The following is a 144,179-nucleotide window of genomic DNA, read 5'->3' as shown; positions in this document are numbered from 1 at the left end:
GAAAAAAAAAAAAAATGAGAGGGGAGGATTTCCAGCCCCCCGCTCCCTTCCCTTTTAGTCGCCTTCTACGACACGCAGGGAATACGTGGGAAGTATTCTTTCTCCCCTATCCCCAGGGATATATATATATATATATATATATATATATATATATATATATATATATATATATATATATATATATATATCCAAGTGCACTTTCGTGTAATAATCACATCATCAGGGGAGACGCTTAAGCGAGGTAGGATCAAAAACAAAAGTAATTATTTATCAAAACTGACTGATCTTTTAAGTGATAACACAACATACATTCAACTCAGTAGAAATCCCCTAGAAGCAGTTAATTCTTATTTCAATAAATAACTGAAGTTGTTGTTAAAAAGGTAATGGTTCTCTTATCAAAAGTTTTCCATCTTTGTCCCTATCATTGCCATATATGTATAGACTTATCAAAACACATAAACCATACTTTCCAGCAAGACCTATAGTGAGTTCAATAGCCTCCATCACATACAGATGATCAAAATGGTTCGTTTCTTTATCAAGCCCATTAGTGGGTAAGATATCAAATTCTGATATCATGAACAATGTAGATTTAGTTAACAAGCTTGATAATATCAATGTTCATTTTTATTTCAAACTTGTAAGTTTTGATGTTTCATCAGTGTTCACAAAAGTTCTAGTTGATGACAGAATATTTGGTTGATGTCTTGGATAATATTGGTTTACCTGTTTCAAGTTCTATGTATATTGAATTGATAAAATTATATACAAAAGACTGTGCATGTCAGTTTAATGGAGAAAATTATGCTCAAAAATTTGGTATGGCAATGGGTAACACCTCTTTCACCTGTATTAAATAATCTTTGCATGGAATTCTTTGAAACAAAATTACTAATTGTTATCTTAACCACAAAGGCAATTTGGTTTAGGTATATGTCCTACGAGGATGCCCTGTAGCCACCTGGCAGGGAGGGCCTGTAGCCACCTGGCAGGGAGGTCCTGGAGCCACCTGGCAGGAAGAGCCTGGCGCCACCTGGCGGGGATGGCCTGGAGCCACCTGGCGGGGAGGGCCTGGAGCCACCTGGCAGGAAGAGCCTGGAGCCACCTGGCAGGAAGAGCCTGGAGCCACCTGGCGGGGAGGGCCTGGAGCCACCTGGCGGGGAGGGCCTGGAGCCACCTGGCGGGGAGGGCCTGGAGCCACCTGGCGGGGAGGTACCATGTGACGCAAGGCCCCCACTATCGTTCACACATAATAAAAGCTAACGTAAAGCTAACGTAAAGCTAACGTATAACTAACGTATAGCTAACAAAATGCATTAAACGAGATGTAAGGGGAAGCAACATACATGTGTAAGACCAACAACCCTTCACATTGAACATTACAATCAATGAACAACCCTTTGACCTACTGTCTATTGTGTGACCCACTGTTTATAGTGTGACCTACTGTCTATTGTGTGACCCACTGTTTATAGTGTGACCTACTGTCTCCAGTGTTGGGGTAGTCCTGTAGTGTGACCTACTGTCTCCAGTGTTGGGGTAGTCCTGTAGTGTGACCTACTGTCTCCAGTGTTGGGGTAGTCCCGTAGTGTGACCTACTGTCTCCAGTGTTGGGGTAGTCCTGTAGTGTGACCTACTGTCTCCAGTGTTGGGGTAGTCCTGTAGTGTGACCTACTGTCTCCAGTGTTGGGGTAGTCCTGTAGTGTGACCTACTGTCTCCAGTGTTGGGGTAGTCCAGTAGTGTGACCTACTGTCTCCAGTGTTGGGGTAGTCCTGTAGTGTGACCTACTGTCTCCAGTGTTGGGGTAGTCCTGTAGTGTGACCTACTGTCTCCAGTGTTGGGGTAGTCCTGTAGTGTGACCTACTGTCTCCAGTGTTGGGGTAGTCCTGTAGTGTGACCTACTGTCTCCAGTGTTGGAGTAGTCCTGTAGTGTGACCTACTGTCTCCAGTGTTGGGGTAGTCCTGTAGTGTGACCTACTGTCTACAGTGTTGGGGTAGTCCTGTAGTGTGACCTACTGTCTACAGTGTTGGGATAGTCCTGTAGTGTGACCTACTGTCTACAGTGTTGGGGTAGTCCTGTAGTGTGACCTACTGTCTCCAGTGTTGGGGTAGTCCTGTAGTGTGACCTACTGTCTATAGTGTGATCTACTGTCTCCAGTGTTGGGATAGTCCAGTAGTGTGACCTAATGTCTACAGTGAGGGAAAGTGCTGTAGTCCAACATAATGTACATAAAATCTTTAGGTCTGATGTCTACATTCACCTTGCCTCACGTCCGGCATCAGCACCTTCACATGAAGATCCTATCTCTTATCTCCACCAGCAATAATTGTTAACGGTCTTGACCTTAATTACTGGCAGTGCTCATCGTCCAGAAGCCTTCACCTCCCAGCTTGGCCAGCAGACATTACTAAGGCTGTGACCTCTGACTCTCGCCACAGGTCTTGGACGAGCCCCGTCCAATGACACCCCCGCCAGCACCACGGGGAGACGACTGTACTGCCAGACTCTCTCAAGGCAGGCTTTCTGATGAGAACTTCACCAAGGCGGGGATCCTGGTGATACATATCCAAAGGCAGGGCCCTGGAGGTACATATCCTAATGCAAGGGCCTGAGGCTACCTTTCCTATGGCAGGACCCAGGAGGTGCCTCTCCTAATACTGAATGTAGAGGATACCTCTCTTAAGGCAGGACCCAAGAGCTATCTCTCCTAGGAAAGGACCCATGGGGGTAATACTCGTAGGGCAGGACCCAGGGAGTACCTCCCCTAAGGCAGGGTTAAGTGGTGGTGTTGATACAAGATGCCGATGGTACCATTAACCTGGAGAACTGACATAAACAAGAGGTGAGCAATAAAGGTGTGGTACTGGCCATGTTAGAGGTCACTGTTTAATGTAAAGTGGTGCCGCTATATACAGGTCAGACTTTCAACGTCGAATGCCACAGATATTTAGAGGTCAGTTCCTCCAACCATTGAAATTTCAACACTTTGACTTAATAGGTGTGAGAGGTACATAGTCTGGCCAAGGTACAGGCACTGGCCTGGACCTGACCCTTCGATGGTTGCGGGGCAGGAAGGTTAGGGTGTGGGGCAGGAGGTCTGGAGGGTCGGGGTGTGGGGCAGGAGGGTCGGGGTGTGGGGCAGGAGGTCTGGAGGGTCGGGGTGTGGGGCAGGAGGGCTGGAGGGTCGTTGCAGGGGCATGGGAGTAAATGGGAAGAACGGGTGGCAGAGGACTTGATGGTCCTTGACGAGATTCCACAGAGAGACTGTTGATGGTATGGGCAACATGCTACACACTAACACATGCATGAGGTACGGAGGCCAACCAGACATCGATCTAAAGAGAAATACCAGTGAACTTTCCCTGTATTTATCTATGGAGGCACAAATAGCATCAGTTTTTTCAAGTATATTCTTAAACGTATCCTTGGTTTTATTTTGAACCCATCTAACTGGTCAATCATTCCATATGTTAATAATTTTTTGAAGAAAAATACCTTTACCGCCTACGAAGTACAACGTTTGTTCACGTGTTGTATCCATTTTCATGAGTAACATAGAACATAGAACCTTTGATCATTTTGAACATGTATTAAATCATCTCTAAACTTTTTCTTTTCTGAGTCAGATATGTTTACTATCGTCTCAGCGCATCACCAGAATAATCATTGTATAGAGAGTTAGTCCCAGACTGTGGTACATCTCTGGTTGTGGATTGTATTCCCAGGCAGGGTAGGCCAGTAGTCATGAGGGTAACTTAACAACCAATCAGTCAACCAGTTTCCTAACCACCCACATACAACCCCATTGACGCAGACCATGTGACTCAATATTTACCGCTAATCTTTAATGTCGATCTTTTCTGAAACTCTGAATATATGGCATTAAAGTGTTCAGTTTGTGTGATCATATAACATTAAAGTGTTCAGTTTGTGTGATCATATAACATTAAAGTGTTCAGTTTGTGTGATCATATAACATTAAAGTGTTCAGTTTGTGTGATCATATAACATTAAAGTGTTCAGTTTGTGTGATCATATAACATTAAAGTGTTCAGTTTGTGTGATCATATAACATTAAAGTGTTCAGTTTGTGTGATCATATAACATTAAAGTGTTCAGTTTGTGTGATCATATAACATTAAAGTGTTCAGTTTGTGTGATCATATAACATTAAAGTGTTCAGTTTGTGTGATCATATAACATTAAAGTGTTCAGTTTGTGTGATCATATAACATTAAAGTGTTCAGTTTGTGTGATCATATAACATTAAAGTGTTCAGTTTGTGTGATCATATAACATTAAAGTGTTCAGTTTGTGTGATCATATAACATTAAAGTGTTCAGTTTGTGTGATCATATAACATTAAAGTGTTCAGTTTGTGTGATCATATAACATTAAAGTGTTCAGTTTGTGTGATCATATAACATTAAAGTGTTCAGTTTGTGTGATCATATAACATTAAAGTGTTCAGTTTGTGTGATCATATAACATTAAAGTGTTCAGTTTGTGTGATCATATAACATTAAAGTGTTCAGTTTGTGTGATCATATAACATTAAAGTGTTCAGTTTGTGTGATCATATAACATTAAAGTGTTCAGTTTGTGTGATCATATAACATTAAAGTGTTCAGTTTGTGTTATGATATAACATTAAAGTGTTCAGTTTGTGTGATCATATAACATTAAAGTGTTCAGTTTGTGTTATGATATAACATTAAAGTGTTCAGTTTGTGTGATCATATAACATTAAAGTGTTCAGTTTGTGTTATGATATAACATTAAAGTGTTCAGTTTGTGTGATCATATAACATTAAAGTGTTTCAGTTCGTGTGATCATATATGTTGATTATATCATAAATGAAATCCATCAGACGTGTCAAACATGGGTGATTGCGTGGTAGACCAGACTGAGATTTTCGTCTGTATGACTGAAAATCTTGTCTCCATGGATGGTTTGATAAGTGTGCCAGCACCAGAGGTCGAGATAACGGAGCTAAAAAATGATGTATATGCGTTACGTCGGCGACCCTCCAATCGCGTGGAACTTTCCCGTTAGCAAGTGACTTACTGGAGGAAGTACTTAAGGTCTTAACCATCTTTTGTTTGGTTCCTGCACAGTCTGGGGATAACACTTCACTTATCTGCTCGGTCGTATGATGTCTGTGTGGCTTCTTCCTGGAGTTGAACCCTTGGCTGGACACAGATATCACTGAAGTGTTAGATTATCTTTGTTCTCAAGATATTAATAGTATTTGCATTTCCTGTACCCATGGTTGTATTACAGCTCTACACCTGAAAAATACAAATGCCTGTGTTGCTATTGTCTTTCTCTTAACTTCATTCTGTTATTTCTGGACTTTGAGAATGTATGTAATATGACCAAATGTTATCCAAATCATTTATGAAAGCTTCTGCCAGATCTCCTCAGAGTTAGTGTTGTTATATTGAGGATAACTGCACGTCTTTGGCTCTTTCTTCAGACTTATTTCTATCTTTGAGAATTTGTGTTTTGCTTCTCTTTGAATTCGTTTTAGCTTTCTTCATCTTTGGTCTAGTTTGGTGACCATAACTGACCAGCACACTCCATAGGAGGTCAAATCAAGAATACAATCAAGAGTCAGTAGCGTAGTTGTGTTTTGTAGCCTCTCTCAGCACACAACATCCTGATGGTTGTGATGCATGCACCTGGTCAGCACACAACATCCTGATGGTTGTGATGCATGCACCTGGTCAGCACACAACATCCTGATGGTTGTGATGCATGCACCTGGTCAGCACACAACATCCTGATGGTTGTGATGCATGCACCTGGCCAGCGCACAACATCCTGATGGTTGTGATGCATGCACCTGGCCAGCGCACAACATCCTGATGGTTGTGATGCATGCACCTGGCCAGCACACAACATCCTGATGGTTGTGATGTATGCACCTGGCCAGCACACAACATCCTGATGGTTGTGATGTATGCACCTGGCCAGCGCACAACATCCTGATGGTTGTGATGCATGCACCTGGCCAGCACACAACATCCTGATGGTTGTGATGCATGCACCTGGTCAGCACACAACATCCTGATGGTTGTGATGCATGCACCTGGCCAGCGCACAACATCCTGATGGTTGTGATGCATGCACCTGGCCAGCGCACAACATCCTGATGGTTGTGATGCATGCACCTGGTCAGCACACAACATCCTGATGGTTGTGATGTATGCACTTTGACAATGCTATGGTATTTCAAAATCATTATCGAAAGTCATTCTATGGTATTTTTCTTCTCTTAATTCTAATAATGCTTTACCCAGCTTTGTATGTTCGTCAAGATATAGTCTCTATGCCAAGTGTATTGTCGTCAAGATATAGTCTCTATGTCATGATATAGTCTCTATGCCAAGTGTATTGTCGTCAAGATATAGTCTCTATGTCATGATATAGTCTCTATGCCAAGTGTATTGTCGTCAAGATATAGTCTCTATGTCATGATATAGTCTCTATGCCAAGTGTATTGTCGTCAAGATATAGTCTCTATGTCATGATATAGTCTCTATGCCAAGTGTATTGTCGTCAAGATATAGTCTCTATGTCATGATATAGTCTCTATGCCAAGTGTATTGTCGTCAAGATATAGTCTCTATGTCATGATATAGTCTCTATGCCAAGTGTATTGTCGTCAAGATATAGTCTCTATGTCATGAAATAGTCTCTATGCCAAGTGTATTGTCGTCAAGATATAGTCTCTATGACATGATATAGTCTCTATGCCAAGTGTATCGTCAAGATATAGTCTCTATGTCATGATATAGTCTCTATGCCAAGTGTATTGTCGTCAAGATATAGTCTCTATTCCAAGTGTATTGTCGTCAAGATATAGTCTCTATGTCATGATATAGTCTCTATGCCAAGTGTATTGTCGTCAAGATATAGTCTCTATGTCATGATATAGTCTATATGCCAAGTGTATTGTCGTCAAGATATAGTCTCTATGTCATGATATAGTCTCTCTGCCAAGTGTATTGTCGTCAAGATATAGTCTCTATGTCATGATATAGTCTCTATGCCAAGTGTATTGTCGTCAAGATATAGTCTCTATGTCATGATATAGTCTCTATGCCAAGTGTATTGTCGTCAGGATATAGTCTCTATGTCATGATATAGTCTCTATGCCAAGTGTATTGTCGTCAAGATATAGTCTCTATGTCATGATATAGTCTCTATGCCAAGTGTATTGTCGTCAAGATATAGTCTCTATGCCAAGTGTATTGTCGTCAAGATATAGTCTCTATGTCATGATATAGTCTCTATGCCAAGTGTATTGTCGTCAAGATATAGTCTCTATGCCAAGTGTATTGTCGTCAAGATATAGTCTCTATGTCATGATATAGTCTCTATGCCAAGTGTATTGTCGTCAAGATATAGTCTATGTCATGATATAGTCTCTATGCCAAGTGTATTATCGTCAAGATATAGTCTCTATGTCATGATATAGTCTCTATGCCAGTGTATTGTCGTCAAGATATAGTCTCTATGCCAAGTGTATTGTCGTCAAGATATAGTCTGTATGTCATGATATAGTCTCTATGCCAAGTGTATTGTCGTCAAGATATAGTCTCTATGTCATGATATAGTCTCTCTGCCAAGTGTATTGTCGTCAAGATATAGTCTCTATGCCAAGTGTATTGTCGTCAAGATATAGTCTCTATGCCAAGTGTATTGTCGTCAAGATATAGTCTCTATGTCATGATATAGTCTCTATGCCAAGTGTATTGTCGTCAAGATATAGTCTATGTCATGATATAGTCTCTATGCCAAGTGTATTATCGTCAAGATATAGTCTCTATGTCATGATATAGTCTCTATGCCAGTGTATTGTCGTCAAGATATAGTCTCTATGCCAAGTGTATTGTCGTCAAGATATAGTCTGTATGTCATGATATAGTCTCTATGCCAAGTGTATTGTCGTCAAGATATAGTCTCTATACCAAGTGTATTGTCGTCAAGATATAGCCTCTGTGTCATGATATAGTCTCTATGCCAAGTGTATTGTCGTCAAGATATAGTCTCTATGTCATGATATAGTCTCTATGCCAAGTGTATTGTCGTCAAGATATAGTCTCTATGTCATGATATAGTCTCTCTGCCAAGTGTATTGTCGTCAAGATATAGTCTCTATGCCAAGTGTATTGTCGTCAAGATATAGCCTCTGTGTCATGATATAGTCTCTATGCCAAGTGTATTGTCGTCAAGATATAGTCTCTATGTCATGATATAGTCTCTATGCCAAGTGTATTGTCGTCAAGATATAGTCTCTATGTCATGATATAGTCTCTATGCCAAGTGTATTGTCGTCAAGATATAGTCTCTATGCCAAGTGTATTGTCGTCAAGATATAGTCTCTATGCCAAGTGTATTGTCGTCAAGATATAGTCTCTATTATAAGTATTGTCGTCAAGATATAGTCTCTATGCCAAGTGTATTGTCGTCAAGATACAGTCTCTATGTCATGATATAGTCTCTATGCCAAGTGTATTGTCGTCAAGATAACGTCTCTATATCATGATACACTCTCTATGCCAAGTGTATTGTCGTCAAGATATAGTCTCTATGTCATGATATAGTCTCTATGCCAAGTGTATTGTCGTCAAGATATAGTCTCTATGTCATGATATAGTCTCTATGCCAAGTGTATTGTCGTCAAGATATAGTCTCTATGTCATAATATAGTCTCTATGCCAAGTGTATTGTCGTCAAGATATAGTCTCTATGCCAAGTGTATTGTCGTCAAGATATAGTCTCTATGCCAAGTGTATTGTCGTCAAGATATAGTCTCTATGCCAAGTGTATTGTCGTCAAGATATAGTCTCTATGTCATGATATAGTCTCTATGCCAAGTGTATTGTCGTCAAGATATAGTCTCTATGTCATGATATAGTCATAGATCTATGCCAAGTGTGTTGTCGTCAAGATATAGTCTCTATGTCATGATATAGTCTCTATGCCAAGTGTATTGTCAAAATATAGTCTCTTTGTCATGATATAGTCTCTATGCCAAGTGTATTGTCGTCAAGATATAGTCTCTATGTCATGATATAGTCTCTATGCCAAGTGTATTTTCGTCAAGATATAGTCTCTCTGCCAAGTGTATTGTCGTCAAGATATAGTCTCTATGTCATGATATAGTCTCTATGCCAAGTGTATAGTCGTCAAGATATAGTCTCTATGCCAAGTGTATTGTCGTCAAGATATGGTCTCTATGCCAAGTGTATTGTCGTCAAGATATAGTCTCTATGCCAAGTGTATTGTCGTCAAGATATAGTCTCTCTGCCAAGTGTATTGTCGTCAAGATATAGTCTCTATGTCTTGATATAGTCTCTATGCCAAGTGTATTGTCGTCAAGATATAGTGTCTATGTCATGATATAGTCTCTATGCCAAGTGTATTGTCGTCAAGATATGGTCTCTATGCCAAGTGTATTGTCGTCAAGATATAGTCTCTATGTCATGATATAGTCTCTATGCCAAGTGTATTGTCGTCAAGATATGGTCTCTATGCCAAGTGTATTGTCGTCAAGTTATAGTTTCTATGCCAAGTGTATTGTCGTCAAGATATATTCTCTATGCCAAGTGTATTGTCGTCAAGATATAGTCTCTCTGCCAAGTGTATTGTCGTCAAGATATAGTTTCTATGACAAGTGTATTGTCGTCAAGATATAGTTTCTATGACAAGTGTATTGTCGTCAAGATATAGTTTCTATGACAAGTGTATTGTCGTCAAGATATAGTTTCTATGACAAGTGTATTGTCGTCAAGATATAGTTTCTATGACAAGTGTATTGTCGTCAAGATATAGTTTCTATGACAAGTGTATTGTCGTCAAGATATAGTTTCTATGACAAGTTTGTTGTTTGCATTTTTTACATCGACATTCATTTGACTGAAGGTTGCTCATGTGCATCAGGGGTGTTGGGGTATGGAAACCGGGTGGCGAGTATGGGGCAGGATGTGGGGTTGAGATGGAAGGGTCATAACTGTGGGGTTGAGATGGAAGGGTCATAACTGTGGGGTTGAGATGGAAGGGTCATAACTGTGGGGTTGAGATGGAAGGGTCATAACTGTGGGGTTGAGATGGAAGGGTCATAACTGTGGGGTTGAGATGGAAGGGTCATAACTGTGGGGTTGAGATGGAAGGGTCATAACTGGGGTTGAGATGGAAGGGTCATAACTGGGGTTGAGATGGAAGGATCATAACTGGGGTTGAGATGGAAGGGTCATAACTGTGAGGTTGAGATGGAAGGGTCATAACTGTGGGGTTGAGATGGAAGGGTCATAACTGTGGGGTTGAGATGGAAGGGTCATAACTGGGGTTGAGATGGAAGGGTCATAACTGTGGGGTTGAGATGGAAGGGTCATAACTGTGGGGTTGAGATGGAAGGGTCATAACTGGGGTTGAGATGGAAGGGTCATAACTGGGGTTGAGATGGAAGGGTCATAACTGTGGGGTTGAGATGGAAGGGTCATAACTGTGGGGTTGAGATGGAAGGGTCATAACTGTGGGGTTGAGATGGAAGGGTCATAACTGGGGTTGAGATGGAAGGGTCATAACTGTGGGGTTGAGATGGAAGGGTCATAACTGGGGTTGAGATGGAAGTGTCATGGACACACTTGGGCTGCTTCAGTGGTTAGCTGCTGATATCAGTACATGAGCGACCCCCACATTGCCCCTGCCCTTCGTCATGGTGTGAAGTTCTCGGCTGCGTCTCTCACTCACCGTCCAACTTTTAGTATGCAAATGAGATGTTAAGTGGTCGTGTGTAGGGTGGGAGAGGCCGCTGGCTCCCTTAGACTGGACGCTATAAATGGTATACTACCATAGCTGCTATACTGCCTGGATACCATAGCTGCTATACTACCATGTTTCCGATACAGTCCCGCAACCCTAGCTCCCATCTACCATTGCTTCTCCTACCTCCATAATACCATCCTCCTCACACAACCATACCTTCCATACGACTACGCTTCCCATATTAGCATATCTCCAGATTATATGTCATACCAATATGTCAACCACGCTATGGATTCCATATTGCCATTACTTCCATACTACCATACGGCCATACTTCCCGTTTTGCCAGACATATCTTCTGCCATAGCTCCCATGCTTCCATATCTCCACAACTGCCACTCTTCCTTACTACCAAAACTCCCATACAACCAGACTACCCAGACTTCACACCTCACCTACCACCATAACTCCCACGTGATCAAAGCCCCCACCATACAGTTATACCCACACTACCATATCTCTCGTACTGCCATGCTGTGATAGCTTACTGACAACCATGGCTACCATGCTGTCATAATGGTGGAAGTCAACACACTTTCTTATCGTCCGTGATCATAATGCTATATGTGCAATACCACCTTACCTTCCATACACCATAGCTACCCTCAGCCATACTCCCATAACTCTCACATTACCACAGCCACCATACTCCCATAACTCTCACATTACCACAGCCACCATACTCCCATAACTCTCACATTACCACAGCCACCATACTCCCATAACTCTCACATTACCACAGCCACCATACTACCATAACTCTCACATTACCACAGCCACCATACTCCCATAACTCTCACATTACCACAGCCACCATACTCCCATAACTCTCATTACCACAGCCACCATACTACCATAACTCTCACATTACCACAGCCACCATACTACCATAACTCTCACATTACCACAGCCACCATACTCCCATAACTCTCACATTACCACAGCCACCATACTACCATAACTCTCACATTACCACAGCCACCATACTCCCATAACTCTCACATTACCACAGCCACCATACTACCATAACTCTCACATTACCACAGCCACCATACTCCCATAACTCTCACATTACCACAGCCACCATACTCCCATAACTCTCACATTACCACAGCCACCATACTCCCATAACTCTCACATTACCACAGCCACCATACTACCATAACTCTCACATTACCACAGCCACCATACTACCATAACTCTTACATTACCACAGCCACCATACTACCATAACTCTCACATTACCACAGCCACCATACTCCCATAACTCTCACATTACCACAGCCACCATACTACCATAACTCTCACATTACCACAGCCACCATACTACCATAACTCTCACATTACCACAGCCACCATACTACCATAACTCTCACATTACCACAGCCACCATACTCCCATAACTCTCACATTACCACAGCCACCATACTACCATAACTCTCACATTACCACAGCCACCATACTCCCATAACTCTCACATTACCACAGCCACCATACTACCATAACTCTCACATTACCACAGCCACCATACTCCCATAACTCTCACATTACCACAGCCACCATACTCCCATAACTCTCACATTACCACAGCCACCATACTACCATAACTCTCACATTACCACAGCCACCATACTACCATAACTCTCACATTACCACAGCCACCATACTACCATAACTCTCACATTACCACAGCCACCATACTACCATAACTCTCACATTACCACAGCCACCATACTACCATAACTCTCACATTACCACAGCCACCATACTACCATAACTCTCACATTACCACAGCCACCATACTACCATAACTCTCACATTACCACAGCCACCATACTACCATAACTCTCACATTACCACAGCCACCATACTACCATAACTCTCACATTACCACAGCCACCATACTACCATAACTCTCACATTACCACAGCCACCATACTACCATAACTCTCACATTACCACAGCCACCATACTACCATAACTCTCACATTACCACAGCCACCATACTCCCATAACTCACATTACCACAGCCACCATACTACCATAACTCTCACATTACCACAGCCACCATACTACCATAACTCTCACATTACCACAGCCACCATACTACCATAACTCTCACATTACCACAGCCACCATACTACCATAACTCTCACATTACCACAGCCACCATACTACCATAACTCTTACATTACCACAGCCGCCATACTACCATAACTCTCACATTACCACAGCCACCATACTACCATAACTCTTACATTACCACAGCCGCCATACTACCATAACTCTCACATTACCACAGCCACCATACTACCATAACTCTCACATTACCACAGCCACCATACTACCATAACTCTCACATTACCACAGCCACCATACTAGGCCACCTTCGCCTGTAACAGGGTCGGACTGCTGAGGCAACTGCAGACACACCAGATGGAAGTAGGTTTATGTGCGACGTTCTCTCTCTCTCTCTCTCTCTCTCTCTCTCTCTCTCTCTCTCTCTCTCTCTCTCTCTCTCTCTCTCTCTCTCTCTCTCTCTCTCTCTCGTGAATGGAACATATGAATCATCATCAGTTTAAGAACTCGTACAGTATATTCTAGAAAGAAGACAGTGATATACTACATGTACAAAAGCACAACTGAAAGTTCCTACAGCGAGAGACTGACCATTGGTGTGTTGGTGTCAGATGAAGATGTCAGGAATGTGTGGTGTAATGTGGTGAGAGGAACACTCGTGTGCATCATGCATTAACTTTTCATGTAAATAAGGAGGCGCAAATAACGTCGGTTATGGACTCGATGCGAAGTATTCATCAAGTATTTAAAGGTGTCTTTGGTACCACTTTCAGCTACGTAGGTGATCAGTTATGTTTACAGTATTGATGAAGATAAAGTATTCAACCTCATTCAACATTTACCCATAAGTTTGTGGCCATTACAGCGAGCCAAGTCACACAAACCTCTCCTAACGTATCATTTTAGATGATCCAAACTTTTAATGGTGACAGGACGAGTATCAAATCAACTCTTACCTTTCTCTTTTCTTAAGTAAAAAAGTTTAAGGTGTGCACTGTACCCGGCTTGCATAGGATTTGTGTCTCCGGCCGGGACCAACGTTACAGCTCCTATGTGTTGACCAGAACCCAGTACTCACAGTGAACGCTCACCCACACCTCAACACTAAACTCATCATTATTTCATTACATCTAAATTCGGACATTTAACTTATACAGCCGAGAACTCTGCCCAAGATTTTTTTTATTTTATTTTTACTTTTATGCATTACTTACTTGGTGTTAGCTCAACAGAGATTATTACAAGAAACTTATTTTCCTTCTTTACTTTATGTAGCTCAACAGACTCAAGCAGCAGTCTGCCTTCTCAGGTTAATTTTGTCATAAACAAATGAAGATGTGTCACACATTAATGATACTGGGAGTCTGTGAACAAGTGATGATCCTCAAAATGATTTAGTTTTGTTTCCAATGATAGTTTCCAGAATGTTACCAACCACACTAGCTAAGTTCATTGCGCGAAGTTTCCGGGCAAGAACTTATCACTTCTTTGATTATCGGTTTTATTTGGCACATTTAAAATCCTCTGGAAGCTTCCCAGCAGACTGTTGAACCAAGTTAAGCTCATCAAAAAATGTATATAAATCCTTGACTGAAAGCGTCTGGACAAGGAATGAACAGGGAGTCTTGAGCACTACACTGGATCATTACATACCACAGCACCACACTGGATCATTACATACCACAGCACCACACTGGATCATTACATACCACAGCACCACACTGGATCATTACATACCACAGCACCACACTGGATCATTACATACCACAGCACCACACAGGATCATTACATACCACAGCACCACACTGGATCATTACATACCACAGCACCACACTGGATCATTACATACCACAGCACCACACTGGATCATTACATACCACAGCACCACACTGGATCATTACATACCACAGCACCACACAGGATCATTACATACCACAGCACCACACTGGATCATTACATACCACAGCACCACACAGGATCATTACATACCACAGCACCACACTGGATCATTACATACCACAGCACCACACTGGATCATTACATACCACAGCACCACACAGGATCATTACATACCACAGCACCACACTGGATCATTACATACCACAGCACCACACTGGATCATTACATACCACAGCACCACACAGGATCATTACATACCACAGCACCACACTGGATCATTACATACCACAGCACCACACTGGATCATTACATACCACAGCACCACACTGGATCATTACATACCACAGCACCACACTGGATCATTACATACCACAGCAAATACAAACTATCTTCACATCAGGACAAGGAACACTCGATGGCGCCTCATGTCCTGCTAAGTGAGAAAACAAACATGGGTGGAAGACATGAAAGATAATAACAATAAATGATTAAAAGCAGTTCTGGATGAGCCAGGATCGATACATATGTAAGTTAGTACGTGTGTGTGTGTGTGTGTGTGTGTGTGTGTGTGTGTGTGTGTGTGTGTGTGTGACCTGATAAAGAGTATTGTTAATCAAGCGGTGAGCACGACACACTGGCTCTCCTTATATAGCAAGTTCTCGAAGCAAGTATGAGCTGGATTGCTGTCTTTGGCCAGCCTCGCCATTTTAGCTAAATCTCATCTTACTGGTAGACAGGTACATTCTCTCTCTCTCTCTCTCTCTCTCTCTCTCTCTCTCTCTCTCTCTCTCTCTCTCTCTCTCCGGCCAGCGTTTATAGATCTCCTCGTAAAGCAGTGGTTACTGACTATCGTCATATTGTCTCCAGTGATGCGTCCCCACTTGAAAACTGGGGTCACGTCTGGTCACACTACTGGAGACTGGGGTCACGTCTGGTCACACTACTGGAGACTGGGGTCACGTCTGGTCACACTACTGGAGACTGGGTCACGTCTGGTCACACTACTGGAGACTGGGTCACGTCTGGTCACACTACTGGAGACTGGGTCACGTCTGGTCACACTACTGGAGACTGGGTCACGTCTGGTCACACTACTGGAGACTGGGGTCACGTCTGGTCACACTACTGGAGACTGGGTCACGTCTGGTCACACTACTGGAGACTGGGTCACGTCTGGTCACACTACTGGAGACTGGGGTCACGTCTGGTCACACTACTGGAGACTGGGTCACGTCTGGTCACACTACTGGAGACTGGGGTCACGTCTGGTCACACTACTGGAGACTGGGTCACGTCTGGTCACACTACTGGAGACTGGGTCACGTCTGGTCACACTACTGGAGACTGGGTCACGTCTGGTCACACTACTGGAGACTGGGTCACGTCTGGTCACACTACTGGAGACTGGGGTCACGTCTGGTCACACTACTGGAGACTGGGGTCACGTCTGGTCACACTACTGGAGACTGGGTCACGTCTGGTCACACTACTGGAGACTGGGTCACGTCTGGTCACACTACTGGAGACTGGGGTCACGTCTGGTCACACTGCTGGAGACTGGGGTCACGTCTGGTCACACTACTGGAGACTGGGGTCACGTCTGGTCACACTACTGGAGACTGGGGTCACGTCTGGTCACACTACTGGAGACTGGGTCACGTCTGGTCACACTACTGGAGACTGGGTCACGTCTGGTCACACTACTGGAGACTGGGTCACGTCTGGTCACACTACTGGAGACTGGGTCACGTCTGGTCACACTACTGGAGACTGGGTCACGTCTGGTCACACTACTGGAGACTGGGGTCACGTCTGGTCACACTACTGGAGACTGGGTCACGTCTGGTCACACTACTGGAGACTGGGTCACGTCTGGTCACACTACTGGAGACTGGGGTCACGTCTGGTCACACTACTGGAGACTGGGTCACGTCTGGTCACACTACTGGAGACTGGGGTCACGTCTGGTCACACTACTGGAGACTGGGTCACGTCTGGTCACACTACTGGAGACTGGGTCACGTCTGGTCACACTACTGGAGACTGGGTCACGTCTGGTCACACTACTGGAGACTGGGTCACGTCTGGTCACACTACTGGAGACTGGGGTCACGTCTGGTCACACTACTGGAGACTGGGGTCACGTCTGGTCACACTACTGGAGACTGGGTCACGTCTGGTCACACTACTGGAGACTGGGTCACGTCTGGTCACACTACTGGAGACTGGGGTCACGTCTGGTCACACTACTGGAGACTGGGGTCACGTCTGGTCACACTACTGGAGACTGGGGTCACGTCTGGTCACACTACTGGAGACTGGGGTCACGTCTGGTCACACTACTGGAGACTGGGGTCACGTCTGGTCACACTACTGGAGACTGGGTCACGTCTGGTCACACTACTGGAGACTGGGGTCACGTCTGGTCACACTACTGGAGACTGGGTCACGTCTGGTCACACTACTGGAGACTGGGGTCACGTCTGGTCACACTACTGGAGACTGGGTCACGTCTGGTCACACTACTGGAGACTGGGGTCACGTCTGGTCACACTACTGGAGACTGGGGTCACGTCTGGTCACACTACTGGAGACTGGGGTCACGTCTGGTCACACTACTGGAGACTGGGTCACGTCTGGTCACACTACTGGAGACTGGGTCAAGTCTGGTCACACTACTGGAGACTGGGTCACGTCTGGTCACACTACTGGAGACTGGGTCACGTCTGGTCACACTACTGGAGACTGGGGTCACGTCTGGTCACACTACTGGAGACTGGGTCACGTCTGGTCACACTACTGGAGACTGGGTCACGTCTGGTCACACTACTGGAGACTGGGTCACGTCTGGTCACACTACTGGAGACTGGGGTCACGTCTGGTCACACTACTGGAGACTGGGTCACGTCTGGTCACACTACTGGAGACTGGGTCACGTCTGGTCACACTACTGGAGACTGGGTCACGTCTGGTCACACTACTGGAGACTGGGGTCTGGTCAAATCACTAGGCCTACAGCATGCACATTGCCCATATCGTTCACGTAGCCTACAGCGAACACGTTACCCACAGCGTACACGTGGTCCAGTGTACACGTGGTCCACAGCGTACACGTGACCAACAGTGTACACGTGGTCCACAGCGTACACGTAGTCCACTGCGTAAACGTGGTCCACAGCGTAAACGTGGTCCACAGCGTACATGTGATCCACAGCGTACAGTGGTTCACAGCGTACACGTAATCCATAGCGTACACGTGGCCCACAGCGTACACGTGGTCCACAGCGTACACATAGTCCACAGCGTACACGTGATCCACAGCGTACAGTGGCCCACAGCGTACAGTGGCCCACAGTGTACACGTGATCCACAGCGTACACCTGGCCCACAGCGTACACGTAGTCCACAGCGTATACGTAGTCCACAGCGTACACGTGGCCCAAAGCGTACACGTGACCCACAGCGTATACGTGGCCCACAGCGTACACGTAGTCCAAAGCGTACACGTGATCCACAACGTACACGTGGACCACAGCGAACACGTGGTCCACAGCCTACACGTAGTCCACAGCGTACACTGGCCCACAGCGTACACGTGGCCCACAACGTACAGTGGCCCATAGCGTACACGCGATCTACAACGTACACGTAGTCCATAGCGTACCGTGATCCACAACGTACACGTGCCCCACAGCGTACACGTGGTTCACAGCGTACACGTGGTCCACAGCGTACACGTGGCCCACAACGTACACGTGGCCCACAGCGTACACGTGGCCCACAGCGTACACGTAGTCCACAGCGTACACGTGGCCCACAGCGTACACGTGGCCCACAGCGTATGCGTAGTCCACACGTACACGTGGCCCACACGTACACGTAGTCCACAGCGTATGCGTAGTCCACAGCGTACACGTGGCCCACAGCGTACACGTAGTCCACAGCGTATGCGTAGTCCACAGCGTACACGTGGCCCACAGCGTATACGTAGTCCACAGCGTATGCGTAGTCCACAGCGTACACGTGGCCCATAGTGTACGCGTGGTCTACAGCGTACACGTGGTCCAGTGTACACGTGGTCCACAGCGTAAACGTGGTCCACAGCGTAAACGTGGTCCACAGCGTAAACGTGGTCCACAGCGTACACGTGGTCCAGTGTACACGTGGTCCACAGCGTACACATAGTCCACAGCGTACACATAGTCCACAGCGTACACATAGTCCACAGCGTACACATAGTCCACAGCGTACACGTAGTCCAAGCGTACACGTGGTCCACAGCGTAAACGTGGTCCACAGCGTACACGTAGTCCAAGCGTACACGTGATCCACAGCGTACACGTGGTCCAGTGTACACGTGGTCCACAGCGTACACGGGCCCACAGCGTACACGTGGTCCACAGCGTACACGGGCCCACAGCGTACACGTAGTCCAAGCGTACACGTGGTCCACAGCGTAAACGTGGTCCACAGCGTACACGTAATCCATAGCGTACACGTGGCCACAGCGTACACGTAGTCCACAGCGTATACGTAGTCCACAGCGTATGCGTAGTCCACAGCGTACACCTGGCCCACAGCGTACACGTGGCCACAGCGTACACGTAATCCATAGCGTACACGTGGCCACAGCGTACACGTAGTCCACAGCGTACACGGGCCCACAGCGTACACGTAGTCCACAGCGTACACGTGGCCCACAGCGTACACGTAGTCCACAGCGTATACGTAGTCCACAGCGTATGCGTAGTCCACAGCGTACACGTGATCCACAGCGTACACGTGGTCCACAGCGTAAACGTGGTCCACAGCGTACACGTGGTCCACAGCGTACACGTAGTCCACAGCGTACACGTAATCCATAGCGTACACGTGGCCCACAGCGTATACGTAGTCCACAGCGTATGCGTAGTCCACAGCGTATGCGTAGTCCACAGCGTATGCGTAGTCCACAGCGTATGCGTAGTCCACAGCGTATACGTAGTCCACAGCGTATGCGTAGTCCACAGCGTATGCGTAGTCCACAGCGTATGCGTAGTCCACAGCGTATGCGTAGTCCACAGCGTATGCGTAGTCCACAGCGTATGCGTAGTCCACAGCGTATGCGTAGTCCACAGCGTATGCGTAGTCCACAGCGTATACGTAGTCCACAGCGTATACGTAGTCCACAGCGTATGCGTAGTCCACAGCGTATGCGTAGTCCACAGCGTATGCGTAGTCCACAGCGTATGCGTAGTCCACAGCGTATACGTAGTCCACAGCGTATGCGTAGTCCACAGCGTATACGTAGTCCACAGCGTATGCGTAGTCCACAGCGTATGCGTAGTCCACAGCGTATGCGTAGTCCACAGCGTATGCGTAGTCCACAGCGTATACGTAGTCCACAGCGTATGCGTAGTCCACAGCGTATGCGTAGTCCACAGCGTACACATAGTCCACAGCGTACACATAGTCCACAGCGTACACATAGTCCACAGCGTACACATAGTCCACAGCGTACACGTGGCCCAAGCGTACACGTGATCCACAGCGTACAGTGGCCCACAGCGTACAGTGGCCCACAGCGTACACGTGGTCCAGTGTACACGTGGTCCACAGCGTACACGGGCCCACAGCGTACACGTGGTCCAGTGTACACGTGGTCCACAGCGTACATGTGATCCACAGCGTACAGTGGCCCACAGCGTACACGTAGTCCACAGCGTACACGTGGTCCAGTGTACACGTGGTCCACAGCGTACACGTAGTCCACAGCGTATGCGTAGTCCACAGCGTACACGTGGCCACAGCGTACACGTGGTCCACAGCGTACATGTGATCCACAGCGTACAGTGGCCCACAGCGTACACGTAATCCATAGCGTACACGTGGCCACAGCGTACACGTGATCCACAGCGTACAGTGGCCCACAGCGTACACGTAGTCCACAGCGTACACGTGGTCCACAGCGTACACGTGGTCCAGTGTACACGTGGTCCACAGCGTACACGGGCCCACAGCGTACAGTGGCCCACAGCGTACAGTGGCCCACAGCGTACACGTAGTCCAAGCGTACACGTGGCCACAGCGTACACGTAGTCCACAGCGTACACGTAGTCCAAGCGTACACGTGGCCACAGCGTACACGTAGTCCACAGCGTATGCGTAGTCCACAGCGTATGCGTAGTCCACAGCGTATGCGTAGTCCACAGCGTACACGGGCCCACAGCGTACAGTGGCCCACAGCGTACACGTGGCCACAGCGTACACGTGGTCCACAGCGTACACGTAGTCCAAGCGTACACGTGATCCACAGCGTACACGTGGTCCAGTGTACACGTGGTCCACAGCGTACACGGGCCCACAGCGTACACGTAGTCCAAGCGTACACGTGGCCACAGCGTACACGTAGTCCACAGCGTATGCGTAGTCCACAGCGTACACGTGGTCCAGTGTACACGTGGTCCACAGCGTACACGTGGTCCAGTGTACACGTGGTCCACAGCGTACACGGGCCCACAGCGTACACGTAGTCCACAGCGTATGCGTAGTCCACAGCGTACACGTGGCCACAGCGTACACGTAGTCCACAGCGTATGCGTAGTCCACAGCGTACACGTGGCCACAGCGTACACGTAGTCCACAGCGTATGCGTAGTCCACAGCGTACACGTGGCCACAGCGTACACGTAGTCCAAGCGTACACGTGGCCACAGCGTACACGTGGTCCACAGCGTACACGTGGTCCACAGCGTACACGGGCCCACAGCGTACACGTGGTCCAGTGTACACGTGGTCCACAGCGTACACGTGGTCCAGTGTACACGTGGTCCACAGCGTAAACGTGGTCCACAGCGTACACGTAGTCCACAGCGTACACGTGGTCCAGTGTACACGTGGTCCACAGCGTACACGGGCCCACAGCGTACACGTAGTCCACAGCGTATGCGTAGTCCACAGCGTATGCGTAGTCCACAGCGTATGCGTAGTCCACAGCGTATGCGTAGTCCACAGCGTACACGTGGTCCAGTGTACACGTGGTCCACAGCGTACACGTAGTCCACAGCGTACACGTGGTCCACAGCGTACACGGGCCCACAGCGTACACGTGGCCACAGCGTACACGTAGTCCACAGCGTATGCGTAGTCCACAGCGTATGCGTAGTCCACAGCGTATGCGTAGTCCACAGCGTATGCGTAGTCCACAGCGTACACGTGGCCACAGCGTACACGTAGTCCACAGCGTATGCGTAGTCCACAGCGTATGCGTAGTCCACAGCGTACACGTGGTCCAGTGTACACGTGGTCCACAGCGTACACGTGGTCCACAGCGTACACGTGGTCCAGTGTACACGTGGTCCACAGCGTACACGTAGTCCACAGCGTACACGTGGTCCAGTGTACACGTGGTCCACAGCGTACACGGGCCCACAGCGTACACGTAGTCCACAGCGTACACGTGGTCCAGTGTACACGTGGTCCACAGCGTACACGGGCCCACAGCGTACACGTAGTCCACAGCGTATGCGTAGTCCACAGCGTACACGTGGCCACAGCGTACACGTGGTCCAGTGTACACGTGGTCCACAGCGTACACGGGCCCACAGCGTACACGTGGCCCACAGCGTACAGTGGCCCACAGCGTACAGTGGCCCACAGCGTACACGTGATCCACAGCGTACAGTGGCCCACAGCGTACACGTAATCCATAGCGTACACGTGGCCCACAGCGTACACGTGGTCCACAGCGTACACCTGGCCCACAGCGTACACGTGGCCACAGCGTACACGTGGTCCAGTGTACACGTGGTCCACAGCGTACACCTGGCCCACAGCGTACACGTGGCCCACAGCGTACACGTGGCCCACAGCGTACACGGGCCCACAGCGTACACGTAGTCCACAGCGTATGCGTAGTCCACAGCGTACACGGGCCCACAGCGTACAGTGGCCCACAGCGTACACGTGGTCCACAGCGTACACCTGGCCCACAGCGTACACGTAGTCCACAGCGTATACGTAGTCCACAGCGTACACATAGTCCACAGCGTACACATAGTCCACAGCGTACACATAGTCCACAGCGTACACGGGCCCACAGCGTACAGTGGCCCACAGCGTACACGTAGTCCACAGCGTACACGTAGTCCACAGCGTACACGGGCCCACAGCGTACACGTGGTCCACAGCGTACACGTAATCCATAGCGTACACGTGGCCACAGCGTACACGTAGTCCACAGCGTACACATAGTCCACAGCGTACACATAGTCCACAGCGTACACGTAATCCATAGCGTACACGTGGCCCACAGCGTACACGTAGTCCACAGCGTACACATAGTCCACAGCGTACACGGGCCCACAGCGTACAGTGGCCCACAGCGTACACGTAGTCCACAGCGTACACATAGTCCACAGCGTACACATAGTCCACAGCGTACACATAGTCCACAGCGTACACATAGTCCACAGCGTACACCTGGCCCACAGCGTACACGGGCCCACAGCGTACACGTGGCCCACAGCGTACACGGGCCCACAGCGTACACGTGGCCACAGCGTACACGTAGTCCACAGCGTACACGTGGTCCACAGCGTACACATAGTCCACAGCGTACACGTGGTCCACAGCGTACACATAGTCCACAGCGTACACGGGCCCACAGCGTACAGTGGCCCACAGCGTACACGTAGTCCACAGCGTACACCTGGCCCACAGCGTACACGTAGTCCACAGCGTACACATAGTCCACAGCGTACACGGGCCCACAGCGTACACGTGATCCACAGCGTACACGGGCCCACAGCGTACACGTAGTCCAAGCGTACACGTGGCCCACAACGTACAGTGGCCCATAGCGTACACGTGGCCCACACGTACACGTAGTCCACAGCGTATGCGTAGTCCACAGCGTACACGTGATCCACAGCGTACACCTGGCCCACAGCGTACACGTAGTCCAAGCGTACACGTGATCCACAGCGTACACCTGGCCCACAGCGTACACGTAGTCCAAGCGTACACGTGATCCACAGCGTACACCTGGCCCACAGCGTACACGTGGCCACAGCGTACACGTGATCCACAGCGTACACCTGGCCCACAGCGTACACGTGGCCACAGCGTACACGTAATCCATAGCGTACACGTGGCCACAGCGTACACGTGGCCACAGCGTACACGTGATCCACAGCGTACACCTGGCCCACAGCGTACACGTGATCCACAGCGTACACCTGGCCCACAGCGTACACGTAGTCCACAGCGTACACGTAGTCCACAGCGTATGCGTAGTCCACAGCGTACACCTGGCCCACAGCGTACACGTGATCCACAGCGTACACGTAGTCCAAGCGTACACGTGGTCCACAGCGTACACATAGTCCACAGCGTACACATAGTCCACAGCGTACACATAGTCCACAGCGTACACATAGTCCACAGCGTACACATAGTCCACAGCGTACACGTGGTCCAGTGTACACGTGGTCCACAGCGTAAACGTGGTCCACAGCGTACACCTGGCCCACAGCGTACACGTAGTCCAAGCGTACACGTGATCCACAGCGTACAGTGGCCCACAGCGTACACGTGGTCCAGTGTACACGTGGTCCACAGCGTACACATAGTCCACAGCGTACACGTGATCCACAGCGTACAGTGGCCCACAGCGTACACGTGGTCCAGTGTACACGTGGTCCACAGCGTACACGGGCCCACAGCGTACACGTGGTCCAGTGTACACGTGGTCCACAGCGTACACATAGTCCACAGCGTACACGTGGTCCACAGCGTACACGTGGTCCACAGCGTACACGTGGTCCAGTGTACACGTGGTCCACAGCGTACACGTGATCCACAGCGTACACCTGGCCCACAGCGTACACGTGATCCACAGCGTACAGTGGCCCACAGCGTACACGTGGTCCAGTGTACACGTGGTCCACAGCGTACACATAGTCCACAGCGTACACATAGTCCACAGCGTACACATAGTCCACAGCGTACACGTAGTCCACAGCGTATGCGTAGTCCACAGCGTATGCGTAGTCCACAGCGTATACGTAGTCCACAGCGTACACCTGGCCCACAGCGTACACGTAGTCCAAGCGTACACGTGATCCACAGCGTACACCTGGCCCACAGCGTACACGTGGTCCACAGCGTACACGTGGTCCAGTGTACACGTGGTCCACAGCGTACACGGGCCCACAGCGTACACGTGGTCCAGTGTACACGTGGTCCACAGCGTACACATAGTCCACAGCGTACACGTGATCCACAGCGTACACGTAATCCATAGCGTACACGTGGCCACAGCGTACACGTGGCCACAGCGTACACGTGGCCACAGCGTACACGTAGTCCAAGCGTACACGTGGCCCACAGCGTACACGTGGTCCACAGCGTACACATAGTCCACAGCGTACACGTAATCCATAGCGTACACGTGGCCCAAGCGTACACGTGGCCACAGCGTACACGTGATCCACAGCGTACACGTGGTCCAGTGTACACGTGGTCCACAGCGTACACATAGTCCACAGCGTACACGGGCCCACAGCGTACACGTGATCCACAGCGTACACGTAATCCATAGCGTACACGTGGCCACAGCGTACACGTAGTCCACAGCGTATGCGTAGTCCACAGCGTATGCGTAGTCCACAGCGTATGCGTAGTCCACAGCGTATACGTAGTCCACAGCGTATACGTAGTCCACAGCGTACACGTGGTCCACAGCGTAAACGTGGTCCACAGCGTAAACGTGGTCCACAGCGTAAACGTGGTCCACAGCGTACACGTAGTCCACAGCGTATGCGTAGTCCACAGCGTACACGTGGTCCAGTGTACACGTGGTCCACAGCGTAAACGTGGTCCACAGCGTAAACGTGGTCCACAGCGTACACATAGTCCACAGCGTACACGTAGTCCAAGCGTACACGTGGTCCACAGCGTACACGTAGTCCAAGCGTACACGTGGCCACAGCGTACACGTGATCCACAGCGTACACGTGATCCACAGCGTACACGTGATCCACAGCGTACACGTGGTCCACAGCGTAAACGTGGTCCACAGCGTACACGTGGTCCACAGCGTAAACGTGGTCCACAGCGTACACGTAGTCCACAGCGTATACGTAGTCCACAGCGTATGCGTAGTCCACAGCGTATGCGTAGTCCACAGCGTATGCGTAGTCCACAGCGTATGCGTAGTCCACAGCGTATGCGTAGTCCACAGCGTATGCGTAGTCCACAGCGTATGCGTAGTCCACAGCGTATGCGTAGTCCACAGCGTATGCGTAGTCCACAGCGTATGCGTAGTCCACAGCGTATGCGTAGTCCACAGCGTACACGTGGTCCAGTGTACACGTGGTCCACAGCGTAAACGTGGTCCACAGCGTACACATAGTCCACAGCGTACACGTAATCCATAGCGTACACGTGGCCACAGCGTACACGTAGTCCAAGCGTACACGTGGTCCACAGCGTACACATAGTCCACAGCGTACACGTAGTCCACAGCGTATGCGTAGTCCACAGCGTACACATAGTCCACAGCGTACACGTGGTCCAGTGTACACGTGGTCCACAGCGTACATGTGATCCACAGCGTACACGTGGTCCAGTGTACACGTGGTCCACAGCGTACACGTGGCCACAGCGTACACGTGGTCCAGTGTACACGTGGTCCACAGCGTACACGTAGTCCAAGCGTACACGTGGTCCAGTGTACACGTGGTCCACAGCGTACACGTAGTCCACAGCGTACACGTGGTCCAGTGTTACCTGTACTGCTTGACACTACTTCCCATTGCTACCTGTTCTGCCTGACACTGCGCCAAGGTTCCCATCTGTGCCTGTACTGCTTGACATTGTTCCAAGGTCCCCACCATCACCTACACTGCCTGACACTTATCTAGGGTCCCCATCACCACTTGTACTACCTGATGCTGCCCCAAGGTCCCATTTGCCACCTGTACTACCTGATGCTGCTTCAAGGTCCCTATTACAGCCTGTTCTACCTGCTGACAAAATATTTTTGTAGGCATTTGCTTGGGAGAGTCATGATTCTTCTCAATCAAGTTAAGAATCTAATCAATTACAGCTTAGCTAGAATTTGTTTAATAGATTTTAATAATTTTCTGGTTGGGTGGATTTTATTCCCAATCCCTTGTGAGAATTTTTATGTATTCAATAATAAGTAAGTTGAAAGGGCAGATATCTAATGATTGTCAGGTCATTTCAATATTGTAATGGTGTTTGTAGTAATGTAGGGATGGGTGATGTCCAGGTATAGACAGGAAAGAGACTCACGTTTCTCTACGGAGTGTGGTTTCAAGTGTATTTATGTCTGATGGAGTGGTATTCAAAAGTGAATTGAAAGAGCAGATGTTTAATAATTTTCAGGTCATTTCAATATATGTGTTTTATCAGCGTTAAGTTAGCTGGGAGTGAGGGGTGTTATCTCACTGATCTCCTACAATGTTAGACTAGACACGCTCAAAAGGATCATCGTTACTCGCTGTTTAGCAGAATCTTTGAGCAGATATCGGTGAAGTGCATGGCAGGGATAGGTTTCTTACTTCTGTTTGGGGTTTGGTGACTGGTTGTGGATTGGTTTGGGTGGAAGGGGTCTAATACTGCTGCAATGTATTGAGTGCTAAGTATGTTAATGTTGGGTTATGATGGGAGGATCTATGTTTCACTGTGTAAGAATTGAGCATTTGTGATTGCTAGAAATCAAGTTATTGTTCCAAGTGTTCTATTTTGTGTGGTTTATGACTTTGTTCTGTTGCTTTTGAAAGACTGGTAACCAGATCAGTGAGGCATAGTTTAGAGTAAAATGTATAAATTGTTTGTAGAGGATGCAAAAGCATTCTTTCTCGAGTCCAAATCTGGTGCTATTCAATATTCTGAGGGCATTTAGTTTGTATTGCTTTTGAGTTAATGTTATTGGTGTGGAAATGAATATCATGTGTGTGTCATAAGTGATGCCTAGAATGGTTGGTAGTTGTTCAATGGAGGGTGTGAGCTGGATTCATGTCTATCTGAGGTTAAAAGAGTGACTGAAGACTTCTGTGGAGGTTAAGACATTCTGTTCTGGGTGAGCCATTGTTCCAATTGTGTAATGTATTATAGCATTGCATGTTGTGTCAGGGTGTTATGATGTGATTAAGAGATCATCTACATATGAGATGACCTTTAAGTTGTAATTTGCTGGAGGTAACAAGAGGTCGTGTAGGAGGAGATTGAAAAGAGTTGGCAAAAGAACAACTTACGAAACTCCATGATAGAGTCTAAGGGTTTCATAAGTGAAGCTATTGTGAGTTACTCTAACAAGGTAGCCAGCTACTTCATGTCAAGTATCTTTTGCATGAGGATGTGTCAAGGAACATTGTCAAATGCTTTGTTCATGTCTATTGCCACTAGTATTGTGTAAGATGGGGGTTCCAGCTGGTTGAAGCCATCTAGGATGTGTTATGTGTGAAGAGTGATGATGAAGTGGTTGGATCTGAAGTCATGTTGTGTATGAGTGGAAAAATTTTTCTTCATTCTATTATGGACGTTTTTCAAAGAATCTGGATACTGAAGATGGAAATGATATGGGGCAGTAGGAGAAGGAATGAGTTGGATGGATCGTAGGGCTTTAGGAATGGTAGTATGTTAGTAATTTCTATGTTAGGCATTTTGTTATGCGGCCATAAGTGGTTGAAGATGTCTGTAAGTGTATGCATTTCAATCAGGCAATAGTTTTAAGTGAAAGTTTGATGTGTTGTCAGGGTGTGTTGCAGGAAAGTTCAGTTGTATTGCTTGTATTGGTGGGAGTAAAGGGTGGGTGGGATGATGTTTATGGATAGATTCTATGTAGGATTTCCATGACTCCTGATTAGGGGCAAGGTTGGTTTGAGGCTGATTTTTTTGGTGGTGTCTCATGAGTATGTTTGCTTATTCTTTGGGAAAAGGGTTGTCTTTGAAATGGGTAAGAAGTGCTTCATGAGTGGGAACTAGATTTCTGCAGTAAGTGTGGATCATCTCGCACATGCTCCAGAGTTGGTTGCCATTTGTCTCGTGGTTTACAGTGTTGGGAAAGGAGTGCTAATATGTAGTTTGCCTTTTAGTAATTAGGCTGGTGATAGTGTTATTTGGAATATGGAATTTGTCCTCTGATTTCTGCTAATGGTGAGTGGTTCTGTCTAAGCTGGTTTCGTTTTTATATGAGGTGTGTTACTTGTGGGAAGAAGTTTGGATTGTATATTATTCTACATCCTTTGGTATGCGCTTACTGCTGGCATAGCTGGAGATGTTGAAGTCAGAGAGAGCATGATTTAGGGTTAGGAAATCAGGTAAAAGGTAGCACCAGAAGCAGATGAAGAAAAAAGTCTCACTTGCTCATTTCCATTTCCTAACTGTTATGTATGATGCACCTAAATCAAAATCCATTATCCACAGCCAAGCCTCACACACCATTCCATGGTTTCCCCTAAAAACTTCATATGCTCTGATCAGCCCACTGATAGAACATTGTAACCTTACATACCACATCAAATCAATTCATTCTATCCAATGCATGCCTCACCCCTCTGAATGCTCAGGCCATGACACCTCAAAGCCTATTTAACTCCATCCTTCCATCTCCTTCTTGGTCTTAACTCCCCTTTGCTCCCTTGACTTCTGGCAAGCAGACCCTCTCAGACAGTCTTTCTTCATTCATCCTTTCCATATGTCTGAACCAATGCAGCACAATTTGGTCAGCGCTCTCAATAAGACTGTGCTTATTACCTTTGCTTGTTCTTAAGCTGTCATATCTTTCACAATCAATGCACCTCTCACCACATATTGCCCTCAAGCCCTTAATTTCCTCTCCCTTTCTTCTGCATATTGGACTTGATTCACATCCACACAACACAAGGACTACTGTGCCTTTAAAATACAACCCCTTTCCCCCTAAGAGGCACTGACCTCTCCTTCCATATACTCTTCAGTGCAACCAGGATATAAGATTCCTCTTGTAACCTATCCACCTTCTCCCTTTCTTCTGTATACAGCACTAGAACTACTGTGCCTTTAAAATATAACCCCTCACCCCTTTTCCCTTATGACACAAGGACCTCTTCTTCCATACATTCCTCAGTGCAAAAATGGATATAAGCTTCCTCTGCACCCTATGGTTCAAGATACCATGATTTCATCTACTGCCATGTCCACTCCCAGATACTATGGCACTCCACTTTTCCTAAGCTCCTCCCAATTAAAGTCAAACATGATACAAAATATGTAATACAATCAATTCATCTTTGTATGTTTTACAAAGCATTCAAAGAAAGGGGTGCAAGAAGATTCTTCTCTGAAAATTCTGCTTTAATTATATTGACATACATCATAACACCTGGATAATAATTACTTATGTGGTTAGGATACAGTGATGACTGTAGTTCAAAGGTAAGAGTTTAAAACAGAACCTCAGAGGACACTTCAAAAACTTGTGTGCAACTACTTTTCAGCATTAGAGATACATTTTCTCTTTGATATTCTTTGCCAATGATATCCAAATATCTTTATACAAAATGTTATGTAACACAAAAGCATATAACAAAAATAAACACTATCCTAATTAGTGTCTGTTACTGCATTTCTTCTTTGTAAATAAAAATCAACATAAATATCAAGTCATAATCATTGTAAATTACTTGATAATCAACAAAATTTCGATCATGAGACAATCAACATGATTTTCAGTTATGGGATGAAAATGTGTTAAAGCATGACACTGAAAATGACACATCAGATCACATGACCAATGACATAACCAAATATAACCAAAATATAGCCAATGTATCATTATTCAAGGGAAATCTTCAAGGTTGTCAAAATTTTCTTAAGGAGGACATCATCATCTCTGTTCTCTCTCGTCACCTGTCAAGAAAAGCAAATTGGTTAATTAGACTTTATTACACCATTTTTTCAACAATCACGTACTAATTTTCTATCATTTATATATCTGTTACTTAAATAGTCACAATCTATCTTTATATCATAAATTCACTGCATATTCCCTTTCTCTCTCTATACACTAGCTCTAAATCATGACAAAATCTCATTGTAGATACTTATCTCTCTCTCTCTCTCTCTCTCTCTCTCTCTCTCTCTCTCTCTCTCTCTCTCTCTCTCTCTCTCTCTCTCTCTCTCTTGACTTTGCAAAAGCACCTGAAAAAGTAAACCACTAAATATGTCTAGAAAAAGTAGCTTTACAGAACATTACAATAAGAAGATGCATTACACTTTTTCTAACTAACAAAAAGTTAAAAGTAGTGGTAAACAGAACCATGTGTGAGGATTGAGAAAAATAGACCCCCAAGTCGCCAACCCAAGAGATGGAGAAACTCTCCCCAAGACACTGCATGTGGAAGGCATGTTTATCGTTGTTGTTCTCAACCCTCTTGAAGGTGAGACCTGGCTGCAGAAGCCAAACCACATCCTTCTCCAACATATAGGCAATGACAGGCATGTGCCCTTCATGGGTGGGGATGAAGACATATACTAAACATCCTTGAGAATGGTGTCCTTGATCACAGACCGCACGTCCTTGACCCAAGAAATTGAGAAAATCTCTCTGGGACACTGCGACAGGAAGGCATATTCTTCCTGGTCATCATCAACCCTCTTGAAGGTGTAGCCAGGCTTGAGGAGCTGAGCCACATCTTCTCCGATGTGAAGGTAGTGACAAGCACGTCCAATTCAATATCAGGGATGAAAATGGAACACTAAGCATCCCTATTATCCTCATCCTCAGATAGGAACAAGGAATTCCAGGCCCCAACCACAACAAAAGAGAAGCACAGCATGCTGTTCTTAAGGATAATGCAGGGTAATGGCAAAACATTCCTCAACCACCTGGGGCACTCCTTGGAGGCTGATATAAAATGGTATCACTAGAAAGTTTTTTGTGCAATAAGGTTGCTTGGTTTTATCTGAAGAATATTTTTCTGGCACTAAACAGAGATTTATCACTAAAAGTCTTGGGATACTTCAAGAATAATGCAATTACAACCAATTCCCTACTTACAACTTATGTGATTTATAACCATCTGTACATACGACCAGAAAAAAATATACACTAAAGAAATAAAAATTATGAAATATGAACTAAAGATTCTTGAATAAAAGGTAAAAAGAAACTACAGAATCATATAATAAAGCTGGTTAATAAAAAACAAGATAATCATGATAGAAACTGAGTAAGATAAAAGAATGCTGTACAGGTATACGTATTCTACATGCCATGCTGACATGCGTCTAATTTACGTCCATTTTGAGATCCAACCAAATGGTCAAAATGGAACTTGGACGTATGCCATGGAAGGAGTGTACATATACATTACTGTTTTCGCCATCAAGAAATTCCAGATTGCAATTGTGGTATGTAGAAAAGAACACCGACATAAACATGGATTATTTTACTTTATCCTGGTGTGCTTAGCAGTAGTGTGTATATGAGCAGACATTTGTAAGTTAGAGTATCCTAAGGCATTTAATGAGAAATCTTTGTGTAGTGCCAGAAATGTATCTTTCAACTTGCATGTGAAAAAGAATTGACAGTATTACAACTCTTCTAATACTGCCACTCCACAACTTCCTAAACTACCCTAGCTACATAAGGATTTTAATATCAATATTGCACTCAAGAACAAGAAAACAGTGAGAAACTTGCTCTTAAAATCTTGCCTTCAAATTCAAATTGTTTTGTTTACCAGACACAATGCAAAGAATGCAACAAAGTTTACTTAGAAATAGTGGAAAAGAAGTGAATCAAATTCAAATTGTTTTGTTCACCAGACTCAATGCAAAGAATGCAACAAAGTTTACTTAGAAATTGTGGAAAAGAAGTGAATCTAAGAATAAAGCAGCATTAATAGAGTGTTTGTGATGAGCATGAGTTTTGTTTTTACATATGCAATACTTCAGCCATCCTACTAGCTGAAGACTGTACAGTAACTTGTCATTCAATTGTGGACACAAATATCATAGCATCTAGCATTATCTAACATAAATTTCAAAACACTCTCAGTATCAGCCTAGGAATATATAAAGCAGATTCCTTCATAATCAAAAGAATTGTCAGCATATATATGTTTAAGACCTGATCCATGACCTGACCCATGCCTCATGAGTTCAAGTCTCTTACCTGACCCTAACTTGATGAGGTCACACCCCTTACCTGTCCTAATGTCTGTTCATTCTCTTTCTATCTCAGATGAAGTAATGTTTATACACTCATGATAGCACTTGGATCTTCATGTTTAATTTTCCATGTGGATACCATCATATTCCTAAATACAATTCTTAATGTTCCTCACCTCTTCCAAAAGTTTACCACTCATCCTTAGCTAGCACTTCAGCTCACTAATTTTCCTGATTGTATATGGGACTGTAATGTCTACAGTCACTGCTTTTCCTTTCAAAAACCATCACCTTATTTTTAACAGCATTCAACTTTACTCTTTCTTATAAACTTATTTACCATTTTCTGTCATTTCCCTCCACTCTCCCCTAACAGCACTGAATCTTCCACAAAAATGCTAACTAACAACAACAAAGTTTTTCCATTCTACTCAAGCCTATTTTCTTTTCTGCCTGCACTTGCTATGATCTCTCCCACAACCTTCTTCATATGTAAGTACTGAAAAGTCAGTGACATCATACAACCCTTTCACATTTCTATTGTTTTAAAATGTTCACCCAACTTACCATGCAAAATCTCAGTACCACAATTCATTACAATTAAGTCATGAAGCTTTGTATTACTGAGAGTTTGGCAGCGAGATCTGCTGAATCAACTGGTTAGTATAGCCACAAAGCCAATCTACTTTTTCCAAGAACTGCATGGGATGTTGTGCTTCATCGTGAACAATAAAACTGCCTTTTTACTCATATATAACACATGTGGTGAAAGAGGAGTGACAGACAAGTGCTAATCCACTACTGGAGCTGTAACAGCCAATTTGAGTCAGGGTCAGAGCATGACCCATACTTGTCGCTTCCTCATTTGTAGCACTGACTTTAATACTAATATTATATGAGATGATAAATAATCAGAGCATTCAGCTCCACAGGATAAACAATCAAGAATGTATCAATATCACATGGTTTAGGCATGGAAACAGGAAGTAATAATAAGCAAGCCTATACTTTTGTGCAACCGAGGACTCCACTATGATATGAATTCCACAGAGGACAAAATTAATGTGATTCATGCTGAGGTAGAGAAGCCTGATTTTATGGTGTAACCCATCTGGTGATGGTTTTGGAATATTATGGAAATTTTCCTGTCAATTTTTTTCTAGAAAGTTATTAAAGAATGCCTTGTTATTTGAATATGATTTCAGCATCACTCTACACTCACCATTTGAACTATTTTTTATATATCATACAGTCTATTACAATACCTGAACAAAACATGAGAGCTGTTGTACTTTAGCTTACTGTTTAGAAAAAAAATATATTCATAGAGGAATTTTAACATTAACAAAATCAAGTCCTAAACTCACATTTACTAACAGAATATCTGGATGGTTTCGAATTTCCTCAACAAGTGGCATTGGTTTGCCCTTTGGTACTGGAACAGTGATGAGGAGAGTTGAATTAGGCTGTGACATGATCTGCCGCACACCACACACAAAGCCCTGACTAAACATCTCCATCTTACCAATTTCATCCAGCACCAAGATATGAGGACTGATATTCTGTAAATCAAAATAAAGTTTAACAAAGGAGTATGCAACCTTGACAGCAGAAAGCATGGCAATCAATTCAGTTTGTAAGGTTCATGCCAAATTGCTTATGGTATTCTGACATTTTTCTCTACTCTAGTACTATTATCCTGAGCTTCAATGGCAGCAACTCATCTTCTAGAGCCATCAGTATATATAAATTGTGTTAAAAAGTGTTCAGCCTGGAGATTGTGTGTGTTCAAGAGCACTGTATTGAAGGTTAAGACTGTGCATACTTTGATTCCTAGTTGAGTACACAGGTTCAATAATGCGAAAGAGATTTATTAGCCAGAGTGGCCAAGAGTGCTGATGTTTTATCTGGCTGATGTAATCCAAACATCTAATGTTGGTGGTTGTTATTAAAGTCCATCTAGATTCTTGTTTCATGGCAAGTGTTTTAGCAATTCTATGGAAACATCACCTGGATCACTATACTGAATCTTTAATCCTATCATGTATTCTATCTTTAATGCTACATACACCTAGTTTATCTGTATGTTAAGAACTTTAGTGGCCAAGTTTATGCAGACCTAATTATCTGAAAATCTATACAGCAAAATCTTAAATTTCAGTTGCTAGCCTAAAGCAGTAGGAAGAAAATTGAATAAAATGTATAGTTTCCTTTCTCCAAAACATTTTATCATCAGTCTTCTCCCAGTAGAACAGAATATAACAATATTGCATTTAAAGAAGCACTTATATACAGTGATACAACTATCATACCTGTGTCCGCAGAAAAGGAAGAGCAAGAGATTCGAAAGCAGGGACGTCCACAACATATTGTCCTACACGGTGCTCCCTTCTGTTGCTACTGTCTGCCCTATAATAATTTTTTTCAGTTACCTTTAATACACACAAGCAGTATACTACATACCAGTAAACTAACATGCCTCTAATTTTACGCTACAATAACACGTTTATATGTAATGACCTATACATAATGGCAAGAAATGTAGGAAACAAACATCTTTCTTTCTTTCATATATATTCGCCATTTCCCGTGTTAACAAGGTAGCATTAAGAACAGAGGACTGGGCCTTAGAGGGTATATCCTCATTTGGCCCCCTTCTCTGTTCTTTCTCTTAGAAAAATTAAAATGGGAGGGGAGGATTTCCAGCCCCTTGCTCCCTCCACTTTTAGTCGCCTTCTACAACACGCAAGGAATATGTGGGAAGTATTCTTTCTCCTCTATCCCCAGGGATAAATAAATATACCTGAGACTATAATATATATCAATCACACATGTTTAGGGAGGGAGTATCACATCCTTCCATGAAACTGATGCAGACACTAATGCAGCCGACACAAACAGGTTTTCACAGGATACTGACAACATACACTAAGAACAGCATTCATGAAAATGATAATATAGGCGGATAAGGAGTACCAAGTGTGATTGCAACTACTCAGCTTCTGGCAGCTTTCAGTGCTAAGAGACATATGATCCTGGCAAATAACTTTTTTGAACATATAATTTACTGACATGAATGGATAAGAGGTGTATCTTCTTGCAAGTACCTGGGGTGAAGAAGCTGCCAGAATGGAAAGGCTATCACAAAGCACTTACTGCATGACTTGACTGTTGCATTACACTGTTTCCCTGTGTCATCAAGTATCTTGCATAGTTGTCAGTTTAAGGTCATCAGGGATTGTCCTTAACTACAATCAAATGTTTCTACAATTCTTATTTCTCCTGGTATTGCATTTAATAATCTGGATAATATCTTTGCAGGAAACTCAGGTATATATATTTGTGGCCTGGATGTGGATAAGGAAATGTGGTTTCATTTCATCAAATGTGACTGCTTGAGCATGGATGCGAGTGGATGTGGCCTTTCTTTGTTTGTTTCCAGTCACTAATGTACTGATGCAGTAGGCAGCGATCAAGTGTAGGGGAGAAGAAAACACTGTATATGTTGTACATTTTCTCTTTTCTTTCAAGCATTTATGCTGTTTCTTGTATGCAGAGTGGCATCAGGAATGAATGATAGCAAGCAAGCATGAATATGTATATGTGTGTACATGCATAAGTATATGTATATGTATATGTATGTATATGTACGTGTATGTACATTCATGTTTATGTCAGTGACTGTGTCTTTCTTCGTCTGTTTCCTGGCACTACCTTGCTGACACGGGAAACGGCAATCAAGTATAATTATATCAAAAAACTGCAGAAGTTGGTGACTGAGTTTGGAAAAGTGTGTGAAAGAAGGTTGAGCGTAAATGTGAATAAGAGCAAGGTTATTGGGTTCAGTAGGGTTAAGGGACAAGTTAATTGGGATGTAAGTTTGAATGGAGAAAAATTGGAGGAAGTGAAGTGCTTTAGATATCTAGGAGTGGATTTAGCAGCAAATGGAACCATGGAAGAGGAAGTGAGTCACAGGATGGGGGAGGGGGTGAAGGTTTTGGGAGTGATGAAGAATGTGTGGAAGGGTAGAACATTATCTTGGAGAGCAAAAATGGGTATGTTTGAAGGAATAGTAGTTCCAACAACATTATATGGCTATGAATTATGGGCTATAGATAGGGTTCTACAGAAGAGTGTGGACATGTTGGAAATGAAATGTTTAAGGACCATATGTGGTGTGAGGTGGTGTGATCAAGTAAGTAACATAAGGATAAGAGAGATGTGTGGAAATAAAAAGAGTGTGGTTGAGAGAGCAGAAGAGGGTGGGTTGAAGTGGTTTGGACATATGGAGAGAATGAGTGAGGAAAGATTGACAAAGAGAATATATATGTTAGAGGTGGAGGGAATAAGGAGAAGCAGGAGACCAAATTGGAGGTGGAAGGATGGAGTGAAAAAGATTTTGGGCGATTGGTGCCTGAACATACAGGAGGGTGAGAGGCATGCAAGGAATAGAGTGAATTGGAACAATGTGGTATACCAGGGTAGACGTGCCATCAATGGACTGAACCAGGGCATGTGAAATATCTGGGGTAAACCATGGAAAGATCTTTGGGGCCTCAATGTGGATAGGGAGCTGTGGTTCTGGTGCAATACACATGAAGCTAGAGATTGGGTGTGAGCAAATGTGGCCTTTCTTTTTGTCTGTTTTCCTGGTGCTGCCTCGCTGAAGCAGGGAGTAGCATTGCTATATATACACATGTATATATTCATCCTTGCTTACCTTCATCCATTCCTGTCACTACCCCACCCCACAGGAAACAGCATTGCTACTCCCGGCTTCAGCAAGGTAGCACCAGGAAAACAGACAAAAAAAGGCCACATTCATTTACACTCAGTCTCTAGCTGTCATGTGTAATGCACCGAAACCACAGCTCCCTTTCCACATCCAGGCCCCACAGGCCTTTCCATGGTTTACCCCAGATGCTTCACATGCCCTAGTTCAGTCCATTGACAGCACATTGACCCTGGTATACCACATCGTTCCAATTCACTCTATTCTTTGCACGCCTCTCACCCTCCAGTATGTTCAGGTCACAATCACTCAAAATCTTTTTCACTCCATCCTTCCACTTCTAATTTGGTCTCCCACTTCTCCTTGTTCCCTCCACCTCTGACACATATATCCTCTTTGTCAATCTTTCCTCACTCATTCTCTCAATATGTCCAAACAATTTCAACACAACCTCTTCTGCTTTCTCAACCACACTCTTTTTATTTCCAAACATCTCTCTTACCCTTTCATTACTTAATCAAACCACCTCACACCACATATTGTCCTCAAACATTTCATTTCCAACACATCCTTACCAGACTTAAAATTCTCTTCAGCAGTGCTGTGAGCAACTGACAGGATAGCAAACATGATTCTGGGAAGATGTAAATACTTTTCCTTATAAGAAGACTTCTCTCTTAGTTGTGAAATGGCCACCCACAACTTATCAGCCCTTTGGTCAAGATGTTATGTACAATACATGAATATATGACCCTATCCATAGCCCATGCCTCACAATCATATAATATTGTCGGATCTACTATTCCTTCAAACATACCCATTTTTGCTATCCAAGATAATGTTCTCTCCTTTCACACACTCTTCATCACTCCCAAAACCTTCGACCCCTCTCACATCCAATGACTCACTTCTGCTTTCATGATTCCACTTGCTGCTAAGTCCACTCCCAGATATCTAAAACACTTCACTTCCTCTAATTCATATTACACATAACAGCTAGAGAATGGATGTGAGTGGATGTGGCCTTTCTTCTTCTTCCCTAGAAGTACAGGGAGAAATTGCATTTCAGCACTAATAAATTTTAAAAGGTTACTCTTTCCCCAATCTGAAAAGCTCAACAAGTCCAAACTGAGAAATATGATACTTATGAAAAAGAGAACAAGTTTTGAAGAAAGGAGGGGAGGAAAAGTGTGTTGCAGCAAGTAAACTGGAATATTGGCATGAGTGAATACGGTAAGAAGTAGAAGAGAAGGAATAGAGCAGTGATAGAAGAGATCCCTCAGGAAGATCACTATTGATCATAGGATAAGTGGGGAGACTAACTCCATCAATGACTGATGCGATGAAACATTCTGAGAGGAAATTATGCATTAGAGAACAGAGAAACACTAAAACCAAATATGAGAGTTAAGAAAGGAAAAACTAATGCCACAACCTGTCAAATGCTTTGGAGACATCAAGGTGCTGTGACAAAAATTTTATCAAAACCCTTAGAGAGGAGGATCAGAGATGAGTCACATAGAAGAGGTCACCAGTAAACAAATCACTGTAAAATTTATACTGGTGATCTGAAAGGGAAAGGAATTATAAATGTTTGAGAAATTGAGAGTTTAGGAGAATTTCAAGGACTTTAGACATAGCAGAAGTGAGAGCAACAGGGCAAAAGTTGCCAACTGCAGTCTCCTTTCTGAAGGATGGGCTACACCAAAGCATGCTTCTAAGCAGAAGGGATAGTCTGGGTTTTTAGGCAGAAGCAATATAGGCAAGCAAGGATTGGTGCTAACTCAGAGGCACACTTCCTTTGGACACAAGGAGGTATGCCATCTGAGCCATACACCTTGTCTACCTGGACCTGGAAGAGTAGCTAGATGACCATGAGTGAGGAGAATACAGAGAATGGCATAGGTTCAGAGGGAGAAGATGGGGGTAGTGGATAAGAATCTGAGTCATCCAAAGCTGAGTTTGAGGAAAACAAGATGCCAAAAAGAGCAGCTTCATCAGTTGGTCAAAGAATAGCTTTGCAATGATTCTGAGTTGAAATGAAAGCAGAGTGGGTTTCTGGAAAGGGATGAGTTTCATGTACTGGCATGAAAGGAATCAGATCAGGAGCAATCAAATTAAGATTGAGGAGGAAAAAAGATTTAAAAGATGGGATGTAAGACTCCATCCCCAGCCAAGATAAACTCTGCTATGCATCCAGCACAACATGAAACATCCCGACCAGATAAGTATTAACCATCCCAGAGAAAGTCAACGAAGAAGCTGTGCAGAAATAACCACTTTGCTCTCCCAAAATGCTAGAGGTGATTTTTCAAGGGGGACATTGAGGATGGGCATGCCCAATGAGAGGTAATACAAAATAAAACTGCAGTCATAGGATCCTGAGGGACAGAAATGTTGTATTTGTAGGGGGAGGGTTTAGGGGTAAAAAAGAGGTCGTGAGTTAGAAGAGTGGTTGTGACAGTTGGGAACCCAGGTAGGGTGTTTAATTCATTGCTCCACATCATTAAAGACAGAAAGAGAAAAGGCTTCAGCTCCACCAGGATTGTTCCACTTATAGCCTAACCAAATCATTTGATGTAAATCAAAATCCTCTTCACAGAAGATCTCACTGTGGGGATAAAAAGAGAGTGGGACTTCAAGGCAAAAAGTCAAACAGTTGAAGAGATGTTCATAAGTGGAGGAATTAGGGGGATACATAAATGAAACGCATAAACAAAATATTAGGAGGGAGGGAGATTTTGGGCCAGATGGCATCAAAGTTAGGAGACTCAAAATCTACAAGGTGAACAGCAGGTGTTTTTGTACTCAAGTGGGAACAAATCTCACCCTTGTGGTAGAAATGATGATAATGATTACAATCATTCTTAATGTGTCAAATGACTCCTTTCATATCAATTCTCAATAATATATCTCCCAATACTACCATCATACATCAATTACACCTGACTTCAAAAATCTGCAATTGGTATTATGTGCTCTCAACTCGCAAATTATTAACCGTGCAAAATCATTCTTGTCTAATTGGACTGTTGGTGGTTCGTCCACAGTTTACCGCATTTAGGCAATAAAGAGCAAATCCTAATCTGTTTTGATGAGATCTGCATAAAAAGATGTCTTTATATCCAATAATGCTAGTCTTTCAGATGCTTTGTCCTTAACCCAAGTTTCTGACTAACTGAGGAGCATACAATATTAAGGAAGGCCCAAAGAGATCTTAAGTTACTTTTTTTCATTATCTGGTGCTACACTTATAGACAATAATGCAATCAGTTGTGTTGAGAGTGCTTTCAAAAGATCTAAAAGTACAGAAAGTACAGTTTGAACCAAAGATCTGCCTGCAAAAGTGCTTGATGAGTTTAAGACGTACTCATGAGTACATATCCCAATACAAAGGTGGTATTAATCATATACAATTATGAAGAGAATAATTATAATGTTATTATACTTTGTCGCTGTCTCCCACGTTAGCAAGGTAGCGCAAGGAAACAGACAAAAGAATGGCCCAACCCACCCACAAACACATGTATATACATACACGTTCACACATGCACATATACATACCTATACATTTCAATGTATACATATACATACATACACAGACATATACATACATACACATGTACATAATTCATACTTGCTGCCTTTATTCATTCCCCTCGCCACCGTGCCACAAATGAAATGACAACCCCATGCCCCCGCATGTGTGCGAGGTAGTGCTAGGAAAAGACAACAAAAAAAAGGCTACATTTGTTCACACTCAGTCCTTAGCTGTCATGTATAATGCACCCAAACCACAGCTCCCTTTCTACATTCAGGCCCCACAAATCTTTCCATGGTTTACCCCAGACACTTCACATGCCCTGGTTCAATCCATTGACAGCACACTGACCCCGGTATACCACATCATTCCAATTCAGTCTATTCCTTGCACACCTTTCACCCTCCTGCATGTTCAGGCCCCGATTGCTCAAAATCTTCTTCACTCCATCTTTCCACCTTCAATTTGGTCTCCCACTTCTCATTTCCTCCACCTCTGACACATATATCTTTTTTGTCAATCTTTCCTCACTAATTCTCTCCATGTGACCAAACCATTACAAAACACCCTCTTCTGCTCTCTCAACCACACTTTTTATTACCACACACCTCTCTTATCCTTTCATTACTTACTCGATCAAACCACCTCACACCAAATATTGTCCTCAAACATCTCATTTCCAACACATCCACCCTCCTCCACACAACTCTATCTATAGCCCATGTCTCGCAACCATATAACATTGTTGGAACCACTATTCCTTCAAACATAGCCATTTTTGCTCTCCAGGATAATGTTCTCACCTTCCACACATTTTTCAACGCTCCCAGAACTTTCACCCCATCCCCCACCCTGTGACTCACTTCTGCTTCCATGGTTCCATCTGCTGCCAAATCCACTCCCAGATATCTAAAACACTTCACTTTCTCCAGTTTTTCTCCACTCAAACTTACCTCCCAATGAACTTGTCCCTCAACCCTACTGTACCTCATAACCTTGCTCTTATTCACATTTACTCTCAACTTTCTTCTTTTACACACTTTACCAAACTCAGTCACCAGCCTCTGCAGTTTCTCACCCAAATCAGTCACCAATGCTGTATCATCAGCAAACAACTGACTCACTTCCCAAGCCCTCTCATCCACAACAGAGTGCATACTTGCCCTTCTCTCTAAAACTCTTGCATTCACCTCCCTAACAACCCCATCCATAAACAAATTAAACGACCATGGAGACATCACGCACCCCTGCCGCAAACTGACATTCACTGGAAATGAGTCACTTTCCTCTCTTCCTACTTGTACACGTGCCTCATATCCTCAATAAAAACTTTTCACTGTTTCTAACAACTTGCCTCCCACAACATATATTCTTCACACCTTCCACAGAGCATCTCTTATCAACTCTATCATATGCCTTCTCCAGATCCATAAATGCTACATACAGATTCATATGCTTTTCTATGTATTTCTCACATACATTCTTCAAAGCAAACACATGACCCACACAACCTCTACCACTTCTGACACCACACTGCTCTTCCCCAATCTGATGCTCAGTACATACATGCCTTCACCCTCTCAATCAATACCCTCCCATATAATTTCCCAGGAATACTCAACAAACTTGTACCTCTGTAATTTGAGCACTCACCTTTATCCCCTTTGCCTGTGTACAATGGCACTACGCATGTATTCCACCAATCCTCAAGCACCTCACCATGAGTCATACATACATTAAATATCCTTACCAACCAGTCACAACACAGTGACCCCCTTTTTTAATAAATTCCACTGGAATACCATCCTTGCCAGCTTTCATCTTCCACAAAGCTTTTACTACCTCTTCTCTGTTTACTAAATCATTCTCCCTAACCCTCTCACTTCACACACATCCTTGACCAAAACACCCTATATCTGCCACTCTATCATCTAACACATTCAACAAACCTTCAAAATATTCACTCCATCTCCTTCTCACATCACCAGTACTTGTTATCACCTCCCCATTAACCCCCTTCACTGATGTTCCCATTTGTTCTCTTGTCTTACGCACTTTATTTACCTCTTTCTGTAACTTTTTTTTTCTTTTTTTGCTTTGTCGCTGTCTCCCGCGTTTGCGAGGTAGCGCAAGGAAACAGAAGAAAGAAATGGCCCAACCCACCCCCATACACATGTATATACATAAGTCCACACACGCAAATATACATACCTACACAGCTTTCCATGGTTTACCCCAGATGCTTCACATGCCCTGTTTTAATCCACTGACAGCACGTCAACCCCGGTATACCACATCGATCCAATTCACTCTATTCCTTGCCCTCCTTTCACCCTCCTGCATGTTCAAGCCCCGATCACACAAAATATTTTTCACTCCATCTTTCCACCTCCAATTTGGTCTCCCACTTCTCCTCGTTCCCTCCACCTCCGACACATATATCCTCTTGGTCAATCTTTCCTCACTCATTCTCTCCATGTGCCCAAAACATTTCAAAACACCCTCTTCTGCTCTCTCAACCACGCTCTTTTTATTTCCACACATCTCTCTTACCCTTACGTTACTTACTCGATCAAACCACCTCACACCACACATTGTCCTCAAACATCTCATTTCCAGCACATCCATCCTCCTGCGCACAACTCTATCCATAGCCCATGCCTCGCAACCATACAACATTGTTGGAACCACTATTCCTTCAAACATACCCATTTTTGCTTTCTGAGATAATGTTCTTGACTTCCACACATTCTTCAAGGCTCCCAAGATTTTCGCCCACTCCCCCACCCTATGATCCACTTCCGCTTCCATGGTTCCATCCGCTGCCAGATCCACTCCCAGATATCTAAAACACTTTACTTCCTCCAGTTTTTCTCCATTCAAACTTACCTCCCAATTGACTTGATCCTCAACCCTACTGTACCTAATAACCTTGCTCTTATTCACATTTACTCTTAACTTTCTTCTTTCACACACTTTACCAAACTCAGTCACCAGCTTCTGCAGTTTCTCACATGAATCAGCCACCAGCGCTGTATCATCAGCGAACAACAACTGACTCACTTCCCAAGCTCTCTCATCCACAACAGACTTCATACTTGCCCCTCTTTCCAAAACTCTTGCATTCACCTCCCTAACAACCCCATCCATAAACAAATTAAACAACCATGGAGACATCACACACCCCTCCCGCAAACCTACATTCACTGAGAACCAATCACTTTCCTCTCTTCCTACACATACACATGCCTTACATCCTCGATAAAAACTTTTCACTGCTTCTAACAACTTGCCTCCCACACCATATATTCTTAATACCTTCCACAGAGCATCTCTATCCACTCTATCATATGCCTTCTCCAGATCCATAAATGCTACATACAAATCCATTTGCTTTTCTAAGTATTTCTCACATACATTCTTCAAAGCAAACACCTGATCCACACATCCTCTACCACTTCTGAAATCACACTGCTCTTCCCCAATCTGATGCTCTGTACATGCCTTCACCCTCTCAATCAATACCTTCCCATATAATTTACCAGGAATACTCAACAAACTTATACCTCTGTAATTTGAGCACTCACTCTTATCCCCTTTGCCTTTGTACAATGGCACTATGCACGCATTCCGCCAATCCTCAGGCACCTCACCATGAGTCATACATACATTAAATAACCTTACCAACCAGTCAACAATACAGTCACCCCCTTTTTTAATAAATTCCACTGCAATACCATCCAAACCTGCGGCCTTGCCGGCTTTCATCTTCCGCAAAGCTTTTACTACCTCTTCTCTCTTTACCAAATCATTTTCCCTAACCCTCTCACTTTGCACACCACCTCGACCAAAACACCCTATATCTGCCACTCTATCATCAAACACATTCAACAAACCTTCAAAATAATCACTCCATCTCCTTCTCACATCACCACTACTTGTTATCACCTCCCCATTTGCGCCCTTCACTGAAGTTCCCATTTGCTCCCTTGTCGTACGCACTTTATTTACCTCCTTCCAGAACATCATTTTATTCTCTCTAAAATTTAATGATACTCTCTCACCCCAACTCTCATTTGCCCTCTTTTTCACCTCTTGCACCTTTCTCTTGACTTCCTGCCTCTTTCTTTTGTACATCTCCAAGTCATTTCCACTATTTCCCAGCAAAACTTATCCAAATGCCTCTCTCTTCTCTTTCACTAATAATCTTACTTCTTCATCCCACCACTCACTACCCTTTCTAATCTGCCCACCTCCCACACTTCTCATGCCACAAACATCTTTTGCGCAAGCCATCACTACTTCCCTAAATACATCCCCATTCCTCCCCCTCTCCCCTTACATCCTTTGCTCTCACCTTTTTCCATTCTGCACTTAGTCTCTCCTGGCACTTCCTCACACAAGTCTCCTTCCCAAGCTCGCTTACTCTCACCACTCTCTTCACCCCAACATTCTCTCTTCTTTTCTGAAAACCTCTACAAATCTTCACCTTTGCCTCCACAAGATAATCATCAGACATCCCTCCAGTTGCACCTCTCAGCACATTAACATCCAAGTCTCTCTCGCGCGCCTATCAATTAACACGTAATCCAATAACACTCTCTGGCCATCTCTCCTACTTACATATATATACTTAAGTATATCTCTCTTTTCAAACCAGGTATTCCCAATCACCAGTCCTTTTTCAACACACAAATCTACAAGCTCTTCACCATTTCCGTTTACAACACTGAAGACCCCATGTACTACAATTATTCCCTCAACTGCCACATTACTCACCTTTGCATTCAAATCACCCATCATTATAATCTGGTCTCGTGCATCAAAACTACTGACACAGTCACTCAGCTGCTCCCAAAACACTTGCCTCTCATGATTTTTCTTCTCATGCCCAGGTGCATATGCACCAATAATCACCCATCTCTCTCCATCCACTTTCAGTTTTACCAATACCAATCTAGAGTTTACTTTCTCACACACTATCACTTATTCCCACAATTCCTGTTTCAGGAGTAGCGCTACTCCTTCCCTTGCTCTTGTCCTCTAACCAACCCCTGACTTTACTCCCAAAACATTCCCAAACCACTCTTCCCCTTTACCCCATTTCACTCAGAGCCAAAACATCCAGGTTCCTTTCCTCAAAAATACTACCCATCTCTCCTTTTTTCTCATCTTGGTTACATCCACACACATTTAGACACCCCAATTTGAGCCTTTGAGGAAGATGAGCACTGCCTGCGTGACTCCTTCTTCTGTTTCCCTTTTTAGAAAGTTAAAATACAAGGAGGGGAGGGTTTTACAGCCCCCTGCTCCTGTCCCCTTTAGTCGCCATCTATGACACGTGAGGAAGTATTCTTTCTCTCCTATCCCCAGGGATAATATCATAATGTACAAGTGTCAAACCAAAATACAGATGTATTTATGCAAGAGAAGCAAGCTATGCTGAAATAGCCCTTTTGGCATGCAATTGATTTTTAAGCTTCCCCTGAGTGCAAAACAAAAAAAAATATCTTTTTATCTATGACAAGGCATGTAAGCTTTTATTTATCAAGAATCAACACTTAAGCATTCCCAGTTCAAGAAAAATATATTATCTCCCAGTATGACTATCTTATGTAAGCTTCACATAAACTTACATAACTTTTCATTTGTATGATAGGGTGCAGAAAAATGATCAAAATCATTGTTGTTGTTTTTGTCTTATGAGTTAGTTCAGCATTTGTTGTTTTGAAAAAATATAATTCATTAAACTGGCCAATCCTAAGTTAGGGGGGCATCAGTGCTGTAGGTGGGGAGGTCAGCACCAAGGACTAGGAAAGTCCATAAAAAGACAAAAACTCATCACAGTCACTGGTGGGCTACTGAGGACTCCAGAGTCCAGACAGCTTCAGTGACTTATCCTTTACCTAAGTTGCCATCTTATGCCAACCAACAGAACCTACAGTGCACAGAGAATTGAACTTGATGCAAGAAATTATGTAGATTGACATTCATAGCACCCTACTATATATCAGTAGACTGATGTCCACTACACTGAGAGGAGTAAACTACAAGAAAGTACAGTATCAATAAAATCTGTATTACCAAACTTACTTAACTTTGGCAAGTACTCCAGTCTTGCCATCCAGAGTGATAACATTGAAGCCTACACGTCTACCTCCTTGCCGCACTTCTTGCGTATAAAATCCTTGACATGGTAACTCAGTTTCCTGTAATTTTGAAACTATCTTCTGCACCAAAGTTGTTTTCCCAATACCTACAAAGACATATGTATAAATAATATGGAAAGAAAAGAGATCTGATAAGCTAATATACATTGTGTTAAAATTCACACAATACAATGCTGAAAATATCTTTGAACTGTCGATTAATAATAATGTATAAATACACAAAACAGGCTACAAAAGTATTCTCTCTCATGTACCAAGCATACAAAATCTAGTGTAAAGGGAAATGAGTGAGCAAAATATTCACCTCCACACTGCTAATTCAATGTGTGGAGAAAAACATAATAGCCTGATACATAAACATATGATGCATTAGTATTCACAAAATAGATTACTGTAAATACCTTTGAAAAATAGATGAATGATAATGTATTAAGAAACAAAGTATGCTGCAGCAGTATTCTCTGTAATGTAACCTGCATGAAAAATTTTCTGTAGAAATGAGTGCAAAAAAAAAAATTCACCACACTGCTAAGCACTAAGTGGAGAATTTTTATGGCATTTCTTGTCATGGGACAAGCCCAGAATTATGATTCTGACATTGAAAAAAGGAAGTAAATCAAATTAAGTATAGATGTGTTTTACACTCATGGGGCCCTATCTCTTGAACATTTTCTACTATCATACAACTTATATTTACATAAACAATCTGCATTAACTTTGTTCTCAATCATTTTGTTCCATTCATCCACCACTCATATACAGCGAAAGGACCTCTTTACATCTTTATTAACAAGTTTCTTGCCTGATTTTATGTTCTATCTCTGGTTCCTCTATCCATCCATTTCCCTAAGAACTGTTCACAGACCACATCAGTGATCTGTCTTAATAACTAAAAAGTAGGCATTCTTAAAGCCTTAAGCCTTTGCATGTAACTTAGCTCTCTTAATTCTGGTACCATCTTTGTTGCCCTCCTCTGGACCTTCTCTTTTAGCTCTTTTTGCTTCTTTAGGTGCAGTGACCAAACTTGACAGGCACTTTCTAGTTTTGGCCTTATGTAGGATAAAAGCAACTTGATAAATGCATTCTAGTTTTGGCTTTATGGAGGATAAAATCAGCTTGATAAATATTTTGTGTGCATACAATTACCTATTTGTATTGTGAAAGGGAGTTTTACACTCATGGGACTCATCTCTTAAACACTTTTTATTAAACAACTCAAATCTATACATGCTGTCTGCACTAAAGATTAAACATAAACTCCTATGGTGTGGCAGTTAGCATTCCTGATCATGACACATAGGTACAAATCCTGGTTGTGGCAGTCAGTCCACAGTCAACCCAACTGTTCATCCACCCCTATGGGTTAGTTGATAAATTGAGTACCTGGATCAGGTTAGGATATATTTATCCCTGGGGATAGGGGAGAAAGAATAAGGGAGCTGGGGGCTGGAAATCCTCCCCTCTTGTTTTTTTTTTTTAATTTTCCAAAAGAAGGAACAGAGAAGGGGGTCAGGTGAGGATATTCCCTCAGAGGCCCAGTCCTCTGTTCTTAACGCTACCTTGCTAACGCGGGAAATGGCGAATAGTTTGAAAGAGAAAAAAGAAAACATATATATATATATATATATATATATATATATATATATATGTGAGAAACTGCAGAAGCTGGTGACTGAGTTTGGTAAAGTGTGTGAAAGAAGAAAGTTAAGAGTAAATGTGAATAAGAGCAAGGTTATTAGGTACAGTAGGGTTGAGGGTCAATTCAATTGGGAGGTGAGTTTGAATGGAGAAAAACTGGAGGAAGTGAAGTGTTTTAGATATCTGGGAGTGGATCTGGCAGCGGATGGAACCATGGAAGCGGAAGTGGATCATAGGGTGGGGGAGGGGGCGAAAATTCTGGGAGCCTTGAAGAATGTGTGGAAGTCGAGAACATTATCTCGGAAAGCAAAAATGGGTATGTTTGAAGGAATAGTGGTTACAACAATGTTGTATGGTTGCGAGGCGTGGACTATGGATAGAGTTGTGCGCAGGAGGATGGATGTGCTGGAAATGAGATGTTTGAGGACAATGTGTGGTGTGAGGTGGTTTGATCGAGTAAGTAACGTAAGGGTAAGAGAGATGTGTGGAAATAAAAAGAGCGTGGTTGAGAGAGCAGAAGAGGGTGTTTTGAAATGGTTTGGTCACATGGAGAGAATGAGTGAGGAAAGATTGACCAAGAGGATATATGTGTCGGAGGTGGAGGGAATGAGGAGAAGAGGGAGACCAAATTGGAGGTGGAAAGATGGAGTGAAAAATATTTTGTGTGATCGGGGCCTGAACATGCAGGAGGGTGAAAGGAGGGCAAAGAATAGAGTGAATTGGAGCGATGTGGTATACCGGGGTTGACGTGCTGTCAGTGGATTGAATCAAGGCATGTGTATGGGGGTGGGTTGGGCCATTTCTTTCGTCTGTTTCCTTGCGCTACCTCGCAAACGCGGGAGACAGCGACAAAGCAAAAAAAAAAGAAAAAAAAAATTTTTTTTTTTTCTTTTTGCTTTGTCGCTGTCTCCCACGTTTGCGAGGTAGCGCAAGGAAACAGACGAAAGAAATGGCCCAACCCACCCCCATACACATGTATATACATACATCCACACACGCAAAATATACATACCTACACAGCTTTCCATGGTTTACCCCAGACGCTTCACATGCCCCGATTTAATCCACTCACAGCACGTCAACCCCGGTATACCACATCGCTCCAATTCACTCTATTCCTTGCCCTCCTTTCACCCTCCTGCATGTTCAGGCCCCGATCACACAAAATCTTTTTCACTCCATCTTTCCACCTCCAATTTGGTCTCCCACTTCTTATATATATATATATATATATATATATATATATATATATATATATATATATATAGGGGAGAAAGAATACTTCCCACGTATTCCCTGCGTGTCGTAGAAGGCGACTAAAAGGGGAGGGAGCGGGGGGCTGGAAATCCTCCCCTCTCAATTTTTTTTAATTTTCCAAAAGAAGGAACAGAGAAGGGGGCCAGGTGAGGATATTCCCTCAGTGACCCAGTTCTCTGTTCTTAACGCTACCTCGCTAACGCGGGAAATGACGAATGGTTTGAAAAAAAAAAAAAAAAAAAAAAATATATATATATATATATATATATATATTTTGTGTGATCGGGGCCTGAACATGCAAGAGGGTGAAAGAAGGGCAAGGAATAGAGTGAATTGGATCGATGTGGTATACCGGGGTTGACGTGCTGTCAGTGGATTGAATCAGGGCATGTGAAGCGTCTGGGGTGAACCATGGAAAGCTGTGTAGGTATGTATATTTGCGTGTGTGGACGTATGTATATACATGTGTATGGGGGTGGGTTGGGCCATTTCTTTCATCTGTTTCCTTGCGCTACCTCGCAAACGCGGGAGACAGAAAAAAAAAAAAAAAAAAAATATGGCATGAGAAGCGTGGGAGGTGGGTTGAGTAGAAAGGGTAGTGAGTGGTGGGATGAAGAAGTAAGATTATTAGTGAAAGAGAAGAGAGAGGCATTTGGACGATTTTTGCAGGGAAAAAATGAAATTGAGTGGGAGATGTATAAAAGAAAGAGACAGGAGGTCAAGAGAAAGGTGCAAGAGGTGAAAAAGAGGGTAAATGAGAGTTGGGGTGAGAGAGTATCATTAAATTTTAGAGAGAATAGAATGATGTTCTGGAAGGAGGTAAATAAAGTGCGTAAGACAAGGGAGCAAATGGGAACTTCATTGAAGGGCGCTAATGGGGAGGTGATAACAAGTAGTGGTGATGTGAGAAGGAGATGGAGTGAATATTTTGAAGGTTTGTTGAATGTGTTTGATGATAGAGTGGCAGATATAGGGTGTTTTGGTCAAGGTGGTGTGCAAAGTGAGAGGGTTAGGGAAAATGATTTGGTAAACAGAGAAGAGGTAGTAAAAGCTTTGCGGAAGATGAAAGCCGGCAAGGCAGCAGGTTTGGATGGTATTGCAGTGGAATCTATTAAAAAAGGGGGTGACTGTATTGTTGACTGGTTGGTAAGGTTATTTAATGTATGTATGACTCATGGTGAGGTGCCTGAGGATTGGTGGAATGCGTGCATAGTGCCATTGTACAAAGGCAAAGGGGATAAGAGTGAGTGCTCAAATTACAGAGGTATAAGTTTGTTGAGTATTTCTGGTAAATTATATGGGAGGGTATTGATTGAGAGAATGAAGGCATGTACAGAGTATCAGATTGGGGAAGATCAGTGTGGTTTCAGAAGTGGTAGAGGATGTGTGGATCAGGTGTTTGCTTTGAAGAATGTATGTGAGAAATACTTAGAAAAGCAAATGGATTTGTATGTAGCAATTATGGATCTGGAGAAGGCATATGATAGAGTTGATAGAGATGCTCTGTGGAAGGTATTAAGAATATATGGTGTGGGAGGCAAGTTGTTAGAAGCAGTGAAAAGTTTTTATCGAGGATGTAAGCATGTGTACGTGTAGGAAGAGAGGAAAGTGATTGGTTCTCAGTGAATGTAGGTTTGTGGCAGGGATGTGTGATGTCTCCATGGTTGTTTAATTTGTTTATGGATGGGGTTGTTAGGGAGGTGAATGCAAGAGTTTTGGAAAGAGGGGCAAGTATGAAGTCTGTTGTGAATGAGAGAGCTTGGGAAGTGAGTCAGTTGTTGTTCGCTGATGATACAGCGCTGGTGGCTGATTCATGTGAGAAACTGAGTTTGGTAAAGTGTGTGAAAGAAGAAAGTTAAGAGTAAATGTGAATAAGAGCAAGGTTATTAGGTACAGTAGGGTTGAGGGTCAAGTCAATTGGGAGGTAAGTTTGAATGGAGAAAAACTGGAGGAAGTAAAGTGCTTTAGATATCTGGGAGTGGATCTGGCAGCAGATGGAACCATGGAAGCGGAAGTGGATCATAGGGTGGGGGAGGGGGCAAAAATCCTGAGAGCCTTGAAGAATGTGTGGAAGTCGAGAACATTATCTCGGAAAGCAAAAATGGGTATGTTTGAAGGAATAGTGGTTCCAACAATGTTGTATGGTTGCGAGGCGTGGGCTATGGATAAAGTTGTGCGCAGGGGGATGGATGTGCTGGAAATGAGATGTTTGAGGACAATGTATGGTGTGAGGTGGTTTGATCGAGTAAGTAACGTAAGGGTAAGAGAGATGTGTGGGAATAAAAAGAGCGTGGTTGAGAGAGCAGAAGGTGTTTTGAAATGGTTTGGGCACATGGAGAGAATGAGTGAGGAAAGATTGACCAAGAGGATATATGTGTCGGAGGTGGAGGGAACGAGGAGAAGTGGGAGACCAAATTGGAGGTGGAAAGATGGAGTGAAAAAGATTTTGTGTGATCGGGGCCTGAACATGCAGGAGGGTGAAAGGAGGGCAAGGAATAGAGTGAATTGGATGAATGTGGTATACCGGGGTTGACGTGCTGTCAGTGGATTGAATCAGGGCATGTGAAGCGTCTGGGGTAAACCAGGGAAAGCTGTGTAGTTATGTATATTTGCGTGTGTGGACATATGTATATACATGTGCATGGGGGTGGGTTGGTCCATTTCTTTCGTCTGTTTCCTTGCGCTACCTCGCAAACACGGGAGACAGCGGAAAAAAAAATATATATATATATATTTATTATATATATTTTATTTTTTTTTATTTTATTATACTTTTTTATATATTTTGTATATAGTTTATATTTTGCTTTGTCGCTGTCTCCCGCATTAGCGAGGTAGCGCAAGGAAACAGACAAAAGAATGGCCCAACCCACCCATATACACATGTATATACATACACGTCCACACACGCAAATATACATACCAATACATTTCAACGTATACATATATACATATACACACAGACATATACATATACACACATGTACATAATTCATACTGTCTGCCTTTATTCATTCCCATCGCCACCTCACCACACATGGAATAACAACCCCCTCCCCCCCTCATGTGTGCGAGGTAGTGCTAAGAAAGACAATAAAGGTCCCATTCGTTCACACTCAGTCTCTAGCTGTCATGTAATAATGCACCGAAACCACGGCTCCCTCTCCACATCCAGGCCCCATAGAACTATCCACGGTTTACCCCAGACGCTTCACATGCCCTAGTTCAATCCATTGACCCCGGTATACCACATCGTTCCAATTCACTCTATTCCTTGCATGCCTTTCACCCTCCTGCATGTTCAGGCCCCGATCACTCAAAATCTTTTTCGCTCCATCTTTCCACCTCCAATTTGGTCTCCCACTTTTCCTCGTTCCCTCCACCTCTGACACATATATCCTCTTGGTCAATCTTTCCTCACTCATTCTCTCCATGTGACCAAACCATTTCAAAACACCCTCTTCTGCTCTCTCAACCACACTCTTTTTGTTACCACACCTCTCTCTTACCCTATTATTACTTACTCGATCAAACCATTTTAATTTTAAGCAATCGGCACCTGAACATACAGGAGGGTGAGAGGCATGCAAGGAATAGAGTGAATTGGAATGATGTATACCGGGTCAATGTGCTATCAATGGACTAAACAAGGGCATGTGAAATGTCTGGGGTAAACCATGGAAAAGTCTGTGGGGCCTGGATGTGGAGTTGTGGTTTCAGTGCATTACACAAGACAGCTAGAGACTGAGTGTGAATGAATGTGGCCTTTTTGTCTGTTCCTGGCACTGCCTTGCTGGAGGGGGATAGGGCAATGAGTTGGGGATGCTATTGCATGTGTGGCGTGGTGGCAACAGAAATGGATGAAGACAGCAAGTATTGATATGTACATGTGAATATATGCATATGTCTGTGTATGTATAGGCATGTATACGGTGAAATGTACAGGTATATGTATATGTGGGTGTGTATGTACACACATGGGTATGTGGGTGGGTTGGGCCATTCTTTCATCTGTTTCATTGCACTACCTCGCTAACGCAGGAGACAGCAACAAAGTATGAAATAATTTAACTTGTGTTTACATTGCTTGAAATCACAATTCTGTGTTGATGAGTCATTAATAACGCCCTTTCTAAGGCAAAATAAGCCATAATGAGTGAAAGTTCATTTTGAAAAAATACACAGACAGTGAACATACAAAACACACAGACAGTGAACATATCTATATATTTAAGCAAAGATAACACATAAAGTAAACATAAATACATATTTTCAATGTAATCCAAATCACACATTATAATTCATTTTTGTGTCTAATCCCTTCACTATCACTGCAGAATAAAATTACCCTTAACCAAAGCTAGTTTCAATGCACTGATAACTGGCAGTGTATTCAGTTCATTTAAAGCACAAGTTACCTCCAATAAAGTGGTAACATTTACATTTAATCCAACCCTTCAACATTTAATATCATACCGTGCACTAATTTCCCTACACTAGATTTCATAAGAATCCAATGAGCTTATCTTCAGAAAAATTCAGTCAAGCACTGTGCTGAACCACAGAGCTTCAAATACAATAATGATCAGTGGCCGAGATGATGGGCAATTTGATCTTACAAATTTCTATCTGTAATTCCCTCTACTCTGACTGACAAATTATGATGAGAGAAGGAAAGACTAGTGTTGATACACATTGCACTTACACCAAACTTCCCAACACATATCCACTTCAATTTGTGGGAGCAGAAGTGCTGCACCTGAAGTGCCGCCACTGATATCAAATATTAAGAATGTAAGGATTCACCTGAATCAAAATCTATCAATTAGATGAATGCGCTTTACCTGACCTACCTGGAGGTCCTGTTAGAGCAACATGTCGGTAATTTACGGCCATAGTTTTTTTTTCTAAATTAAGTCGCAGTAATCCCAGGTACAGATCATGGGAACCGTGAACAGTTCCTGGGCTCAGAGTTACAGCTCTATATAGCAAAATTACACTCGGTCACCCGTGAGACAACACAGATCAGCTGATCATTGTTTACCATGTCAACTTGACTTTTGGCCTCAGTTGGATATATATATATATATATATATATATATATATATATATATATATATATATATATATATATATATATATATATATATATATATATATACAATAAAGAGGAAAATATGAGATTACAATACAAACATAATAGAATGGTTTCATATCGACTACAGCAACTGTACAAGAATAAAAAAATGTTATATATTATAATACCGAACTTGAAATTCATTAGATTTTAAGGATACTTAAGTCCATCTCGGGGAGACCGACTATATTATCCATGACCTAGTCTATAGAGAATAGCCAATATAACTTCCATGACCCAGTTTAGGGGAAAACAATCTGTTGCCTAGTCTAGAAAAGTCTTCCTGAGACTTGTCTCAATATATATGAGTGCTACCGGACTCCGCCAGCATGAGATTTCACCGTAGTGGAACAGTTATCATTCGCAAAGTTGTATCATTAGAGTGCAGTTTCGCCAAAAAAGGTCTTTCCCAAGAAATTCATCCTTTTCATGCCACTGAATATATATATATATATATATATATATATATATATATATATATATATATATATATATATATATATATATATATATACACATATTGGAAAGGATCACAATTTTGCGCGTGATCAAGATATTCCTATGAGTCCATTTTCATTTTCCCCGTGGACTCATATATATATATATATATATATGAAGAAGGTGGTGAGAGTAAGTGAGCTTGGGAAGGAGACCTGTGTGGGGAAGTACCAGGAGAGACTGTGTACAGAATGGAAAAAGGTGAGAACAATGGAAGTAAGGGGAGTCGGGGAGGAATGGGATGTATTTAGGGAATCAGTGATGGATTGCGCAAAAGATGCTTGTGGCATGAGAAGAGTGGGAGGTGGGCTGTTTAGAAAGGGTAGTGAGTGGTGGGATGAAGAAGTAAGAGTATTAGTGAAAGAGAAGAGAGAGGCATTTGGACGATTTTTGCAGGGAAAAAATGCAATTGAGTGGGAGAAGTATAAAAGAAAGAGACAGGAGGTCAAGAGAAAGGTGCAAGAGGTGAAAAAAAGGGCAAATGAGAGTTGGGGTGAGAGACTATCAGTAAATTTTAGGGAGAATAAAAAGATGTTCTGGAAGGAGGTAAATAGGGTGCGTAAGACAAGGGAGCAAATGGGAACTTCAGTGAAGGGCGTAAATGGGGAGGTGATAACAAGTAGCGGTGATGTGAGAAGGAGATGGAATGAGTATTTTGAAGGTTTGTTGAATGTGTCTGATGACAGAGTGGCAGATATAGGGTGTTTTGGTCGAGGTGGTGTGCAAAGTGAGAGGGTTAGGGAAAATGATTTGATAAACAGAGAAGAGGTAGTAAAAGCTTTGCGGAAGATGAAAGCCGGCAAGGCAGCAGGTTTGGATGGTATTGCAGTGGAATTTATTAAGAAAGGGGGTGACTGTATTGTTGACTGGTTGGTAAGGTTATTTAATGTATGTATGACTCATGGTGAGGTGCCTGAGGATTGGCGGAATGCGTGCATAGTGCCATTGTACAAAGGCAAAGGGGATAAGAGTGAGTGCTCAAATTACAGAGGTATAAGTTTGTTGAGTATTCCTGGTAAATTATATGGGAGGGTATTGATTGAGAGGGTGAAGGCATGTACAGAGCATCAGATTGGGGAAGAGCAGTGCGGTTTCAGAAGTGGTAGAGGATGTGTGGATCAGGTGTTTGCTTTGAAGAATGTATGTGAGAAATACTTAGAAAAGCAAATGGATTTGTATGTAGCATTTATGGATCTGGAGAAGGCATATGATAGAGTTGATAGAGATGCTCTGTGGAAGGTATTAAGAATATATGGTGTGGGAGGCAAGTTGTTAGAAGCAGTGAAAAGTTTTTATCGAGGATGTAAGGCATGTGTACGTGTAGGAAGAGAGGAAAGTGATTGGTTCTCAGTGAATGTAGGTTTGCGGCAGGGGTGTGTGATGTCTCCATGGTTGTTTAATTTGTTTATGGATGGGGTTGTAAAGGAGGTAAATGCAAGAGTCCTGGAAAGAGGGGCAAGTATGAAGTCTGTTGGGGATGAGAGAGCTTGGGAAGTGAGTCAATTGTTGTTCGCTGATGATACAGCGCTGGTGGCTGATTCATGTGAGAAACTGCAGAAGCTGGTGACTGAGTTTGGTAAAGTGTGTGGAAGAAGAAAGTTGAGAGTAAATGTGAATAAGAGCAAGGTTATTAGGTACAGTAGGGGTGAGGGTCAAGTCAATTGGGAGGTGAGTTTGAATGGAGAAAAACTGGAGGAAGTGAAGTGTTTTAGATATCTGGGAGTGGATCTGTCAGCGGATGGAACCATGGAAGCGGAAGTGGATCATAGGGTGGGGGAGGGGGCGAAAATTTTGGGAGCCTTGAAAAATGTGTGGAAGTCGAGAACATTATCTCGGAAATCAAAAATGGGTATGTTTGAGGGAATAGTGGTTCCAACAATGCTGTATGGTTGCGAGGCGTGGGCTATGGATAGAGATGTGCGCAGGAGGATGGATGTGCTGGAAATGAGATGTTTGAGGACAATGTGTGGTGTGAGGTGGTTTGATCGAGTAAGTAACGTAAGGGTAAGAGAGATGTGTGGAAATAAAAAGAGCGTGGTTGAGAGAGCAGAAGAGGGTGTTTTGAAATGGTTTGGGCACATGGAGAGAATGAGTGAGGAAAGATTGACCAAGAGGATATATGTGTCGGAGGTGGAGGGAACGAGGAGAAGAGGGAGACCAAATTGGAGGTGGAAAGATGGAGTGAAAAGGATTTTGTGTGATCGGGGCCTGAACATGCAGGAGGGTGAAAGGAGGGCAAGGAATAGAGTGAATTGGAGCGATGTGGTATACAGGGGTTGACGTGCTGTCAGTGGACTGAGTCGGGGCATGTGAAGCGTCCGGGGTAAACCAAGGAAAGCTGTGTAGATATGTATATTTGCGTGTGTGGACGTGTGTATGTACATGTGTATGGGGGGGGTTGGGCCATTTCTTTCGTCTGTTTCCTTGCGCTACCTCGCAAACGCGGGAGACAGCGACAAAGTATAAAAAAAAAAAAAAAAATATATATATATATATATATATATATATATATATATATATATTACATACATTAAATACATATATATATATATATATATATATATATATATATATATATATATATATATTAAATACATATATATATATATATATATATATATATATATATATATATATATATATATATATATATATATATATATATATATAAGCGTGTGTTTGGAATAAGTTGGATGGTAATGATTATAAAGTGTGTAACTATTTTCAGTTGTACATTACTGTTAGTAACTGGGCCTCAACTTATGATATCAGTTCTAAACATTAGCACATAATTCTATTTCCTGTCTAGGTGAAATGTATTTTTGTACTCTTATTGTTAATCTTTACCATGCGCCATCAGTCATTTTGCACAGTATGATAATCACATATGAAACAAGTATTTGTATATGTATAATACTTTACATGCCATCCTCAGTGAAATAATAAGTTCAGTTTATGTATGTATGCCAACATGAAGTCAGGACCAGCCAGCTTGTAATATTGTTTGTTGAGGATGAAGAATGCAGTAAAGTCGAAGAAATCTTTGCTGCAAAGAAGTCCATTTTTCTGTTAGTGGAAGTACTAGAAGGTTGGAGCTGCTGGAGCCCCTGGAAAGCGGATCCAACAGGGGTCCAGCTGACTCTTATAAATAAATTAATAAATACTACATATGTAGCTCCCAATACCTGTGACCTGTACTTGAAAACTGAACATATCTTCACCCTGTGGCTCTTATGCTTCCTGCAACTAGCTGAATGAATCTATAATACAATCTTTGGAAATGTAGACATGAAAGAATTGTGACTAGGGAGAAAAGTAGTTTAAATAACGGGCAACAAGTTAGATCCTGGTCTGCGTGAAAATATTACTCAATAACCAAAGGTGTAGTATTTAAATCTATATTGTCCATATTTTTTTCAGTATCAATATATGGGATATAAAGTTATCTTGATTACCAAATTTGAAATACTGTCTGAGAAGGAGAGGAGAGATTAAGAAGTAAGACGTCAGAAACAATCTGGGCACCTGATCCATATGAAATCCCTTCTTTCCATACATTGATATATTTACTTCTAAATCCCTACCTTAATCAAACTTATCCTAAATAAAACAAGGGGCAGTAAAAAGAAATCAAATTATATAGTATCGGTAGCACATATCCTTGTGCAAAACGTCAGTCAGAGTGTAACCTTGAGAACATTGCGCAAGTCTACCAGTTGTTAAACGCTTGGCTAGTGGACGGAAAGTGGACGTGATTTCTATGGTGTTCCTTCACGTTCTGGTGTAGCACCATTACTTCGATACTAGTGTGCCATGAACGTCCTCAGTACAATGGAGAAACAGATACAGATGCTGGAGTTAGTGTCCGAGGCTGAGGAGAGCGTAATTTTAGACACCGAGCATGAAGATGGAGAGATCATTGATGACGACGACGATGGTAAGATTGCAAACATTCCCTCTTCACACCTCGCAGTTGTACATTTCTTACAGCTAATTTCATCATTTTTCTCCTTTAAGCGCAGATAACTTAACCCATGTGGTGCTGGGTTTCCACAATAAGTTGACTAGGGGTCGAAGAGTTCCTGCCAGTTACAGAAAGCCCGTTACGCAGCCAGTCTGTCTCTCACTCACTCACCCACACACTCATTCTCCTCTATTACACATTGCCCCACAGCCATTCTACTGTACCACACCATATATATATATATATATATATATATATATATATATATATATATATATATATATATATATATATATATATATATATATATATATATTTCGCTGTTTCCCGCGTTCACGAGGTAGCGCCAGTAACTGGTGAAAAAGACCACATTAGCTCGCATCCAATTTCTTGCTGTCATATGAAATGCACTGGAACCACTACTCCCCATCCGTAACTAGGCCCCCACAGACCTTTCCATGGTTTAACCCCGTACCAATCACATGCCATGGTTCAGTCCATTGACGTCACTGTGACCCCAGTATACTACATAGTTCCAGTTCACTCTGTCCATTGCACACGTCTCACCCTCCTACATGGTCAGACCCTGATCGCTCAAAAAATTTTCTCCATCCTTCCATGGCCAATTTGGTCTACCTTTTCTGCTTGTGCCCTCCTCTTATGACACTTATCCTCTGACAACCTTTCCTCACTCATGCTCTCTACATGTCTACACCTTTTCAGTACACCCACTTCAGCTATCTCAACCACACACTTATAATTACCACATTTCTTTTACCCTTTCAGCACTTACCCAATTGAGCTGTTTCACACCACATATTGTCCTCAGAAATTTTATTTCCAATACACCCTTCCTCCTCAGAATAGTCTTATCTTTAGCCCATATCTTGCATCCATACAATTGTATTAGGATAACTATACCTTCAAACTTACCCATTATTGGCTTCCCAGATAATGATCACTTTTGTCATATGACTTGCTTCTGCTTCCATGGTTCTGTTTACTGCCATGTCCACTTCTAGTATCAAACATTTCATTTTCTCCAATAATTCTCCAATCAAACTCACACCCCAACCAAGCTGTCCCTCAGCTCTGCTACAGCAAATAACCTTTCTCTTATTCGCATTTACTCTCAACTTCCTCTATGCACACATTTTTCTAGACTCAGTCACCAACTTCTGCAGTTTCAGATTTGAATTTGCCGCCAGTGCTGTATCATCAGCCCTGTTGACCTTCGACAAAGCTGTATGATTAGGAGCTGTGGTTTCTGTGCATTACACATGACAGCCAGAGACAAGAATGGCCCAACCCACCCACAAACACATGTATATACATACACGTCCACACACGCACATATACATACCTATACATCTCAATGTATACATATATATACACACACAGACATATACATACATACACATGTACATAATTCATGCTGTCTGCCCTTATTCATTCCCATCATGTGAGATAGCGCTAGGAAAAGACAACAAAGGCCCCATTTGTTCACACTCAGTCTCTAGCTATCATGTGTAATGCACCAAAACCACAGCTCCCTTTCCACATCCAGGCCCTACAAAACTTTCCATGGTTTACCCCAGATGCTTCACATTCTCTGGTTTAATCCATTGACAGCATGTCGACCCCGGTATACCACATCGTTCCAATTCACTCTATTCCTTGCACGCCTTTCACCCTCCTGCATGTTCAGGCCCCGATCACTCAAAATCTTTTTCACTCCATCTTTCCACCTCCAATTTGGTCTCCCTCTTCTCCTCATTCCCTCCACCTCTAACACATATATCCTCTTTGTCAATCTTTCCTCACTCATTCTCTCCATGTGACCAAACCATTTCAGTACACCCTCTTCTGCTCTCTCAACCACACCACACCCTGAGTTTGGTAAAGTGTGTGAAAGAAGAAAGTTAAGAGTAAATGTGAATAAGAGCAAGGTTATTAGGTACAGTAGGGTTGAGGGTCAAGTCAATTGGGAGGTAAGTTTGAATGGAGAAAAACTGGAGGAAGTAGTGTTTTAGATATCTGGCAGTGGATCTGGCAGCGGATGGAACCATGGAAGCGGAAGTGAATCATAGCGAGGGGGAGGGGGCGAAAATCCTGGGAGCCTTGAAGAATGTGTGGAAGTCGAGAACATTATCTCCGAAAGCAAAAATGGGTATGTTTGAAGGAATAGTGGTTCCAACAATGTTGTATGGTTGCGAGGCGTGGGCTATGGATACAGTAGTGTGCAGGAGGGTGGATGTGCTGGAAATGAGATGTTTGAGGACAATATGTGGTGTGAGGTGGTTTGATTGAGTAAGTAATGTAAGGGTGTGGAAATAAGAAGAGCGTGGTTGAGAGAGCAGAAGAGGGTGTTTTGAAATGGTTTGGTCACATGGAGAGAATGAGTGAGGAAAGATTGACAAAGAGGATATATGTGTCAGAGGTGGAGGGAACGAGAAGTGGGAGACCAAATTGGAGGTGGAAAGATGGAGTGAAAAATATTTTGAGCAATCGGGGCCTGAACATACTGAAGGGTGAAAGGCGTGCAAGGAATAGTGTGAATTGGAACTATGTGGTATACTAGGGTTGATGTGCTGTCATTGGATTGAACCAGGGCATGTGAAGTGTCTTTGGTAAACCATTGAAAGGTCTGTGGGGCAGATGTTCCCATTTGTTCTCTTGTCTTACGCACTTTATTTATCTTCTTCCAAAACATCTTTTTATTCTCCCTAAAATTTAATGATACTCTCACCCCATCTCTCATTTGCCCACTTTTTCACCTCTTGCATCTTTCTTTTATACATCTCCCAATCATTCGCACAACTTCTTTGCACAAATCGTCCAAACGCCTCTCTTTTCTGTTTCACTAACAATCTTACTTCTTCATCCCACCACTCACTACCCTTTGTAATCCGCTCACCTCCCACCTATCTCATGTTGCAAGCATCTTTTGTGCAAGTTATCACTGCTTCTCTAAATACATCTCATTCCTCCCCCACTCCCCTTATCTTACGTCATTTGCTCTCACCTTTTTCCATTCTGCCTTCAATTTCTCCTGGTACCTTCTCACACAAGTCTCCTTTCCAAACTCTCTTACTCTCACCACTCTCTTCACCCCAACATTCTCTCTTCTTTTCTGAAAACCTTTACAAATCTTCACCTTTACCTCCACAGGATAATGATCAGACATCCCTCCAGTTGCCCCTCTCAGCACATTTACATCCAATTGTCTCGTTCACGTGTCTATCGATTAACGCATAATCCAATGACGCTCTCTGGCCATCTCTCCTACTTGCATATGTATACTTATGTATATCTCTTTTTAAACCAGGTATTCCCAATCACCAGTCCTTTTTCAGCACACAAATCTACAAGCTCTTCACCATTTCCATTAACAACACTGGACGCCTCATGTACACCAATTATACCCTCAACTGCCACATTACTCACCTTTGCATTCAAATCACCCATCACTATAACCCGGTCTCGTGTATCAAAACTGCTAACACACTTAGCTGCTCCCAAAACACTTGCCTCTCATGATTTTTCTCCTCATGACCAGGTGGATAGGCACCAATAATTGGCCATCTCTCTCCATCCATCTTCAGTTTTACCCATATCAATCAAGAGTTTACTTTCTTACAGTCTATCACATATTTCCAAGACTGCTGCTTTAGGAGTTGTGCTACTCCTTCCTTTGCTCTTGTCCTCTCACCAACCCCTGACTTTACTTCCAAGACATTGCCAAACCACTCTTCCCCTTTACCCTTGAGCTTCATTTCACTCAGAGCCAAAACATCCAGGTTTCTTGGAAAGCAAAAATGGGTACGTTTGAAGGAGTAATGGCTCCAACAAAGTTATATGGTTGCGAGGCGTGGGCCATAGATGGAGTTGTGCGGAGGAGGGTGGATGTGCTGGAAATGAGATTTTTGAGGACAATATGTGGTGTGAGGTGGTTTGATTGAGAAAGTAATGAAAGGGTAAGAGAGATGTGTGGTAATAAAAAGAGTGTGGTTGAGAGAGCAGAAGAGGGTGTTTTGAAATGGTTTGGTCACATGGAGAGAATGAGTGAGGAAAGATTGACAAAGAGAATGTATGTGTCAGAGGTGGAGGGAATGAGAAGTGGGAGACCAAATTGGAGGTGGAAAGATGAAATGAAAAAGATTTTGAGTGATTGGGGCCTGAACATGCAGGAGGGTGAAAGGCATGCAAGGAGTAGAGTGAATTGGAACGATGTGGTATACCGGGGTCAACGTGCTATCAATGGATTGAACCAGGGCATGTGAAGCGTCTGGGGTAAACCAAGGAAAGTTTTGTGGGGCCTGGATGTGGAAAGGGAGCTGTGGTTTTGGTGCATTATACATGATAGCTAGAGATTTTCTGTAATTCCCTTAATGAAATACACATAACTAATCCAATAGATTTCCTGAAATATTTGGTTGTCATGATATCATCCGTGCAGTGAATGTTCACATGATTTATCATTACTTATCTTAATTTTCAGATTTTGCTCCAGAAAGGAGGACACCCAAAAAGGGCTCCTCTGTGACTTCTGAGGTTGTGATCTATGATGATCATGGACGCACTGCAATATTTACTAGTCCAAAGAAAATGAAAAGTGCTCGTGACCCTAGCAGCTATCCTCGGGTCTCTGAGGGATTACGTAGGTGGGCAAGAGATGATGCCAGTAGGAGAGAAATGGATGAGGGAGATGCCAAGCATCAAAAAGATAGTGATAAAGAAAGGAGAAAACAAAATGTACAGTTTGATATTGTGGAATCAGGTATTAAGAAGAGTAAAAGAAAGCAGCAGACAGGCAGAAAAGTGAGAGAGGTGAAAAAGGCAGAAGCTACTGCTGCTGAAGACCATCAAACACACAAGATGAAGTTACCCCATGACCCACCACATAGACACAATACAAGACACAGGAGATCCAGTAGTAGTAGTGATAGTGAGAGTTCAACCTGTAGCTGCAGTTGCAGTGATGACGATGATAGCTCTCCCAGGCCACAGAGGGGCAGAGGTAAGTAATGAAGGTAAACAAGTCGTCAATTGTAGGAGCTGCATGAAAAAATTGCTTTAGGTATAGTTATATAACTATTATTAGTAACCTGGGTTTATGGCTCCCAGGTAGCAATAAGACATCACTTACCAGGTAATTTTATCGTTTGGATGGCTCTTATTGAGAATGGGTGACTGATGAAGTAATGAGATTGCCTTCAGTGATTAATAAGTTAAGTACATTTGAAAGCATGCCGTTTCTGTTAAGCTAATGGTTTCTCTGGTGTTAGAGCTTTAGCTGCTCATAAGCTGAAATTATTACTTTGCAATGGCTAACTGCTTATTACTAGTTGTACCTCTTTAATCTGGCAATCTTGGGACCTGGCCATTGCTGAGCCACAGAAAGTGCCGGAAAACAGAAATTAACCCCAAAGTCGTACACAGTGACGATCCAATCTAATAGTACTCACACAGTCTTTACAGAAGTTCCTTTATCTAATTTTTTCAGTAACTCCACTTTTTCAGGCTTAGATAATGATTTATGTGTATTAGCGCTAGCACCACCTCCTACACCTATTGGTCTCTTGGCTGACATCCTGAAGGGCTAAAATACAGCTGAGTATATGAAATTAACAGGACTGTTGATTAACTTGGTTGCAGTGTAAATAGACTGTGTTGCCTTAGCACTACTAACAGCACTGCCCTGGTGGCATATCCTCAAACTAATATAGCTAATGGGGGCAGATTCAAAACTTGCCAGACCACAGAGCACCAGATTAAAGAGGTATTTGAAAATCTTTGAATTTTTTGTAGATGAACTTCAAGTTCAATAATAAAGATGTGATGATGTCTCATGTATGTCTGTAATTGGAGTCTATAGTTACATGCTCAGGAAGATTGGTGTAAATTCACCATTTTACTCCCAAAATGTGTTGAACCCATAAGAATTCACCACCACCCCTTCCCATAGACCTGTGGTTCTTAAACTTTTTGGCCTTGCGCCCCCTCTCAGCATAGTCTTGGCCCCCTCCCCTACCCTTTCAAGTTTTATTAAACAATCGGTAATTTTATACCAGTATACAGTACTTGATTGCTTAAGCGGGATAACTGCAATGGATTTTTATGTTAATAAACTTGTTGCTTACTTAAGTTTGAATTTTGGATGAATGAAAGAAGTGTTTCTGCTTCTATATTTTTATTTTATTTATTTATTTTGCTTTGTCGCTGTCTCCCGCGTTAGCGAGGTAGCACAAGGAAACAGACGAAAGAATGGCCCAACCCGCCCACATACACATGTATATACATACATGTCCACACAAGCACAATATACATACCTATACATCTCAATGTACACATATATATACACACACAGACATATACATATATACACGTGTACATAATTCATAGTCTGCCTTTATTTGTTCCCATCGCCACCTCGCCACACATGGAATAACAACCCCCTCCCCCCTCATGTGTGCAAGGTAGCGCTAGGAAAAACACCAAAGGCCCCATTCGTTCACACTCAGTCTCTAGCTGTCATGTAATAATGCACCGAAACCACAGCTCCCTTTCCACATCCAAGCCCCACACACTTTGCATGGTTTACCCCAGACGCTTCACATGCCCTGGTTCAATCCATTGACAGCACGTCGACCCCGGTATACCACATCGTTCCAATTCACTCTATTCCTTGCACGCCTTTCACCCTCCTGCATGTTCAGACCCCTGATCACTCAAAATCTTTTTCACTCTATCTTTCCACCTAAAATTTGGTCTCCCACTTCTCCTCGTTCCCTCCACCTCTGACACATATATCCTCTTGGTCAATCTTTCCCCACTCATTCTCTCCATGTGACCAAACCATTTCAAAACACCCTCTTCTGCTCTCTCAACCACACACTTTTTATTTCCACACATCTCTCTCACCCTTACATTACTTACTCGATCAAACCACCTCACACCACACATTGTCCTCAAACATCTCATTTCCAGCACATCCACCCTCCTGCGCACAACTCTATCCATAGCCCACGCCTCGCAACCATACAACATTGTTGGAACCACTATTCCTTCAAACATACCCATTTTTGCTTTCCGAGATAATGTTCTCGACTTCCAAACATTTTTCAAGGCTCCCAGAATTTTCGCCCCCTCCCCCACCCTATGATTCACTTCGGCTTCCATGGTTTCATCTGCTGCCAGATCCACTCCCAGATATCTAAAACTTCTATATTTTTGTTTTATTTTATTATTTATATGCACTTTGTTTCGATGAAACTTGTAATATTAACTGAAAATAGTAACTAGAATTAAATGAAAGATTACTCTTATTTCCTTACCAGTAATTAATAGAAATCAGAAGTTATTCATTACACTGAAACCAAAAATTTTCTTACTATTTAAGACTGTTACTGGGTGCATTAGCACAAGGGTAATGATTTTTATGCATATTCTGCTTATATATTTAATAATCCTAATGCAGTTAAATGAAAAGTCATTGGAAAACAGAAGGATGTAAGTACAATAAAACCGAACTTCCAAGCAATTTTGCCACTGGTACGGCTTAAAACAGCGTGTCGCAAACGAGATGATAAATTACATACATTGACTTTGGTGGCTTGGTAGTACCCATCAGTGAGATGGGTGGTGCTGACTCCTCTGACTGTCTAGTCTAGTAATATTTGGTGTCACCTGGTTGCTAAGGGCACATCGGAGATCACCCTACACATCTAGCTTGTTTCTTTGCCTTTTTTTTTTTTTTTACCAATGCTGAAACACCTACGTGACATAGGTAAGTATATGAAAACAGGACAATGACTTTTATGATTGACTGGCTTATTTTCTGGTAAACTGAAATACTTCACTCAAAACTTCTCTAGACCAAGACAAGTAAAATCATCCTTTGCTACAGAATTGAATTTCAGTTCAAGAAATTTTTACATAGCTTCAGGAACATCCTCAACTTCCATGGAAATGGGGTTCCTGGCAGGGTTAAATTCAAAACTGCTGTTGCTTATGTTAGGAAAATAGTGATGAAATTTATCCAATCTTTCTAAGTGATCCTCAGTTTCTGTTTTTAGCTTGTCACTGAAAAATTTCTTCTCTCACAACTTCACCCAGATGAGGAGAGGATGCTGTGTTCTTTTGTAAGCGACACCTCCACAGTTGCAACTTCTCATTGAATATTTTGATTGCATCACAGTAGCCAGTCATAGTTGTGTCTCATCCTTGTAGCTTCCAGTTCAGGTCATTTAAGACTTGAAAAGTATCTGTTAGGTAAGCCAGGGAAAAGTTAAGATATTACCCTCTACGTACTAGCAGTTGAAATCATTTTAAAACATACCCCAAACTCTGCTGCTGTGTTGACGTGACTGGCGTCACTCCTGGTGCAGCCCTAATATGTTAGTGGAAAGGATGAGCAGATGGGTACAAGATGTGTTCAGTTCCTTTTGCTTGTACAGGAGTGGGGGTAGATGAGATGAACAGACGGGTACATAACAAGTTAAGCTCCCAACTGAACTTTTATCTCCGACTGCTGACACCCCCCCTTTGAATTTTCTGGTGACCCCCTCTTTAAGAACCACTGCCTTAGACCATCATGTTATCAGGAACTAAACAACCCTTTTGTAACCTGCACGGTTCCATGATGCCACAATGCAAAGATTTTGTTGTATATCACTACTACTGCACCTATCGCCCTTCATTTCACTTGTTTTGCTGGCACTGACTTCACTTGTAGGATGTTGCCTTTACCTTTATTTCTTTATTTCAGTGTTCTATTCTTTTAATCTTGGTCTACTTGACATGAATTTTGATTTATTTATATAATGAGTCACTTTTCTGGATTGCAAGGTAGTTCCAGGATTAGACAGAGAATGGGTTCATTTATTCATGTCCACCATCTAGCTGTTATTTTTACTGCAGAGAAACTAGATTCCCCTATCCAAGCCAAGGTCCAAAGATCTTTCTGTAGTTTATTCTGACCACCTCATACACCCTGGTTTAGTGCATAGACAGCGCAGTGCCACCAGTGTATTACGCAGGACCTGTTCACTTTATCCCATGCACTCCTGACACCCTCCTGCAAGTTCAGGCCCTGATCATTCAATAGAACTTTCACTTTATCTGTCCATATTGTCCTCAGTCTCTCCTTTCTCCTCATTCCCTCCACTTCTGACATTTACATCATCTTAGTCAGCCTCTCCTCTCTCATCCTTTTCATATGTCCATATGATTTCAGTGAACCCCCTTTATCTCTCTTAATCACACCTATCTCGTACTTAATCATTACTTACTAGATAACCCTCTTCACACCACATATTATTTATGTTGTTGATTGGTCAGTTAGGATTTTTTATGTATGTATGGCTCATAGTGAGGTTTATGAATCAAGTGTTTGCTTTGAAGATTGAATATGAGAATATTTAGGGAAATGGAAGGATTAGTATTTGGTATTATGGATCTAGAGAAATTATATGATAGGGTTGATAGAGATGCTTTGTTGCACGTGTTATGAATTTATGGTGAGGGAGGAAAGCTGCTTGAAGCAGTTAAGAGCTTTTATCAAGAGATTAAGGCATGTGTGTGAGTATGAAGAGAGGTAGATGAGGGGTTCCAGTTGAGGGTGGGTCTGTGGCAGGGATTTGTGATGTCACCATGGTTGTTTAATTTGGTTATAGATGAGATGGTGTGGTAGGTGAATGCGAGGGTCTTGGTTAGAGGAACAGGTCTTCAGTTGAACAGTAGTTCAGATAAAGTATGGAAAAGGGTGATTGTGCTGGAAGCAAAATTTACAAGGACAGTATGTTGTGTGAGGGGAGTTTGAGCAAGTAAGAAATGCGAGGGTAAGAGGGAAGTAGGAGGTCTGATAGGAAGAGTATGGTTGAGAGAGCTGAAGAGGGTGTGCTGAATGAAATGGTTTGGACATAAGGAGAGGATGAGTGATGAGAGGTTGACTTAGAGGGTATATGTGTCAGAAGTGGAGGGGAGAAGGAGCAGGAGGAATCTGGAAGGTTGGAATGAAAAAGGTGTTTAGTGCTTAGGGCCTGAACATAAAGGAGGGTGTCAAGCATACACTGGTTAGAGTGAGTTGGGCATGTTTGTTTCATCGATTCATTTTTAATTATCAGGAAAATATTATTAGGAAAATTATTAGGAAAATAGTTTGTAGATCATATAAGAAAAGTTTCCTCATGCCACAGTAACTAATCAGCTCCTGTTCTTGCTGAATCTCTGGTATGAAACTTGTGCTATAGTGTTGTTGTTTCTAATGTTACTATTTTAAATGATTTGTAATTTTATATTTTAAGTGTTCCATTTTATGATGATTCTAAAAGATGTGTTTCAAATTGTAGTGTTTTATAGAATATATGAAGTTGATAAAGGAATTATACCCTTTAGTAGTAAATATCGTAACTGGTCTCAAAAAAAATACTCTTTCAGGGAAGGAGAATAAACGTTCTGGCTCACTCAGTGGAGTACGTGCAAGGTCACCATTGCTTTCTGGGCTGAGACCTACTCTGCAGAGTTCCTCTAGCAAACAGCCTCCTCTTCTTAAACCTCACCCACAGAAGTCATCTCCTAAACGTGTTTCACCACATAGATCTCCTCCAACCCAAAGGAAGGATGGCCATAGGAAATCTCCATCATACAGCAGCCATAAATTACCTAAGGACTCCAGCAGAGGTAGAACATATTCATATCCCAACCATCGTCCCTACACAAAACAAAATAAAACTAACGTGAAAAGAAGTAGTAATATGGATGGAGAAAAGACCAATTTCAAAGTTGATCAGTCCTCCAAAGATAAGCCAAATGACCTTGTTTTAATGAAGGGGCAGAAACAGCCTCCACCTGGCAGCCTTGGAGAAATGTTACTGAAGAAAACTATGAAAGGCAAACTTAAAGTTCATCCAGAGGTGAGGGAAACAACTGCTCAAACAACAGCTAAAGACAGTGAACTTATCAAGTCAGTAGGAATTAGGGAACAATCTGTAGGAGAGTCATCTACAGACCATGGGCAGGAATGCTACACTTTGGACCAAGAAGATGAAGATGAGTTACAGCTGAGGCTTATTGCCCTTCAGTCATCCCTCAGGGTTCTCAGTGATGTGCGAAAGGAAGGCCAGCAGGACATTTTGTGTGGATTGTCTCTTATTGAAAGACTAACTCACACAGAAGACAAGGGAGAAAGGGAAAATTTGAGTGGTCGGGAGCATTTGGACCAGTTACAACCAGACAGAGACAAATTTTCTTTGATTGGTACCTTAGAGAACAGTTTACTACAGAGTAAGTGGAAGGGATCCTCTCATAACACAGCTGAAGTTGTGGAGCAGTTGAATGAAGGTGGGAAAATCTACAAAAAAAGAAACTGTGGACAAAATGATTATATTGGAGACATAGAAATGACTTTAGATCAGTCTTCTCAAGGCTCTGTAAGGCCAGTCTTGGCACCAAACAGTCCACAATGTGAATTTGAGATTGGAGCTATCCACACTAACAAAAGCTACATGGATGCCATTGATAGCAGTAATAAATTGGTTGAAAGCAGGGTAGATGTTCTTGGGGATACTAAAGAACTCTCGGATTGTAACCAAGATCCAGTTGATATGGATATATGTGACAGTTCTGCTGGAGAGGAGGATGATGACACTCTAGATGAAGAACTTTTTCAAGAAGTTGGAGAAGACATCACTTTAGACAATAGGAACTCCCCTTTCACAACAGGAATGATTGTAAGTGATGTGTTAAGTAACTGTCCTGATAACATAAAAGAGGGTCCTGCAGGACCAGAAGGTTCACAACCTACTGCTAGCTTCCAGATGCCAGTTGAATGGGCATATATGATGCCACCACCCCCACCCCCTGATCAGCCAGTTAATGATATCAGTAACATAAATAATTGGTGCTACGATCAGAACATGTACCTTCAGACAATGCAGGCTCCATATGACTCTAGTGATCATTACAATCACTATAGTCTTCAGAGTGTTTGCAGTGCAGACTGGGGGCAACAGCAGTCTCAGAGTCCAGAATGGAGTTGCCCTGTAAATAAAGAATTAGAAAATGATGCAACTGATCTTGCCTCTGAACTTCCCAAAAGATCTGCATCAGAAGAGGGTAACAAGTCTGACAAAGACAAGGTGGAAAATTCTGATGCAAGCAGACACACAGCAGAACTTCAAAAGGACTTGAAAGATCTCCCAGCAGAACACTACCAGGCCTTTATGTCACTTGTGCTGAAACAGCAGACTGCACACCCACAGCATATCTCTGCAAGTGATGCTCTCCAAAGGCACTTAATAGAAGTTCCTTTAATGAAGAATACAAATGACACTAGGCATCTTGCAGATCAGCAGAACAACCAGCTAGTTAGCAAAAGAAGTGAGGCTAGGAGAAGAAAAAGAGAAAGACAGAAGAAAATAAAACTTGTAAAAAGGAAACAAGGAGTGAAAAGATGGGGTGTAAGGAAATTAGAGCCAGTGGTCATTGGTATTAAACCCCAGCAGATGAATGACTCTGTTACAGAAGAGGAAGATGAAGATTTGCTACGTGCTAAACTTTTGATTGACTTATCAAGAAAAAAGCAGCAGAAAGCAGGAGAGTCAGCTGTAGGCCATCAAGTGCCACCTTCTCTGGAAAAAAATGTGTGCTTAGTAAAGGAGATATGGGAAAACTCACCTCCCCATGGGACACTGTCATCATCAGATTCATCCCCTGTGCCTGTGCCCAGACTTCATGGTGGTAAAACAGCATTGCTTAAGAATATTCACTTGCAGAAATCCAGGATTAAGGAAGGTGGTAGCCCTACCCATATTAATAGGGTTGATATGCATCCAAGTCTTTCAGACATAGGTGGTTTTGGTTTGGACCCAAAAAGTAGTCGATATGATTACCTTATATCCAGTGATCCCTCCATCCACACTGATGTTCCCAAGTTTAAATTTCCTCCAGTCAAGCCAGTTATTATCAATTTGAACTCTGATTCTGAAGAGGAAATTGAAGGTGGGATGAAAGACCAAACCTCTTATGAAGGATGTAAGAAAGAAGCTGAGTCTGAAGCCTCTGCCAGTGGAACAATTAGCTCAAGCATAGATCATCTTTTAAAAGCTATGCGCAATGCCAAACCAGCTGGTGAAAGCAAAGTTATTCAGGATAAACCAGGATCATCAGGGGCAGGTTCATCAAGTAAATTGAAGTCGAAAACAGCTAGTGTTGACTCCACACCTAGTGTAAGTTTTTTCCGGTTGTTCTTTAAGGCTTTTTTTTTCCTCCATTATAGAGCCATTAATGGAGAGTAGCTGATTTTTTTGTTTGTGCACCAATGTCTCTTTCTTACTTTAGTGAGTTAACATCAGGAACAGTGACCTTATTTTTTATACAGATTGTCACTAACTGACTTATATAATGAACCAAAACCAGAGATGACCATCCTCAGTCATGTTCCATGGACTACTCCATGGTTTATCTTTACTGCTTCATATGCCCTGGTTTATCCCATTGAGAGAGATAACTAGGGTGTGCTGAAATGGTTCTCACCTATAGAACGAGCAAAGAAAAACTGACATAAGAGGACCTATGTGTGAGAAATGGAGATAGCCATGGTGAGGGAGATGGAAGGAAGATTGATGAAGGGTTAGGGGATATCAGGGCTTGACCATTCAGGTGGCCAAGAGGTATTGCATGGGATAGAATGAATTGGACCAGTGTGGTATTAGGGGGGCATTGAACAGTCAGGCTGAACCAGGTTGTATGAAGTAGTAAAGATAATTTGTGGAGTAGTGTGTTTGACTTTGCTGTGGATAGTAGGTGCTGTGTTTGGTACATATGACAGCAAGGGAGGTAGTCTGTTTTTTCCACTTTTCAGGATGGCCATATGTTACTATGAATTTCAGGGCTTTCAGATTGATCCTTTGCCCATTCATTTGACAAACTTGAGAATTTGTAAGTAAGATACCTTATTGCTTCAGATTTTTTGTCACTGATGGAGATGTTTACAAGCTTTGTTCTTTGAAAGTTATTACTTTTGTTTTAATTTGTTGATGAGGTCTTGCAGTGTAGCAGCCACCAGTGATAAGCTGCAACTGATGAAAGTCTCGGTTACTCGTCATGATTAAGTCTATTGAACGTAAATGACATATTAATTCCTTGCTTTTGGTAATTTTTCTGATATGATATGATCTTTATCTTGCAGGTTGTTCGTCATTTGAGTCGCACTCAGCAAGTGGAATACCACAGGCTGAAGGAGCAGCTGAGAAAGAAGGAATTGCTACATCGAAGAAGGCAGTTACAGCAGCAGAGACCACTTGCTGCCACCAGGTCTAAACCTGCCCCTTTGAACACTCGCCTGGTTACATTGTCTGCATGCTCCAAGAGTGCTGGTAAATGTATTGGACCCAGCACAGGTGCTGCAAGAGCTAGTCTTGATGAAGAAAGATATGAGAAAATGGTTAGTTCAAGTCCAGAGAGAGAGAATGATCTTTCGGAGTCAGAGGAGAAGTTGTCTAGTGCGACTTGTAGTGGAGGAATCCCTGGTTCAAGAGAAGTGAGCTGGAAGGAGATGGGCATGTTGCAGATTCAACTGCCAAATGTTGGCAGTTGTGATGATCACAGTAGTATGACCAGTATGGAAGATGCATGTGAAGGAGGGAAGAATGAACATCACCATATAGCTAATGTGAATGATCCAGCTACTGCAGATGAGTCTTCCCGAGAGGATGAAGATGAGGAGACTTTAAGGGAGATGGTGCTCCAGACTTTACAGAAGAAAATCTCAGAAAGAGCAAAAGCTGAAAAACTGTCAGAAACCATGACGCCTGAGGAAGAAAATTCCCAAAACTTAGTTACTGCTCCCAAGGATGGACATGTTGCAAATGTATCAGAAGTAAGTCAGGCTGCTAAAACTTTAAAAGTGGTCATTCATCAGAAGGTTGATGAACTTACTGTAACCGAAGCCATACAAGAAGGTTCACCAGATCGTGTACGTAATGTGGTCATTGAAGAGGAAAGTGAAGATGAGAATAACAAGATTACCATCCATGAGGGAGCACAGGATGAGGATATGGGTGGAGAATGGATGATTTTGGATGAAGTGCGTGAGGAAGGAAGTGAAGGGAATGGTTGCTGCTGCAGCAGAAATGGTGAGGTTAATGAGCAACATAGCACAGTTGAAGATACAAAAATCAAGGCAGAGAGTAGTAGAGAAAAGATTTCCTGTGTTTCATGTGATTTTCAGACAAATGATGATGATAGTAAGTTAGACAAAAGTGAGCCCATGTTCAAGGAAAAAGCTTCTATTCATTTGATAAATGATGCTAGGAAGACAAGTGGGAAGGGCAAGGAAATAATTAGCGAAGACTGCTTGACAGTTATTTGCTCATCCAAGCGAGAAGGTTCTAGTTTGGAGGGTAAGCAGAAAATATGTTTGGGGATAGGGTTATTGAAAGAGGAAGAGATGCAAAAGAAAGGTGTCATTTTAGATGACCAGAAAGTGTGTGAAGAAAGCATGATTTTTTGTGAAAATAGAAACAAAGTTACTGATGATGTGGGAAACATGACAGGAACCTCTGGCTTGACCCTAAATGAAAAGTGTGAAGAGACTCAAACACAGCACACCTCAAAAATGTGTGGGAATGGTGATAATTTCATTACTCTGGGGGACGATGTGTCTTCATGTTCATCAGCACAAACTTATACTGTTAATCCATTCTCCGTTAATACCGAAGTGTTGGGTAAACACAGGTCTGAGAGTGATTGTGAAAATGAAATTAAGCGTACTGGAAGTTTGCAACATGTATCCAAACAGATAAATTGTAAGGATGAAGGACCAGCAAACCACAAGAACAGTACAGTATCGATGGTAAAGATGGAACAGCATTTGCATGATGTTCTTTCTGTGGAAAATCGTGAGAAATGTGCTGCTTGTTCTTGCCACAATACTGGACAAGAAGTGGCAGAATACTTCACAAATGACTCAAAATTGGACACAAGTTCAGTGGAAGTTAAATCCTTTTGTCAAGAGATGACGAAAACTGGGCAAGAACCAGAAAAAAGTTGTGGTGATGTACAGATACCCCAGCCTAGGGAATTGTCTGTAGAACCTAAGGGACAGAATGATACAAATATGAAAAGTAAAGGAGTTTGCACTACAAGAAGAAATAATACGAACAGAATACAAATCCAGTCATCTGCTAATGACACAATTAATTTTTCAGATTGTTTCAAGTACCCCACAGATCACAGCATTGGTATGAAGTCGGGTGCGTGTGTGGATACTGCCGCTGTAGATGGTAACGTAAAGGCTCGAGGAGGAAAGTATGAGGGAAAATGTAAGAAGTCAGTCGAGACCAAGAGATCGTTGATTCTAAAAAGAATTGAACTTGATTACAGTGAAAAGAGGTAAAGTAATCGGGGATAAATATTGTGTGAATTTTTTCATGCCAAAAAAAATTACTTTATTGGAACTAGATTGTTTCTCATATTCATCAATTTGCCAGTTTCTCTATTGGACATTGAACTAAAAGGATTGATGTCTTCAGCTTGCCATTATATGTCAGTTAGAGAACTGGAGAGAGTGTAACCTACACCTTGTCAGGGGAAGCCAAAGAACTTTAACTTGAAAATTTGCATGTCAGATTTCTTTCTTTCTTTTCTTTCATGCTATTCGCCATTTCCCGCATCAGTGAGGTAGCATTAAGAACGGAGGACTGGGCCTCTGAGGAAACATCCTCACCCGGCCCCCAATGTCAGATGTGCTGTGTTTTTAGTTAAACTGTTTGTACTGTATAAGAGGGGGATTTACATCAGAGGGGCCTGTTACTTAGATTTTTATGCTTGTGATGTAAAGATTGTAATGTTAATGCTGTTAGCTTTCTTTTACCTCCATCACTTATTTATTGTAGAAGGTCTTTACAAGTTTCACTACTAAGTGTTGTGATGTGTTCGTGGTTGAATATATTTCTCAGGCATAGACAGTGCTTTTTGAGCATTGTAGTGTGGACTTGTTTGGCAGGGGTTGTAAATGCTCTATACCCTCCCTTCAAGAGAAAAGAATTCTACCATAACGATACACTTCCATTAATAAACCTCATGAAGCCAGTTGATGCTTGTTCACTGTAACTTGATAACAGTATTGTAATATGACAAAGCTTGTGTCACTTTTAGGGGCATGTAGATGTAGTTAAGGACACTGCAAGGAAACTAGTTCTTTGGAATCTCATGGGGACAAAGTCAAGAGAGAGGTAGGTTTTTTGGATGTCGAAACAAAAATATCGTAGCATGTTGCTGAGCACACTAGAATAATATGAAAATTGAGAGTATTGTACATGACACACCATAGGAAAAAGTAGTAAGATGCTTGAGTTTATGTCCTAAATAAAGGCAAAAAAAGCACAACCATACTCGAAAAGAATATGATTGTTGAAGCTATACAGAATCTTATTTCTTTGTGAACATAAATTAGGAAATGGAGTTAAGTAGGTTTGGTCGAATTAGGAAATGGAGTTAAGTAGGTTTGGTCGAATTAGGAAATGGAGCTAAGTAGGTTTGGTCAGTCATTGTTGGAGAAGGTTTTGTGAAATTTTCAGTGTAGAAGCAGAAATAAGGGGTACCCTTGCTTTGAATGCTCTGGGAAAGTTGTAAAAGAGAGGTATGATGCAATAAAAGATGTTTGAAAATGAAAGATATGGATGTGCTGTGGAGAATATTCAGGCAGAACTCAAGCCTGCCAGTATTTCAGAGGTATACAAAAGCAAAGCATGAATGTAACAAGATTAAAAAGAAATACAGAAACTGTGAACAAGGCAAGAGATAGTCCAGAACATTTCTTGTACATTCATTAGTAAATTGTTGTTTAAAGAGCAGCTTATCAGCCTAAAGGATTCTCTGGGAAGAGTTGTATGGGATGATGTAAAGGTACTTGAGGAGGTGAATGACAAGCCCACAAGTTTTTTCATAGAGGAAAACACCAGTGGAAAACATTGAAATCTCAAGACAAACAGAATACTAAAGGGTCCTGACCCTGATGAAATTTTTCCAAATGTTCTGATAAAAGTGAGCAGATACATTGAAAAGCCACTTGAATTGTCATTCAGAGTGTTACTGGAGGAAGGTAAAGTGCTAGAGGACTGGAAGAGTGTAAATACCATACATGTATGTAAGGACACGTGAAAGTTGCACTGAATACACACTGGTCTCTGTGATGAGTTTGTTCTGTAAGATCAGGCAAAACATTATCAAAATGCAAGTGGATGATTACCTGTAAATGAGAAATTACCCAAGTGAGAGAAAGCACAGTCAGGGAAAGGTCATATGTAATGAACCTCTTAGATTTCTATGAAAAATTGGGCTCCATTTTTTGGGTTGTGTCTATCTGGAATGGTAGAAAACACTTGAGGCTCTACTACATATATGTTTGGTAAAGAAGTTAGATCTCCAGACATAGAGAGGGGGAAGATTTCATCTGTAGATAGAAAATTACCCAATTGTAAAGGAACAAAAAATGCTTGTCAGAGAGGGAGGAATGGGATGTATTTAGGGAGGCAGTGATGGCTTGCACAAAAAATGCCTGTGGCATTAGAAAGGTGGGAGGTGGGCAGACTAAAAAGGGTAGTGAGTGGTGGGAGGAAGTTAGATTGAACGTGAAAGAGAAGAGAGAGGCATTTGCATGATTTTTGCAGGGAAATAGTGGAAATGACTGGGAGATGTATAAAAGAAAGAGGCAGTAGGTCAAGATTAAGGTGCAAGAGGTGAAAAAGAGGGCAAATGTGAGTTGGGGTGCAAAAGTATCGTTAAATTTTAGGGAGATTAAAGAGATGTTTTGGAAGGTGGTAAATAAAGTGTGTAAGACAAGAGAACAAATGGGAACATTGGTGAAGTGGGCAAATGGGGAGGTAATAACAAGTAGTGGTGAAGTGAGAAGGAGATGGAGTGAGTATTTTGAAGGTTTGTTGAATGTGTTTGATGATAGAGGTGGTGTATGAAGTGAGAGTCAGGGAGAATCATTTGGTAAACAGAGAAGAGGTAGTGAGAGCTTTGTGGAAGATGAAAGCTGTCAATGTGGCAGATTTGGATGGTATTAAAGAGGAATTTATTAAAAAAAGGGTTGACTGTGCTGTTGACTGGTTGGTGAGGATGTTCAGTGTATGTATGGTTCCTGATGAAGTGCCTGAGGATTGGTGGAATGCATGCATAGTGCCATTGTACAAAAGCAAAGGGGATAAAGGTGAGTGTTCAAATTACGGAGGTATAAGCTTGTTGAGTATTCCTGGGAAATTATATGGGAGGGTATTGATTGAGAGGGTGAAGGCATGTTCAGAGCATCAGATTGGGGAAGAGCAGTGTGGCTTCAGAAGTGGTAGAGGATGTGTGGATCAGGTGTTTGCTTTAAAGAATGTATATGAGGAAATACTTAGAAAAACAGATGGATTTGTATGTAGCATTTATGGATGTGGAGAAAGCATATGATAAGAGTTGATAAAGATGCTCTGTGGAAGGTATTATGAGTGTATGATGTGGGAGATAAGTTGTTAGAAGCAGTGAAAAGTTTTATCGAGGATTTAAGGCACGTGTACGAGTAGGAAGAGAGGAAAGTGATTGGTTCTCTGTTAATGTTGGTTTGCGGCAGGGATGCGTGATATCTCCATGGTTGTTTAATATGTTTATGGATGGGGTTGTTAGGGAGGTGAATGCAAGAGTTCTGGAGAGAGAGGCAAGTATGCAGTCTGTTGTGGATGAGAGGGCTTGGGAAGTTAGTCAGTTGTTGTTCGCTGATGATACAGCGCTGGTGGCTGATTTGGGTGAGAAACTGCAGAAGCTGGTGACTGAGTTTGATAAAGTGTGTGAAAGAAGAGAGCTGAGAGTAAATGTGAATAAGAGCAAGGTTATTAGGTTCAGTAGGGTTGAGGGACAAGTTAATTGGGAGGTCAGTTTGAATGGAGAAATACTGGAGGAAGTGAAGTGTTTTTAGATATCTAGGAGTGGATTTAGCAGCGGATGGAACCATGGAAGCGAAAGTGAGTCACTGGGTGGGGGAGGGGGTGAAGGTTCTGGGAGCGTTGAAGAATGTTTGGAAGGCAAGAACATTATCTCGGAGAGCAAAAATGGGTATGTTTGAAGGAATAGTGGTTCCAACAATGTTATATGGTTGTGAGGCATGGGCTATAGATAGGATTGTGTGGAGGAGGGTGGATGTGTTGGAAATGAGATGTTTTAGGACAATATGTGGTGTGAGGTGGTTTGATCAAGTAATGAGAGGGTGAGTTTTTTTTTTTTTTTTTTCGTCGCTGTCTCCCGCGTTTGCGAGGTAGCGCAAGGAAACAGACAAAAGAAATGGCCCATCCCACCCCCATACGCATGTATATACATACGTCCACACACGCAAATATACATACCTACACAGCTTTCCATGGTTTACCCCAGACGCTTCACATGCCCTGATTCAATCCACTGACAGCACGTCAACCCCGGTATACTACATCGATCCAATTCACTCTATTCCTTGCCCTCCTTTCACCCTCCTGCATGTTCAGGCCCTGATCACACAAAATCTTTTTCACTCCATCTTTCCACCTCCAATTTGGTCTCCCACTTCTCCTCGTTCCCTCCACCTCCGACACATATATCCTCTTGGTCAATCTTTCCTCACTCATTCTCTCCATGTGCCCAAACCGTTTCAAAACACCCTCTTCTGCTCTCTCAACCACGCTCTTTTTATTTCCACACATCTCTCTTACCCTTACATTACTTACTCGATCAAACCACCTCACACCACACATTGTCCTCAAACATCTCATTTCCAGCACATCCACCCTCCTGCGCACAACTCTATCCATAGCCCACGCCTCGCAACCATACAACATTGTTGGAACCACTATTCCTTCAAACATACCCATTTTTGCTTTCCGAGATAATGTTCTCGACTTCCACACATTCTTCAAGGCTCCCAGGATTTTCGCCCCCTCCCCCACCCTATGATTCACTTCCGCTTCCATGGTTCCATCCGCTGCCACATCCACTCCCAGATATCTAAAACACTTTACTTCCTCCAGTTTTTCTCCATTCAAACTTACCTCCCAATTGACTTGACCCTCAACCCTACTGTACCTAATAACCTTGCTCTTATTCACATTTACTCTTAGTTTTCTTCTTTATATGAATATAAAGATATTTATTTTATTATATTATACTTTGTTGCTGTCTCCCGCGTTAGCAAGGTAGTGCAAGGAAACAGATGAAAGAATGGCCCAACCCACCATCATACACATTTATATACATAAACACCCACACATGCATATATATATACCTATACATTTCAACATATACATACATATACATACACAGACATATACATATATACACATGCACATGTTCATGCATGCTGCCTTCATCAATTCCTGCCGCCACCCTGCCACACATGAAATGACACCCCCCTTCCCCTGCATGCACTCGAGGTATTGCAACTAAGGCCACATTTCTTCACACTCAGTCTCTAACTGTCATGTGTAATGCACCCAAACCACAGCTCCCTTTCCACATCCAGGCCCCACAAAACTTTCCATGGTTTACCCCAGATAGTTCACATGCCCTGGTTTAATTAATCCATTGACAGCACATCAACTCCAGTATACCACATTGTTCCAACTCACTCTATTCCTTGCACGTCTTTCACTCTCTTGTATGTTCAGGCCCCGATCGCTCAAAATCTTTTTCACTCCATCCTTCCACCTCCAATTTGGTCTCCCACTTCTCCTCATTCCCTCCACCTCTGACAGACATATCCTCTTTGTCAATCTTTCCTCACTCATTCTCTCCATGTGACCAAACCATTTCAATACACCCTCTTATGCCCCCCCAACCACACTTTTTATTACCACACATCTCTCTTACCCTTTCATTACTTAATCAAACCAGCTCACACCACATATTGTCCTCAAACATCTCATTTCCAACACATTCACCCTCCTCTGCACAACCCTGTCTATCGCCCATGCCTCACAACCATATAACATTGTTGGAACCACTATTCCTTCAAACATACCCATTTTTGCTCTCCGAGATAACGTTTTTGCCTTCCACACATTCTTCAACGCTCCGAGAACCTTTTTCCCCTCCCCCACCCTGTGACTCACTACTGCTTCCATGGTTCCATACGCTGCCAAATCTACTCCCAGATATCTAAAACACTTCACTTCCTCCAGTATTTCTCCATTCAAACTGACCTCCCAATTGACTTATCCCTCATCCCTACTGAACCTAATAACCTTGCTCTTATTCACATTTACTCCCAGCTTTCTTCTTCCACACACTTTACCAAACTCAGTCACCAAATTCTGCAGTTCTCACCCAAATCAGCCACCAGTGCTGTATCATCAGCGAACAGCAACTGCCTTACTTCCCAAGCCCTCTCATCCCCAACAGACTGCATAATTGCCCCTCTCTCCAAAACTCTTGCATTCACTTCCCTAACAACCCCATCCATAAACAAATTAAACAAGCATCAGTGAGGTAGTGCAAGGAAACAGACGAAGAATAGCCCAACCACTCATATACACACATATATCTATATGTATATACATAAACGCCCATGCATTCACGTATACGTACATATACATTTCAACGTATACATTCATATACATAAACAGACATATATGTATATACACCTGTACATATTCATACTTGCTGCCTTCATCCATTCCTGTCGCCATCTTGCCACAGATGAAAATAGCACCCAACTCCCTCCTGCAAAGTAGATGGTACCTTAATTAAAAGGACTGAGCTATGTGAGGCTTGAGGGCTACAGAGATATCTACTATGGAGATGTAGAGAGAGAAAAGGAACCAGATATCAGTCTTTCTTTTTTAACATTTTCTAAATCAGCTGTACAGTATTGAGAGTAAGCATTTATTCAAGAGGTGCAGCACCATAGTAACTAGAGGCCATGACAAACTAGGCAAATGAATAGTTGGAAAGGATGTTAAGAAGTAAGGATTATGGAAGAAATGGAATGGACTGATCAAGGAGGTTTTGAATGCAATCAGTTTATGAAGGTTTAGGAGGCTGTCTGATGACAGGAAGTCCAGAAAAATGAGCCGTATGACTTTAGAACTTGACCCCATGCTGCAAATTGGTAATTACAAATAGGTAATTACATACGTAGGTTGCAGGTATGAGGCAACCACCCACCAGAGAGTTATTACTGCTTGGGTATTGAGACGGTGCTGTGAGCCAATACTGGTGTCACTTTCAAGTTCCCCTTCTTGCCGTGGGTTGCTTTTTTTTCCCCCATCATATGCATGGGCTGCTGGCATTTAGTTAGTCCTAAAACACACAACAATTTCATTTGAGATTTATTATTTGACTTTTAACTTGCAAGATTCTCAGTCATAAGTCCTGATTTTGCTGCAGTGAGTGCTATTGGTTACCAATGCCTGCTGGCCAAAGGTCAGCTTATATAAAGAAACTTCAGGAGGTGGAGCCCCATGAGTGTAGGACTCTCCCCCCATACATTACAAATATTGTAATTACACACACACCTGTATACACATATGCTCTTTGGATGTCCTTTGGTGGAGCTTTCACATTGAGATCAGTCTTGAAATAGCACTTTTGTGATAAAAGTGCTTGAACTGAATAGGACTCTCAGTATCATGAGCACCTGTCTGCTGGTGCATTAGTTCTGTGTAAAGCAGGCAGAAGGCTGTAGCTTCATTTTTGCAGTATTCAAACAAGCAGACTAATTTGTAAGATTTTCTGATTGAAATTCTTCTTCAACTGTATCACAGTAATTTATGCTTTGATTTAACAGTCACCAAACTATGGTTTCGTCTTGCCAACCTACGATGAATTTTAGAAAATACAAACATTGAAATAGAATATATCAGATATACTGGAAAAGTTTGATGTGTGGATTTCATTGTATCAGTGTTGTTTCTATGATCAAGAACCAGAATTTGAATTAAGTGTTGTTAATGGCATTTGTCCATCTTCCTTTACAGGACTGGAATGAATAAAGTGGTATCACAGTTAACTTCCTTAGTACAAGAAGCAACCCAGGAGGAGCGACAAAGGCAGTCCCTTAAGAAAAGTGTAATGCAGCTCTCTGGGCAGTTGAAAGAGATGGAAACACAACTGGAGGCAAGTGTTTATAGTCTTGATAGTTTCTCCTGGCAAGAGATTTTAAAATCTTCCTAATGCTATTTGTCATTTTAGTTTGATGTAAGCTCTAAGCCTTGCAGTTGATAATTATTATACCTGGAACATATGTACTGGTTATGAGATTTGAATGAGCACCTACACTTCATCTCTTAATTGTATAGTGCATATGTACTTACTCTAATCTGCCTCCGTTACTTCATTCTGCATCCTCCTTTGATCAATTGTTCTGTGTATCTATCTATATCAGTGATGCCTGTTCCAATTGGAACTTTCTCGAGGTGTCCACAGCAACAGAATCTCAGTAACTAGTGAAACTCCAGTGTCACTTCTTGGCCTATAGTGCCTCACCCTTAACAGAACACTGGCATTGGGCAACTCTAGCACAGTGTTTGCAGAGGATCCTTCCTAATGTTCCTACCGACTACTATCTAATCTATCTTTTTGCCTAATGCTCCAGCCTAAATGTTCCTTCCTACTACAGGTTATACCTCTCTAATTTGGTGCATTGTGATCTGGTAACACCCATGGTCCGGCACATTTTGAATTGGCCTCCATTAGTTTGTGAATCTGCCACCAGGGCGGTGCTGTTAGCAGTGCTAAGGTGCCTAAATCTGTTTACGCTGCAACCAAGCTAATTAACAGTCCTGTTAATTTCATACATTCAGTTTTTTGAAGAAAATGAAACCCAGAAAAGTTAAAGGTTAAGGAAAACTTTGAAAGGAACCAGGAGTACAGAATTGGACAATGCACTTATAAAATGGTTTAAGCTCTCAAGTAATTAAGGTGTAAGCATTTCTGGGGCATTGCTTATTGAGCAGGCCAAAGCTTTTCCTTGAGAGCTAAAGCTAGACTATGACTGTGAATATTTGCAAGGATGTTTACTCAAGTTTCAATGGAGATATGGAATTTAAGTACATAGTGTGTGCGGAAGCTTTTAGTGTTGTCATGGAAGCTTGCAGTTCAAGGTCATGTTAAAGTAATTGATAAAAACTCTCTATGGAAGAACCAACAGCAATATGTAGAGGGCGAGAGAGATAGTGTGTGAGCCGGCTGCCTGGCTGGGACTGATGCAGCGCAGGCTGACTGCCTTGATGAAGACAATAAAACAACAGTAGTAAAAAGAGTCGACCAAAGCCAACTACCAACCTGTGGTTGTTCATTACATTCACTACTCATCACAAAGCTGTGACAAAGTTTGTGGATGAATTTGCGTTGCTAGTGGCAGCGGAAAACTTAGCCCCAGAACAAGTGTATAATGCTGATGAATCTGCCCTGTATTGGTGTCCTATGCCACGAAAAATCCTAGCCCAGGATATTAAGGAGTCTTCATCTGGGGGTACTTCCGATATAACAATAAAAAACTGTTTGGAAACATTAATGGTTCTATTATTTCCTGCTTAAAGCTTTGTTCTACCTTTGATAACACGGCAATATGTATATGAAATGAACTGGCAAGACTAGGGGTTGGGCATATGTTTATATAGGGGGTTCCCGTAGAGGTAAAGTCCTGTTTTCTGGCATTTTCTGTGGTCTGGCAGTGGTTTGGTCCCAAGGTTGCCGAATTAAAGAGGTTCCACCTGTACTACTGTTGACCTCTTTTACTGCTTTGCCAAAAGGCAGGGCTAGCACATAGTGCTTTCTGCACAAAAATCTAGTTACAAAGAATGATCTGTGTGAGTTAAGCTTATGTTGTCAAGTGTTACATATGACATGGAAAGATTGCATGTTCAAATAACAGTAACAATGATTTTATGTTTCATTTAAGGGTAAGTGTGCCCTGCCTTGAAAAGTTAAGCTTCCTTCTTATCCATTGGGACTTAATCTATGCTGAGGTTAATTCTCATAAACAAACAGTTACTGCTCTGTGAGTGACCAAAAAACTATAGTGCATATAGATTTTTTATTGAAATCACAGTGTTGCTTTTACGCTCCATTTATAATTATCTGAATTTTCAAGAGCTCTACCTCATTAAGATGGGACACAGCAAACTGGTAGTAAATAGAAATACCCCTTCATAACCCCTTATCTTCCTAAAAGTGTACAAAGAAAATGTTGATCAACTGATTTGGCAGAAATGTACGACAAAACATTTGTAAATCTAAAAGTGTGTAATCGCTCTTTACCCCCTACTCCATCTATACAGTTTGTATGCCTGTGAAAACGTTGATAATTGTAATTGGCACCATAAGCATTAGGAAGAGATTTTGCTTATGCAGGTTTGGCGTCCTCAATCCGAAAGCTGAAAACCTCCAGAATCTGAAACTTTTTGATGTTACAAATGGAAAATTTAACACTGAAACACATTAATTTTCATAGTATTGATGGTAATTCATATTTTCTTTTACTGTTAAGTACTTACATGTGAATAAGTGTAAGAGAATGATTATCATTAGCATATAGATTCAGAGTGAGGAATGAAGGTGATGCCAAACAACCACAGGTTATCCACATGGGTGGCTAAGGTTGCGGCACCTTAGCTTTCTGATGGTTCAGAATAAAGTGTTAAAAGTATTGAATGAATTACCTTCAGACTGTGTGTACAAGGTGTTATTAAACTTGGATTTTGTGTTTAGGCTTGTGCCATCCCTAAGATATCTCAGTATGTATATGCAAATATTCCAAAATCCAAAAAAATCCAAAATCCAAAACTCTTCTGGTCCCAGGCATTTTGGATAAGGGATACTCAACCTGTACCACCTTGCTTTTTTATTGTGAAAAAGCAAGGTAGTCAAGTTGTCAAAACACCAGGAATCATTATGGTTAACTCATGATTTGAAATGTACAAGGAGTGTGTGAGTTGGGCTTTTAATGCAGCTTAATTTAACAAAGCAGGAGAAGACTTTAGGCATAACTAGAGGAAATTTTAATGCCACACAGAATGGAAAACGAATCCACTTAAGTAAAACTGGTGAAAGTCACTTGAAGATTCAAGGAGGAAGAGAATATACATTTTGAATATGTCATCTGACAGAGATCCACTAGACATATGTATAGCAAATTATTGATGAGGAGTAGCAAAGTGCTGCTGTTGAAGATGCTTGAGATAAGGAGATAGAAGAATATGAGGGATGGGAAAGACATGGGCAAAATAACATATAGTGTATATACATAAGAAGTAATGGGAGTGTGTAAGCAGGAGCCAGGCAAGGATTTCTTCTCAAAGACTCCCGTCATGTGCAGGAGCAGAAAGAGAGAAGGATGAACGGTTCTAGGTGAACACAAGTCTGTGTCAAGGATATGTGATGCCACCATGGTTTATTTAACCTGTTCATGGATGTTGCAGTGAGAGTGGTAAATGCATGGAGGAGATTGGCAGGTTGCAGTTAGTTGGGGTTTGGAGGGGCCTGGGAGGTGAGTATGATTTTTTTTTTTTTTTTTTTTTTTTTTTTTTTTTTTTTTTTTTTTGGTGGTGGTTTCAAGTGAGAAACTGCAGAAACCAGCCTCTTGAATTTGGGAGAGTGTATGTGAGAGAAGGGAGCTGACAGTTCTGGAGGGTGAAGTGTTTCATATACCTTGCAGTGGAAATGGCTTAAGATTGAAATATGAAAGCTGAAGTGAATAGTATTGCGAGTGAGTGATAGAGGAGTTAGAAGAAAGCGTGGAAACTTAAATTTGGCACAGAAATAGGTGACATTTGATTAAACGAACTTAAGTTTGGCTCAGAAATAGGTGACATTTGATTAATCAGACTTTTGCATTAACGGACACCCCTTCCCCCTTGTCTGTTAAATCGAGGGTTTACTGTATATAGTTATTATATTTTATTTTAATTGATCGCCATTTCCTGCATCAGCAAGGTAGTGCCAGGAAACAGATGAAGAAAGACCCATCCACTCATATACACACATATAGATATGCACATACATGTACATATACATATATCTGGTTATCTCTGCCACTTGAATGTTAAAAGACACACACATTAGACTTTCGGTGTTTTGTGTCCTAACGTCATCTCAGCGGGAATAGCATGGACTTTAATCACATGCGGCTCCAACAGTGTGACGAATATGTTAGTGGACAGACAAATATACACCACAGGTCTGATTCAAACCCTGGCAGGTCGTCCAGCTATCTCTGCCACGTGGGGGTTAAAAGACATACAAACTAGACTTACAGTGTTTTTAGGTGTGTCCCAACCTCATTTCAGTGGGGATAGCATGGACTTTGATCTCGCACAGCTCCATTAGTGTGGCACATATGTCGATGGACAGCACGGGTTGTATTCGAACTTTGGGCAGGGCATCCGATTATCTCTGTCACACAGAAGCTAAAAGACACACACACTACTTATGTTTTTATGTGTGTCCCAACTTCATCTTGGTGGGGAGTGAGTGGAATTTAATCTCACTCTGATAGTGTAAAGAATATGTCAGTGGACAGACAGATGTATGGACACCATGGGTTGGATTCGAACCCTGGTCAGGGCATCCAGCTATCTCTGCCACACGGAGATTAAAGTACACGGACACACTATACTTGGTGCTTTTATGTGTTTACTAACCTCTTCTTGGTGGGGGTAGCTGAAAAATCTGTTGATGAACAGAAACGTATATATACCATAGGTCGGATTCGAACCCTGGTTAGGGCATCTGGCTATCTCTGCCGTACAGAGGTTAAAAGACTCGCACACACTAGAATTTTAGTGTTTTTACATGTGTCTCAACCTCATCTCTGTGGGGATATTATGGACTTCACAATCTTATGCAGCTCTAATAGTGTGACAAATGTGTTGTTGGATAGACAAATGTGTGTACACAGATCAAAATCAAACCCTGGGCAGGGCGTCCAGCTATCTCTGCTACTTGGAGGTTAAAAGACACACACTAGAATTCTAGTGTTTTTATGTGTCCCAACCTCGTCACGGTGGGGATAGCATGGACTTTAACTCAGCTCCAATAGTGTGACAAATATGTCGATGGACAGAAATGTGTATATACACTACGGGTTGGATTCAAACATTGAGCAGGGTGTCTGGCTATCTCTGCTACATGGAGGTTAAAAGACACACTCAGTTGACTTCTAGTGTTTTTATGCATGTCCCAACTTCATCTCTGTGGGGATAGCATGGCATTCGATCTCGTGTGTCTCCAATGATGTGACAAATATGTCGATGAACATATACATTTGTCTGACCATTGACATATTTGTTACTCTAGAGCCCATGCCTTGCAGACATATGATATTGTTGGAACTACTATTCCTGTAAGCATACCCTTTTTTACTTCTGAGATAACAATTTCTCGTTCCACACATTCCCCAACTTACATCCAAATTCCATTCTAACTGACCGGTCGTATTTCAAAATGGACATAAGTCGGATGAGATGCTGTAATGTGCACAATGCCAGGATATCGTCTGACAGTCACTGTTGTACAACCATTAGCACTGGCAAACATTTGACCAAGCATCATTTTTGTATTTATGTTATGTTTCTTTTTATTAATTTTTTAGGTTGTATGTACATATGGTTGTAAGTCACATAGGTTGTAAGTAGATCAGGTGTATATGTACATTGCAAAAGTCACAGAGGTGCGGTGATGTAGTATATGCATGAAACCACAGGAAAATGAAATGCTACATGTTTCCCAAGTGCCCTTTCATGCAATGATTACATCGTCAGGGGAGATACAAGAATGAGATATAAGTAGAACAATCATTTGATATACAAGGAAGAGACATAGATAAGACAACATTGGCAAATAGGCATTACCAGTTGATGGTGTTCGTGTTGGTGTTGTTTGAGTCTGGCATCATGCCTGTCATAAAGTTTATATGTGGACAAGAAAGGGAAACTGTTTAAGAATTTTGCCTATGACAAAGCCATCAAGTTTGTACAGACCTTCACTAATATTAATGTTACAATTATTTGTGTATTCAGTAATAGAAGATTCAGTGATATTTCTTACAGTAAAGGAGTTACTCCAGTCAATGCAATGGTCATGATTTTTAACATGATTAAACAAAGCTTTTAATTCTTGTCTTGTTCTTATGCTATATTTATGTTGCTTGAGTCTGACATAAAGATCCTTATCAGTCTGCCCAACATACAACATATTACAGTTTTTACAAGGTATTCTGTAAACACAGCCTACAGAATTTTATGGTGAGTTTTTTTTTATTAAGATATTTTTTATAGCATTGTTATTGCTGAAGGCTACATTTACATTAAAGGATTTAAGGAACGTTGGAAGTAATGTAAAACTATCACTAAAAGGGAGAATTATAAAGTGATTTCTTTGCCAGCTTAAGGGATTTATCAGTGAAAGATCTCAGATACTTGAACTTTTATCACACAGATTATATCTTCCCAAACTCATCATCAATAAATTCGAAACTGCATATACTTAATGCTCTAAGGAACACCAACTGGAATGATGATAATTCTGATAATTCCTCTACCATTAAAAAGAACCAGCCAGTCCACCATATCCTAAGCTACAATGAATTTTTCCCTCGCAAGGAATCAATCGCTGGAGATGAAGAAGAGCAGGCGAGGAAGGTGTAGGTGCGCAGTTGGGGTGCAGCAGCGATTAATAATGTTGCAACTAACAATCTTGTTAATGTTGAATAAATTTAGTTTCATGTGGTATTTATATGGACATTGTCTTCAGTGTTGATTAAATTTTGCTAATATCATACATTATTTAAATGAACATTGTCTTTTGTGTTGAGTGAATTTAGTTCATATGGTATTTGCTGTCCCTGGGGATAGGGGAGAAAGAATACTTCACGTATTCCCTGCGTGTCATAAAATGCAACTAAAAGGAGAGGGAGCAGTGGGCAGAAAATCCTCCCCTTCTCTTTCTTACTTTTCCAAAAAAAGGAACAGTGAATGGGGCCAAGTAAGGATATTCCCTATAAGGCTCAGTCCTCTGTTAACGCTACCACACAGATGCGGGAAATAGTGAATATGTATGAAAAAAATGGTATTTATATTTACATTGTCTCCTTTTTATCTGTAAAGCAACACAATTTACCAAGGGAGGTCTTTCTTCAGTACTTATGAATGGAGGAATAGATCCTCACAAGGACACATCTCCAATAGCATCTTATTATAACAACCCTCTTATATGGAATTTTGGCTTAATGAATGTTTCTCAAGAATGTATCTCAGTTAAAAGAGGTCTCTGTATATTTATTTTAAAACAAATTGTTGAGAATACATGAAAATGTTGGTAGCTTAAGAAATGTTTTTCTTGGTGTGATACGCAAAAAATGTTTACAAAAAAGTGGAATTGATCGAAGCTTAGGCTAGCTACTCATTTAGGAAGCCTTTAGTTTTAGATTAAGTTATTTTTGACTAACAAAAGCTTAAATGAAATGTTCATCTCCTGATTATCAGTATCAAGTTGGTGCTTGTTTTTTATTTTCTAACCTGTATTGCCTAAATTAATCTTGTTCTGATGATGATGATGCAATAATTGCTCTGTGACTTTAGTCATAATATCCCAAGAATTTGCAATAGTCACTAACATGATTAAAAGGATATACCCTCAGTATCTTCCTTTTTCTGTTGCCATTAACACATTCTTTTCAGTTCTTTTTGGCATTTATTCTTTGCATGACAAACTGTAGAACTAGAATATAAAAGTTTTGACTAGTTCAGTCAGATACTCTAAGACCAGGTTTTAAATGTGAATAAATCTGGTCAAACTAAAACTAAACAATGAACTTACAGACTAAGTCCAGAGCACTGAAGACAAAAATGGCACACATACGGGCCCTGCAAACACAGTTAACAAGAGACCGACAGTTCATAAGAGAGCTGGAACGCAAGGGAAAGGTGCTCGGACAGCAGGTAGGAATTATGAACCTTTTGTCCTCTTTCTTTTTTCATATTTTTTTTCTCTTTTGCTAATGCAGTAGTTGTGAAATTTTTCATTTAATTTCTTTATTCAGATTATTCTGCTATGAAGAGTTAATCTCGGTATTTTTATTTGCCAGGAAACTCATGACTGAGATGTGAAATTAAAAATGTTGTGAATGTAGGAGGGAGAGGTAGACTAGAATTTTTTTTAAAGGGCTAGTTCATAGCACCTTCTTGCTTGGCTGCTGGGAGGTGATAATGCACTCATGGGGTGTGCTCTGTAGGTTTGCCTTATATCTGAATAAAGTTAGGTTACCATGAGAGAACTGGCTTTGAGGAATGACTCGCCAAAGTATCACACATCAATCAGAATTCCTCAAATATGGGTAAGTTTGAAGGAATAGTACTTCCAACGATATCATATGGTGGCAAGGCATGGGCTATAGATAGGGATGTGCGGAGGAGGCTGGATGTTTTGGAAATGAAATGTTTGAGGACAATATGTGGTGTGAGGTGCTTTGATCGAGTTAGTAATGAAAGGTAAGAGTGATGTGTGTAATAAAAAGAGCATGGTTGAGAGAGCAGAAGAGGGTGTGTTGAAATGGTTTGGACATATGGAGAGAATGAGTGAGGAAAGGTTGACAAAGAGGATATATGTGTCAGAGGTGGAGGGAACAAGAAGTGGGAGACCAAATTGGATGTGGAAGGATAGAGTGAAAAGATTTTGAACAATCAGAGCCTGAACATGCTGTAGGGTGAGAGGCATACAAGGATTAGAGGTAATCGGAATGATGCGATATACTGAGGCTGACATGCTGTCAATGGACTGAACCAAGGCATGTGAAACATCTGGGGTAAACCATGGAAAGGTCCGTGAGGTTTGGATATGGCTAGGGAGCTGTAGCTTTGGTGTGTTACACATGACAGCTAGAGATTGAGTGTGAATGAATGTGGCCTTTTTTTGTCTGTTTTTCCTGGCACTATCTCTGATGCAGTGGGTGGTGATGCCATTTCCTGTGGGTTGGGGTGGGGTGGCCCAGGGAATGGATAAAGTCATGCAAATATGAATATGTACGTGCATATATTTATAGTCTGTGTATGTGCATTTATGTATATATACAGTGTATATATACATGTGTATGTGTGTGTATGAGTGGATGGGTCGTTCTTCATCTGTTTCCTGGTGCTGCCTCACTGACATGGAAAATGGCAATCAAGTATAATGATGATAATAATAATGGTGATGATAATAATTATAATGATAATGATAATAATGATAATGATAATGATAATAATTATAATAATAATGATAATAGTGATAAGAAATAGTGAGAAAGTGCAGAAGCTGGTGACTGAGTTTGGTAAAGTGTGTAAAAGAAGAAAGCTTGAGAGTAAATGTGAATAAGAGCAAGGTTATTAGGTACAGTAGGGTTGAGGGACAAGTCAGATGGGAGGTAAGTTTGAATGGAGAAAAACTGGAGGAAGTGAAGTGTTTTAGATATCTGGGAGTGGATGTGGCAGCAGATGAAACCATGGAAGCAGAAGTGAATCATAGGGTGGTGGAGGGGACGAAAGTTCTGGGAGCGTTGAAAAACATGTGGAAGTGAAGGACGTTATCTTGGAAAGCAAAAATGGGTATGTTCGAAGGAATAGTGGTTCTAACAATTTTATATGGTTGCGAGGCGTGGGCTATAGATAGAGTTGTGCAGAGGAGGGTGGATGTGCTGGGAATGAGATGTTTGAGGACAATTTGTGGTGTGAGGTGGTTTGATTGAGTAAGTAATGAAAGGGTAAGAGAGATGTGTGGTAATAAAAAGAGAGTGGTTGAGAGAGCAGAAGAGGGTGTTTTGAAATGGTTTGGTCACATGGAGAGAATGAGTGAAGAAAGATTGACAAAGAGGATATATGTGCCAGGGGCGGAGGGAATGAGGAGAAGTGGGAGACCAAATTGGAGGTGGAAAGATGTAGTGAAAAAGATTTTGAGTGATCGGGGCCTGAACATGCAGGAGGGTGAAAGACGTGCAAGGAATAGAGTGAATTGCAACGATGTGGTATACTGGGGTCGACGTGCTGTCAATGGCTTGAACCAGGGCATGTGAAGCGTCTGGGGTAAACCATGGAAAGTTTTGTGGGGCCTGAATGCAGAAAGGGAGCTGTGGCTTGGGTGCATTACACATGACAGCTAGAGACTGAATGTGAATGAATGTGGCCTTTGTTGTCTTTTCCTAGCGCTACCTTGTGCACATGCGGGGGAAGGAGGTTTTCATTTCATGTGTGGCAGGGTGGCGATGGGAATGAATAAGTTATGGCAGACAGTATGGATTATGTACATGTTTATATATGTATATGTGTGTGTGTGTGTGTACATATATATGTATACGTTGAGATGTATAGATATGTATATGTGCTGTGTGTGGATGTGTATTTATATACATGTGTGTGTGGGTGGGTTGGGCCATTCTTTCGTCTGTTTCCTTGCGCTAACGCAGGAGACAGCGACATAGTATAATAGATATAAATATAGGTAAATAGTGATAAGACAGTGGTGAGAGTACATGAGCTTGGAAAGGGGACTAGTGTGAGTAAGTACCAGGAGAGACTGAGTGCAGAATGGAAAAAGGTGAGAGCAAATGACATGAGGAGAGTGAAGGAGAAATAGGATGTATTTAGGGAAGCAGTGATGGCTTGCACAAAAAATGCCTCTGGCATGAGAAAGGTGGGAGTTGGGCAGATTTGGAAGGGTAGCAATGGTGGGATGGAAAAGTAAGATTGTTAGTGAAAGAGAAGGGAGAGAGGCATATGGACAATTTTTGCAGGGAAATAGTGCAGATGACAGGGAGATGTATAAAAGAAAGAGGCAGGAGGTCAAGAGAAAGGTGCAAGAGGTGAAAAAGAGGGCAAATGAGAGTTGGGGTGAGAGTATCAATAAATTCTGTGGAGAATAAAAAGATGTTTTGAAAGGAGATGAATAAAGTGCATAAGACAAGAGAACAAATGGGAACAATGGTGAAGGGGGTTAATGGGAGGTAATAACAAGTAGTGGTGAAGTGAGAAGGAGATGGAGTATTTTAAAGGTTTGTTGAATGTGTTTGATGATAGAGTAGCAGATATAGGGTGTTATGGTCGAGGTGGTGTGCGAAGTGAAAGGGTCTGGGAGAATGGTTTGGTAATCAGAGAGGAGGTAGTGAAAGCTTTGCAGAAGATGAAAGCTGGCAAGGTGGCGGGTGTGGATGGTATTGCAGTAGAATGTATTAAAAAAGGGGTGACTGTTTTGTTTACTGGTTGGTGAGGATATTCAGTGTATTTATGGCTCATGGTGAAGTGCCTGAGGATTGGTAGAATGCATGCATAGTGCCATTGTACAAAGGCAAAGGGGATAAAGGTGAATGTTCAAACTACAGAGCTATAAGTTTGTTGAGTATTCCTGTGAAATTTTATGGGAAGGTATTGATTGAGAAGGTGAAGACATGTACAGAGCATCAGATTAGGGAAGAGCAGTGTGATTTCAGAGGTGGTAGAGGATGTGTGGATCTGGTCTTTACCTTGAAGAATATATGTGAGAAATACTTAAAAAACAAATGAATTTGTTTGTAGCATTTGTGGATATGGAGAAGGCATAAGATAGAGTTGATAGAGATGCTTTGTGGAAGTAAGAGTATATGGTGTAGGAGGCAAGTTGCTAGAAGTAGTGAAAAGCTTTTATCGAGGATGTAAGGCATGTGTACGAGTAGGAAAAGAGGAAAGTGATTGGTTCCTAGTGGATGTTGGTTTGCAGCAGGGATGCATGATGTCTCCATGGTTGTTTAATTTGTTTATGGATGGAGTTGTTAGGGAGGTGAATGCAAGAGTTTTGGAGAGAGGGGAAAGTATGCAGTCTGTTGTGGATGAGAGGGCTTGGGAAGTGAGTCAGTTGTTGTTTGCTGATGATACAGTGCTGGTGGCTAATTTGGGTGAGAAACTGCTGAACTTGGTGACTGAGTTTGGTAAAGTGTGTGAAAGAAGAAAGCTGAGAATAAATGTGAATAAGAGCAAGGTTTTTGGGTTCAGTAGAGTTGAGGGACAAGCTAATTGGGAGGTAAGTTTGAATGGAGGAGAACAAGAGGAAGTGAAGTGTTTTAGATATCTGTGAGTGGATTTGGCAGTGTTTGAGACCATGGCAGCAGAAATGAGTCACAGGGTGGGGAAGGGGGTGAAAGTTCTGGGAGCATTGAAAAATGTGTGGAAGGTGAGAACATTATCTTGGATAGCAAAAATGGGTATGTTTGAAGGAATAGTTGTTCCAACAATGTTATATGGTTGCAAGGCATGGGCTATAGATAGGGTTGTGTGGGAGAAGGGTGGATGTGTTGGAAGTGAGATGTTTGAGGGTAGTATATGGTGTGAGGTGGTTTGATCGAATAAGTAATGAAAGGGTAAGAGAGATGTGTGGCAATAAAAAGTGTGTGGTTGAGAGAGCAGAAGAGGGTGTATTGAAATGGTTTGGTCACATGGAGAGAATGAGTGAGGAAAGATTGACAAAGAGGATATATGTGTCAGAGGTGGAGGAAACGAGGAGAAGTGGGAGACCAAATTGGAGGTGGAAGGATGGAGTGAAAAAGATTTTGAGCAATTGGGGCCTGAACATACAGGAGGGTCAAAGGTGTGCAAGGAGTAGAGTGAATTGGAACGATGTGGTATACCGGGGTCGACGTACTGTCAATGGATTGAACCAGGGCATGTGAAGCGTTTGGGGTAAACTATGGAAAGTTTTGTGGGTCCTGGATGTGGAAAGGGAGCTGTGGTTTGGGTGCATTACACATGACAGCTAGAGACTTGAGTGTGAACAAATGTGGCCTTTGTTGTCTTTTCCTAGCGCTACCTCGCACGCGCGCGGGGGAAAGGGGGTGCCATTTTGCCATTTCATGTGTGGCGGTGTGGCAACAGGAATGGATGAAGGTAGCAAGTATGAATATGTACATGTGTATATATGTATATGTCTGTGTATTTATATGTATGTATATGTTGAAATGTGTAGGTATGTATATTTGCGTGTGTGGAGGTGTATGTATATACATGTGTATGTGGGTGGGTTAGGCCATTCTTTCGTCTGTTTCATTGCGCTACCTCGCAAATGCAGGAGACAGCGACAAAGTATGATATAATAAAGAATTAACAATAATATTTTTGCTTAAACGATTTTTGCAGGGAAAAAATGAAATTGAGTGGGAGACGTATAAAAGAAAGAGACAGGAGGTCAAGAGAAAGGTGCAAGAGGTGAAAAAAAGGGCAAATGAGATTTGGGGTGAGAGAGTATCATTAAATTATAGGGAGAATAAAAAGATGTTCTGGAAGGAGGTAAATAAAGTGCGTAAGACAAGGGATCAAATGGGAACTTCAGTGAAGGGCGCAAATGGGGAGGTGATAACAAGTAGTGGTGATGTGAGAAGGAGATGGAGTGAGTATTTTGAAGGTTTGTTGAATGTGTTTGATGATAGAGTGGCAGATATAGGGTGTTTTGGTCGAGGTGGTGTGCAAAGTGCGAGGGTTAGGGAAAATGAGTTGGTAAACAGAGAAGAGGTAGTAAAAGCTTTGCGGAAGATGAAAGCCGGCAAGGCAGCAGGTTTGGATGGTATTGCAGTGGAATTTATTAAAAAAGGGGTGACTGTATTGTTGACTGGTTGGTAAGGTTATTTAATGTATGTATGACTCATGGTGAGGTGCCTGAGGATTGGCGGAATGCGTGCATAGTGCCATTGTACAAAGGCAAAGGGGATAAGAGTGAGTGCTCAAATTACAGAGGTATAAGTTTGTTGAGTATTCCTGGCAAATTATATGGGAGGGTATTGATTGAGAGGGTGAAGGCATGTACAGAGCATCAGAATGGGAAAGAGCAGTGTGGTTTCAGAAGTGGTAGAGGATGTGTGGATCAGGTGTTTGCTTTGAAGAATGTATGTGAGAAATACTTAGAAAAGCAAATGGATTTGTATGTAGCATTTATGGATCTGGAGAAGGCATATGATAGAGTTGATAGGGATGCTCTGTGGAAGGTATTAAGAATATATGGTGTGGGAGGCAAGTTGTTAGAAGCAGTGAAAAGTTTTTATCGAGGATGTAAGGCATGTGTACGTGTAGGAAGAGAGGAAAGTGATTGGTTCTCAGTGAATGTAGGTTTGCGGGAGGGGTGTGTGATGTCTCCATGGTTGTTTAATTTGTTTATGGATGGGGTTGTTAGGGAGGTGAATGCAAGAGTTTTGGAAAGAGGGGCAAGTATGAAGTCTGTTGGGGATGAGAGAGCTTGGGAAGTGAGTCAGTTGTTCGCTGATGATACAGCGCTGGTGGCTGATTCATGTGAGAAACTACAGAAGCTGGTGACTGAGTTTGGTAAAGTGTGTGAAAGAAGAAAGTTAAGAGTAAATGTGAATAAGAGCAAGGTTATTAGGTACAGTAGGGTTGAGGGTCAATTCAATTGGGAGGTGAGTTTGAATGGAGAAAAACTGGAGGAAGTGAAGTGTTTTAGATATCTGGGAGTGGATCTGGCAGCGGATGGAACCATGGAAGCGGAAGTGGATCATAGGGTGGGGGAGGGGGCGAAAATTCTGGGAGCCTTGAAGAATGTGTGGAAGTCGAGAACATTATCTCGGAAAGCAAAAATGGGTATGTTTGAAAGAATAGTGGTTCCAACAATGTTGTATGGTTGCGAGGCGTGGACTATGGATAGAGTTGTGTGCAGGAGGATGGATGTGCTGGAAATGAGATGTTTGAGGACAATGTGTGGTGTGAGGTGGTTTGATCGAGTAAGTAACGTAAGGGTAAGAGAGATGTGTGGAAATAAAAAGAGCGTGGTTGAGAGAGCAGAAGAGGGTGTTTTGAAATGGTTTGGGCACATGGAGAGAATGAGTGAGGAAAGATTGACCAAGAGGATATATGTGTCGGAGGTGGAGGGAACGAGGAGAAGAGGGAGACCAAATTGGAGGTGGAAAGATGGAGTGAAAAAGATTTTGTGTGATCGGGGCCTGAACATGCAGGAGGGTGAAAGGAGGGCAAAGAATAGAGTGAATTGGAGCGATGTGGTATACCGGAGTTGACGTGCTGTCAGTGGATTTAATCAAGGCATGTAAGTCTGTTGGGGATGAGAGAGCTTGGGAAGTGAGTCAATTGTTGTTCGCTGATGATACAGCGCTGGTGGCTGATTCATGTGAGAAACTGCAGAAGCTGGTGACTGAGTTTGGTAAAGTGTGTGGAAGAAGAAAGTTGAGAGTAAATGTGAATAAGAGCAAGGTTATTAGGTACAGTAGGGGTGAGGGTCAAGTCAATTGGGAGGTGAGTTTGAATGGAGAAAAACTGGAGGAAGTGAAGTGTTTTAGATATCTGGGAGTGGATCTGTCAGCGGATGGAACCATGGTAGCGGAAGTGGATCATAGGGTGGGGGAGGGGGCGAAAATTTTGGGAGCCTTGAAAAATGTGTGGAAGTCGAGAACATTATCTCGGAAAGCAAAAATGGGTATGTTTGAGGGAATAGTGGTTCCAACAATGCTGTATGGTTGCGAGGCGTGGGCTATGGATAGAGATGTGCGCAGGAGGATGGATGTGCTGGAAATGAGATGTTTGAGGACAATGTGTGGTGTGAGGTGGTTTGATCGAGTAAGTAACGTAAGGGTAAGAGAGATGTGTGGAAATAAAAAGAGCGTGGTTGAGAGAGCAGAAGAGGGTGTTTTGAAATGGTTTGGGCACATGGAGAGATTGAGTGAGGAGAGATTGACCAAGAGGATATATGTGTCGGAGGTGGAGGGAACGAGGAGAAGAGGGAGACCAAATTGGAGGTGGAAAGATGGAGTGAAAAAGATTTTGTGTGATCGGGGCCTGAACATGCAGGAGGGTGAAAGGAGGGCAAGAAATAGAGTGAATTGGAGTCATGTGGTATACAGGGGTTGACGTGCTGTCAGTGGATTGAAGCAAGGCATGTGAAGCGTCTGGGGTAAACCATGGAAAGCTGTGTAGGTATGTATATTTGCGTGTGTGGACGTGTGTATGTACATGTGTATGGGGGGGGGGGGGTTGGGCCATTTCTTTCGTCTGTTTCCTTGCGCTACCTCGCAAACGCGGGAGACAGCGACAAAAAAAAAGAAAAAAAAAATTTTTTTGCTTAAATGACATGACTGTTATCTGATAGTTGTATAATAGTGTAATAGTGTAATAGTGCGTGAGGATGGAAATTCTCTGGGCTTCGCTTCACCATCCATCTCTCTGCCCATAGTTTCTGCATGAAGACCAGCCACACCGTGCTTTACCAGTGTGATACCTCCTCCTTCACTGAAACGGTGGAGGTGTGGAACTGTACTTTCCCATATTCCTCTAACCTCTCTACTGTTAAAAGACCTGGTCTACAAGTAGCAGAGGAGCTCTGATTATTTTTTTCATTCTTTTACTTGCAATATTTTCTCACACTAGAGATGGTCATGATTTGGGCATATTTTGCATGTGGTGTGTCTGTCAGTTTGAAATAGCAAATACAAAGGCCTTCCCTAAAAGATATTTTTTTCACTTCATCTTCCCATACAAATGCTCATTATTTAGCCATGTGTGTATATTGTTGTAGCAAGCTTGATTGAGGAGCAGGTATTTTACAACTGAGATTCCCGATTAATACAATTTTATTAATATTATCATATATTTTGTCCTTCGTTGCAGGAATATGGAAGTAGCTACACTCTGCCCAAAGTCCTGGGGTCACCCAGCTCCAAAACTAAAGATGCATACAGGAAGAAGCAACTGGCAAGCAACATTGATGCTCTTCGCCAGCAGATTCGTGATGTGTCAAACAGGAGTAGAGCCAGACTTGAGGTTGCTGCTCAGGCAGAAGATATCAATGATAGTATTAAGAAGAGAGGTAAAGTTATTAAAATGATGGAAAATCCCTGTAAAGACTCAAAACTAGCAGAAGAAACAGGCTCTCAAAACAGACATATGGGCAGCAGTGGTGTTAACAGTCAAGGTATCATTAAAGCTGCTATTAAGATTTTGTACCAGAGTGAAACAACTGAAGATTATATAAAGCAAAAGTGCCCCAAAGAAGCCACAGATAATTCTCTGCAAGCACAGAGGAAAATTCAGTTGACTGAAACTACAGCAGATGAAAGCAATGATAACGAGGCACAAAAAGTTCCTTTATCTTCTGGACACATATTGGCAAAATTTGCAAAAACTGATGATGTGAGGGATAGTGGTTTTCATCGAGAGACGGAAATTGATTCTTCGAGAGAAGACCGCCCATCTGATGTCGACTCCAATAAAGTGGTTGAACAAATTTCTCAAAAAATAAGTACAACACATTCAGATAGAGTGGAAGAGTGAGTTTTCAAGTTTTTTACTGTGATTTATGTTCACATGTGTGTTATAAAACATTTAATTTTAAGAAGTTTGTAAAAATATCAAAAGAAATAATCAAGATTTTTTTCATTTTCAGATACTCTATATGATCTGCAAAACAAAAATGGATTTAACAGTAGACCTTCCTTATGTCAAATCTTTAAATAGATGGTCAACCACACACGAGTTGAAAATTAAAAGTTTCTATCTTATATTTTCAGAAAAGCAGTGAACAGATTTCGAGTTAGCACAGTTTTGTGTAACATCTGTATATGTGTTCCATATGCTATCTGCTGTAAAGCAAGTGGCACATCCAGAACCATCTCCAAACATATTTGGTGTAGACTTATTTGATGGCATCTTTCAAAGCCCCATAACACATGTACCCCCATAACACATATACCCCCTCTTCATTTTCTGGTTAAGGCTTATGTTATTTCCTGTATAAATTTCTGATTCATTTCTTGAGGCAGTACATTACTCAGGTATGTGTCTGATAGCTGCACACACACACACACACACACACACACACACACACAGTATGAAATTAAGTAAGAAACTTGTTTAAAATGATGGAAGGAAGTACTTTTGTAGTAAAAGTGGTTGGTGGATGGCATAGAATGACTGAGGATGTGGTTAATGCAGACAGCATGTATAGGTGTAAGAGTTTGTATGATGTAGAATGTTGAAGAGATAGGACTGGAAGTGTAAAACTCCCTTCCCCTCCAGTACAAAAAGGGAATTACACACACAGAGACAGCATACAGTAACATGACAAGTTATGTATTAGTAGAGAATGATCAAGAGATTGGATCCCTTGAGCTTAAAATTCCCTCCCTGAACAGTACAACTAGGTAATTTCAGTAGGTAATAACACATACACACAGTAGTAGAGGACCAGAGAATAGTTCCAGGCAGTGATCCCTGTCACCTTCAGGATTTTGGAGGATCTGCAGCTCATGAAGCCTATGATGTACAAGCAAGGTGGGGAGGGAAAGGGGCTCCTGTGTAAAATAAGCATTAAATACTTAATTTGACTATGACTCAGATTTGTTAATGTAATAGGGCTTGGCTGTGGAAGCTCCTCAGGTTCAAATCAAATACAGGAGTGTTGCCAGTTTTAGTGAATGATTTTAATTTTTTTTAAGGAGACCCAATTCATGAGAGAGTCATTGGATACCATTGGAACATAAATGAGTGTGGTTGTTACTGTATAAAAGTGCAGCTTTGACTTGACAAAAGGTAGTAAAGTTTAAGTGTAACCAAAGAGGCCACACAGTGTCAGTTAAAGGATATATATTTTACTCATGATTAAGGCATTTTGTAATAGTAACCCTCATTGCTGTTACTAGTATTGCTCCAGGGGATCACTTGAAGACTTCTACTAGAGCACTGCATGAACTAAGAAAAGAAAGTCTAGAAGGGACTTAAGTACAGGAATGTACCAAGAATAACATGCCTGGTCCATTTACCTCCTTTTTTGATTTACACAGGATTAAGTTTTTGAGTAACATAATCATCATTGGGTTAGCAGTTAGGTGGTAGGGCATTGCCAGCACCATGCAAGAAGCATTTTTATTCCTAGGATGGACACAGTTTCTAGTCATCTAGTGCTGCTGTATTTTAACTGTAGTACACTGTATATTGCACGTGTTTTGCCACAATCATCATGCCACTAAAGCATCTTTTAGGTTCTCTTGTCACAAGTGATGCTAAGTAGCAAAAGGCCATCAACACAGAGAAGTGAGCGAACAGCTGATATTAAGTGTGACCCTAGACTTAGTGAATGTACTTTACAGACTACTCTTGTTAGTGCAGAGATCAAGGAGAGTGCTAAGAATAACATTAATCATTGCATCTAAGACCTCATAATCCTGAAGTTCAATTATGAGGAGGATTAAATGAACGTATGTTATTCTATTTGTATATTTCCTGGCATGTGTATACTGTATTTTTCATTGGTATAATATTTGGTCCTTTCTTGTTAATAACAAAACCCCCCTAATCTCCATTGCTTGCACTATTTGCTTTACTCATTTTTGATATGTGTGACTATTTTCAAGAACATAATTGTTTTGTAAATTGGAAGGTTTTTGTACAGGTAAAGCTGTTTAAGAACGTCATTTAATATTCTAGAAATAGATGGATTGATGCATCCTCACTCTTAGATATTATCTTTATGCATACTACCATGTATATAGAGAATGTGATATATGATACGCTATTTGAAAGAAGGGATCGGATAATGTTAAAGCTTGACTGTACGGTAAATGATGCAATTGAAAGAGCAGAGATGAGACTGGACAAAAAGAGCAGGTTGGTTATAGAAACTACGCATACCTCAGTGATTTCTATGGTAATGTAAATTGGGAAATAGAACTCAGTAGCTAGGAATCAGAGCTTTGTAGTAAGTGGTTTTCTGACATTTGAAGTGAAAGAGTAGAAACATGGTTACCTAGCCTTGAATAGAGGAAATGGTAAGAAAGAGGAAAAAAATCATTTGCTAAAAGGTGTCAAAAACAAAACAGCTGTGAGAATTGCTTTGGCTGAGATATAGATGTTAATCCAGTCAGTCAGCATTTGCAAGGAATAAGAGAGTAAGAAATGAGTAAAGCAGTATAAGGAAGGAGGAGGAAAGAAACTGATAAGAATATTGTGGACAAGGCAGTAGAGAATACAAAACTTTTTCATGAAATCATCAGGTGTCATTTGTCAGTTAAGAAGCATCTAATCAGGCTAAGGTATTCATAGGAAATAATTACAGGGAATGAGTTTAAAGCTATATGAGGAATTGAATAACAAGCTCAAAAATGTTTTCTCATTGGAAGATACTATAGCCCCAATACCAGTAAGATGGAATAGGGAGGAGGTTGTAGAAAACATTGAGATTATATAGAAAAGACATTAGCAAAATACGAAAAGTCTTGACCCATACAAAGCTCTTGGTCATAAATTTCCCAATATATGTTGAAGTGTCCATATACGCCAGATAAGCATCTTGACATTCTGTTTAAGATGTCACCGGAGAGCAACAAAGTGCCAAGGGAATGGAAAAGGGCATTTACCTTACCTATTTATAAGAAAGGAGACCATGAACAGGCAATGAACTACAGACCTGGTATCACTGTTGTGTAAGGAAAACATAATTGGAAAGCATTTGGATAACTCTCTTCAAAGGAGAGGCTGCTTTAGTGAGAGACAGCACAGTTTCAGGTAGAGGAGGTCATGTGTTAAAAATGTTTGAGATTTCTGTGAGAGTGAGCTTTTTCTTAGACAAAAGAGAATGCTGGGTAGGTTGTATTTGGACTGCCAGAAAACTTGACATTGTACCTCATGGGAGGCTGATTAAGAAGCTGGATTACTAGGTAGGAATTAGGGGGAAACAAAAACAAATTCAACTGATACAAGATTACCTTGGTGGAAGGGAACAAAGGATGCATGTCAGAGGACTTTTTTTCCAGCTGGGTCAAAGTGACCAGCAGAGTGGCACAAGATTCTTCTGAGACCATTACTCCTCTTGATCTATGTACATGGCTTACCTGAAGGAGTGGACTCCATCTTGAATATGTTTGCAGATGATGCAAGAGTCTTGAGGAAAGTGAAAAGCAAGAAGGGTTTGATCAACTTACAAGGGGACATAAACAGACTCCAAAGTTGCTCTGATACATATATGATGAAGTTCAACTCTAGTAAATATAAAGTATTTAGGAGGGACAGAGTGAAAGAAGGCCTCATTTTAATTAATATCTAGTACAAAATTAGCTTCAGGATTCTGAATGTGAGAAGGACTTTGGAGTCTACATGGTCCCTAATCTGTTGCGAGAGTCCCATATTAGGAGACAAACTCTCATGGAAACTTTTAGACTGGATTTCATGTGTATGGATAAGAAAATATTTAGCAAGTCGTTCATATCCTCCATAAGGCCAGATCTAGAATATGCTTCTCAGTTTGTTCACAGAACCTAAAGAAGTACACACAACTAACAGAGAAGGTCTAGAAGAGGGCAACAAAGATGTTAACAGAACTGGTAGAGCTGAGGTACAGAGAGAGAGGTTAGAAGCCTAAGTTTACCCACCTTGGAAAGAGAAGAGTGAGGGGTGACCTGGTCACAACCATTGAATTGTAAATCAGATTGATGTTGCAGACAGTAAACATATTATCAAATGTAGGGATAGGACAGCCAGAGAACATAGCATGAAATTAAGTAAGAAACTTCCTATAGAAGGTGTAAAGAAGGGCTTTTGTACATTTGTTTAAGAGTGATGGATGATTGGAATACAATTTTGGAGGACAAGGTTAATGCAGACACTATATATATCAAAGAATTTGTATGATAGAGAACGTTTAAAGGTAGGGCCCCATGAGTATAAAACTTCCTCAGCATACAAGTAGTTCATTAAACACAGGTGATTAGGCACATTACACTCCATGGCTGTTAACATGTTTATGGATGGGGTGTTGAAGGAGGTGTTTGAGAGAGGGGTGGTTTGCAGGCTATAGGGGGTGAGGGGGCCTGGGAAATGTCAGATGTTGTTTGTTGATGGCACCAGCACAGGTGCCACATTCAAGTGAGAAACTGGAGAAAGTGGTGTCTAAGTTTGGGAGAGTGTGAAAGGGGCAGGTTAAGCACAAACAGACAGGTTGGGCTGTGAGTTTTTAATGGAAAAATGTGAGGCAGTGAAGTGTTTTAGATACCCGAGAGTGGATATGCCAGCAAATGAAATCATGGAAATGGAGATGAGTCAGGGTGGATGAAGGGGATTGAAGAGTATGTGGAAAAAGAGTTCAGTATCTGGGAGGGTGGAAATGGATATGTTTGAAGGTTTAGTAGTCACATTAATGTTGCATGGATGTGAGGTGTGGGCTATATATGAGAATGCACAGAAGAGAGTGAAAGTGTTGGAGATATAAAATTTGAATGGAAGAATATTAGAGATCGAGAAGTGGTGGAAGAATGTATAGAATGGTGTATGCATGGGAGGCATGTGAGAACAGGAATAATTGCGAACTCTTTCTTGCCCATCCATTTGATGGGAGTTCCTAAAGGGAATGGAGATCAGAGATGTAGATAGATAGATACACAATATGTGGTGTGAGGAGGATTGATTAAGTAATGATAAGGTAAGAGCGAGGTGTGGTAATAGGAAGAGTATGGTTGTGAGGGCTGTTGATGGTTTGCTGAAATGGTCAAGACTTATGGAGAGAATGAGTGAGGAGAGGTTGCCATAGAGGTTATATATATGTATTTCTGAAGTAGACTGGCTTTGGAAAAAGGGAAGAACAAGTTGGAGATGGAAGGGTTAAGTGAAAAGCATTTTGAGTGCTTGTGATCTGACCTTGTAGGAGGGTTAAAGGCATTAACAGGGTACAGAGATTGGAGCAGTGTGGTATACATGTGCTGTCTATATAGTGAACCAGGGTATATGTAGCAGCTAGGGACAATTGCAGGAATGTCTGTGAAGCTCTGGTTGTGGATAGGGACTCTACTTTTACTTCATTACATATGACATCCAGAGAATGGATGCGAGCAAATGAGACCTTTTTCTTCATTTGTTCTTGTTGCTGCCTCACTAATATGGGAAACAATGAACAATGATGAAAGACAAGAAAAATAACTGTATTCAGCAGATTTCCATACACACCATTGACAGCTTTGCTTTAGTCACTTATTTTTCTGTAAATCTCATGCTTACTTTTACTCCCATTTCCTTTATACAGCAGGATGGTTACTGCTTTGTCCACTCATCAGGAACCTGACCACATTTCCATGCTTCCAAACACACTTCCAGGTACACTACAGCAATTTCACTTCTGTTCTTCACCAGCTTGCTCACTACTCCATCTGTAGCCCTACCTTTTCCATTCTTTAAGAACTTCGTTGCTCCTTTCAATTTCTTTGTTTTAATATCTTCCTCTTCTATACAACAATTTCTCTCTTTACCTCTGTTTCCACAGTACTCAAAGATACATCACATTCATTGTCATTTCCAATAATTTCTATGAAGTATTCTCTTTTCAACAAACTTCACATTTTATTATTATTCTCCCTGTCTACTTATAGATACATTGCTTCTTCTCATATTCACTACATTCCAGAATAGCTTGCTGTTATTTTGAATTGTTTAGTCTTATATTTTATTTGCTTTCCCTTTATTGATATGTACCAGTCTTTGCATGTATATATATAGAGGTTGAGATGTTTTAAGTGTATAATATAATGAGATGGGGCATCATGAGTGTGAAATTTTCTCCCTTCAGGACAGAGATATTAAGTATAAATGATAATTACATACAGAGAAAAAGCAAACACTTGCATGAACACACACACATGCATGCACATAAGAAACTCTTTGTACTGCAGAAATAGATAATTATATAGATTCACACACACACACACACACACACACACACACACACACAACAGAACTCAACTCGACTCTCACTCTGCCTCAGGCTAAGATGTGTATGTATGTGCATACGCACAGAGTAGCAAATGCATGGGACATATGTACATTGTTAAGAGGTAGTGTAACAAGAGTATAAAACACTCACTGTAACACACAAATGGTAATCACACTTGCACATATATTTGCATACATAAATTTCTTATTTTCTTCTGCTGCTTTCTTCTTTTAATATATTGATTCTTATACAACACAGTGAAGAGATGCTTGACGAGATGAATGTGCTGTGTCCATACGATTTGCTGGGCCGCTGCAACGATGACTCCTGCACGTACCAGCACCTTGCTCAGCCGAGGAGCGGATCCCATTGTCTGATGAAACCATCATCAAGTCTGACAGTGAAGACTAATGCTCATATGTTAAGAAGTCATCCTAAGACAAAGATGGGGATGGACAGTGAGATTAGGTGGAGGGAATCAAAGTCTATGTTAGAAGAGGTGGTACCAGACTCAGAGAATGGGATTAGAGCCCTAGACATTGGAAGAGATAAGGTGGGACCAGAGACTGAGACAGGAAGGACAAGATCAGACACTGGGATAGAGAAGACAGCAGTAGAAACAAGAATGGTGGAGATGGAATTAAACACTAGGATTACAAAAACTGGATCAGACACTGAGACAGGGATGATGGGACCACACATAGAGACAGCTAGAAGTGAAATAGATACTAGGACTGAGGGAATTGAGCTAGATAATAGGGTAAAGATAGTTGAACCAGAAGGTGGGACTGAGTGGGTGAGACCAGACACAGGTTCTCTGAGGATAGGAACACAAACTTCAGTAACATTGGTACCAGATAGTGGGACAGGGAGGGTGGAATCAGACCCTGGAATTAGGGTCAAAGAATTAAAAACTGAAAATGAGAAGATGGAACAAGAAATTGAAAGTGGGTCAGTTACTGAAGTGGGGGTAATGGGATCAGATTCTGAGAAATTAGGCTTGGGACCAGACACAAGGAGAAGGGGATTAGAACAAGACACTGTGAAAGAAGGCATGAGACATGATGTTAAAATAGGAGGGACTAGTCAAAATACTGTAATGGAGAGGTTGAGATCAGGTGCTGAATTGGGTAGTAAGGTTATGGATATAGGACTGAGGAGAATAGAAATGGTTAATAAGGCAGGGAGGGCAGGACCAGAAACTAGGATGAGAAGGAGGGAATCATCTGACACTGGAACATTGAAGACAAGAAATGCTGGCATGGAGAGAACAGGTCCAGACAGTGGGTTAGGGAGAACAGAACCAGAGACTGGGATTTGTGGGTTAGGGCCACACACTGTTAAAGATAACATATGTAAAAGATTAATGTCTACTTCCAAGACTCAACCAAAGGAAGATGAGAACAATAGTGGTGGTGGTACTGCATGTGAAAGAATCATACCTCTGAGTTCTAAAATTGAAAACAAATGCCTTGGATGGGAAAATCAAGCAAATGCAGACATAAAACATGATATAGATGCAAGTAGTAACTTGGCTGCCAGTAGTATTTTGACTTGTTTTTGTAAGAAAGAAGTTCCATCTGTAGTAAATTATGAAAATAAGCATAAGAGCTTTAAGAGAAAAAGATCTAATGATGATTCTTTGTTAGTCAACTTGGGCATAGAAAATGAATTAGAGGAAGGCATTGAAGCCAGGAGTAAGAGAACTAGACAAATCAGTGGAGATTCTGTTAATGAAATATGTAGTCCATTGACTCATTCTGGTGGTGAGGAGTCCAGAGTCATAGACAGAAGTATTCATATCTGTAAGACAAAGAATATCTGTAGAGCAGTGAATGCAATGACAGCTAAGAGAGACATGAATGATAAGAAGATTGCTGATAAAATTCCTGAACTGAATGCCAGTATGGTGATAGATGTTGAAGATATTGCTGCTAAAAGTGTAACTGATGTGCTCAGTGTGCCTACAGATACGCCCAGTGATCCAGTACATTTGAAAGATACTGAAAGCTCCTTGTCTGTAGATATGAACAGTATGATGGCACTAGAGGCTGCAAATCCTCTGTTGGAGGGGCAAGTGCCTGATGATCAGAAATTGAGAGTCCAGGAGTACAGAAGAAAGGAGGAAGTTTCTAGTGATACAATTACCCTTAAGATTTCTGTTAAACAGGAAGTTTCTGAGAATTCAGCTCTAGGGCAGCCCAAAGAGCAGCAGCCTCAGCCAGATAGATTGAATTTTGAATCAAAACTACTCAATATAGAAGACAAAAAGAATAGCATTGAAATGAATGAAAAACAATTAGAAATTGTAGTTGAACCATCCAGATCGTGTGATTCTGATGCTGTCATTTCCCACCGTAAACGGCCAGCCACACGAAAGACATCGAAAATTGTTAATAATGCTAGTTTTAATGAGTACAAAAATAAGGCTCCCACTGATCACATCACGACCCGACGGCGAGGACAAGAATTAGCAAGCAGAGGAAGTAGGAGGGGAAGGTCTAAAGGATCTATGGAAATAATTCCTCAAGGCGGTCAAAGTGGATGTTCTGAGGATAGTGGTGCAAGTCGGCGTGGGCCAAACAGAAGAGCTGCACATCAGAAGAAAAATCGTGGACGTAATTCAGTGAGTAGGGGAAGGAAGAAGTAAAGATCTTGGTTTTTATTTGTGAGTTCATAGATGCACTAAGATTTCACACTGAATTTGGTTTCATGAAAGGAGAAATAGGGAATCCTTGTACTGAATGCATGTACTTAGTAACTGAGTTTAATTTCAGAACTGTAGAAGGTTCCATTAGTATATTGACCAAGCCACAAGGTAATGGAGGGGATTGTAACTTGTGTAAAGTTTCAGGGGCATTAATATGTTAATTAATATTCCAGTGGATATGCAAATTACTTTCATTATTTTATAAGCATGAATATTAAAGTCAACATTAATGTTTGCAAAACAGAGAGGAAGTCATGATAAATTTGCACCTTCAATTCTCAGGTTTTTAGAAGTAGATTTTTTTGTAATGCTATTGAATTACTTTTTTCAGTATTGCTAATTACTAGCAATTTTGCTTATCAGAAGGTAGTGATATTTAAACTTGATGTCAAAATGGACTGTGCTGTAACCAATAATATTGGAGTTTGGAGTTTTCAGCTTGTCCGGCACAGCTGCCACCACCACCTCCCAACTGGCTGCCTGCCACCCAAGGTGAGAGGGCCCCTTGTCATGTATATTGTGGTGGTGGTTTTGCATTTTAAGTCATTACTAACACATTTTTTATGATGAACTTCATTATTATTTCATCTGCCTCCATCCTCATAGTAATATTAGTGCATCTATTGTCTGTAGCACCTCCCATAAAAAGTTTGGTAATATTTTTGTACTTCATCTACAAGATGTTGCTGGTATTGATCTCTCCAGATTTAGTAAGCAGACAACTCTTACAGTATTTAGAATTCAAACTGTAGGTAGAGCAGTCATATTCTAAGGTTAACAGGCTCTGAAAAATGGGGCTACTAATGACCTTTATTGTTGATGTGGGAGATAAATCTAAATGATCAGTCTCAAAAAAGGGTCACATTGGGAGGTGTAAAGTATTTTTTGTTTGCAGATGACATGGCTCTGCTGGCAGACTACAGAGAAAATTCCAGGTGTTGATAGTTGATCGTGTGTGCAATAGAAGAAAGTTGGGATAGAATGTGAACAAAATTAAGACAATGAGATGCAGCAGGGAAATGAGACTGGATGTTTGAGAGTATTCTGAACAAGGAAGGCCCGGAGGAAATGTAGTACTGCAGATACATAGTGTATTTGCCAGTGAATGGAATCATGAAGGCTAGAGCTAAGAGTCATGGGTAGGAGAGGAGCCTAAGATTCTGGGTACATTGAGGATTGTGTAGAAGTCACTGTCTGTGACAGGAAATTGGGTTGTGTTTGAAGGTTTTGATAATCCTGAAAGCATAGTATGGATGAGACTCTTAGACCCTAAATGTAAAGAATGGAAGATGATGGATGTTTTAGAAATGAAATTCAAGAGGACATTTTGTGGTGTGAGGCAAGTTAATGTAAAAGAGTTGTGTTGGTGAATGGAGTATTATTGGGAGAACAGATCTGGGTGTGCTGAAATGGTTTGGACATATGTAAAGGATGAGCAGAGAGAGAAACTAAGAGGAAATATACATCAGAAATGGAGAGTGCAGTGGAGAGGGGGAGTCATAAGAAGGAGAAAGAAGGATGGAGCAAAAGAGGCTTTGAGTAACTGGGGCCTGAACTTTCAGGATAATGAAAGGCTTGAATGTAATAGAATGAATTGGAATGGTCTGACATACATGGGATGACATGTCAGTTGCCTGAATTAGGGCACCTGAAGTGATCAGGAGACACAATGGAATGTTTTGTGGGGCATGACTGTTTGTCTGAGTATTTTTTGCAAATACTTTTCAAAGCAAACATGTAATCCACCCATCCTACATCATTCCTAAAGCCTCATTGTTCTTGCACAGTCTGAAACTCTAAGCATGCCACCAGTCTCTCAGTCACTGCCTTCTCTTCCAACTTACTAGCTGCTCTCAACAAACTTATACCTCTGTGATTGAACATTTGCCTTTTTCTTCCATAGACATTACTGAGATGCCTGTGAATTGATTTGTAGTGCCCTTGGGACTAGAATGTGAGAAGGCTGACTCACCCTACTTGGCCAACAATGTGTGAGCTTAGGGATCAAGAGCTGCAGTAGCAGCATAGGAAAGGAGCTTTTAGGTCATTAGTAGCCCAGTTCTATGCTGTCCACCTACTGTTCTCGATGGCCTGGGTTCAGTTCTCAGGCATGCATCGGTGAAATTGTTTTGGATTTATTTACATATGAATATTACATATTTGGTTATACATACATTACTAAGGTGCATGAGAGTCATTTGGCAGCATCCTTGGGACCAGATTATAATTAGGCTGTCCCACTTTACTTGTTCCAAAGTATGTGTGCACAGGTGCCTGACTTCAAGGTATAGTAGCAGCTTAGGAAATACAGCTCTTAGCTCATTGGTAGTCTAGGGGTATGCTGTCTGCCTATCATTCTCGGTGGCATGTGTTTTATTCTCCGGCATTCTGTGTTGTAGATTGATTTACACGTGAACTTTGTGTGTTCTCTTTTACAGTCATGACCGAGAATGTCTTTGAATTTATTTGCATTGTCGTCAGGTCTAGAATGTGATCAGGCCGTTCTACCCAACTTGGCCCACAGTGTGTGGGCATAGGGACTTAAAGCTGCCGAAGCAGCTTAGGAAAGACAGCTTGAAGCTCATCAGTAGTCCAGGGGTACACTGTCTGCTTATAATTGTCATGGGCCCATGTTTGATTCTTGGGCATGTAGTTATAGTATTTTCTAAGTTGATTTACATATGACCATTTTATTGTTCTGATATATGGACAGTAATGAGATGCATCTGAGTTGATTTGCAGCATCATTAGGACTAGAGTGTGAGTAGGCTATCCCTCCTTACTTTGTTCCACTGTGTGTGGTCATAGGGACTTATAGCTTCAGCAGTGGTTTAGGAAAGACAGATTTAAGCTCATTGGTAGTCCAGGTGTATGCTGTCCACATAATGTTTTTGGTGGCCTGGGTTTGATTCTTGAGTGAGTGGTAATTTTGTTTAGACTGATTTACACGTTAACATTACATGTTCTGATACTTAGACATTACTGAGATGCCCATGTAGATTTCCAGCATCCTCATAATGAGCATGAGCAAACTGTTCCACTCTACTGGGCCAGGTAGGGTGGTTTGGAGATACAACTTAGGATGGACAGCTTTTTGCTCATCAGTAGCCCAAAGGTATGCTGTCTTCCTATCGTTCTCTGCAGCCTGTGTTTGATTCTTGGACATGAATTGGTGAAATTGCTTAGTTTGATTTACTTGTGAACATCATATGTTCTGATTTACATACATTAATAAGAGACATCTGAATCAATTTGTTGCATCCTTGTGAAAAGAGTGTGAGCAGGCTGTCCTACCCTCCTTGGCCGACAGTGTGGGCAGAGGGACCTAGAGCTACAGTAAAAGCTTAGGAAGGACAACCCTTAGCTCATTTGTAGCCCAGTTGATTTTCCTCAGGGCATTACGTATGTGCAGTCCGGAAGGTATTGATAATGAGTTTGAGAAGAGATATTCTATTGGATCCAAGTTAAAGTATCCTAGATCTTTCATTGATAAATCCCTGAAGTTGGCAAAGAAATCATTCTGTAGAGTAAAACTCAAACCTCCCTTTGATACCAAGAATCTTTTAGTTCTCCTTTTAGTGATGAGTATATATGAGTATTGATTGATAAAGTGACTGAATGCAGAAAAAGAGAGTAGCAAAGGGTTTTTAGGAAAGGTAGGGGAAGTGTGGATCAAATTTTTGTGTTGAAAAGGACTGTGGAAAATTATCTAGCAAATGGTGTGAAGCTGTATGCAGCTTTAAGGGATATAAAGAAAGCATATGACATAGCTAAGTAGAATGCTTTATGGGATGTGTTAAGGATGTATAAGGTATGGGAACAACTGTTTTATGGTGTGAGAGCCTTTTATAGAGAACCAAATACGTGTGTAAGAGTGGATCGAGATTTGAGTGAAGGCTTTGTATACATTTGGGTGTGAGCTAAGTTTTAGTTTACATTTGGAAATTAGATGGTGCATGAGAAATTTGATATGGCAGGGAATGCAAAGGGAATGAATTCTGGAGTGGTAGAGGGGTGAAATGTATTACTTTGAAGTTGTTTGGGTTTGTAGAAAGAATGCAAGATGGGGAGTTTATGAGGAGAGTGTATGGTAGTACAACTAATGGGGTTGGTGTAAGAGGAAGACCTTTGATTTTGAGAAAAAGAGTGGAAGAATACCGAAGGGAGGGAAATGGTGGAAGAATAGCAAAGGGAGGGAAATGGTGGAAGAATGCGTGGAATGACATATGTGAGGGTGGCATGTAAGGACAGGGATAAGTGGAGACTTTTGCTGTGGCCATCCCCTTAATGTGAGTTCTCAGTGGGAATGGGCATCAGAGATATAGATAGATAGATAGGCTTTACTTCATTACATATAATTTTGATTAGTGAAAATTGACCCTCAGATACATAAGAATTATGCATAGAGCTGTTAAGACTGGATTAAACAATTTTACATTTAACACATTTATTAGATTTAAAAACAGTCTTGCTGTTGTGTTGAAATCAGTATTATGGTCCAAGTCCAGTACATGTACAAATATAGCAATCTTATCATTTCCTGCACTCAGAGTAGATGTAAGGAGCACCTGAGTGGTATGCGTTCAAGAGCTTCATTGTAGCTGTTGCATTGTGAGCATGAAGGGTCCTGTGATGTTCTGAATCAATGTTTGTGGTAATGTAGGGATGGATGGTGTACAGACCATAGGTGGTAAAGTGTGACTTGTTTGTCTGGGAAGTGTGGTTTCAGATGGATGTGTGTCTGTTAGGGTCATGTTATGTTTGCTGGGGGCAGGGGGATCTGTGAGTCAGGCCTGCTACATTGTGGGGCAGGGGTAAGCTTTTTATATCTGCTTGGGTATGGGTGGTTTAGGTGGGATGGGTCTAGTGTTGTTGCAAGGAATTGAGTATTTAGAATGTTCTAGGTGGGATTGTATACGAAGGATTTGTGTTTCACTGTGCATGTGTTGAGTATTTGCGATTGCTAAGCAGCCAATGAATGTTCTGAATACTTTTTTTTGTGTGTTTTGTTTGTAGCTTTGATGTATCTGCTTTTAAGAGGGTTGAAAATCAGGCAGGTGAGGCATAGTTTTCAGTGAATTGTTTGTATAGAATGCTTAGAGATTTTACTTGTGATTTGGTAAACAGAGAAGAGGTAGTGAAAGCTTTGCGGAAGATGAAAGCCGGCAAGGCAGCAGGTTTGGATGGTATTGCAGTGGAATTTATTAAAAAAGGGGGTGACTGTATTGTTGACTGGTTGGTAAGGTTATTTAATGTATGTATGACTCATGGTGAGGTGCCTGAGGATTGGCGGAATGCGTGCATAGTGCCATTGTACAAAGGCAAAGGGGATAAGAGTGAGTGCTCAAATTACAGAGGTATAAGTTTGTTGAGACGAGACCGGGTTATAGTGATGGGTGATTTGAATGCAAAGGTGAGTAATGTGGCAGTTGAGGGAATAATTGGTATGCATGGGGTGTTCAGTGTTGTAAATGGAAATGGTGAAGAGCTTGTAGATTTATGTGCTGAAAAAGGACTGATGATTGGGAATACCTGGTTTAAAAAGCGAGATATACATAAGTATACTTATGTAAGTAGGAGAGATGGCCAGAGAGCGTTATTGGATTACGTGTTAATTGACAGGCGTGCGAAAGAGAGACTTTTGGATGTTAATGTGCTGAGAGGTGCAACTGGAGGGATGTCTGATCATTATCTTGTGGAGGCTAAGGTGAAGATTAGTATGGGTTTTCAGAAAAGAGGAGTGAATGTTGGGGTGAAGAAGGTGGTGAGAATAAGTGAGCTTGGAAAGGAGACCTGTGTGGGGAAGTACCAGGAGAGACTGTGTACAGAATGGAAAAAGGTGAGAACAATGGAAGTAAGGGGAGTGGGGGAGGAATGGGATGTATTTAGGGAATCAGTGATGGATTGCGCAAAAGATGCTTGTGGCATGAGAAGAGTGGGAGGTGGGCTGTTTAGAAAGGGTAGTGAGTGGTGGGATGAAGAAGTAAGAGTATTAGTGAAAGAGAAGAGAGAGGCATTTGGACGATTTTTGCAGGGAAAAAATGCAATTGAGTGGGAGAAGTATAAAAGAAGGAGACAGGAGGTCAAGAGAAAGGTGCAAGAGGTGAAAAAAAGGGCAAATGAGAGTTGGGGTGAGAGACTATCAGTAAATTTTAGGGAGAATAAAAAGATGTTCTGGAAGGAGGTAAATAGGGTGCGTAAGACAAGGGAGCAAATGGGAACTTCAGTGAAGGGCGTAAATGGGGAGGTGATAACAAGTAGTGGTGATGTGAGAAGGAGATGGAATGAGTATTTTGAAGGTTTGTTGAATGTGTCTGATGACAGAGTGGCAGATATAGGGTGTTTTGGTCGAGGTGGTGTGCAAAGTGAGAGGGTTAGGGAAAATGATTTGGTAAACAGAGAAGAGGTAGTAAAAGCTTTGCGGAAGATGAAAGCCGGCAAGGCAGCAGGTTTGGATGGTATTGCAGTGGAATTTATTAAAAAAGGGGGTGACTGTATTGTTGACTGGTTGGTAAGGTTATTTAATGTATGTATGACTCATGGTGAGGTGCCTGAGGATTGGCGGAATGCGTGCATAGTGCCATTGTACAAAGGCAAAGGGGATAAGAGTGAGTGCTCAAATTACAGAGGTATAAGTTTGTTGAGCATTCCTGGTAAATTATATGGGAGGGTATTGATTGAGAGGGTGAAGGCATGTACAGAGCATCAGATTGGGGAAGAGCAGTGCGGTTTCAGAAGTGGTAGAGGATGTGTGGATCAGGTGTTTGCTTTGAAGAATGTATGTGAGAAATACTTAGAAAAGCAAATGGATTTGTATGTAGCATTTATGGATCTGGAGAAGGCATATGATAGAGTTGATAGAGATGCTCTGTGGAAGGTATTAAGAATATATGGTGTGGGAGGCAAGTTGTTAGAAGCAGTGAAAAGTTTTTATCGAGGATGTAAGGCATGTGTACGTGTAGGAAGAGAGGAAAGTGATTGGTTCTCAGTGAATGTAGGTTTGCGGCAGGGGTGTGTGATGTCTCCATGGTTGTTTAATTTGTTTATGGATGGGGTTGTTAGGGAGGTAAATGCAAGAGTCCTGGAAAGAGGGGCAAGTATGAAGTCTGTTGGGGATGAGAGAGCCTGGGAAGTGAGTCAGTTGTTGTTCGCTGATGATACAGCGCTGGTGGCTGATTCATGTGAGAAACTGCAGAAGCTGGTGACTGAGTTTGGTAAAGTGTGTGGAAGAAGAAAGTTAAGAGTAAATGTGAATAAGAGCAAGGTTATTAGGTACAGTAGGGTTGAGGGTCAAGTCAATTGGGAGGTAAGTTTGAATGGAGAAAAACTGGAGGAAGTGAAGTGTTTTAGATATCTGGGAGTGGATCTGTCAGCGGATGGAACCATGGAAGCGGAAGTGGATCATAGGGTGGGGGAGGGGGCGAAAATTTTGGGAGCCTTGAAAAATGTGTGGAAGTCGAGAACATTATCTCGGAAAGCAAAAATGGGTATGTTTGAAGGAATAGTGGTTCCAACAATGTTGTATGGTTGCGAGGCGTGGGCTATGGATAGAGTTGTGCGCAGGAGGATGGATGTGCTGGAAATGAGATGTTTGAGGACAATGTGTGGTGTGAGGTGGTTTGATCGAGTAAGTAACGTAAGGGTAAGAGAGATGTGTGGAAATAAAAAGAGCGTGGTTGAGAGAGCAGAAGAGGGTGTTTTGAAATGGTTTGGGCACATGGAGAGAATGAGTGAGGAAAGATTGACCAAGAGGATATATGTGTCGGAGGTGGAGGGAACGAGGAGAAGAGGGAGACCAAATTGGAGGTGGAAAGATGGAGTGAAAAAGATTTTGTGTGATCGGGGCCTGAACATGCAGGAGGGTGTAAGGAGGGCAAGGAATAGAGTGAATTGGAGCGATGTGGTATACAGGGGTTGACGTGCTGTCAGTGGAGTGAATCAAGGCATGTGAGGCGTCTGGGGTGGACCATGGAAAGCTGTGTAGGTATGTATACACGTGTGTGGACATGTGTATGTACATGTGTATGGGGGGGGGTTGGGCCATTTCTTTCGTCTGTTTCCTTGCGCTACCTCGCAGACGCGGGAGACAGCGACAAAGTATAAAAAAAAAAAAAAAAAAAAAAAAAAAAGTTTGTTGAGTATTCCTGGTAAATTATATGGGAGGGTATTGATTGAGAGGGTGAAGGCATGTACAGAGCATCAGATTGGGGAAGAGCAGTGTGGTTTCAGAAGTGGTAGAGGATGTGTGGATCAGGTGTTTGCTTTGAAGAATGTATGTGAGAAATACTTAGAAAAGCAAATGGATTTGTATGTAGCATTTATGGATCTGGAGAAGGCATATGATAGAGTTGATAGAGATGCTCTGTGGAAGGTATTAAGAATATATGGTGTGGGAGGCAAGTTGTTAGAAGCAGTGAAAAGTTTTTATCGAGGATGTAAGGCATGTGTACGTGTAGGAAGAGAGGAAAGTGATTGGATCTCAGTGAATGTAGGTTTGCGGCAGGGATGTGTGATGTCTCCATGGTTGTTTAATTTGTTTATGGATGGGGTTGTTAGGGAGGTAAATGCAAGAGTTTTGGAAAGAGGGGCAAGTATGAAGTCTGTTGGGGATGAGAGAGCTTGGGAAGTGAGTCAGTTGTTGTTCGCTGATGACACAGTGCTGGTGGCTGATTCATGTGTGAAACTGCAGAAGCTGGTGACTGAGTTTGGTAAAGTGTGTGGAAGAAGAAAGTTAAGAGTAAATGTGAATAAGAGCAAGGTTATTAGGTACAGTAGGGTTGAGGGTCAATTCAATTGGGAGGTGAGTTTGAATGGAGAAAAACTGGAGGAAGTGAAGTGTTTTAGATATCTGGGAGTGGATCTGGCAGCGGATGGAACCATGGAAGCGGAAGTGGATCATAGGGTGGGGGAGGGGGCGAAAATTCTGGGGGCCTTGAAGAATGTGTGGAAGTCGAGAACATTATCTCGCAAAGCAAAAATGGGTATGTTTGAAGGAATAGTGGTTCCAACAATGTTGTATGGTTGCGAGGCGTGGGCTATGGATAGAGTTGTGCGCAGGAGGATGGATGTGCTGGAAATGAGATGTTTGAGGACAATGTGTGGTGTGAGGTGGTTTGATCGAGTGAGTAACGTAAGGGTAAGAGAGATGTGTGGAAATAAAAAGAGCGTGGTTGAGAGAGCAGAAGAGGGTGTTTTGAAGTGGTTTGGGCACATGGAGAGGATGAGTGAGGAAAGATTGACCAAGAGGATATATGTGTCGGAGGTGGAGGGAACAAGGAGAAGAGGGAGACCAAATTGGAGGTGGAAAGATGGAGTGAAAAAGATTTTGTGTGATCGGGGCCTGAACATGCAGGAGGGTGAAAGGAGGGCAAGGAACAGAGTGAATTGGAGCGATGTGGTATACCGGGGCTGACGTGCTGTCAGTGGATTGAATCAAGGCATGTGAAGCGTCTGGGGTAAACCATGGAAAGCTGTGTAGGTATGTATATTTGCGTGTGTGGACGTATGTATATACATGTGTATGGGAGGGGGTTGGGCCATTTCTTTCGTCTTTTTCCTTGCGCTACCTCGCAAACGCGGGAGACAGCGACAAAGTATAAAAAAAAAAAAAAAAAAAAATCTGGTATTAGTTAGTGTTCTCGGGATATGTAGTTTGTGTTACTGTGTTTATGTTATTGGTTTGGGAGTGAATGTTGTGTGTTTTGTGTATCATATTGACTGACTGACCCTTCAGGGTGACTAAAGGGTGTGAGCTAGATTTGTTTCTTTATTGGGTAAAAAGAGTGATTGGGGACTTCTGTGGAGATACAGATATTCTCTTCTGGATGAGCCATTGTTGCAATTGTGTGATGTATTTCTACAATTTTGGTGATGCTACTGTGGTGTGAGGGTTTTTGTGATGTGATTTTAAGGTCATGGTTTACTGCAGGAAATTGGTCATGTAGGAAGAGTTTGAAGGGGGTTGGAGAAAGAACCCCATTGTAGAGTTTAAGCTTTGTGGAGATGAAGCCATTGTGAGTGACTCTGGCATGGTTGCTAGTTTTGAAATTGCCCAACCACTTTTTGTCATTTTGTGGAGGGTGGAGCTAAATGTCTTTTGTGAGGATGTGTTGAGGGACATCATCAATTGCTTGGTTGAAGCCATCCAGGTTATATTGTGTGAAGGCAGTGTGTAGAGTGGTGGTGGTGGAGTGGTTGGGTCTGAAGCCTTGTTGTGTAGGTGAGAGTGAGGTCGGTGTGTAGAGTGGTGGTTGAGTCTTTGGGTCTGAAGCCATGTTGTGTTGGTGAGAGTGGGATATTTTGCTTCATTTTGTTTTGACTCAGTTTTTTTGAGTTTGGATACTGAAGGCCAAAGTGATAGTGGGTGGTAGAAGGAGGGAGAGCTAGGTGAGGTTGGTTTGTGGCTGATTTTTTATTAGTATGTTTGTGTGTGCTTTGGGAGAAGGGTTGTCTTTGGACTTTGTCAGAAGTGCATCATGATTGAGGACAGAATTAGTGCAGTAAGTGTGGATGTTCTTTAAGGTGTGCCAGAGTTGTTTGCTATCAGTGATCATGAAATAGTAGGCACTGAGTCTAAAGTTTTTTTTTTTATTTTTTTTATTTTGCTTTGTCGCTGTCTCCCACGTTTGTGAGGTAGCTTTTATGTATATTAATACAAATACATCAGATTTATACATCACAGTGTTTTTATGAGGAGAGTAAATAATTATGACATGTAAATGGCAAGCTGGTTGGGAGTTGGGATCCCAAATAATGCTGATGTATGGTATTCCTCTGTGAACAGGAATCACCATTATGATAAGTCATTGTCGATGTAGGAATGGTTATACTCTGTTGACCCATTGTCACATGGTGGAGGGGAAATCTGCCCTTTCATGTGGCATCTGCAACTGCAGTATTACCTTGGAACAAGTACAAACAGAATGCCAAAAATATTTGCGTTGCAGAGTCAAATATGAAGTGTATGATAACAGTGGAAGAAATAAAAGTATTGGAGAAGTTTTGTCCAATATTGTTGATGTAAACAGATTGATGAAGTTTAAAGTGGAAGCCAGACTTTGTAATTCTCTGTATAGAAATAGTTTCAAGTTTTAACTTTAACATTTGTATGACTACACCCACACATGTATGGTTTTTGGCCATACTTTTCTGGGTTGCCTTGTCCTATCCTCATTTGAATGGACAGCATGCTTTACTGGCATGTAGAAGTACTTTATTTCACAAGCAGCTTTAATTAGCACCAGGAGAAACTCCTACAGTGTCAGTTACCCATATAACACAATAAGGTATTATATCCATCCCATTGAGGACTCTAGCCATACTTGTATTGGTTGCCCTTCCCATTGTTGCTTTAAATGGAAGGCACACTTTATTGGTAAGTGGAGATGCTACAGTTAGTACGAGGAAAGAATCCTAGTATTAGTTATCCTTGTAAGATGAAGGAGGAGGGGTGTGACTATGGTGTGTGTGCTAAATTTGAATATCTATCCACCAACATATATGGTTAAATTAAATTTTCTTTTACTTAAATATTACATACTGATTAATGATCAGAATATTTTTTTTAAGATTTTATGAGAAACCTCCATCCTGGAAACTCCCTGAATTTTCAGGGCTCCATCCTTTAAAGCTTAAAGATCAAAACATATTTTTCTGTCTGCATGATTTTTTATAGTTTTTCATAAATTTTTCAAGCTAAAATTTACTGAATAGCCTTTGGGTTATAGTACTTTACAGATTGCTAAGAGTAAATCAAAAGAACTTTTAAGATCAATAATCATTGAGTATTTGCTTGTATACATAAGATTGTTTCCTTGCGCTACCTCGCAAACGCGGGACACAGCGACAAAGTATAATAGAATAAAAATAAAATAACATAAGATCTACTAGATTTGAACTGAGTACTACAAGAAAATTATTAGTTCTATGCTCCATTGATCTAGAGATGTTTTCCAGTGAGTATTACTTTAAGAGAATCAGTTATTAAAGTATATGTTTACATTTAAACATTTTCATGAATGCATTAATGTTGGATGGCCAACTCACAAATGGAAATAAGTCTTCTTAAACTTTCATGATAAGGTCAGAAACATTTGAATTTTTCAGATATTACATTTGAATTTTCCAAATTTTAAAGTTGTAAAATGCATGTTTTCATGGGCTTGTGCAGATGTGATTTGGTAGTAGTGTTTGTTGTATACTGTATTTATGAACATGACACAGTTTATGGTTTTCTTTTAAAACAACACTTGCATACAATATCCATTTGCATTGAGTTGTTTAACTTATGCTCAATGAATCAGTGAATAGCTTTTCGTAAGAAAAAGAAAAAAGATAAAGAAAAAATTGAAATTAGTGTTCTGTAATTACAGACTTTATCATTGTGGTGTTTATAGGGCATATTTAATGGGGATCTGCTCTTTTAATGCTGTAAATTAGAATAAATATGTTGATAGATTCTTTTATATCTCAGTTTAGAATGCCCAGAGTGGGTGTCCAGCAACTCATATTAATTGCCTGATCACATTTGGTTTACATGTGTCACCTATGAGTGGTTAAGTTGAATTATGTATATTTTCAACTGATTTTAGTAATGATGCATGCATAGATTTATTCTTTTATGAAAATACCAGCCATATGGTATTTTATCCATCAGTTTATGTATCTTTGAATATTTGAATAAGAATGATGGTGCAGATATAACCCATGATAGCTGATTGCTGATTGGTTGTCATATTTTGCATTTACCATGCGTTAATAGGAAACACCTTTGTTGAGCATTGCATCCTTATAGATTTAGTTTATTTTTATAGTTGTCATTATTCTTATTGTAAGAAGTTATAATTTGTAGATTTTGGTTTGTTGTAAAGATATTTTGTGTTTGTTGTATCTACTCTATATTCTTCATTTTAGTTCTTGCAAATAAGGGAAGTGTTTCATAAGTTTCTAAAAATAACCTTATGACGGACTTTGTGAAGGCTTTTTTCTTTGTTTTGTACATTTGACTTTGCTAGATTATGATTACAGAGTGAACAGTTTAGTTAATTGAGTTGTAGGATAAGCAAGAGCCATCTATGGATAGAGCCAAATAGATGGAGGTGATAAGTATTACTAAAAGAATTAGGAAAAAGTTAGTGTGTTGTAGTATGTGTAAAACATATTCTTTGGTTGGGTTTAAGGATTTGTCATGATTATTGTACATGATAGATCCTTTTTGATAGCATATACTGTTTAGTTTAATATTTGACATGACTTAATGACTGAGCATTTGGCTTTTGGCTTACACAAGAAATGTCAGTACATTGAAGAGGTAAGGGGAAAATAAGATTCCATTAGTATGTTTATGAGTAATGCATATCTATTTACCTTTTTTTTTTGTTTCTCCATTAACTAGAAGCATCATGGTTTTTCTTAAGCATGATACACTGTAATTACATTTCTGCTTTCATTAATGAAGAAAAGTTTTAAACATTTTGTAGATTTTCTGAAAATTAAATTTAAAGGTTGAAATATTTGGAAATTGCAAAGTTAGATAAGTGGAATTCCTTTATAAGATATTGCCAAATTTTCTAAAGACTTGATGTGAACAGGATAAACTGTTCATAAGCTTCCTACACATAGTTTAGGAATAATCAACACAAATAAGTTTAGATGCAAATCTGATACAATGACCACTACCCCACAGTTCCATTTTGAAGCAGGGTTGATCTTTCACTATTGTAAGAAACTGATGTTATAGTGAACTCTTGTCTCCATTTGTGGGTGGTACCAATTTAGTTTTACTTTTGAGCTTCACATTCAAAGAAATTACTTAAATTTAACTAGTAAATGAAAGTATTTTCTCTTGGATGTTGAACCATATATTTTTTGGTTGAGTAGATGAACATTAGGCTTTTATTTTTTTCTTACAGGAAGTTAGAATCAACACTGACAGGTTAGTGTCACTCAGGACTTATATTTTTGTTGCTTGGGCTAAGATATTAAGTTTAAATAAGTACTTTGCATGCAAAAGAAAATAAGGTGAATGGATATCAGGTTGTCAATGAAATACAAACTGAATGTACAAAGTGATGAAACTAATATTATTCATGTTCTGCATGTGTGTGCTCATGTGTGAAAGAATTTCAGTATATCTGTGTGCCTGTGTATGTTACTGCATGTAATTACTTATCTTTACAGTATGGAGAGGGAGTTCTTTATTCATCTTCATTTTATTCTATTTATCTACCACTCTTTTACCTTAGAAATACTTTTTCACTCCTTTTCTACTACTACTACCCTCATGATTTCAGTGAGAAGGCACTGTCCTTTATGAGTTGCCCATGTGTATTTCTAACAACTCATTAATTATACAGGCCAGCTTTTGGATAACTAGGAACTGCCATCAGGCTGATGTCATCGACTTGCTTCTTACCAGCTTACCAGCTTGGTTCTCACAGTCTCTCTGGAGTCATGCACAGCCAGAAGTGCTGTTTGCTGTTGTTGCCAACTTTTTCGTGAATCAGTATCTTTTCCTTTTATTTTTATTTATTTTGAACCAGAGCATATGAAATGTCTGGGGTAAACCATGCAAAAGTCTTTAGGGCTTGGATGTAGATAGGGAGTATTTCTGGGAAATTATATGGGAGGGTATTGATTGAGAGGGTGAAGGCATGTACAGAGCATCAGATTGGGGAAGAGCAGTGTGGTTTCAGAAGTGGCAGAGGATGTGTGGATCAGGTGTTTGCTTTGAAAAATGTATGTGAGAAATACTTAGAAAAGCAAATGGATTTGTATGTAGCATTTATGGATGTGGAGAAGGCATATGATAGAGTTGATAGAGATGATCTGTGGAAGGTATTAAGAATATATGGTGTGGGAGGTAAGTTGTTAGAAGCATTGAAAAGTTTTTATGGAGGATGTAAGGTATGTGTATGTGTAGGAAGAGAGGAAAGTGATTGCTTCTCAGTGAATGTTAGTTTGCAGCAGGGGTGCATGATGTCCCTATGGTTGTTTAATTTGTTTATGGATAGGGTTGTTAGGGAGGTGAATGCAAGAGTTTTAGAAAGAGGGGCAAGTATACAGTCTGTTGTGGATGAGAGAGCTTGGGTTAGCATTCCTTCCCCCCGCTGGGCTGTGGGCCTGGCTAGTGGAAGGTAACTATTCGAAAACTATGTACTCGGTAAAACGCTATCTGCTGGCTATGTGCGCCTGTTGGGAAATGACCAGTGTAGACCCCGTTGCTCACCAATGTGAGACGAAGTGTATTCGAGTGCATGGTATTCGAATAGTTGTTTCCTGTTGGCCAGGCTCATAGCCTGGCGTTTGGCACTCCCGCCTCTTGCACAGGGGTCCCGGATTCGATCCTGGCTGTTGGAGGTTTGTATGTTCTATGAAGGTGCGCGTTTCTATGCACTATGTTCGTGTATATATATATATATATATATATATATATATATATTTATATATAATGATGGGTGATTTGAATGCAAAGGTGAGCAATCTGGCAGTTGAGGGAATGATTGGTATACATGGGGTGTTCAGTGTTGTAAATGGAAATGGTGAAGAGCTTGTAGATTTATGTGCTAAAAAAGGACTGGTGATTGGGAATACCTGGTTTAAAAAGCGAGATATACATAAGTATACATATGTAAGTAGGAGAGATGGCCAGAGAGTGTTATTGGATTACGTGTTAATTGACAGGCACGCGAAAGAGAGACTTTTGGATGTTCATGTGCTGAGAGGTGCAACTGGAGGGATGTCTGATCATTATCTTGTGGAGGCGAAGGTGAAGATTTGTAGGGGTTTTCAGAAAAGAAGAGAGAATGTTAGGGTGAAGAGGATGGTGAGAGTAAGTGAGCTTGGGAAGGAGACTTGTGTGAGGAAATAACTGGAGAGACTGAGTACAGAATGGAAAAAGGTGAGAACAAAGGAGGTAAGGGGAGTGGGGGAGGAATGGGATGTATTTAGGGAAGCAGTGATGGCTTGCGCAAAAGATGCTTGTGGCATGAGAAGCGTGGGAGGTGGGTTGATTAGAAAGGGTAGTGAGTGGTGAGATGAAGAAGTAAGATTATTAGTGAAAGAGAAGAGAGAGGCATTTGGACGATTTTTGCAGGGAAAAAATGCAAATGAGTGGGAGATGTATAAAAGAAAGAGACAGGAGGTCAAGAGAAAGGTGCAAGGGGTGAAAAAGAGGGCAAATGAGAGTTGGGGTGAGGGAGTATCGTTAAATTTTAGGGAGAATAAAAAGATGTTCTGGAAGGAGGTAAATAAAGTGCGTAAGACAAGGGAGCAGATGGGAACTTCAGTGAAGGGGGCTAATGGGGAGGTGATAACAAGTAGTGGTGATGTGAGAAGGAGATGGAGTGTGTATTTTGAAGGTTTGTTGAATGTGTTTGATGATAGAGTGGCAGATATAGGGTGTTTTGGTTGAGGTGGTGTGCAAAGTGAGAGGGTTAGGGAAAATGATTTGGTAAACAGAGAAGAGGTAGTAAAAGCTTTGCGGAAGATGAAAGCCGGCAAGGCAGCAGGTTTGGATGGTATTGCAGTGGAATTTATTAAAAAAGGGGGTGACTGTATTGTTGACTGGTTGGTAAGGTTATGACTTGTGGTTAGGTGCCTGATGATTGGCGGAATGCTTGCATAGTGCCATTTTACAAAAGCAAAGAGGATAAGAGTGAGTGCTCAAATTACAGAGGTATAAGTTTGTTGAGTATTCCTGGTAAATTATATGGGAGGGTATTGATTGAGAGGGTGAAGGCATGTACAGAGCATCAGATTGGGGAAGAGCAGTGTGGTTTCAGAAGTGGTAGAGGATGTGTGGATCAGGTGTTTGCTTTGAAGAATGTATGTGAAAAATACTTAGAAGCAAATGGATTTGTATGTAGCATTTATGGATGTGGAGAAGGCATATGATAGAGTTGCTAGAGATGCTCTGTGGAAGGTACTAAGAATATATGGTGTGGGAGGCAAGTTGTTAGAAGCAGTAAAAAGTTTTTATGGAGGATGTAAGGCATGTGTATGTGTAGGAAGAGAGGAAAGTGATTGGTTCTCAGTGAATGTAGATTTGCGGCGGGGTGTGTGTGATGTCTCCATGGTTGTTTAATTTGTTTATGGATGGGGTTGTTAGGGAGGTGAATGCAAGAGTTTTGGAAAGAGGGGCAAGTATGCAGTCTGTTGGGATGAGAGAGCTTGGGAAGTGAGTCAGTTGTTGTTCGCTGACGATACAGCGCTGGTGGCTGATTCATGTGAGAAACTGCAGAAGCTGGTGAGTTTGGTAAAGTGTGTGAAAGAAGAAAGTTAAGAGTAAATGTGAATAAGAGCAAGGTTATTAGGTACAGTAGGGTTGAGGGTCAAGTCAATTGGGAGGTAAGTTTGAATAGAGAAAAACTGGAGGATGTGAAGTGTTTTAGATATCTGGGAGTGGATTTGGCAGCAGATGGAACTATGGAAGCGGAAGTGAGTCACAGGTTGGGGGAGAGGGCAAAAGTTCTGGGAGCGTTAAAAAATGTGTGGAAGGCGAGAACATTATCTTGGAAAGCAAAAATGGGTATGTTTGAAGGAATAGTGGTTCCAACAATGTTATGTGGTTGCTAGACGTGGGCTATAGATATGGTTGTGCGGAGCGTGGATGTGTTGGAAATGAGATGTTTGAGGACAGTATGTGGTGTGGGGTGGTTTGATCGAGTAAGTAATGAAAGAGTAAGAGAGATTTGTGGTAAGAAAAAGAGTGTGGTGGAGAGGGCAGAAAAGGGTGTATTGAAATGGTTTGGTCAAATGGAGAGAATAGATGAGAAAAGATTGACAAAGAGGATATATATGCCAGAGGCGGAGGAAACAAGGAGAAGTGGGAGACCAAATTGGAGGTGGAAGGATGGAGTGAAAAAGATTTTGAGCAATCGGGGCCTGAACATGCAGGAGGGTGAATTGGAACGATGTGGTATAGCGGGGTCAATGTGCTGTCAATGGATTGAACCAGGGCATGTGATGCATCTGGGGTAAACCATGGAAAGGTGTGTGTTCCTTCAATATACCATTGAGGATATTTGTTTTTGACTTGGTTTAGTATTATGTGAAAGCTTTTCTTTAACGCTCCACCTTCACATGGGTATACTCTTATGCTCGCAAGACTGATCGCAAAGGAGAGAAGGGTATGCTGTAGATAATGATAAATCTTTTTTCTTCAAGGCAATGTCCTTTGAGCAGTTTTTCTTGGTTTTCTCATCCTGTCCTTCCATCCCACACTTTTTTTTTTTTTTTTAACTTCTTGTCTTCCCTTTTTTGACTGCCCTGGTTGGAGTCTGTGATCTGCAGATTGTGAGCCCTGAGCAGTTGTTAGGGAGTCAATAACATTAGTTGGATGGCCTTTACTGATTAGCTGAGAGCAGATCCATATAACTAGCGAGCTGGTGTAAGTACCTTCTGGTCATTCACAAAGGGTGAGTGAAAGCTGTTGTCTCTTCTGGAGTCATGAGGGTAAGAAGAGTGCTGTTCCATACATTTCCAGGGTATATATATCTCATGTTTGTGGAGACCACTTTGGAGAGGAGAGATTTTTCAGTTTTCAAAACATACATATCTTGTAGCTTCTTACTGTCTCTTCTGATTGATCTTTTACCGTATCGTAAGAATTGCTCACTATTGACAGTATGATTTTGTGTGTGTTCCTGTGTATATGTCTATGTATTCCTTTGTAAGAACAAAAAGTTTTCAGTGTAAGTATTGCTCAGTCATTTCATATTCAGTTATATTTCTGTGTTTGCTAATGTTTATTGTCTGTCTACTATATAGTAAGTTATATTAGTTTTAGTTTGTATTTGATGGAATAGAGCCTTATATTTGAATGGATGCAGCCAAAGGGAATTCTGATTTGCCACTCTCATTCGCAAGGGGTTCTTTTGAAAGATATAATATGCAGTCAGAGTACTGCTATGGTATTTTCCAGCTATTGATGGTGGTAATTAAACATGTACTACCTTTAAACACTATACCATTGAATTTATCCTTTATTGTCTTTTTTTTCTTGACACTTTGCTTTAAGCAGTCATTATGTAATGCCTATCAAAAGTTTAGTCTTAAAACTATTTTAGATTAACCCATTAACTTCCAAACAGTGGCTCACATCAGTTGATGTGCTAACTCTTCCTACCTTTGGTTAGGTATTCAACTTATCCATCATAATATTAGTAGCCTCTATAGGCGCCTCTTCCATTGCTAGGAAGACATGGAATAAATCCTCCTCAGTACCCTTACAACTATTATTATAGATTCATATATGTTGCCTTGCAGGTTATGTATCCACAGTGATCCCTTTGGAAAATTAAGTAGTGTTAAATGGTGCAATTGATAAGGAGTACCACTTATTGTATGTATCAGTTTTTGAGGAAGGTTAAGAAGAATAATGCAAGAATTGTATAGATATAAGTGAATGTGTGATTTCAGCAGGATAACATAACAAAGAGGAAGGCTAGTGTGGGAGGTAGCTGCACTGTTTCTGAACTTGTTGAAGAAATTACACAACATCATGTCTAATTTTCTTTCTATGCAATGTAGGGGTGATGGATTATTTTGGTGACATGTTAAATAAAGAGCTGGAACATTTCTAAAGAAAAAACACTTGTAATATCCATCCCTGTGTGCCAGCTACTCACTATCCTCACATTTAGTTAAGTTTGAAAACTTTTATATTTTTAGATATATAGCATTTATGTTTTTCACCATCAGTGCTGTTTTGTATACAGAATTAGAGTGATGTGGAAACTAAGTTTAAAATCAAGAAAGAAACTAATTATCATTATCCTTCCCACTTGTGCTGGCCATTTTCCCTCCTGACATTGATATTTAGGAGGAATAGAGTAATATCTCCCTCCCCACACTGATATGTAGTATGAACAGTGTAAAGTGATGCCTGTGTGTGAAATAAGAGCACAGCATGAAAGCAAGTTGAATAGAAAGAAAGAAACTTCCCATCCTCACTTCTTATCTGGAGCTGTCATTTTCATCCACACCCCTAACCACTTAGAGGTATCAGGACATCACAGAGGTGTTTGTATAGTTTTCCTTAATTTTGAATGCTAATCTCTCATTTCACTAATTATTTTTCTTCTGCATACAGTAATTATCTGTTAACACTGTATAAGGAGGGTGTTTGATGCTCATGGGGACCCATCTCTTGAACATTCTCTTCTGTCATAAATTCTTAGATTCATGTATGCTCTCTCCATTAATCATGCCCTTTTCCATTCATCCACTATTCTTACATTTAATTTTGTGTTATATCTTGTGGTTGCTGTATCCGTTCTTGTGAACTTTCTGGACCATGCCCTTAGTTTAATCTCCAAACTTCTTTGTTAGGTTACCTTTCCAACCCTGTGAATCTGTGGGGCCTGGCTGTGGATAGGGAGCTGTGATTTTAGTGCATTACACATGACAAGTAGATGTGAGCGAATGTGGCTTTTCTTGGTCTCTTCCTGGCACTAACAAATGTGGGACAGTGCAATGTTACAATATCAGAGATATTCTTAAAACAGTGAAAAAAAATCACGATATCATTCACCACTATCCCTTTAATAACGTTTGGAAGTTTTGTAGTTGTCAACATAGTATGCTGTGCTAGCCACTATGCATGTTTTATTATTTATTTTACCAACACCAAAAATTTTATTACTGATTGTTATTTTGTTTTATGTATGATCAGTCTTGTTTTAATCGGTGTAATTGATAATTTGTCTTAATAGCAAAATCATAGAAGTTTGTAAAATTACCATTTGCACCAGACACATTGTTTTCAAGGTCAGTAGGGGATTGGCAACACTGCCTCCATGTATACTAAATACCTTATGCCTCATCTTAGTAAATTTTCATTGGTGAATGAAATTACTTTCCAAATAATCCAGAGACAGATTATCGTTTTTAAGTAATTCAGGATCATCACCTACCTGATACTCTAAAAGCTACGTAGTTTCCTTCCACAAAAACTCATGAGGATTTTCTGTTAATGACATAGCTAGGGGGTGACTGACTGGGGGAGAAATTAGTGCAAACTGCCAACAAAACAACGACAAAGGCCTGATGGGTAACCTTGAAATATGATATGACTTGAAACCCATTGCATGTATTTGAAGGAATTAAAGGTTAACTAATTGTGGGTGTATGTACTGGTACAATGGGACTGCTCAGTATTATGAGTTAGGGATTCAAAAACTTACATTGTAAAGGTGAATGGGATGTATTTAGGGAAGCAATGATGGCCTGTGCAAAAGATGCCTGTGGCCTGAGAAAGGTGGTTGGTGGGCAGATTAAAAAGGGTAGTGAGTGGTGGAATGAAGAAGTAAAGTTGTTAGTGAAAAAGAGAGGCATTTGGACAATACTTACAAGAAAGGAGTGCAAATGATTGGGAGTTGTATAAAAGAAAGTGGCAAGAGGAAGGTGTAAGGGTTGAAAAAGAGGGCAAGTGAGAGTTGGGGGTCAGAGAGTATCATTACATTTTAGGTAGGATAAAAAGATGTTTTGGAAGGAGGTAAATAATGTCCTATGTCAATCTCTCCTCATACTTGATTGCCATTTCCCACTTTAGCGAAGGAGTGCAGGGAACACACGAAGATAGACCACATCCACTCGCATCTATTTTCTAGCTGTCATATGTAATCCACCAAACCTATAACTTCCAATCCACAACCAAACCAGGCCCCACAGACCTTTCCATGGTTTACCCCAGGTGCTTCACATGCTCTGGTTCAGTCTATGGACAGCACATCAACCCTTTTATATCGCACCGTTCCAGTTCACTCTGTCCCGTCTGCTGTGTTGATTTATGGATGGACCTTTTCAAGTTTTACATTATACAATCTGAAATATTGGATATGTGGTCGTCTGTACCTGCTGTCGGCTTGCTGGATTTTTGCTCGTCCAGAAATCCAGTTTCACAAAACATGGCAGTTAACAACTTCCCTGCTTTGCAGTGTGGAATGGGAGTGTCAGGATACTATTGAGCAAATTCCTGTTGTGCTTTGTCTGTTTAAAGGTTTGCACAACAACACAAGTTCCACCAAAAACATTTAAGCCTCGAGTGACAAAACAATTTTCTCATTTATTCCTGTTAGCATTGACATGCTTTTATTCAAAGAAACAATGATATGACTTTGCATAAGGAAGGAAGGAAGAAAGGAAATGGAGGGAGAAGGGAATGTCAGTCTGTATATGCCAAGAGTCACATAGCCCATTTGTTGTAACGATGATACTTAGAATGAGGCAGTTTTAGTGTTTGTAGTATAAGTGCTCACCTCATATATATGCTTTTCATCCATACTTGACATTTTCTGCATTTGCAAGGTAATGCCAGGAACAGATGAGGAAATAGGCTCACTCTTTCACATCCACTCTCCAGCTGTCATAAATGATGCACCAAAATCAAACCCTCTCTCTCCAATCAGGCTCCAGCATACCTTTCCATAATTTCCCTTGACCTCCTCATATGTGCTGGCTGATTCCATTTAAAGCACATCCCTCCAGTTTGTTTTATCCCTTGCATGCTGTGCACCCTCCTGCATGTTCAGGCTCCAGGCCTTCAGAGCATCTTTAACATCATCTTTCCACTTCCTCCTTGGTTTTCCTATTTTCAGTGTTACTTCCAGTTGTGACATGTATACCCTCTTAGTCATCCTTTCCTTACTTATCCTCTCATATGTCCAAACCATTTCAGCACACCTTCTTTGGCTCTCTCAAACACACTTCTCGTACTGCCCCACCTCCCTTGTACCATATCATTTCTTATTTGATAAACCCTCTTTACACACATAATCTCTTAATACATTTCATTTCCAATACATTCGTACCATCCATTAATTACATATTGTCTCTGTTCCCATTTCTTACATCTATGTAGCATTGATGGAAATTCTATACCTTCAGACATACCATCTTTGTTCTTAAAGACAGTGACCTCTGTTTTCAGACATTCCTCAGTGCACCAAAGACCTTTTTTCCCCTACCCCACTGTATGGCTTACTTCAGCTCCCATGGTTCCATTTGCTGCCATACCTACTCCCAGGTATCTAAAATGGTCCACTTCCTCCAAATTCTCTCCATTTGTACTCACACTCCAAATTATCTCTCTCTTTTAACTGCTAAACATGATGACCTTGGTTTTGTTCATGTTGCTTTCAACTTTTACACTCTTCCCCACACTCAGAAATCAGCTTCTGCAGTTTCTCACTCAAATCACCCACCAGCATTGTTTCATCAGGAAACAACTCATCTCTTAGCTTCCCCAAGAGATGTTTCTTGTATTAATTCTAAAAATAACTACAATAGTGGGTGTGTATATCTGGCCTCTTTCCATGGTCATGTAATAACACTCTTTGACCATATATGGTTCATTGTAATGAATATGATATTTTTTCCATCTGTGTTGTTAGGTTGCCTGTGACATCTGTAAATAAGAGATGGAGTCATACATCAGTTGGGAATTCAAGTGAGGCTGGGAACCCTTATATCTCACATGAGACACAAAGCAGTCCTAGTTAATTTCTCACATTAGGCATAGAGCAGTGTAAAGTTTAGAAAAAAAGTAGGCCATAATCAACAAGAAGGATTTAAGAAATATGCTTTTTTTTATTGATGGTTCTTTGACACATTTTGCATAATTACTAATTGGCCAAACACATTTTTCAGCCTTTGCACTGGTCTTGGCATTGATGCTTTTCTTATTGTTTTCCTGCCTTGCTTCTGTATATCTACCCTATGTATACACTTGCTGGGTAAATTTCATTCTTTTTATCCAAGAACTGCTCGCTTTATTTTAATATTCAAGCTAAAATCTAAGAATTCTTCAGAAAATGTTTTGAGTGTTGCAGTTGGGCCCAAAGCACTTGGAAGTTATGCTGATGGTCATCAACTGAAATGTGTGGGGGAAAAGTTGTGTGCATCACCTCGCTAGGAAGGCAGGAGAATGCATAAATGGTATAGATGTGGCACAGGCCTAGGTTTTAATGTATTAGGCTTTTGTTCACCTTAGTTCTTTGAAATTCTTTTGGGTGTAAAAAAAAGAAAAGAAACTTGTAACATTGCTAATGTATTAATATAATGCTATACATCTTGGATGTAGTTAATTTCCTAATATTAATATTTGTGACTGTTTACACTGTTGAAATATGGGTGTTGATATTTAATACTGAATTTGGCTTATCTGAACTCATGTGTGCAGAATGTGATGGACAGTAACTTGGCTATTGCAGGTGGAGCTCGGCAGGTGATGGTGGCCAGGCTGGGTAAGGTGTAGTTGTCACTCACACCCAACAACACTTTGACTGATACTGTTCACACATGGACTCCATCACTTAAAAGTTATGCAGTCACTTTCGAGCTCTTCAAGTTTTCTCGGGACACAGTTCTGTTGGACTAACTTTCACGTTTCCTGTTTCTGTGATGTTGAAAACTTCTGAAGTTGATTCAGTGATTGGATGTAGACCTTGTGATGACAGTAGGACTGGTAATGGGGTTTTTTCTTTTTTAAAGTACCATAGTTTTTGTTTTATCGTGATTATGAACAGTTTGGGTGTGTTCATAATTGTCACATGCAGATTACTTGTATTTTCCTATATTTTCTAATTATCTTTAGTACTTTTTTTTTCTTTTAAGCACTGCATGTTAATTGGTGGACCTCTTTTCATATATTTGGATTTTAGTTATCAGTGGGCTGTGCTAATGATAACTTGTATGTCAATAGGATTTTTGTTATTTAGCCCTAAATTTTCTGAGTGTTTATGGTTGGGATTCTATACCTTATGTGAGATATGGCAGAGCATCAGCCCAATGGGCACATGACCCTCCCAGAGTGTCCTTCCTTGAAGGATGGCAAAGAAATGTTTTCGCAGTGCAATGCTTGCCACCAGAACTTGCGTGTGATGTGTACCACAAGATACTCAGCGGCTGTGGCTAGTGTTAGTGAACCTCCAGTGACCATGTGACAGCCCATGGAATTGCTGTGCCTATATTTGAAGAATTTCTCTACCACTGGACTGAAGAATAGAAAATCTTGGTTCATCGTGGTCATCTTTAGATGTTCATCTTTGTTCATCATTGTCACTCCTGGTGCTGTAAGTACAATCACTGCACAAATACCAGTATTTGTGCATGATTGGCTGTGAATATGTACATAATGTGTACATATTTGTTTAAGATGAAATAAATATTAAAATTAATGATGTTTACTTAAACCCATAATTTAAGCACTTCATCTGTTATAAGAAAAATAGTGTTGACTCCCAAAAATGACCTATTATACTATAAATATTATGTTTAATATGAGAAAAACTATAAAAATCATGTTCAATATGAGGAAAAATATTTTAATTTTTTTTTGCTTTGTCGCTGTCTCCCGCGTTTGCGAGGTAGCACAAGGAAATAGACGAAAGAGATGGCCCAACCCACCCCCATACACAATGTATATACATACACGTCCACACACGCAAATATACATACCTATACATCTCAATGTACACATATATATACACACACAGACACATACATATATGCCCATGCACACAATTCACACTGTCTGCCTTTATTCATTCCCATCGCCACCTCGCCACACATGGAATACCATCCCCTTCCCCCTTATGTGTGCGAGGTAGCACTAGGAAAAGACAACAAAGGCCCCATTCGTTCACACTCAGTCTCTAGCTGTCCTGCAATAATGCCCGAAACCACAGCTCCCTTTCCACATCCAGGCCCCACACAACTTTCCATGGTTTACCCCAGATGCTTCACATGCCCTGATTCAATCCACTGACAGGAAAAATATAATGTAGCAAATTTCATTAGTACTCTGCTTATTTTCATATATATTATCCAATTGTTATGAATTTCAATACATTTGATGAATATTCCCAAGAGATTATGAAGTATATTGTATAAATTTCTACTCAGGATTGCACTGAATGTTCACAAGGGAATTATTATTAACTACAAGCACTGTTTGTTGTCCAAAATTTTTATTTATTTTATATAAAGATATTGCTGCCTGTGGTCTTCATGGTAAAATAACTGAATATGAAAACAAAGAAAGATAACTAGAAACATCATATTGCCGAGCAAATTGTGGAGTGTTTTATTGCTTGAACAATGTACATTGTACATTATGCTTAACATCAAGGGACAAAATGTGTAAGAAAGGCCATTGTGTGTTCCTGATGCTGCCTTCTGAAGCTGAGAAAGGCAGTAGAATATTAAAGAAGACATACACTCTCAGGAATATTGTAAATGATAGTAACTTTAAACAGTGGGTTAGTCTTCTGTTCTCTGTTCCTTAATGAGGTGGGAAATGGTAAACTAGTATGAAAGAATAGTAGAAATTTGATAAAACATGGTATGAAATTTTACATAAATGTGTGATGTCATCATACTTCAGATGATAAAGGATTAATTGGGAATTTCATGTAAGTGAGCATTTTTTGTATGAAAGTAGTATAAATTGACTTTCTTCACCTTTCAAATGTATTCACTCATGCCAATATTTCCTCTCTACACACTTCAACCCACTTTCCCTCCCCAACACTTCATGTTCTGCTCACACCAAATGTATTCTCTCACTGCATTTGTACAACGTGGAATGAAGTTAAATTCAGCGATATGAATATGCTTCTTTCCACTTATTTCTAGGCTTTTTATTTCCTGTTAAAGAAAACACTTCATTTCAGCCCTAAAACAATGTAAAAATGATGGGCATAACCATATCTCCCACTCTGTCTTAGAAACTTTGTATAATGAACATAGAGAGAGTCTGCTTCTCAAAACTTGGGTATGTTGTGTAGGTGCTACAGTGAAGTGACTTTTCTTGAAAGCAACAATTCTGTATGTACAGGGACTTCAGACCATGACGAACACTTCTTGTTCCACTTCTCTTAGCGAGTGGGATGAACATACTTCCTTATCATGAACTCTCCTCCTCTAACCTTTTTTCATTTACCACTTTCCATCTGCTGATATTGCTTTCCTCAGTTTTTTTCTTATTTATATGTTTGCCATTTTCTGTGCTGGTGAGGTAATGCCAGGTACTAATGAAGAAAGGCTGCATTTGCTCACATCCATTCTCTTGCTATCATGGGCAATGCATCAAAACCTCAGCCCCCAATCCACAACCAGGCCCCATAGATCCTTCCATGGTTTCCCCAGCCACTTTACATTCCTTGGTTCAAGTCCACTGACAGAACATTATCCATGCATACATCATTCAAATTCACTGTATCCCACAAATGTCTTTCATCCTGCTGCATGTTCAGGCCACAATCACTCAAAATTTTTTTTCACTCCATCCTTCCCTTTCCAATGTGGTCTCCCACTTTCTTAACCCCAACACTTTGATGCATATATCATATTGTCAACCTCTCCACACTCATCTCTCCATGTGTCCAGACCATTTCAGCACACCCTCTTTAGCTATCTTAACCACATTGTCCTTATTACCACACTTCTCTCTTAACCTTTTATTACTTAATTAAACCACCTCATACCACATACTGTTCTTAAATATTTCATTTCTAATACATATACCTTCCTTGGCATATCCTCACTCAGCCCATGCCTTACATCCATACATCATCATTGGGACTACTATACTTTTTAAGCATGCCCATTTTTACCCTCCCAGATAATGACCTCTTTCCACTCATCCTATCACTCTGCCACTTCCATAGTACCATTCACTGCTATGTCCACTTCTGCAAATCTTAAACACTTTATTTCCCTGAAATCTTCCCCATTCAAACTCACATCTCAGCTAACCTTACCCTCTTCCCTGTTAAACCGAATAACCTTGCTTATATTCACAGTTCCTCTCAACTTCCTCTTTTGGCACACTCTCCCAAACTCAGTCACCATCTTCTGCTATTTCTCGCTTGAATCTGCCACCAGTTCTGTGTCATTAGCAGATGGCAATGACTCCTTCCCAGGCCTCCACATCCCCTACAGACTGCATACTTTCTGCTCTCTCCAAGACTCTTGCATATACCTCCATCACTATCCTATCCATAAACAAAGTAAACAGCCATGGTGACATCACATACCTATGCTGAAGACCAACCTTCAACTGGAACCATTCACTTTTTTCCTACTCTAAAATGTCTTACTCTTGAAAAAAAAAAATGCTTTCATGGGCTTTTCCTACACTTCCACAAGGCAACTGTATCAACCATATCATATGCTTTCTGCACATTCATAAATGCCACATACAAATAATTCCAGCTCTTAAGTATTTCTCACACACACCTGATCCACACATCCTCTACTACTCCAGAAGCGATATCGTTCTTACTAAATCTTTGTGTGTGTCGTAGCTTCCATGAACTGGACCTAGGTGTTTTGCTGCTGCTGCTTCCTTCCTTTTATGTGTGGAGGTCACCCAAACAAATATTGATGCACAACTTCACTTCCTTTCCTCATACAGCAAAAATATGGAATTGTTTTTATCTTTTTTAACCATGTTATTCATTAAAAATGTTTCCATTTATAAGAACTTGGCCACAAACACCCAAGAAGTTCAAATTATTCCAGAATTTTTGTGTTATCGTACTCTTCATTCATGAGGACAATGACTGGGCCATGCTTTAGCATATTCCATGTCAGTTACTGTATCAAAAAAATGAACAGGTTGTAAATTTCATAAATACGAGCTTTTATAAAAGTGGAAGTCAATGTTTCTGAGTTTGACAGTGACATGGTGGCTAGTGGCAAGCCTGTTTGCGGATGATACTGTGTTGTTTGCATAGGGTGAGGAGGAGCTGCAGAAATTGTGTTTTATGATGTGGGTAAGCATAGGTGATTGAAGACAAATGCAAGTAAAAGTAATGGTGTTTGAAAGGAAACAGAGTGAAAGTGTAGATTTTGTAAAACTATATAGAGTGAAAGAAGAAAGTGTACTAAATTGTGCTGTGAATATGGGGGAAACGACTGGAAGAGGTGAGAGAATTTAAGTATGTAGGAGCTGTCTTGGGTAAGTGTGGTGAAATGGAAGGAGAGATAAGGGAGAGAGCAGTACAGGGTAGAAGAGTCATTGGGTCCCTTAACAGAATAATGAAGGGTAGCGATGTAAGCATGGAAGTGAAGAGAGGATTAAGGGACAGCATAGTCCTTCCAACCCTGACCTATGCAGTTGAAACATGGACGTGGAATGAGACACAGAGATCAAGAATCTAGGAATCTAGGCTCTGGAAATGAGCTTTTTGACAAGGGAATATGGTGTGACTAAATGGAAGAAAGAAATGAAAGGGCGTATGAGAGATCTGGTATGGCAGGGAATGCAAAGGGAGTGAATTGTGGAGTGGTAGAACTGGAGAAATGTAATACTTTGAGGTGGTTTAGGCATTTGGAGAGAATGCAAGACTTGGAGTTTACGAGGAGAGTGTATAATAGTACAATTAAAGGGGTTGGTGTGAGTGGAAGACCACCTGTGACATGGGCAAATATGGTGGAGGAATACTGGAGGGAGAGTAGTGGAAAAATGCATAGTACAGTGTATACGAGGGAGGTAAAGACAAGTGGAGACTTGCCGTGGCCACCCCTTGATGGAAGTTCCTGGAAGGAACAGGCGTCAGAGATATAGGTAAGTAGATAGACATTAAAATCAGGTATATGGATCATAAGACATTTTTCATTCAATTATAATTTCCTAAGGACCTATTTTCATTAGAGTCTTGGTGTTACCCAGAACCTCTCTAAAGGCTCCTCTGCCCAAGGCTGCATTGCTTACAGAATTAGAAAAATGTAAATTCTTTTGGAGTGAGAAATTCTTTGACAAAACTATACTCCCAATGATACAGTCTCCAAAAGTGACTTTTCACTCACAGGGTAACCTCAAGCAGATAGGGTCCAGAAACACCGATAAGACAGACATGAAATGGAAATAAAACTCGGTACTACATGAATGAAGACATTATGATTATTAGGTATATACATGAGCATTTTCAATGAGACCAGGAAGCAAACATACAAAAATAGAAACTTTGCCAAGTTATGCTTCAGTTGAGATATAAAAGCCTTGGTGCTGTGCAAGGGGAGGTACACATCTTCAACATAAACGCACCTTCTCTTATGTACACACTACTGTATTATAAATAGCAACTTATACAAAGCAATATAATTAACAGCAAGAATATCATTGTAATCAGTTATAGGAAATTCTTGCTGAAACAAGATCTGGAAGAACACTATTGTTTCAACAGTATATGAATGCCTGACAGGACTACAGTAGTTGTGATTGATATCAGAAAGTTAGTCATGGATAATGTCTGGAAGAATAATGTAATGATTTAATGTGTGAAAAAATTAGTTATGATTAATATCTCTGTGAATTAGTTACAAAAAGCCAGAAAGAACATCATTATTCCCAAGGCAATATAGTGTATGTACATGGCCATGTATTAGAACACTGGACAACAATGCCCATCATGCATTATTACAATAAAATGTGGGAGAACAGAATCCCTTAACTTCTTGATGTGTGCATACAGGAAGCTGGTCTTCAGTGTTTCTGAACTCCAGAAAGTTTTCCTTATGGCACATCCTTCCAATAAGTTTAAAGATCTTAATTCAAAACATTTTGAAATGAGTAATTTTAACCATAAAATTAAGGTCAATACTTTGCACAATGCAGTACACTGTATAATAAAATTTTTCTTAACATGTAAATATGGTGGACAGTCATTTTCATAGCTTGCACTGGCTAAATCAAATTTATTGTGGAAGACACAATACAAATCTATTATCATTTTCTAACAAGTTGCTCTTAACTGATTTAGAGGTAAAGTACAATAACATTTTTGTTATGAGGTGGTACCACCTAAGAATTGGTCATCCTGTGATTTGATGAAAAATGTCATAAATTACAGAAAAGATGGGTGGTGGTCAAAGTACCACTAGAAACAAGCATTAACAAATCTGAAATTTATAGGAAATTAGAAATTTATACTGTTTTCAAATAATCCAGGTCTAAGTATCATCAAATCTGTGTACAATACTCTTGTGGTTTATGACACTTTTTATCATTACGTAACTAATTGCATTACAATAATTCACTTCCACAAGACAAGTCAGCCCTTCAGTCCTGTCATCTGCATACAATGGAGTAGGTGCTCACAAAATAAATCAAACTGAAATACAAAAATAGGAACTGGTCATTTATGACAATACTTTTCAAATACAGTATTAAAACATTTACCGAAACCTCAATAATATTGGTAAACTCCTAACTGTGCATTTAAAACTCATATTTTTTGTTTACTCAAATGAAAAGCACATTACTGTGGAAGACTTGAACATCTTTTTTGGAAACTGTAAGGCTTACGAGAAAAGGCTCAATAAGACCGAACTAATAAAACTCTAAACCTCTTCCCCTTAACATTGAAATCAAAAACTTTGAACCAGCTTTCTAAAATTCAGATAAAGAAAAATTGTCCAAGACACATTAACAATTACAAAGCAATTATTTTTCTTTGCATTTGTCACTGATCATTCATAAATAAAAACATTCATTCTCTGAAGTGAGCTGGTAATGTACATTAAGCACTGGATCTCAATATCTTCACGGTCAAATAAAAGACAATAAACACTGAATAAACATAGCTCATCCAAAGACCTGACCCCATGACAGTCTGCCTATGAAGGTACTGCATATGTTTGTGCTGACTGAGTTTGGGCAGGAATTCCTAAGCCATACAATATTAAAGGTTTTAAAGCACCGAAGAATACTATAACTCAAAACAAACATAAAGGTATGTAATTGACTCAAAACAGCTCATCAAGTAATAACATAAGGATAAGAACAAATGTACAGATAATCTGGTAGTCACCGATGGAGAATCCTAAAGTTAATATGTATACTGCTTATAGACTTATCATGCTGGAAAAATAAACTGAAGAAAAATCTGCATAAATTCATACACACACAAGAATGTGTGGGAAGAAGTAAGCTTGTTAGTGAAAGAGAAGAGAGAGGCATTTGGATGATTTTTACAGGGAAGTAGTGTGAATGACTGGGAGATGTATTAAAGAAAGAGGCAGGAGGTCAAGGGAAAGGGGCAAGAGGTGAAAAAGAGGGCAAATGAGAGTTGGGGTGAGAATCATTAAATATTAGGGAAAATAAAAAGATGTTTTGGAAGGAGGTAAATAATGTGCGTAAGACAAGAGAACAAATGGGAACATCGGTGAAGGGGCCTAATGGGGAGGTAATAACAAGCAGTGGTGAAGTGAGAAGGAGATGGAGTAAGTATTTTGAAGGTTTGTTGAATGTGTTTGAAGACAGAGTGGCAGATATAGGGTGTTTTGGTCGAGGTGGTATGTGAAGTGAGAGGGTCAGGGAGAACGGTTTGGTAAAAAGAGAAGAGGTAGTGAAAGCTTTGCAGAAGATGAAAGGCGGTGGATTTGGATGGTATTGCAGTAGAATTTACTAAAAAAGGAGGGACTATGTTGTTGACTGATTGGTGAGGATACTCAATGTATGTATGGTTCATGGTGAAGTGCCTGAGGATTGGCAGAATGCATGCATTGTGCCATTGTATAAAGCCAAAGAGGATAAAGGTGAGTGTCCAAATTACAAAGGTATAAGTTTGTTGAGTATTCCTGGGAAATTATATGGGAGGGTACTGATTGAGAGGGTAAAGGCATGTACAGAGCATCAGACTGGGGAAGAGCAGTGTGGTTTCAGAAGTGGTAGAGGATGTGTGGATCAGGTGTTTGCTTTGAAGAATGTATGTGAGAAATATTTAGAAAAGCAAATGGATTTGTATGTAGCATTTATGGATCTGGAGAAGGCATATGATAGAGTTGATAGAGATGCTCTAGATGGTATTAAGAATATATGTTGTGGGAGGCAAGTTGTTAGAAGCAGTGAAAAGTTTTTATCGAGGATGTAAGGCATGTGTACGTGTAGGAAGAGAGGAAAGTGATTGGTTCTCAGTGAATGTAGGTTTGCGGGAGGGGTGTGTGATGTCTCCATGTTTGTTTAATTTGTTTATGGATGGGGTTGTTAGGGAGGTGAATGCAAGAGTTTTGGAAAGAGGGGCAAGTATGCAGTCTGTTGTGGATGAGAGAGCTTGGGAAGTGAGTCAGTTGTTGTTCGCTGATGATACAGCGCTGGTGGCTGATTCACGTAAGAAACTGCAGAAGCTGGTGACTGAGTTTGGTAAAGTGTGTGAAAGAAGAAAGTTAAGAGTAAATGTGAATAAGAGCAAGGTTATTAGGTACAGTAGGGTTGAGGGTCAAGTCAATTGGGAGGTAAGTTTGAATGGAGAAAAACTGGAGGAAGTAAAGTGTTTTAGATATCTGGGAGTGGATCTGGCAGCGGATGGAACCATGGAAGCGGAAGTGGATCATAGGGTGGGGGAGGGGGCGAAAATCCTGGGAGTCTTGAAGAATGTGTGGAAGTCGAGAACATTATCTCAGAAAGCAAAAATGGGTATGTTTGAAGGAATAGTGGTTCCAACAATGTTGTATAGTTGCGAGGCGTGGGCTATGGATAGAGTTGTGTGCAGGAGGATGGATGTGCTGGAAATGAGATGTTTAAGGACAATGTGTGGTGTGAGGTGGTTTGATCGAGTAAGTAACGTAAGGGTAAGAGAGATGTGTGGAAACAAAAAGAGCGTGGTTGAGAGAGCAGAAGAGGGTGTTTTGAAATGGTTTGGGCACATGGAGAGAATGAGTGAGGAAAGATTGACCAAGAGGATATATGTGTTGGAGGTGGAGGGAACGAGGAGAAGTGGGAGACCAAATTGGACGTGGAAAGATGGAGTGAAAAAGATTTTGTGTGATCGGGGCCTGAACATGCAGGAGGGTGAAAGGAGTGCAAGGAATAGACGTGCTTTCAGTGG

At 41.4% G+C, this 144,179-nt stretch overlaps 2 protein-coding genes across 5 annotated transcripts; one reads left to right on the top strand and one right to left on the bottom strand.

Moving 5' to 3' along the window:
* Positions 1 to 30,146: 30,146 nt before the first annotated feature.
* Positions 30,147 to 55,621, bottom strand: LOC139752230 (cancer-related nucleoside-triphosphatase homolog). Of its 4 annotated transcripts, none has more exons than XM_071668253.1 (5): positions 55,179 to 55,388; positions 47,354 to 47,516; positions 35,300 to 35,396; positions 34,355 to 34,549; positions 30,147 to 30,722 (listed from the first exon to the last, which is right to left on the bottom strand). In XM_071668253.1, the coding sequence occupies exons 1-5, from the start codon at positions 55,219 to 55,221 to the stop codon at positions 30,648 to 30,650; spliced, it is 573 nt and encodes a 190-aa protein (XP_071524354.1). In that variant the 5' UTR covers positions 55,222 to 55,388; the 3' UTR covers positions 30,147 to 30,647. The 4 variants fall into 4 exon arrangements, with proteins under 4 accessions (XP_071524354.1, XP_071524357.1, XP_071524353.1 ...); XM_071668256.1 differs by lacking the exon at positions 55,179 to 55,388 and adding an exon at positions 55,591 to 55,621 and having other exon boundaries at positions 30,510 to 30,722; XM_071668252.1 differs by having other exon boundaries at positions 30,510 to 30,722; positions 55,170 to 55,364.
* Positions 55,622 to 59,642: 4,021 nt separating this feature from the next.
* On the top strand, positions 59,643 to 135,521 carry LOC139752220 (uncharacterized). The gene is made up of 10 exons (XM_071668231.1): positions 59,643 to 59,897; positions 64,426 to 64,944; positions 70,365 to 73,153; positions 74,116 to 76,319; positions 83,915 to 84,053; positions 91,757 to 91,876; positions 100,553 to 101,211; positions 107,892 to 110,835; positions 124,254 to 124,276; positions 134,556 to 135,521. The coding sequence occupies exons 1-8, from the start codon at positions 59,774 to 59,776 to the stop codon at positions 110,281 to 110,283; spliced, it is 8,946 nt and encodes a 2,981-aa protein (XP_071524332.1). The 5' UTR covers positions 59,643 to 59,773; the 3' UTR covers positions 110,284 to 110,835; positions 124,254 to 124,276; positions 134,556 to 135,521.
* Positions 135,522 to 144,179: the final 8,658 nt, after the last annotated feature.

This window comes from Panulirus ornatus, chromosome 12 (assembly GCF_036320965.1).
Source record: "Panulirus ornatus isolate Po-2019 chromosome 12, ASM3632096v1, whole genome shotgun sequence".
Classification (NCBI taxonomy): Eukaryota; Metazoa; Arthropoda; class Malacostraca; order Decapoda; family Palinuridae; genus Panulirus; species Panulirus ornatus.
Note: the sequence above shows the minus strand (reverse complement) of the source record. Positions and strands in the feature narration are given on the sequence as shown.

What these genes read in the sequence shown, in the direction of transcription:
- LOC139752230 (XM_071668252.1), bottom strand. Translation starts at nt 55,221, where the DNA reads ATGGCCGTAAATTACCGACATGTTGCTCTAACAGGACCTCCAGGTAGG. An exon ending in AGGACCTCCAGGTAGGTCAG is followed by an intron (nt 47,517 to 55,169) that starts GTAAAGCGCATT and finishes ATGTCTTTGTAG; the next exon opens with GTATTGGGAAAACAACTTTG. An exon ending in TTCCTTTTCTGCGGACACAG is followed by an intron (nt 34,550 to 35,299) that starts GTATGATAGTTG and finishes TTTGATTTACAG; the next exon opens with AATATCAGTCCTCATATCTT.
- LOC139752220 (XM_071668231.1), top strand. Translation starts at nt 59,774, where the DNA reads ATGAACGTCCTCAGTACAATGGAGAAACAGATACAGATGCTGGAGTTA. An exon ending in CAGGCCACAGAGGGGCAGAG is followed by an intron (nt 64,945 to 70,364) that starts GTAAGTAATGAA and finishes ATACTCTTTCAG; the next exon opens with GGAAGGAGAATAAACGTTCT. An exon ending in GAAAGGTGCTCGGACAGCAG is followed by an intron (nt 91,877 to 100,552) that starts GTAGGAATTATG and finishes CCTTCGTTGCAG; the next exon opens with GAATATGGAAGTAGCTACAC.